The sequence below is a fragment of the Trifolium pratense genome, linkage group LG6 (assembly GCF_020283565.1).
Source record: "Trifolium pratense cultivar HEN17-A07 linkage group LG6, ARS_RC_1.1, whole genome shotgun sequence".
NCBI lineage: Eukaryota > Viridiplantae > Streptophyta > Magnoliopsida > Fabales > Fabaceae > Trifolium > Trifolium pratense.
In genome coordinates this window covers 14,588,429-14,732,607 of record NC_060064.1, presented here as the reverse complement: position 1 = coordinate 14,732,607, position 144,179 = coordinate 14,588,429, and the positions used below count along the sequence as shown (strand labels likewise).

The following is a 144,179-nucleotide window of genomic DNA, read 5'->3' as shown; positions in this document are numbered from 1 at the left end:
CAAACAAAAATCAAATAAACCCCACTTAAGCTAATTTAATTCCAACAACAACCCACTTAAAAGAGACAAAAAATAATCAATTAGGAACAAAAACAACTACGAAAAACATGTAAAAAACAAAACTTTTTTCACAATCAAACAGCTACCAAATCACTAACAACCAAAAAATTATAAAAAAAAGTCAAAAGGGGTTACATTAAAGAGTCTAAAAATGAAACCTTTTTGGTGAGCTACTCCATTAAGTTGATCATTTCCATAATCACCACCACCTCTAAAGACATGAATTCCACCTTCAGAAACAGGTGAAGCACTTGAACTCCAAACAAACATATGAAGATCTTTTCCATCACCACCACCATGACCCTTTTTCTTATTAGCCACAGGTGAAAAAATCCCAGCATTATGAGGTGTAGGGTACCCATTTCCACTATTTGCACCTCCATTAACTTTACCAACCCCACTTTCTTCATCAAAACCTAAACTTCCAAAATTAGATTGTCTTGGACTAACATTTCTTCCATTAACCATAGAGTAAAAATCTGAATGATTAAAACTAGACCCTCTTGGTGTAGGATTTCTTGAAGATTGAAGTGAATAAATCTCAGCATTTGTTAAATTTGAAGGTCTTGGTGTTAAAGAAACACCACCATGAGAAGGTCTAGAAAAAATCTCACTTCTTGAACTTGTTGATTTTCTAACTTTCACATGAAGTTTACCATCTTCACCAACTTCAGCTTCAGTTTGAAGAGGCTCTTTACCATCCAAAGAAAGAACATCAGAATCAACTTTGAAAGAGATTATAGAACCAGCAGTATCAGGAAACTGTTCACCTATCAGAATCCTTGCACCTCTATACTCAAACAAAAACAACATCAATGTATACCAAATGATACATTGAAGAACAACGATTTGAACCATAAGAGTACCAGAATCATCACCATACATTCCTTTTAACAAAGGTATACCCATAACAAGTGTGTTTGGAAGTGTTGAAAGTGAGAAAAGTGTTATAGACCATTCTAATGAACCTCTTGAGCTTGCTCTTGACCAAATGAAAAGGAGTATTAAGATGATTGATTTTTGAAGTGAATCAGCTGCTATGAATTTGTAGTTCATAGTGTATGGATTGTTGGTTGAAATGAAGTGAAATGAGAGAAGTGGAACTGCAAAAAGTGCTACAAAACGGTTTATACCAGAACATTGATCTGGTGTGAAGATTTTCCACCATTTTACTGAACCATAAGCAAGGATCATAGCTACATAGAGTGGTACTACTGCTGTAAGGACATGGTATAAGTCTAAAGCACTTATCATTTTGTTTGGTTTTTGAGTTAAAGGGGGGTGTAGTGAAATTTAAGGGGTGTGTTTGAAAAGTGAAGGGAAAAGTGAAAGGAAGAAACTTTCTATGAGTTGATAAGAGACATTGTTGTTGTTGTGTTAAGGAGGAAGTGAAGGGGTTTTGGCTTTGTGGGAGAAGAGAAGACAGGGAAATGAGAAAAAGCTGAGACTTTTTTATAACTCTTTTTTATGTTGTTGCAAAAAGACAGAAAGAACCTCTTACTTTTTTCAAGCTTTCTAGTATTTTTTTTATTCAGAAAATTAATTTAAAATTTCAAAGTACTACTGTAGTTACCAGTAGGAGTGTAGGACTAATAATATTTGAATTCCTGGTATGTATTAATTATTTTTGTTTAAAAAACACTTATTTTTAATAATAATAATGATATTTGATGCTAAGTATTTTCCTACCATATTATTTTATTTTTTTATAAATTAAGAGCATCCATATTATTTTATGGATTTGATGTAATTTTTAATTTTTTTCACATTTAGGCTTTGTTTGGCAACACCGTATTTTGAGCTTATGACTTATAACTTATAATTTATAGCTTATATGTTCATATGATAAAAAAAAAACTCAATTGATAAAAAAATTCATGTTATAACATTTTTTTTTCAAAAAAAAAAACATTTTTTTTTCTTTTAATTTTATCTCTGTCATCTTAATTGAAAAAATAAATATTATATAAGTATAACTCAAATAAAGACATTATTGTCATTCTTGTGAGTTGCGACAATAATAAATATCATATAAAAACAAGTTTATGCACACATTCTGTTAAAATATAATTAAATATAAAGTATAAACTAATTAAATATACGCATACAAATACTCCATCCGTCCTATTTTATAAGACCTCATTTGACTATATGCACTATTCACATGTCTTGTCTTGACCGTATTTTTCTAAAAATATATAAATGTAAATATTATCATATAAGATCTTGTTTGATTAGCTTCGACGAGAATTTTCAAAATATCAAATTTCTATAATTTTTACTAATACACAATTTAATAATATTCGTAATCAAAATTATGCATCGGTGTGCGTGCAGTGGTCAAATAGTCCGCAAAACAGTTGCTAATTGTGGGTGCTAGTTTTTAAAGGTTAAATATATTTAAATATATTCTAAGTTTAATGTTTATAATAGATTGATTTTAAGAGTGTAATGAAAATTTTTAAAAAATTTAAAATTCTAAGTAATTCAAATGATTATAATTGAATTACCACCATTTTTAAATATGTGTTTGGATAGACTAATTGAAAAACTTCATTGTATACAATTTGGCCCACTTTTATAAATTTGAAAATTTTTGGATCAAATTTAAAAATTGAAAAATTAGTATCAATTTGCAATTTTAAAGGACTAAATTTTAGCTAGGGTTAATTCTAAGGTTCCTTATTCATTCTGGTTGTCAAGTGAATTATGAATTCACATTGGACTTTACCTCACCCACGATTGACTTCCTCCACCATACCATTCAACTTCAACCCGCAACTTACACACTCGCACTTGCGGCCATTGTAAAGTGAGTCACGAGCATAAAAGTCAGTCACGCACAAGTCGTATCAACATGGAAGTATGTGTTTCAACATCCTTCAACAACTTGTTCAATTGTGTCTCGTGTCAAACATGTATTTGTGTTCGATACTAACACTGACTCCACACATATTAGTTTTAAAAATTATCATCTATATTAACGTGTCAATGTCGTAGTTGGTATCCAAGATTAATAGAGTGGGAATGACTAAGGCATTATTTACAAAAAAGGCGGAACCAATACTGAGACAGAAAGAACATGTTTTTCTTCCTCACACTTTCTATTCCCTTTCTATGGTTGGTTAATTATTTTATTTGTTTATTTTACTGGTGCGTGGGAGAGAGAGAGAGATGAAAAGAAATGTGAGTAGTGATTCTGATGAGAGGGAAAGGAGGAAAATGCAGATAAAGAAGATGAAAAAGTTTTAAAGATTCTTTTCACCTTTTTGCAGTTTTATATGCTGTCCTGTTTCTTGCACATGAGATGCAAAATCAAACACAGGTAGGATTTGATAAAGGGATACTCAAAAGGAAAATTTGTTAACTGCTTTTTCATTTCCTCTCATTTCATTTTTTTGTGTTTCATTTTTCTGTCGGGAGTAAACAACAAAATGAAAATGTTTCCCTAGGGAATGAGAATAAACCTTTTTTCTGCAAATTTACAAACATTTGGACCCAGTTATATGATAGGGGAAAACAATAAATGGTTGTTAAGTAAAAAAAATAAAAATGATATTTTTTTATTGTGTTTATTTTTAAGATTTTTTTAGGAATGGACCGATAATTTAGGATTTGATCTCAGAACCTTTCGAATAATTCGTTTTAGAATTTAAGGACCGTGTATTGTTAGTGAGAAAGAAAATCAGTTATAGTATTAATTTTTTTTTTAATATTATTAAAAATAAAAATTAACATTAGTGGTTTCAAAATATATAACTCACATAATATAGTATGTAAAAATATTTGATACCTTGAGGTGCATGTTCAAAACTCTAATTCTTTACTTTAGAGTACTTAGTATATATGGGTGAATTTTGTCACACAACTTTTTAGAAAAGAAAAAAAGGAGAGCAAGATATTGGTGGCATTTGTAGAAGATATTGGTGAAAATGGTGATGGTAATAGTGATTGTCTACACACTAATGCTAAGATAAAAAATAAAAATAAAAAAGAATTGAGATGCTCTACATTTTTTAAATAAATGAAATGTCAATTTATAAAAGTGATAGTCACAGGTGAGAATGTTAGTGAAATTTGATTATTAAAATGTTTTTCACTAATATTATGTTTGGATTTATCTCTCTTATATTTATATGAAAAATCGAGAGAACCTTAATCAATAATAAGGTGGATCCAATTCAAATGCAATGATATCGATTTTCTAAAATCGGACCTTCTAAGAATGGAGTCTCTAACTTCAAATTTGTGAGGTTTGACTCTTTTGTTGTGTCTTCAACAATTTTTTGCTTGACCGCAATTTCATTGAGGGTGATTAAATCTCATATTCTTTGAGAAGGTCGGACTCTTATATTTGGAGTTGCTCGCTCTCATATTTCAATTGAAAAAACGGCTCCACATCTATATGTAGGACAAAAATGAGTTTCTCACATGGTCGAATGAGGGTAGTTAAGTAAACCCATAATATAAAGGAAAGTTTTTCGGCTCAATTGCCCTTTTCTCATCAGGTCTTCTTCTCATTTCTTGGAGGACGACTCTATTGTTGACTTCAACTTGCCCATTTGCCTGGGGATACTCCATTGAGGTGAAGTATTATATCACTCACATGTTATATAGAAGTTTGTAAAACATAGGATAATATTATTTGCGGTAATTTTGGCCAATGCCTCAACTACAATCCATTTGGAGAAATAGTCCTCAGAAATGACTAAGTACTTCAACTACCAAGCACCATGGAAAAGGTCCAAGAACATCAATTCCCTACCGGGCTAATGGCCACGACAATGCCAATGAATTCAAATCAGATGACTGTCATATCTCTAACATTTGTCACAATATTTTTCTCATGTTTCTTGGCGTCTTCGTTCATTATGAGAATTTTCTTCCTTAATACTCCATCTAATCTCATATATAGGTAAAGATTCATTTTAAGGTTCATTAAATATGAATCAGATAGATCAATTATTCAATCGATCTGAAAAATGATTTTTTGATAAAATAGAGAGTACTACATTACATGAAAAAATTAAAAAAAGAAAAAAGTGGGGGAAGCAGAAATGGATGGTAGTAGTAATTAGAGATTTGTTGGTAAAATAGAGAGATTAACGTTGTACTATTTGGATATGATAGAGTTGATGAAGACTAGACAGAAACATAAAGAGGTCATTGTATATATATGTGATTGGACAGGGAGCGTTGCAATTTTGAATTTCGAAACAAAGAAAAGAAGAACAAGAGAGAGTGAGGATCTTGCTTTTACATTCGGCAATGGAAGTGGTCAGAAGCAAAGCAGTAGTGGATCAAGTCATCAGTACCACAATATCTGGCTTTTAATCTCATAAACCATAGTACTACTGCTATTGATTTAATCAATGCTTCTTCATTTCTTGCTTTCTTGCTTGCTTGCTTGTGACCATAACATTAATACGTCATATTCATATTTATATGCTAATCACATACATTCCCTCACTCACTCACATTCAATGCCATTGCCAACAAGCCTTTTTATTGTGTAGCTCCAATCAATATTTATATTTATTTCCATTTTGTCCGTAAATCATAGTTCAACCAATAAAAAATATCAAAATTATTAGGCCGAATGTTATTATCGAAGTTTGAACCCCGACTTCCTTACTTATATATGTGAGTTTATAATGGATTTGTCATTTCATCTATGTACCAAAAAAAAAAATATATTTATTTTCGTTTCATTAGAAAATTAGACATGGATCAGAAGTTGGAATCCTCTCAAAAAAAAAATTTATCATTAATCCTCCATTTTTATACTATAACAAATACAAAAGTGTGATATTAAATGAGACTAAATTTTAATTTGTTTTGGAATAAAAATATTTAGGGCTGTCAAAACGGGATACCCGACCTTAAACAGGCCAGCCCAAATGGGCTTTGAGTTTTATCGGGTTGGACCAAAAAGATCTATTAAAATATGGGCTCTAAAAATACTACGAGGGCCTGGTCCTAAACCATATGCATGCTTGATGGGCTAACATGTTAATTTTTTTTGGACATTTTTTTAAAAAAAACTGTAAAATGATTTACCAAAATAAGATTTAAAATTGGTTTACATGACTACGTAGGAAGAAACAACGTGAGGAATGGTGATTAAAAGAAATTATGAAAAATGTAAATGAATGATATCACGTGCAACTTTAGAAATCAATCCTGAATATTGGGGCAGATATTCATTGGCAACATCTTCTCATTGGGTACAATCTCAAACCTCAAAACCTGCAAATCTAAACATATCTAGAAACAGCCAAGGAATCAGAGATCGATAATGCCCGCCAAATCCACATAAGTATCTTCCAACACATGAGCGAACCAAGAGATTAGAGACATTAACTCCCTGTAAAACAACAAGCCACTGAAGCTTGGACCTCTCAAGACGGCGAATGAATCGACCACCAACATGGACTGATTCATGGACCCAAAAACCCTACGATGATTACATCAACACATAGGCTAAAGACTCTTTCGAGCCAACAACACGGTCAACAACTCATGGTGAATCCGAAGAAGCCCCGAATGAACCACCCATGCGGCAACACCAATCCAGCAAAAACGTGTAACAATACGAAAACCGACGACAACGATAAAGAAACCAACCCCAAAAGGGGTTTTCCACCAAAACCACCAATTCAAAAACGATTGTAGTTTAGAGACACTGTGGTACAGAGGGCGAACGCCACTCCTTGCACCACCGCGACCAAATCTACATCTTAACCGAGAGAGAAAAGGCAAAAACGGAGGAGAACGATGTTAGGCAACAACGAGTGAAGGAGGAGAATGATGGACTCAAGCAACATCTGTCAAAGAGTTAATAAAATCACAACAATGACCTTTTTATATACGATTTTACATCTCAAAATGGTCGAAGAATCACATCTTATATATTTTCAAGTAAAAAACAACTTTTTGATATATTGTCAAACTATTATTATGTATTAATGCATATTATATTAAATAAAATAAGTTTTATGTTTGACCTGAGACTAGGGGTGGCAAAACAGACTCGGCCCGCCGGGCCGATCTGTTTAACCCTTCATTTTTTGCTGGCTGGACTGAGGTTTTCAACTCGCCATCTTAAGTTGGTCCGCCCCGTCTAGTCCGCTTAAAAAATACGGCGGGGCCGGTTTGCCTGCGGGCTTTGTAATTTTTTATTATTTATAATGATAATTGAGCATGCATTGATTAAGTGTTTGACATGTGATTTATTTTGTCCTTTATTTGTTTTGTTAACCACTGATTACTACTCCAGTCTAAAATATAAACAAATTTTAATCAAACAAAATTGATATATTAGATTTAAATTTTATATCAAATATAAATTAACTTTATTTTAACCGATGTTTATGTATATTTAATGACCAACTTTTACTAACCAGCGCTTTAATATTTGATTGAGGATAAATAGGAAGGTCCAATCTTGGTGCAGTTAAAGTGTTTGATATTATTTAGTTTTTATATCGGAAAGTGCATGTTGTTACTACTTACTAGTATATTTGATGGAGCAATAATGCACATTGGAGTAGATTGCATGTCTGTTCAACGCGCCGTGCGTTCTCGTTAGGGTTGGGAACAGGCCAGGTCAGGCCTTGATAGGCCTGAACCTGACCTACGATTTTTCTTCAGGCCTGAGCCCGGCCTACGACCTATCAAATGTTATTTATTCTGGCCTGAGCCTTTTTAAAGTCTGGCCTGGCCTTGTAGCATATTTAAAAGCCTATGTTACATAAAAGTCCCTATATAGTCTTTTTAAATAGGCTAAACAGACCTTAAAAGCCTATTTCACATTTAAATTTTTATAATTTCTTCAACATTAAGAAAAAGCTAATAAAATGATTAGCACAATAATTAAAAGTTAATAAAATAATAAATATGATTAAATAATAATATATTTTTTCTTTGGCAAAAAATAAATAAATAATAATATTATATAACTAATAATAATTAAATATAAACAGAGCGGCCTATCAGGATTTGTAGGCTTTTTTAGAAGCACGAGTCTGACCTATTTATGTAAACAAGCTTTTTTAAAAGCCTAAGCCTGACATTTTTAATAAACAGGTCAGGCCAGACTTACACAGGCCAGGCCAAAGGCGTCTGTAGGCCGTCTGGCTTATTCCCAACCCTAGTTCTCGTGCGTGAAATGAGTAGTGGTATATAGCGTCACTCTTTAATTTAATATGTGTTTGTTTTTGGTATTGTTGAAGTTCTATTATGCACTCTTAACAAATATTTTTTGTTGGCCTATTTGATAATGATTAATAATTTTATAATTAATCCAGTATTCAAACTATTAAAAAAAGAAAAGAGGAAGACGAGCCGGCCCACCAACCCACCAATAAACGGGACGGGCTTGAGGTTTAAGCCTATACATCTAAAGTTAATCCGCCCCGCCTCGTTTTTGGATGGGCTTAAACGGGCCCCTACCTGAGACCCACAAAATATTAGGGACTAATACACTGCTTAACATATTGGATGAATATTACATGATGATCTTGAAATCTAACACATCACTTCTTTTTCTGGGAATGAAGCCTCAAGTGGAAAGACCAAACAAAAGAGATTATAAAGCGGCTACTTTATTTCGAGACAGAAGGAATAATTAATTTAATTAGTGCTACTATAAACATTTTCCTCTAAAAAATACATGGCTGTAATTTTTTATTTTATTTGTTCTTGTTGATTGACAAAATTAAACTCTACCAAAAAAATAAAGAAAAAAAAAATAAAAAGCAAAAGAGTGTGGCGTGGGAAAAGCAGAGTTGTGAAGAAACAATATGTCCATTGGACAGGAGACAGTGATAATGACAAGGGTGCAAATTGGGTGCTTAAAACAAATCAAAACGCTGTCGTTTTGTACAAGTACGACCACCCTTGTTAATGTTATTTTAATTATTAAACGCGACAAAATCTTAAAAGCTCCTTGGCCTCATCAACAGCGGCGCCGCCTATCATAACTATCGTCTCTGCTGCACTGCAATGCATGGAAACATAAAAGATGCATTAAGGTGACTAATATGTTTCGAGCCAATTCTAATATGAACAAGTCCTTCAAATTGTGCATGGTGCACAAGTAACGATTTGTATTATAATGAATATTAATTTTATAAAATCTATCGTTGAATTGATAATTTATATCATATGAATCATTTATAAAAATTTTGAAATTTTTTGAAAATCATTTGATATGTTATTGAGACTATCAAAATTAATGATATTCAATAAAAACCCATAAACCGTTAATTTTGACGAGTCTCAATAACATAGCAAATGATTTTCAAAAAATTTCAAATTTTTTATAGATGATTTATATGATATAAACTTTCAATCTAATGTTGGATTTTGTAAAATTCATATTTGTTATAATATAAATCTCTACTTGTGCACCATGCACAACTTGGAAGACTTGTTCATGTTAGACAAAACCATGTTATACTTTACATTAGTTCAGTAAAATATAGTTTAAATTTTTCTACACTAATTCAGTAAAATTCAACTATATTATACTTTATATTAGTTCTTTTTCACATGTTTAAAAAATTTAAAAAAAAATAATTTTTTTTCACTTGATAATATGTTAGAGTTTATATTTTTCAAAGTTAATTATACACTTTAAGAAGAGACAAAATTAACTGATGAAATTCTCTCTGGTTTTTCTCCTCCAAAGCCAACAACATTAGTTACCATGAAACAGGCTATATATAACTTCTACTTTTGGGGGAACTCAGAAAGCCCATTTTAAAGATAGTCACGTGATTGACCCACCACAAGTGTTTAGCTAGGACCACAAAAAATTGTGTCTCATGGGGGTGAAATCATGTAAAGCCCAAACTGAGATCCACCAAACGCGGAATCTGTAATTGAGGACAATTCCTCAAATGAGTTTATAACCATGCTAAGTTGTACTTTTGTGAAATTCCCTAATGCCACCTAACCTAAATTGTTGTGCTGGAATATGAAAGAGGTGTGGGAAAGACACTGTTAGTCGAATGCATTAGACTGACATTATAGATATGTTCATACGAGGTATTCTTTTATGGGCACAATCACAAATCAAATTTATTTAGGCACACACACATGAATTTAATAAATTAAAAGAAAAATATAATAGTCAAATCAATCAATATCAATTTAATTATTTCTCTTTAATTTTTTAATTTTTTATGTGAGTGTGTCTAACATTGAGGTGTTAGATTTGTGTCTAGATTAGACTTTCTCCATTCATAGAATGGTTTAGTATAATAAACTCAGTCGCATTCAGGATGATATGATAGTTGGAGATGATGTTTAAACCTCGATATGATAAGAAGATTATATATCTCAAGAATAATACACTCTTAAGAGTGTCGATGGTGAATGGTGAATGGTGATGCCATAGACATATGCAAATATTAGTTGAAATATATGATTAAGAAACTAATTATAGTTATTTATTTATGTCATCATTGCTTTTTGATATAGTTCCCCAATTCAAATTTTAGAATTCAGAAAAAGTAAAACACATTGCGGATTTTAGAATTCAAGCGCAATAGTAACGTTTGAAATTTGTTTCAAGAAATATTAATGTTGGGGGTGGGTGTTATGAACATGGGGTGGGGGGTATGAGTAAAATAGATGGAGGATGCTCACTTATTAGCTAAAGAGGCCCATTTAAAAAACAATAGGATATGGTTGAAAAAAGTTCCTACTATGGTATGAATTTTTCTCTCCCCATCCTGTGTTTCTTTTCTATATCCGGTTTTCTATTTTTGCCTTTGAATAAATATTTTGAAATGCAATTTTCGAATTTTTTTGCTTTGAAAAAAATTTCGGAAAATGTTTTCTGAATTTGAATTAGAAAAACTTCAGAAAATTTCGAAAAACGCGTTCCGAAATTTTATACAAGGATAAAAATAGAAAAACAGAGTTAAAAAAGAAACATGAGGAAGAGAAAAAAAATCATATGGTATGGCTCACTGTATGTGTTCATATATACAACGATAAAAATAGAAAAACAGAGTTAAAAAAGAAACATGAGGAAGAGAAAAAAAATCATATGGTATGGCTCACTGTATGTGTTTCTGTATGTGTTCATATAAACAAGGATAAAAATAGAAAAACAGAGTTAAAAATGAAACACGGGGAAGAGAAAAAAATCATATGGTATGGCTCACTATATGTGTTCATATTTCTCTACGTTAATATAAACCCCGTTCATTTCGTAATATTTTTTTTGTAAAGTAGCTTAATGGTTATTTTGTAGTTTTTTCTTGGTATAATTTTGTAATATTTTTTATTACACACAAATAATAATTTGGTAATATTTAATTACCTATATAAATTAGACCACCAACAATAGATTAATTTAAATGGTAAGCGACTTATTCTGTAAAAAAATGATAAGTGACTTGCATTTTAAACAAATGGTTGAAAATTGAGATATTGGATTGAGATTTCAAAAGACTATTTTGGCAAAAAAAAAATCTTGAAGATTTTAAAAGACTTTGTGAGATCATATTGATTTGGTGAGATTTTAAAAGACTTTTTACAATCATATTTGAAAGACTTTGTGAGATCGTATTGATTTGGTGAGATCATATTTGAAAGAATTTTAACAATCAAGATTTTAATACAAGAATTTGTGAGATTTTATAACATAGACTCGAGGGTTTGAGTGAGATTGTTGAAAAAGTCTTGTATGTGTATTTTTAACTCAAAAGTCTTGCAAAATCCATTCTAGGCAAGAATCCGTCAAAATCTGTATAATTTTGAATAGCGAGAGACATTTTATAAATGCTGAGAAATCTAGATTGAATACCAACAGATTTTATTTTCCCGAAAAAAAAATCTTGATTGTCTTAATTGAATACCACAAGATTTATCTAACTTTTGTAAAAGTCTTGATTGAATATCACAAGATTTTTTTATCATAAAAAAATCTTTTAAAAGTTATAGGCCTGAGCACCAGTCGAGTTCGGTTGGGTTTGGGCCGAAAATCATCAAACCGATAAAAATCACAATCATTTTATTTGGACCCAATTCTGACCGTCTACATTTTCGGTTTGTTTGGGTGTATGGTTGTTTGAGTGGCGGGTAGAACGAGTCGTTTATTACGAGTTCGATTGAAAATTTATTTACATCTAAAATTCCATTATCCAAAAATTCTTCCTTATCAAATAGTAGTTGAATATCTCGTACACAATGCAAGAAAGGATAAAAAAGCTAAATGAAAAAACAAAACAAGTAGGATGCATTAATTTTGTTTTGAATATGTAAATCTAAAGACAATAATAGATAAGCATAAGAGAAATCATTATAAATTAAAAGACATAAAATAATATCAGAATATTTTTCATACCTCCTTTATCAACATATTATAAATTTGTAAAATATAACATTCATCTCCTATATCAAATATGAATAAAAACAATAAAGCGAAAATTATATGAGATTGAAAGAGGGAGAAAAAGGTAAAAAATTAATTCACGTCTTAATGGTACATGCCAGTTTAAAGACCCGCACCCGCCCATATACAACTGAATATGAACGTTTTTTTGCAATCGTTGACCGAGACGGACGCACACCCGACCAACTGTTTTAATGTATTGTCGGTTATCGGTTTCGAGTCGGGTCGTGGGTAAATGCTCAGCCCTATCCAATTATTGTTAGAATGAGTTGTGGTCTCGTCAGTAATGAATGACTGTCCTTATCCAATCGTGAATTTGTGATGACATCGCCAACAAAACATTCAACTCATTTCTTCCTTCCCAAACATTCTTTGTCTCAGCTGTTTCTTCATTTTTTCTCTGTTATCAAAAGATATGCACAAAATTGTTCAAAGGGTGCGATTCTTCAATCGTTCATCACTTCTAACACACTCACACTTCGACCAATCTCAACTTGTTTCCGCCTTTTCAAACTCAGTTACAATGGATCAAACTCGCACTGTTCAATTTCTTCATTTTCGGTAATATTCACAGAACCCTTTTCCTTTTTTATGAATTGTTCTTTCATATGTTTAGGACCTATCTGAATAAACAACTTAATTAAGCGCTTATTGTATAAAAATAATTTTGAGCTGATTTCTTTTTTTTTTTTTGGTTTACATTGAGCTGGGAATCGAACTCATGACCTATAGCGTACTACCCAAACCCCTCCTCATCACTAGACCAAACCTAGTGGCTTGTTTTGAGCTGATTTCATGTAAGCTATAAGTTGTTTTTATAAGTTATTGCTGAGAACAGTTTATACTATTGACATGCCATAAGTTGTTTTCCTAACCTCTCCCAAAGAGTCTCACAAGTGCTTATGCCAATAGATAAGTTAATCCATGCTAGGTTCTATGTATCTAACTAACTTCATAACTAACTAGTCACTCTAAGATTTACTAGTCGTTAAACCAATTGAGTTGATTTATAATTGTTCTCTATTAATTGATTTCTTATTGCATTTGTACTTGAATTGAATTTGGGCCGAGCCTAACTAGTGGTGACCAAATACATGGTTCAGTCTAGAAGTTGAATGCTCAATGTGGCAGTCATTTTGAATTTGGTGTCACAGATAGTAAATTTTGGTTTAAATTAGTGTATAGTTATTAGTTCGCTATGCCGTAATTTGAAGATATTTTCTTGGTGGAAGAATTATAGATTGGCCCTCTGTCATTCATTGGTTAATTTTTTTATGTGTTTAAATGTAATTTTGTACTTCAGGTAGATCCATGTTACCATCTTTCTACTTGTGTTTTCTCATTCTTTTGACCCTAGGTAGGATCTCAGTTTTAACATTCTTGTTTATGATCACTGAGTAGCATACAAATTGAAATTGCCTATGGATAAATGGGACAAGATGGTTGGCTTTTTGTATCTTTATGCATGAATACTTTTTTGCTTGTTGCTGTTTGAACCTTTAGGGATGATAAAGATCTAATTTTTGTTAAAGATATATATCAGCAGTAGAAGGAATACATGCATATTGTTTGGTCGTACTCATTACTTTTTAAAAATGAGGTTGGTAATTTTTTTGAATGTAATATTGTCCTTGACCTTAAATCACACATTCTTTACTTTCCAAATCATGAATGCTCCAGGGAAATTACAAACACAAGAGAACTTAGGAATGCATTTGACAAATACGATAAAAACGTTTTGTCTCGATGCCTGAACTGGACTTCGAGGGAAAATGATAATCATCATGCTGCCAGCTATGTGGTAAACCATCATTTTACAGCTGATCACAATGATAGATGCAGAAAGGAGTTCTCAAGTAAGGTGCAATTGATCTAATGTAGACTCTCCTCCCCCCCCCCCCCCCCCCCCCCCCCCCCCCCCCCCCCCGCATTTTATTTTGAAATTTGTTGTTAATTGTTAAGCAAGGAAGAATGGAAGATGTACATGCTTAACCAGTTAAATATTGAATCTATAATTTGTGCATTTAATGGCAATGTGATATGTTTGGATAATTATTTCTAATTGAGCATTTCCTGCTTCATTAACATCTTTTATTGATCGATCTTTTGTTGGAGAATTTATGACTAATAATGCATACAATTTTTCAGCTTCTTAAAAATATTCCAGACTTTGTTAAGATAGTGGAGGTTGGTGCAAGGGATGGATTGCAAAATGAGAAGGTTATTGTTCCCACTGATGTGAAAACTAAATTGATAAAACTGCTAGTTTCTTCTGGGTTGTCCGTTGTTGAGGCGACGAGTTTTGTCTCACCAAAATGGGTGCCACAGGTAAGAATATGTTTATTTTTCCTAGAGACAATCAATAACTAGAGACAACTAAATACTCTTCTAATTTGCGTATTATTTTCTACCTTATTTTCTGTATAATCTTTCCATTAGGTCTTACACGTGCTTTTATTTGTCAATGCAATGTGTCCAGAGATTCTTATCTCGATTACTGTTCCTATATTTCTCTTGTAAAAATTCTACTTCCGTGCCTGTTATCAGGAATAATGATTGTGTCTTTTCTTGGCTCGTAACAAGACTTGGTCAGGTCTCGTGTGCGTTTGTTACTATCTATACCTCCTTTTTGTTGAAGTGTTAATCATGATTCCTGTTGTACTTTCGTAAGTGTTTTTCATCTATACACTGTTTAATGAATTGTGTGATCATCTGACCGACCGATTTCACATCTTAATAACTGATTTCAGTTGGCAGATGCAAAGGATGTATTGGCAGCAATCCGAGACGTTGAAGGTGCTAGCTTTCCTGTCTTAACTCCAAATCTCAAAGTAAGAATTATAGTTAATGGTAAATATATCACTATTTGATTTCGAATTTGTGGGTGGTTGTGATCATCTGACCCCCTTTCTTCCAGGGTTTTGAGGCAGCTGTTGCCGCTGGTGCTAAGGAAGTGGCTGTTTTTCCTGCTGCTTCTGAATCATTCTCTAAAGCCAATCTCAATTGTGGCATTGAGGATAACCTTGCTCGTTGCCGTGACATTGCTTCAGCTTCTAGAAGCCTCTCGATCCCAGTTCGTGGGTATGGGTTTGATTGATACATTTAAATGATGGATAAATTTCAGTATTTTCTGAAAACTTACGTGTTACTTCTAGTTAAAACAAAAGGGTTATTTATATGTATGGTCAATTATTTTATTGGACACATTGCTTTCAAGACACGGGAATTCATATTTTCATAATAATCTTGAAACATCACTTGTTGGTTATCAGATGTATTTGCACTTTGCCTTGGAGGTGATTTAGATCTGAGTGCTAGAATTATTCTTGAGCCGAAATACCTATTTCCATGTTGACATTTTCCTTTAGCTGTGACATGAATGAAGTCATATGAAATGTTTTGCTTTTTGTTTCATTTGTAGTTGGAACATCACTGATTTGTTTTGTCAATGACTATATTTGACAGTAATATTGTATATACTCATCATAGGGATTTGTTGACCAAGATCTTTCCATATTGGATTTACAAGTAGTTGAAAAGTGATTTAGTGTGTTTGAACTAGTATATTTTAAGGCAAATTTTTGTGTTTTAGCTTCCCAAGTTACTGCAACCAAAATTTTCTCACAAATTGAGCTAAAAATATGGTTTTACAGATAGTAGAATGTGTGTCAGACTCCCAATCGTCCTTACTCGAATCTATTTACTTTTTCAAATTATTTGAACAATCTTAAACAGTATTCTTTTACTTGCCACTTTCAAATTCATCAATGCAATTATATAGTCGATCCTGTTACTGATTTCAAACTACAGATACATATCATGTGTTGTGGGATGTCCTCTGGAAGGGAAAATTTCTCCAGCAAAAGTAGCATACGTTGCAAAATCACTTTATGAGATGGGGATCTCTGAGATTTCATTAGGGGATACAATTGGTGTTGGTACACCGGGTAATGTTTATTTTATTTGTTGTTACTTATATTCGTCATGCATTTCTGGTCTTGGTTGCTGTGCGGGTGTATCTGTCTAACATGTTAAAAGGCTATTGACCTTTATCTTGTTGATTTGACTCCTTTATTTAACTAAACCTGTTCTTGTCTTAGCTGTGTAAATGATTATTTATATTATATCTACTTCTGTAGAAGATCCTGTTTATTAAAAAAGTCTAATGTTTTCATGTCAAAGATCATTGTCTATGTTTTCACAAGTTGTTTCCCTTACTTAATCTGTCTTAAGAAGGAACTTGTTGATATGGTATTTTAATAGGAACAAAATGAAAAGTCTAAGGTGATTGGAATATGTGACTATTAAAATGAGAAAAAAAAAACTTTTTCCTCCGTGGAAAAGACCAAAATCTTTCTTAAATCTTATTACTTCACCGGAAGTTAATTGCATACCATTACCACCAATTTCTTATCAGTTTTTTTTATATCTATTAAGTTGTATTGATTGAGGTCTTTCATATTATTTAATCTACTAAGTTTTATGGTCCTGTCATGGTTCTTTTGCTTTATCAAATACTCTGAGTTGACTTGATATTTGTCATCTTCACAGGTACCGTCATTCCTATGCTTGAAGCTGTTCTTGATGTTGTTCCAGTTGACAAGCTTGCTGTCCACTTTCATGATACTTACGGTCAAGCACTTTCAAATATTCTAATTTCACTTCAGGTAAACACTTTTTATTCTTCAAATGCGGATATGTTATAGGAGAACCATTTTATATAGGATATTTTTTAAACTTTTTATGTCAGATGTAGCTCCTCCCCTTCAAATGTCAAAACTAATCAGTTGTGGAACATTTTAGATTGGCTGCTACAAAATGGATAACCTGGATTGTGTCGTTGTATTTCATTTTAAATCCGCATATATTGTTGGGATACTGATTGTTTATACTCTGTCAACACAGATAATATTGTCTTTGTAATCTAAAAGAACCGAAGTGAATGTATACTATCTTATTTTCTATAGCCTGACGGAAATAATGAAATTTCAAATCCTGTGCATGCCTTCATAGAAATAAGGGCTAAATATATTTTTGGTCTTTCATATAATTGACAAAATTTGACTTTATCCCTACAAAAAAAAGGCCAAAGACATCATGGAATCCTCTAAGTTATTTGTTTGTATCAAGTTAGCCCTTTAAGTTTTATGTTTTTTTGTAACAAGTTAATCCTTTTATTTTGCAAAAATGTACGCCATTAACCTTTTAAAGACATTCTGTTAGAAAAAATCTGATGTGTCTGGCCTTAATTTGTAACCAAGCTTTCAAAGGATTTGTGTCTTGATGGATATAGATAGAGGTCCAGGACATAGGGCTTCTTGGTTGTACACGTAGGATGGGCTAAACACACCTTTCCTACCACGTATAGTAAATAAAGAACACATCAGTTTTTTTGTAACGGAATGTGTTTAAAAGGCTAATGACGTAAACATTTACAGATAAAATGACCCTAGAATCTATTTAGCCACAAAAAAATTAGTCCTTTTTAGTTTATGAAAAATTATAAAATTTATGTGTTTTTAAAGAGACTGGTGAGGGATGGAAACACTATTTTTGTTGAATATAAACACTAAAACAATTTATTTATAGAGACAAAAATCAAAATTTTCCATTGGGATAAAAATATATTTAATCTTAAAAACAATTCCTATCTGATTGTTCTTGTTCATTTACTTTTATAGATGGGGATCAGCACAGTGGATTCATCAGTCTCTGGTCTTGGAGGTTGTCCATATGCAAAAGGTGCAACTGGGAATGTTGCCACTGAGGATGTTGTTTATATGCTGAATGGACTTGGAGTTAAAACTAATGTGGACCTTGGTAAACTTATGCTTGCTGGGGATTTCATCTGCAAGCATTTAGGACGTGCATCTGGTTCAAAAGCTGCAACTGCATTGAATAAAGTTACAAATAATGCTTCCAAACTGTGAGTTACTAAAGCTAAGATCATGTATCTGCATGAGAGGTAGATTGTTTACCCTCTGTTTTGTTACTTTTGTCCATAAAATTCTATGACCCCTTAGAGTATATGTATGTTAGTCTTTCCTCTCTGGTGGGTCACTGGGTCCTGCCTGTAGTGTAAACAACATACCTAGAAAGATAGAGCAAGAAAATCAACTGTAATGCTGTTCAGTTTTGCTTCTTTTATGAGTCTATTCTCTATTGAGTTGCTTTGGTTATATGTTGAACATTTAATCAAGTAATCATGAATAAAACAATGAAAATACATGGTATGTTCAAGTTCAACAGCATTATCATCTTTTAACACACATTTTTATAATGAAAGTAGTTCAAGGAGTTTCCATTCAAATTTCCTTTTCCTATATTAGAATTCGTATTTTAGCCTAACACAACCCTCAAGTTCATACTCAAGCTATTTTTTTGTAATCGACTATCAGAGTTTTGTTCTTTTAGAGGTTAGAGATTAGAGATTTTGTTTTTGGTATTAACTCTCTGGTTTTCAGGGGAAGGGGGCCCCGGTAAACCAGAGTTCGTTCGCGAGGTATGTAAAGCCTGACCAAGAGATTAGAGATTGAACCGAAGACAAATGCACATTTGAGTCAATAAAATTCATATTCACTTTAACTTAATCATCATTAACTTTCATATTGGATCCCATTCACTTCATTATACTACCTTGATGTCACAAATTAAGGACCTGTACATAATTTCTCCCACCACCTTTTCCCCCTATTTTATTAAAAAAAAAAAAACTAGTGTAATAAATAAGGAAAAATTTCTTCTCTATGTTATGTGTCCAAGTACTTTCCTGCTCACATCACAAATCCAGCAAGCAAATATTATAAGAAGAAATTAAAGATTTCTTTACTACAATTATGATATAGACATGGACCCCCCTTCTCCTTTTCCTCAGTCACTGCATTGGGTAAATTGGCTATTCTTTGTCAATTCTAGTCCTCTAGTATTTCAAATCTTTGCTCTACTTTGTCATTATTGTCATTGAAGCATGAATCCTTTTGCTCAACTACCCCTTCAGAAAATAATAGTGAAAATCAGTACTAGTTATAGATAAAATACAAATTATTGTCCTTTCTAAATGAGCTATTAATGCATGATGCTTCATTTCATTAAAGATACTCAAAGGAGTCTCTCTGAGTGAGGAACCTTGCTTTAAATGACAACTTTGTCGTGTACATTTATGCTTGCTGTGACATTCTGTTGCATAGAAAATGACTTGACAAGCTCGTGAAGTGATCCTATAATATTGTTGCCTTTGTTAGTGTTGCTCTCTTTACTCCAACTACTATACTTGATTGAAACAATTAACAAAACTATCAATTCCTTTGAACATAAACTTCTCAACTCTTGCTCTTGTCCCATCATCCATTTTAGGATCCCAGTTATATGGCAAATGTTATTTTATCCACTGTTGTAGTTTAGGATGTCTTGTAAGAATACAACCACACACTCATGAAATAAATACACTTGTTGTGACTAACACATTTTTTAAAAAGCCTATTTAGTTTAGTTACATTGAAAATTTGATCCCTTTTTGTTCCTTTGTTGTTGATATTTTAAGAAAAATAAACCAATCACAAATAGTGTGTTTAAGAAAGTTTTTTAAAATGTGCTGTTATTGACATTCTTCATTTGTATACATTTACATGTATTGAAAGAGAGAGAAGTTCTTATTGATAAATTGTCATGAACAAGATTTTAAATTGTGGCCGCATCTCAAGTTAATACTACAGAGAATTGCTGTCGAAAACACACCGCAGCTGGATCCTGTTTTCTTAAAACCTTGATTTTAGAAAGGTATTTGTGTTACATTTTTTCATGTGTAAGGAGAGCTTCATGAATTCAACTTGGAGTCCCATGTCATGAACCAACCTAATGTGAAAGCATATATAGAATTTTGGACAATCATCCCTTTTGGGACATGGTTTTGAACTGAAGTTAAGTTCAATTTGTATCAATTAGTATTAGAGCCCGGTTCGATCCTCGGGTACCAGGATTGAACAAGAAAAATGAACCTATGCCGGCTGTTCAGGGGGCGGATATGCTATCGTTTTTCATGTGCACGGAGGGCTTCATGAACCCAACTTAGAGTCTCACATTAGACGTCATGAACATGATGTGAGGGTTATATAGGATTGAACAATCCTCCTTTATCAGCCATAGTTTTGAAGTGGAGTTAGGTTCAATCCATGTCAATTTGAGATTCGAGAAGGACATGGAATCGCAGCGGTAAACCCACATACGCCAAGCCAGTTTAGAAGCTACATACATGTATGTTTGGATGGATTGTTGGTGAGTTTGACAAAGATTTTGTTGAAAGCTCCAATATAACTTTTGCCAAAATTGCGATTTCTTACCGTGATTCAACTAATCTTAGAAAAGTTATTGTTATCAATAATTTTTTGCTCGGAATTGACAGTGTATATATTATTCAGTGCATTAAATGTCAAATTTGGCTGTTTGTGGAGAGTTCTCCATAATTCTGATGCATTTGCAGCCAAATAGAAAATTATTCACACTGCACAAATTAAATGATGAAGGACGAAAATATCTGCTCTCCAAATAATTGTATATTCTGCACCCAAAATAATGGAAAATCCTTTAATAAAGAACCCTATTACTGTTACTTTTCCTTGTAAAAGGTAAAAAGTAAAAAAAAACAACCAAACACTACATTTTGCCACCACCCATTTGCAAAGTACCCCCCACCACACACACATTTTTTTTCCTACTAAATTCAAGCATATAAGATGGTATTTACATTTAATTAGGTTCAACATGATTAGCATGTGTATAATAATCAAAAGAATATATATATATATAAAAAAAAAAGAATAATCACATAAAAGTAGTGATTGAGTGATGCTTTGTACCTATGTACCACATTAAATATTCAAATATTTTTTTTGGTTAAATAGCTAGCTACACACGTTAATACGAAGTAGAGAATTTTAAATTCGAATCTAAATCTCTATAAATCAAAATCAATCTCAATAGTTACCAACTTAACTGCGCTTATAGTACAAATATTCAGGGACGGATCCAGAAAGTTATCGTACCGGGGGCCAAAATAGTAGTAATATATAATAAAATTAAGAGAAAATAGGATATGAATCGACATACAATAACAACCGTTTATTTTGCCAAATCACTCTACTACACCCCACTTTAAACAATTTTTTTTTTTATTTTCATTGGATGTTGGTGTAAATTTTTTTTTGTCAATCAAATACAAATAATCATATCCTTTTAGACAGTAGACAAAATAATAAACACTACCAAAATTCACACATAATCGTAAAATTTAGAGTTCAAACCAAAATAAAATTGTCTTTTACTTAATTAATGTATATAATCTATGCTAATATAGAGTTTCCATACATATATAATTGGAGTGGCGAAATGTATACATATAAATGATACGTGAGAGGGAGGGGGGGCCTTGGCCGCCTGCCCCCCTCTATATCCGTCCCTGCGAACTGCAAACATTATTCATTTTTACTCCCACTCTATAGTGGAAATGTGGTTGGCAATAAGCAGAATTTTTTTTAAAAAAATGAAATTAAAGTGGGGCCTAAATCATAATCACCAAAGAAAAATTAATTCGACTAGACTGCTAAGGACATTTGATTCTTAGCTTCATGATTAAAAGTATTGATGTAAGTTGAAAATTTTTATGCACATCCATGGCTCACCATTAATTCACTTCATTACAAGAATCACTTTATGCATATATAGGACACTTTTTTAAAAAAAAACATATCGATGATATTATATGCTGAAACAAATTATGGTCCCCCACCAAACATTTACGTATGCTGCCACAAACTTCAAGCACTTTATGCAGAGAGGTTTAATTTGAGATGCAGAAAAAAATTTAAATTTTCTACACTCATAGATGTGGTGCAGTGGTTTGAGAAGTGGTATGTAGAAACTAACAGTTCAACTAACATTCATATCATTATATACTTAAGAAGATAACAAGCACTATTAGAAAAATGTAAAAATTGCCTCTAATTCATTCATACTTAAGACAAAGTGGCAATTACCAAATAAACTCTCATACAACTGCGATGTGGCGGGTTTGAACCCGAGTAAAGACATCCAACCTAACAATATCGACATTTGCTAGTTGAATTAGCGGGTACTAATAATTTTTTGTAACTATTTTTTTAGTAGTGGAATTTGGGGATTCAAGTAGCAAAAGTTTTCTAAGTGAATATAAGAACTATGATCAATGTTTCTCTTAATTACACCATATAGATGATCATTATAGTAAAGGGAGAGAGTAAAATTAAAAGATAATGAACATAATAGTTCTTCTAATAAAGTACTCCAAGCATGCATTAATCCTCTTAACAGAAAAATCAAAGTAAAATCAAGAGAAACACAAATTAGCAAATAGTTTTAAATTACTAAAATAGGTTTGGTCTATTTTGGGAGGAAGAGAAAAGATATTTCCCAACAAAATTTAAAGAAACAATAGTTTCATAATGTAAAATGCATGAAGAATTATTCGATGCATTATTATTATTTTGATGATTTAATTTCCATATGGAGAAACAATGCACTGTTTCTTCTATATAATCCTATAAACCTTAGCTAGATATAGAAAACCTGGCTTTATCTATCAGAATCTTGGAAGACATTACCAAAAACCCCATTAAATGATCATTAGGACCATTCATCCATGTTCAAGATTTACACATACTTAAACAAACTCATTATATATAAGATTATATACTTAAACAAACTTTACTTATCTTGTGGCTGAACTCTTGGATTATCAGGACCCTGTTCGTCTCCGTGAACCAGATGCTTAATACCAAAAAAAAAAGATTTCAACAAAAATATAAATATATTTAGTTAAACTATACTATTATCTCATCATCAATATCAATATTATATATAATCTCAAGCCTAAACTCTCATATATACATCTATAAATAATGTACTTGCCAAAAAAAAGACTTATACAGCACAAAAAGTGCTTTTTCAAAATGTAATATAAAAAAAAAAGAGAAAAAAAAAAAAAAAAAAAAAGGAAAAATGAGAAATGAAGAGAACTAGGATGATTTAGGACAGAAAATGATGTGGATTTGTTGTTTCTTCATGTAATTAACTTATCTGTTGTGTAGAGGATTAGGACCAGTGTAAACTTTCCTCTTATCATCACCAAAAACTTCATCTCCATTTTTGTTTGCATTGTTTCCTTGAAAAGCACCATGGAATTTTTTTGATGATGTTTTGAATGAACCACTTCTGAATCTGTCAAATCTTGCTTTGTTACCAGTTAATGCACCTTCACATGAAGCAATATTGCTGCTTAAGAGTAAAAGCAGAATCAAAAGAATCATAAGAAGAAAAAACATACACATTTTTTGGTTTTTTCTCTTTACACTAATCATGGCATGGAAAAAAAAAGTAGTACTAAACAAATTGTATACTTTGTGGTTGAGAGTTGAGAGAAGAAGGAAATGAAACCTTTTGGTTTTGGTTATGAAAACAAGAAAAAGAAAGAGACTTTTGAGTTTCTTTTTGGTTTAAGAGAGCATAGGAATTTGTAAATGAAGAAAAGTCAATGAAAAGAGAGTGGCCAAAATGCATAGAACTTGGTGCTTAGTATATAGAAAATGTTTGTTTTGTATACAAATTTCAGAGCCAAGTTTTTTTTTTTGTTTGATGAGGAAAATAAAACTCTAGTCTTAAGGCAGAGATAAACACTTAGTAATAGTGAAAGAAAACAAAAACTACTTAGAGAAGGAGAGAGAGAGTTGGTTTGGTGTAGAGTGGAGTGAGTAAAATTATACTACTAAAGAGAAGGAAGACTTAAAAGAGAAGTGGTTTTTTGAGGTTTTTGGTTGTGTTTGGTTATATGGTAAGAAAAATTGTATTTTTCGAATTAATTGATTTTGTAAAATTGGTTTTAAAAAGTGATAACATAAAAGTGAATTAAGTAATAAATATGAGTGGAAAAATTATGCTAGAAATCAAAAGTTATAAATGTGTGCTTTAAATTTCTGCGTATGTTTAGAACCACAATAGATTTGTCAAAAATTGTAATGAGACACTCTGATGCAAAAACTATATATTCTAGATGTAGCTTCACAAATATCAAAGTAGCGGAATCAAATGATTGAATTCAAGTGATTAATGAGTTTTCTTAGGACAAGTTCAGGAGAATTCGAATTCGATTCGTGCGAGGACAATCCTTAGTCAAATATAAATCAAAGTAGCACCGCATTGGGATGTGAGAATTTCCATCCTACAACTTGGTTCTATATATACATATGTTGTTAAGTGTGAAATGCACATATGTTTGATATTACGATGCCTCAATGTTATTTTGAGAAATTTAGAGCGATACTAAACATATACTAAAATGATTCTATTAAACTTATTATTGTGAATTTAAACATGCACATAATTAATTTTAGAGGCTAAATCATTTTCAATCAACTTCACTCAAACATGTCTTTTGACTCTTAATTATGAAACCAAACACACTGCTAAATTGAAAGCTTTTGCAGCAAGGGACCTTAATTTGGTCTAGGGTCATTGAAATTAATCATTTTGTTAATTATTCACTTTTCTTTCTTTTTTTCTCATTCTATGCACTACTGTGGCATGAGAAACAGTGCATTCTCTATTGAGAATGTCTTTTAGTCACTATTCTTTAGTCTCTAGAACAAGATATGCCCAAAAAGGAAAAGATGATATGTGATCTTACTCAATAGCAGGAGAAATGGATTGTAAGGATTTGTCTAATATCTATAAGACTTTCCTATGTCTAAGTTTGTCTAAAAATCAATTTGTGCATAACAGATTTATCTCAGTACCATAAACTTAACCTGTAAATTGATGTTATCATGCACTATTTTCTATATATAAATTTAGTTTCAATTCCTATTAAAATGTGATTATTTTCTACTTTTTTTTTTAAACCAAAAGTATCATCCGCACGCAACTGTAGAGACTAATCCCTTCAACTTAGATCCATTTAAGAGGTCTCAGGACTAAATGGTTAAAAGATTCAAATATCTACCACTTGTGTCACACTATGTTTATCGATTATTTTCTACTTATTTGATGTATATGTATGCCATATATATATATATATATATATATATATATATATATATATATATATATATATATATATATATATATATATATATATATATATATATATAAATATAAAAGGACAATTGTAGTACATAATTGCAAATCTAATTCTTCTTATTTTTTTTATTTTTTTTTTGTAATAATTGAATCTAACTAGTCTAATACTATATAGCTGTCATTGATGATGGAAACATGGATACATATATTCAATGTTCAATTAGTTTCACCTAGATGCAGAAAATGATTATAGAAACATGCTGATTATTACAAACATTTAACTAATTGTATGATGTTAGCCCCCCCTGCAGTAACAATATTTTTTGGCATTAATTAGTTGCAGCTTGATGGGAATTAAGTCATTTGACTATTTGAGTCACTGTGCATAAGTGGACTATAGTATGTTTTGGTCAAAGATGTAGGAAGGGATTATAAAACAAAATAAAATGAATTTCTCCTATTAAAATTACTTTTTTTTTTGTTTTCTGAAACATCCTATTAAAATTACTTATGAAGTGATCAAAGTCTCAAAAATACACAAATTTCATATTATAAGAATAATGTAAAGTTTTAGTAGCTTATCCATATTTGAAAACTATCCCTTGTATTTTGTTAGCAGAGCACTAAGAACTAGAAATTATCGTTAGTTGATCCAGTGATAATTGACGCTAAACTTGGTAAAAAGGATTATGGTTCAATTACTCACAAAACTACGATCGAGTGAAGGTTGAAACCACTTAATGCCAGCATTGTCCCCCCCTCCCCCCAAACTAGATTAGACGGTCTAATGTACTAGTGATGAAAAAAAAACACTAAAAACTTTTTTTTTGGTGTAAATTATCCTGAGCCATTGAAGAAAACAAATACAAACCCACTACAAGAAAATATTAATGCCTCTTGTGACACACTTTTCCCCTTTCATTATGACTTTGTACAAGCTTCAATTAGAAGTTGATATGAAATCCCATCATGTTATTATGTGTGCGCACCTACTTTCATTTTTCTACATTTTTTAAAATTTTCTAAATAATTTTTTGACAAAATGGTGAAAATGTAGATAATTTTTTTGACTTTCTTTTCATAGTTAAGAATTTCAACTTTGAGTATTTATTAACGGCATGGAATGAACCAACTAAAATGTAAATTTTCCACTAAAATAAAATTTTCCTACCTTTCATAATCACAATTGTACAAGCTTCCAATATAAGTTGATATGAGATGATTAAATACCATCATGTTGTGCGTGTGTACTTACGTGGAAGGGATCATATATTAATTTAAGGGATACACAAAACAAAGGTAGAAAAAGTCAATAGAATGAGTACATAATAACTTTATGTGTGAAAATCAGAGGAGAAATATCATGACCTTTTTTTAGTGTGGAATCAAAATGCATAAAGAAAGAAAAATTGTGAAATTATGCATGCTACTTGTTTTTATTTGACAAAATCTAATCGTAATTATACTCATGGATTCTTTGCTTATTCTAATTTGCATGTTTTGTCGTTCTCTAAATTTATTCTTCAAAGCAAGCATTGGTATTTAGACCTTTAAAGCTAATCTCTTGTGTATGCATGGAAGGTTAAGATAAAGGTTAATTCATTGGTAAATATATCTTACTTGAATATATACATCAGTATAGTATGTTTGTTGAAGTTGATAATTTTGATATATTCATAAATAATATTTATTAATTTTTCTATAATAAATATCATTTGTGAATCTATCAAAATTATCCACCTCCACGGTATACCGATACATATCCAAATAAAAAATGTGTATTGGAGTGTTCATTTAAGATAAATTACAATAACCTTTTTCTTTTATACTAAAAAATTATGATCGGGGAGACACACCCCATACAGAGTTAGAGAGAATCACTATAATCATATGAAGGATTTATACTGAACTTACATATACATATTAAGTTGAGAATTCTAAATTTAAACCTAAACTACAACGGGCATGAGCGAAAGGTTCAACTATTTGTGTCAACTTCAGTTTATAATGAACAATCATATTTGTTCAAATTGAAGAAGGATTACATGATTAACTAGTACCATATAGTTTAATTTTTAGTGTCAATTAGTGTCATGATTAATGTTTAATTTTGAGTTAGAGTTGTTACCTAATTTTTTTTAACACTATATTGAGACACACCAACACCTTATTGTGGGTGCTAGCTAAGAGGGTTTGATGATGTGGATTTGGGAATGTCATTGAGTGGCATCAACTTTGGGTTGCAACAAAGATGAAAGGCAAAGATGGGGAATGTCGTTATGAGTACAAACGATATGATTAGAGAAAAGAATTCTTTGCTATGCAAGCAACAAAAATTTCTCACTTTTTTTGGTGCTACATTTTTACTTTTTGGCTCTATAACCTCTATTTGCACCTATAGCTATATTCGGTCAAAGTTTTTTGGCCCTCTCTTACCATCATTGGAACATAACTGCTCATTATGTGCTAAATAAATTGGGTAAGTTTTACGACATTAATTTGGCAATTCACTTTATGTGCTTTAAACATGGTTTAATTTTTTTGTTTGGTAAGCATTAGTACATGATTGAGTGAGTCACAATTGTTTTTTGTTGGCAAAAAGGGGACTAAGTCAACACAAACAAAAAGGACTAAAATTAATGGGAAAGACGATAACGTTCCTATTAGCCAACAAGACGAAGGAAGTAAAAATCGGAGATAATATTAAAAAAAAACTATTAAGACTAGTGACATATGCAAATTATGCTTGACAAAAATGTATCTTGTTGGATTAGCTTCACAAAAAATGTGATTGAAAGACTCAATTTCAATAGACTTGAATTGAATCTCCGCATAAAATCTACTTTTAAGCCCTTAAAATCTACTAGTTTTTTTAGTTTACAATGAATCTGTTGATCAAACTCAAAACCTATAACATTGGTCACCATAATTCTGCATGCATCCAAGACAACTAACAAACCTACAAAAGATCAAATTCCCATCAAGGGTTCATATCACCCTACAACAAGCATTTCAAATTTTCATCCCCCGAAGATTAGCACACACCAACCTCATTAATTTGTTCTTCACAAATAGGTGTCTCAAATTATAGGTTTGTTAGATATTTTTAAAATATTTTTTTTATAATGTTTAAGTATTAGTTAAGTGTAAAAAAATAATAGAATGTAGTTATAAGCCTAGTGTCATTTGTGTAAAGTCATATTTGTACTTGTGGGTTTGAGTCCCGTATACTGCATTTTTTTTTATCGTTTATTTATTAATAAAAACAGATAAAAGTTGTCCCGTAAACTTAATTTAGTTGGTAGAGACGTTGCATTATATATGTAGGGGGTCGAAGTGAAAGCATTAGAAGAACTCATGAAGAACACAAACTAGAGAAGTGGAAAATTGATTACTAATCTTGAAGATGGTTATTACAAGTATATGTATATTACAAGTTCTGTAACAAACATCTAGAAAACTTACTAACTGATACAAGATGAAAACTAACTCTAGTTAAGCTAACTCTAACACTAGTTAGTAGTTAAATCTAAGTTGTGACTATGGTTTAACACGAAGTTCGAACCCTGGTTATTTCACTTATCCACCTTAAGTGAAATTTTGAACTACTAGACTACTATACAAAAAAAAAGACAAAAGTTAAATCGTTATTTAAAAGAAAAAATATATACTGTATATTTCTTTTTATTATAAGCCCAATTTTTAATCTTGAAATTATTTGAACGGCCATACTAATATTATGTTTTATGAAAGTAATTATAAAAAGATATGAAACAATTATGATTGAGGCATAGGGTATATGATGAGAATCCTCAAAATATCAATACATTAATAAAACCTAGTTAGGTTTGAGGTGGTCAAAATAATTATGATTATAGCCAACCTGTCTGTGATTTATTTCACTTTTCTCTGGATTTCTTTTTAATCACTTGATTAAGCTTAGAATAATTAACGTAATCATTGTTAAGATATGTAAAACACTGTTTGGTCTTTATCAATAATAATAAGGTCGAAGTATTTTTTTTTTTTTTTTTTGACAAATAATAAGTTAAACATGCAGCAGAACCAAGCTTCTTTATCATGGTCACCCCCCTCTTAAGAGAAGTGCAGTGTAGATGCCTCTTTTTCAATTCAGCGCAACAAGGTTGGTATTGGAATGTGTATATAGTGATGATCAAGGTTGTTTCGTGCTTGCAAAGACCGAATGGATAGCTCCTTGCATTGATGTCGAATTGGGTGAAGCTTTGGGTCTACTTAGTGCTCTCCAATGGGTTAATGACTTGCATCTTGTTGGGAAAAACCAAACTAAATAGTCTCTCTAAAATGCGGAATTAACTCTCCCAACCACCTGTGCAATTAAATGGGCAACCAGAAAATTCCAATAGCGGAGCAAAATAATAACGACGGTAAAATAAATATCAGACACCAGAATTTTACGTGGAAAATCCTCTCAATGTGAGAGAATAAAAAACCACGGGCCTAGCCAGATAAATCTTCCACTATAAATCAATAATGGGTACACAAATAGTCTTCTAGTAAATACTAGGAACACCAATAATCATCACCTAAAGGTGGAATCAAACAACAACTCAATTTCCACACAAGTGGGTAAATTAACACAACCTAGAGAGAGATTTAAACAACTAGTAAAAACTAGCTAGATGATAGAAACCACTTACTAAAGTTGTAGCACAAACAAAGTAACTTTGCTACACACTCTTTATCACCTGGAACCAAGAAAATCTCTTCTCTGCTGCCAAAGCTTTCTCACGTTGCGGCTGCTGTTGTGTTGTTATATCACCCTCTCTCTCTCGCTACAGTGTTGTTGTGTATTTATATACCATACACATATATATGTGTTTCTTAACTTAGGGATTAAGAACCCTTATTTTTCTTCTCACGTAATGTCACATGGCACACCACCATGGGCCAAGCCCATTAACTTCTGACACCTCCCCTTTTATTCTTTCTTCTTTTTTTTTTTCTTTTTCTTATAATTGGCGTGGGCCCCACTTGGGGAGTGAACCCACCCAACAAATCTCCCCCTCACGACTCAAGTGGGGAGGGATCGTTCTACCATGCCTGCCTTCTTCCTACAGCAAATCATCTTCGTCACAGGCAACGTTTTTGTCATCATATCTGAACCATTCTCGTCAGTATGGATCTTCTCAAGTGAAAACGATTTCATCTCCAATGCTTCTCGTATCCAATGATACCGCACCTCAATATGCTTTGACCTGGAATGAAATGTCGGATTCTTTCCGAGATGAATAGCACTCTGACTGTCACAAAACAACATAAACTTCTCTTGCTCAATGCCTAACTCTTGTAGGAATTTCTTCATCCACAAAAGTTCTTTGGCCGCTTCAGTAGCTGCAATATACTCAGCTTCAGTAGTTGATAAAGCAACACACTTTTGTAACCTTGACTGCCAAGACACCGCTCCCCCTGCAAAAGTCATCATATAACCAGAAGTAGATTTTCTACAATCAAGATCACCTGCCATATCTGCATCTGTGTAGCCATCTAACACAGGATCACCACCTCCAAAGCATAAACATACTTTGGAAGTGCCTCTAAGGTATCTGAGAATCCACTTCACTGCTTGCCAATGGTCTTTACCAGGATTAGAGAGAAACCTGCTAACAACACCAACCGCATGAGCAATATCGGGCCTTGTGCATACCATAGCATACATCAAACTACCAACTGCGGATGCATAAGGAATCTTCTTCATATCTTCTTTGTCTTTCTCACTTGTAGGACATTGTTCTGAACTCAATTTGAGATGACCAGTAAGTGGAGTACTCACAGGTTTTGCCTTGCTCATGTTAAACCTCTCTAACACCTTCTCAATGTAATTGTGTTGAGACAACCATAACTTACCATTCTTCCTGTCACGAGAAATTCTCATGCCAAGGATTTGCTTTGCAGGACCCAAGTCTTTCATTGCAAAAGACATGCTTAACTCTTTCTTCAAACTTTGAATCTTCTTAGTGTCATGGCCAACAATCAACATGTCATCCACATATAGCAAAAGAATAATAAAGTCACCATCAGAGAATTTCTTGACAAACACACAATGGTCAGCTGTAGTTTTATCATATCCATGCTTCTCCATGAATGAATCAAATTTCTTGTACCATTGTCGTGGTGCTTGCTTAAGACCATATAAACTTTTCTTCAATCTACAAACAAGCTCTTCTTTTCCTTTGACTTCAAAGCCCTCGGGTTGCTCCATATAGAGCTCCTCCTCCAAATCACCATGAAGGAACGCCGTCTTTACATCAAGTTGTTCAACCTCTAGATTCAAACTTGCCGCTAAACCAAGCACAACTCGAATAGAAGTCATCTTCACCACAGGTGAGAAAATCTCTTCAAAGTCAATACCTTTTCTCTGATTAAATCCTTTCACAACCAATCTTGCTTTGTATCTCGGCTGAGATTGATCACTTTCAGACTTTATCTTGTATACCCATTTGTTCTTGAGTGCTCTCTTGCCCTTAGGCAACTTCACCAACTCGAATGTGTGATTCTCATGCAAGGAATTCATCTCTTCTTGCATGGCCTTCAACCATTTTTCTTTATCAACATTTACAATAGCCTCTTGGTAGTGCTCTGGCTCTCCATTATCAGTGACCGTCACATAGTCATGTGGAGGATATCTCTGAGAGACTTGACGCTCTCTACTTGACCTTCTCAACAGAGGTTCACCCGATGGCTCAGGAGGCTCCTCTTCAACTGGGTCATCATGATCATGTGTGTGATCATCAGTTACATTCTCATCATCTACCTGTACATCTCCCCCATCAACAAGTGTTCTACTAGGAGGTTTAGGCACAACATCAATGTAACTTCTAGCATCAGATTTCTGTTTCTCAGCTTTATCAAAATCTTCAATGGTCTGGTCTTCGAGGAATATCACATCTCGGCTTCTAATAATTTTCTTATCAACAGGGTCCCACAATTTGTAGCCAAACTGTTCATTACCATAACCCATGAACAAACACTGCTTCGATTTCTTGTCAAGCTTGGATCTCTCATCTCTTGGAATGTGGACAAAAGCTCTACAGCCAAACACTCTCAAATAACCATAAGAGACATCTTTCCCTGTCCATACTCTATTTGGAACATCACCATCAAGTGGAATAGAAGGAGAAAGGTTGATCAAATCCACTGCAGTCTTCATTGCTTCACCCCAAAAGGCCTTTGACAACTTTGCATGAGAGAGCATACACCTAACCCTTTCATTAATGGTACGATTCATTCTCTCTGCAACTCCGTTGTGTTGAGGAGTCTTTGGAACTGTCTTCTCAAGCTTGATACCATGCTCTTTGCAATACTCTTCAAATGGACCTCTGTATTCACCATCATTGTCTGCTCGAATACACTTCAGTTTCCTTCCCGTTTCTCTTTCAACACTTGCATGGAATTGCTTGAAAGCACCTAGTACCTGGTCTTTAGATTTCAAAACAAAAGCCCACACTTTTCTAGAGTGGTCGTCAATAAAAGTAACAAAATATAAAGCACCACCAAGAGATTTACTATCCATCATGCAAACATCAGTGTGAATTAAATCTAAAATATTCTGCCTCCTATGAGGACCAGAACTACGAAAGGAAACTCTATGTTGTTTACCAGAAAAACAATGAGTGCAAGTTTTTAAAGGTGTACCTTTTACCGGAAGAAAATTTTTCTTCACAAGAATGTTGAGTCCTTTCTGACTCAGATGACCAAGGCGTGTATGCCACAAATCAGTCAATACATCTTCAACTGCGTTCACCTCCTCCTTGCACAACTTTACAGGCATCCTGTAAAGACTCGTGGGACTTTGCTCATTTGCTACCACTAAAGAACCTTTGGTGATCTTACATATTCCACCACCACCAAAGTAAGTGTGATAGCCCTCAATATCTAAGGCTTTGACCGAAATCAAGTTGAGACGGATATCTGGAACATGTCTAACATTCTTCAACTGAAGCTTGCAACCAATACTAGTTTCAACCCAAACATCTCCCATACCAACAATTTTACAGACTCCCTCATTTCCCATTTTTACCATACCAAAGTCACCAATGGTATAAGATGAGAAGAAATCGCGCCTAGGAGTAACATGGTATGAGGCACCCGAATCAATAATCCAAGTTGAATCATGGCTGACAAGATTTATGGAATCATCATCATCACAAATAATGTAGACATCGGTAGTACTATCATGTGAAACTGCAGAAGTGTCTTTATCACTTTCATTCTCACTATCATCGTCTTTTTCCCTTAGTTGATCTCTCTTGAGCAATCTACAATATTTCTTTATATGTCCCTCCCTGTTACAATAAAAACAGGTAAATTCTTTTCTGGCTCTTGACTTGCTGCGACTCTCAGATTTATCACGCTTATAGAAATTTTTACTTTGGCTTCTCCCCCGTGACTCTGAAACAAGAGCTTCTGACTGAGTAGGAGAACCAATCAAACCACGCTCTTTTCTTCGAGCCTCTTCATTAAGCATGCTTTCTTTAACCGTTGACATTACCAGCTTCCCACTTGGAGCTGAGTTTGTCAGTGTCACAACAAGAACTTCCCAGTTGTCAGGCAAAGAACTGAGCAATAATAAAGCCTGCAACTCATCATCCAGCTTAATATCAGTAGCTGTCAACTGATTCACCGTGTTCTGAAACACACTCATATGCTCTGCCATTGACTCACCGTCTTTATACTTCATGTTAACCAGCTTTCGAATCAAACATGCTTTATTTTGCACATTTTTCCGTTCATACAATTCTTTCAATTTATTCCACATTGTATGAGCATTCGTTTCAGCTTCAACATGAGGATACACACTTAAATCAAGCCACTGTCTGATAATAGCAACTGCCTTTCTATTCATCTTCTTCCAGTCAGTATCTGAAGTATCCTTCGATCTAGCACTTTCACCCTCAATGGGATCATACAAATCTTTTGTATATAACCAATCTTCCATGAGAGTCTTCCAAAGTGTGTAATTGGAAGAGTTCAACTTAATCATATTCGGCTCTGAATTTTTCTCCATTTTAAAATTGCACAAAACAAATCAACCAAAGCTCTAGATACCACTTTGTTGGGAAAAACCAAACTAAATAGTCTCTCTAAAATGCGGAATTAACTCTCCCAACCACCTGTGCAATTAAATGGGCAACCAGAAAATTCCAATAGCGGAGCAAAATAATAACGACGGTAAAATAAATATCAGACACCAGAATTTTACGTGGAAAATCCTCTCAATGTGAGAGAATAAAAAACCACGGGCCTAGCCAGATAAATCTTCCACTATAAATCAATAATGGGTACACAAATAGTCTTCTAGTAAATACTAGGAACACCAATAATCATCACCTAAAGGTGGAATCAAACAACAACTCAATTTCCACACAAGTGGGTAAATTAACACAACCTAGAGAGAGATTTAAACAACTAGTAAAAACTAGCTAGATGATAGAAACCACTTACTAAAGTTGTAGCACAAACAAAGTAACTTTGCTACACACTCTTTATCACCTGGAACCAAGAAAATCTCTTCTCTGCTGCCAAAGCTTTCTCACGTTGCGGCTGCTGTTGTGTTGTTATATCACCCTCTCTCTCGCTACAGTGTTGTTGTGTATTTATATACCATACACATATATATGTGTTTCTTAACTTAGGGATTAAGAACCCTTATTTTTCTTCTCACGTAATGTCACATGGCACACCACCATGGGCCAAGCCCATTAACTTCTGACACCTCCCCTTTTATTCTTTCTTCTTTTTTTTTTTCTTTTTCTTATAATTGGCGTGGGCCCCACTTGGGGAGTGAACCCACCCAAAGATTGTTGTGGCAAGTGTGAGTGGTTAAGTCCCACATTGCTTAGAAAAGTGGAGGTTGAACACTTTATATATGAGATGACCCATAAACCTAACACCTTAAGGTTTTGGGTAAGAGTGTGGTGTTCAACTCACTTGTAGAGTTGTTCTTAAGCCTAATGTGGATGATCCCCGGCTGCCCCCTCGTGATGACCCAACAGTGGTATCAGAGCCGATGGTTCGACGAAGGGTTGAACTGGCTCCTTGTATCGAAAGTCTTCCTGACAAAGGTGGTCAGGCGGCGAGTCCCGTGGAGCAGTGTGACTTGTGGCTTACGGCGGTACAAGTGTAGGATGAAGAAAGCTTCCGCTTGAGAGGGAGCATATCCAAGAGTGGATGGACTCACACTTGAGGGGGAGATTGTTGTGGCAAGTGTGAGTGGTTAAGTCCCACATTGCTTAGAAAAGTGGAGGTTGAACACTTTATATATGAGATGACCCATAAACCTAACACCTTAAGGTTTTGGGTAAGAGTGTGGTGTTCAACTCACTTGTAGAGTTGTTCTTAAGCCTAATGTGGATGATCCCCGGCTGCCCCCTCGTGATGACCCAACACATCTTCATAATTGAAATGGATTCTAAAAGAGCGGTGGATTGTCTCTATAGCGGTATCGTGAACGTCTCTGAGTTAAGTGCTATAATTAATGATTGTAGACGTATTTTAGCTACCGATCTTGCGAACTCTCATATTAGATTCATTAGGAGATAACAAATAAAGTTGCTCATTTTCTTGCTAGAGTGGCCCCATTGTTGGCTAGCTTCCATATTTTTATCGATATTCCAACATGTATCCAAACTATTATTATTAATGAAATGCATTAAGTTTTTTACCGTAAAAAAAAAAAGAAGTTAAACATGGTTTAGACTGAAGTTTTAGATCAATATTATGTTTATGAAAATTCTGTATTTCTTTTGTCAAGCAGCAAAGTGAGATTCTTTTGTCAAGTAGCAAAGTGGGATGGTTTAATCCTTGGTCTTTGTATTTCATTAAGTCAAAATAAAAATATAGTAGAAATTATTTTTTTTGTACTCGATTAAATAAAAATGACATTCACTATTTTTGTATGGAAGTACATAAGTTTGTGTACATGATTTTTCTTCCACCCCTTCTTCAACTAAAAATGGAATTATATTCTTCGTCCTACTTATTCCTATCCAACCTAATTCAAAACTTAATCAATAGACAGACACAACAATAGTTGTGGAGTGAAAAGATTAACTAGCATTTTATGATTGATCTATTATTTTTACCACTCTAATAAATTTTTCATTGAATTTGAGACAAAAGATAGCATTTTGGATAAGAAACCTCTTGATGCTTAGAATTTTGATTCAAACAGATCTCAAGAAACCTTTCCCTAAACTTTCTTCTACCGAAAAAAAATACTTTTTTTTGTATCAACAAAGTAAAATACACATTTAAGTATCCAATGTATAAAATGTGAAATTGAGAAAAAATAAATTATCCGCTACTTATCAGATGGTGTAACTAATATAGTGACACAAGTGGTAGATATTTTAACCCCTTAATCATTTGGTTTTGGGTTCGGTCCTTGACCGGTGTGTATGGAGAAACATTTGTTGGGAGATGTCAACCCATTGCTTCGAGGAAATTAGTCTTTACAGTTGCGCGCAGAGAATACCTTTGATTTAAAACAAAAAATGGGATGATATAGTGCAAAAAGAAATTTTCTCCTTAGATACATGATACATACAAAACCGCAATGTGACAATATTTGTGAAAAAGTGTTCACAGCCAACAAATATGAGACTTACTTTTGCCATCTTACTGATTTTGTGACGCGCCCTACAGATTTATTAATATACTCTTGTCTGCTACTTAAGTAGCGGATTCTACACAGGAGGGTGTTTTTTCCTCAAAAATCTCATTTTTATAACGTCCGCTACTTAAGTAACTGACGTTATAAAAATCTCGGCAGTTGTTTTTCGTCAAAATTATTCATCTTTATAACGTCCGTTATTTAAGTGATGAAAGAGTAAAATGGGAAACGCGTAGGGCGCGCGAGTAATCGATAGGGTGACAAAAGTAATTCTCAACAAATATGTGCCTTTAGTAAAATAATAATATGGGCTTGTCACTAGAGTCACCTGTACCTAAATGAATAACTAGTAAGTAAATTTATATTTACACCTCTAATTTATTTTACTTATATATCCTTTCCCTATTAAAGATTTTATCTACATAAAAATTAAATAAAATACTACCTCCGTCTCTAATTATAAGATTCTGTTTGACAAAAATATACTATTCATTTACCTTGTTTTGATCGTAATTTTTTAATAATATATAAATGTAAATATTAGTATATAAGATTTTGTTCAATTTATTTTGATGAATATTTTTAAAATATTAAAATTTTATAATTTTACTAATAAACAATTAAAGATATTAATAATAAAAATTGTGCATTGGTGTACATCCAGTGATCAAACAATGTCTTATAATTAGGGACGAATGTAGTATCTTATAAGGGATGTAAGATATGTTAAAAGTCTCACATTAAATGAGGGATGATTTGAAAATACATTCATAAGTGACAAACGGTCATTACCTTATAAACCGATTTTATATAGTCGAATTAGTGTTCAACCCAAATTTTAATATGTACCAAAGCATCTTCCAGGATTTGTTGGCTCTTTGTGAATAGATTTTCGCTATTATCCACTATTTATATTCTCACACCAAACTCAATAGTCACATGAGATTTTTACTTTATTTCTTTTATAGATAGTTATAAGACAAGTCTTAAAACCAAATGTTGTAAGTTTCAGCCTTGCTAATCCCCTTAGGGTCACCATGTATGGATTTAGATTTTTTACATTCAATTTGATTTTCACATTCACCATCAACCACTTCGAGAGCAGTCAAATAGATATTTAATATTCCTTTTGATATATTTTTTCCAACTCTCACCCTATATTATACGTTATATTATTGTTTATGATACCCTCGCCCTAAATTTTTACTAGGAGAAAAAAAATTATATTACAACAAACTAAGATATCAAACTCAAATGATCAATAAGCTCCTAAAATAAATTATTCAAGATAATTCGAGTTCAACTTCTGATGAAAACAAGTTTTTATCAAACTTTATTTACCTTGCGGCCAATCTAGATTATCGGGGCCACAAAAACCAGAGGATTAATAAAAAAAATCTGCTTAATTGCACATTTAATCCTTAATATTTATTTTATGTTTTAATATGGTTTGTTACGTTTAAAAAGTTTCAAGTTGGTACCTTATATTATTGATTTCAACATAAGTTCGTCCTTTTCGTTAAATTTTAAGTTAATTTCTTTCGACTTTTTGTTAAATTTTGATGTAATTTTTTTTCAAAACTTTTACATAGTACCCTCTTAAGTTGTCCGCGTACGCAAATCTATTAGCCACGTAGACAATTTTAACAAAATTTTGACTAAAATGACCAACTTGAGATTTTTTAAACATAAGAAATCAAATTAAAATATAAAATAAATACAAGAGACCAAATATATAATTAAGCTTAAAATAAATAGAAAAAATTGAGTGAGAATATTCTAGAATAGATATCACATAAGTCTAAATAAATCAATAAATAAAATAATAAAAATGAAAAACAAAATTTAATAGACAACATAAAGTCATAAACCCTAAACCCTAACAAGTGACCTCAAATTTCAACATTTCGTATTCTTCGTTCTCTCATCTCATCCTTGTGTAAGTGTTGCGTCGTTTTCTCGAATCGAAATGTCGAAGCGATTGATTCCACTATTCAATCGTGTTTTGGTTCAGAAAATCGTTGCTCCATCAAAAACCACCGCTGGCATCTTGTTACCGGAGAAATCCTCCAAGGTTTTTTTCATTCTCTTTCTCTTATTCCAATTCATTCGTACCCATTTAATTTCCACTTTCTGGGTCTTCGTTCTTCATCTCAAAATTTAATCTTGCATATGTTCTCTTTATGCCACAAATCTAGAGAGACATATTGAATATGAAAAATAGTTTAATGTTTATGTTCGTAATTCTCATCACATGTTTAGGTTTCATGAATTATATGTGTTATAGTTTAGTTTAATGATTCATCTATTATAGCTTTGTTTGGCAATGCCATATTTTGATCTTGTAATTGATAATCTCATATGACAAAAAAGACTGTTTGGTAACATTTTTTCTCATGAGTTTATAGCTTATAATTTTTCTTTCAATTTTACTCCAATCATCTTACTCGAAAAAAATTAAATATTAATTAAACATAATTTTTTTATGTCATTTGTATTTATAATTTAGTTCAACCACTAATTTTAACAAACACTACAAATTCAATAAGTTAGCTTATTAGCTATAAGATATATAAGCTAGTTTATAAGTTATTCGCTATAAATAAGTTAGTTTATCCTATTTGCTTTGCCAAACAGAGTCTATGCCTTGTTTGTGATGAAATGTAGCTACCTTACAAATGCTTGTTTTTTTTTAATACTGTCTATAATCCGGTTCTTGTAGATTAATTGTCATAGTGAATTTCCAGTAGCTATTAATGGTCTGTTTGGATTTGGCTTATTTTTTACCTTATGAAAATAGCTTATACAAATAAATAAACTTTTATGTTAATTCATTAATTTTCACCGAGAAAAATTGAATCTTTATAAATTGTTTTCTCATAAACTATCTTAAAAAGCTTATAATAATACATAAAAACTTATTTATTTGCATAAGTTGTTTCACATAAGCTCAAAAATAAGCTAATCCAAACGGACCCTAAATGTGTTTGTGTGTGTGTGTTATCCTACTCTAATATAATAGCCAAATGAAAAAACGAGATGCGAGTTTGCAACTGCATTTCACAATGCGAGGTAGAACAAATTAAGAAGGGTGGGCTTTTTTGGTAAATTTTCCCAGCTAAATTGATTATCTATCTTAATTCTTAGTAAACATTTTCTCGAGCTTTTATCTTCTAGGGTTTCAAAAATAGGAGTTTGAACTTTGAGTTATGTTTGTTTTTCTACTTGTTTTAGTTTTTAGCTCCAAAATGTTTAAGATTTGAATTGAATTTGATTGTTCAGAGTATTTTTCAAGTTTATGGTTCATTATCATTAGACTCATTGGAGTTAGTTTATTATTGTAACCTTGTATTTTTATGTTGCATCCGTGCTTTGTTGAAGTACATCGATGAACTAGTAATTAATTACTCTCATGTTGCTTTAGCTGAATTCTGGAAAAGTTGTTGCTGTTGGCCCTGGCCTTCATGGTAAGGATGGGAAACTCCTTCCTGTGGCCGTAAAGGAAGGTGACACTGTTCTCTTACCTGAATATGGAGGAACTGAAGTGAAGCTTGATAACAAAGAGTATGTATATATTTACTTTTTTAATTTCTCGCAATCCTCAAACTTAACCATTCTTAATATCTTCTCACCATGATTGATCTGTTGGACCCTTTCTCTTTGTTTTAACTTATTTGCACTCTAATTTGTAATCGTCTTGAAGCTGATTATGGAAATTCAATTTGACTAGTCAATTGAGGAACTATAATTCGCCATGAAAGTGCTTCTGTCGATGACATAAATGTAACTTTGATAGTTTTACCCACATGATGCCTAGAGTATTTATTTTCTTGCTACCTAGTTTAACCCTTCATGTTTAGGTTGCTGATGAATGCTGACTTCTTTCTGAGCCATTAAAACAAAGCTAGACCTTATTTATAGAGGAAATGGAATGCCTGATATTGCAAGTCATTGTTTGGAATTTGCTCTCTGTTGTTTCTTATGTATGTTGTACACCACTGTAGCACGAAGATGTGTCCTGATGTCTGACATGTCAGTGTCCGACACCGACACACAAGTGATTACATTGAACTAAGTCATTTTCTGAAAATTTTATCAGTGTCAACATGTTAGTATCCGTGTTGAGGTCTGTGCCTCATATCTGTACACAGAGCTTCAAGTATGAAGCTGAGTGCAAAACTCTATCTTTATTCAGTTTATTTTAGTAGTTTTGTACTAAAGAGGAAAATCATTTGCATCAAAGTTTATAAATTAATCATTTCATTCAATAAAGTTGGACCTTCTTACTTATATACTTGTTGAGCTATTAGATTAATTTTAAGTGCTCTGCATGTGCTGATAAGCAATGTAAAATGTAGGAAAAAACAATGTCATGTATATGAGGCAGTTATTTGTTTAGGGAACACAAAAATGTAGAATGCAGTAATTTACTATTTATGCATGTTACAACCAAAAGTCGAATTTAGTCTCTCAGAAATGCATAATGGTGTTTTTGGATGAGGAATTTTAATGAGTTTATGTAATTTAGAGGGTAATTCAAAATTTTCAATGTAAATTACTTTGTTTGGAAAATGGATGTGGAGGTTTTCATAATGAAATGATTTTGAGGTATGTTATTAAAAGTAAATTAAGGAAATCAGCAATACCACCTCAAAATTAAGAATTTGAAATTCCTTTCAATCCCTATAAAATGTAAAATTGCAAAATTGTTTCTTCTATATTTTGAACTTTTGAATATTTTCATAGTTTGGGAACTTGGTAAATTTGGAAATGTATCAGACATTGAATTGAACTGCATGATGCATCCTCTCTCGGCCACCAAATAAATTCCATGTTTTACTTGTGCGATCCTTCTTTTTGACAAAGTTTATAATCATAATGCTATACAGTTCGCTATGTGAATAAACTAAATGTGATGATTAAGTAGTCGGCTATTCATCTTGATTCTCGATTGCAATGAGTGGTTTTTTCTATTCTTCTGAATTCTGGCCTAATTTGATCATATTGCTTTTTGTGTAGGTACTTTTTGTATAGAGATGATGATATATTGGGGACACTGCATGATTGATGTTGAAGTCATCGGCGGATCTGAGCCTTGCTGTATCAATTTATATGCTAGGTGTTTTGCTACATTTGAGCAGTTTCTTTCTGCTGTATCAATCTACATTTTGTTATGATGCAAAACATATCTTTTAAATTTAGTTAAACAATCAAGAATGATATTTTTATGCAACTACCGGGAAAAACTGTTTTGAAGGTTGCAAATTACCTTTGTTACATTTTATGGCCTTGTTCAGTGGCTTATTTAAAAGCATTCTGTTGGCTTAATTGTTTTGGATTTAAATATTCTAAAGTTAAGTTTGGTTTTATTGAATAAAAATGATATATCATGCACTTTCAAATATACCATATAGCTGCAACTATTCCTCTTGTGCTTATCTTTTAAAATATGTAGTTGTCATTGGGTTTAGGGGTTTTTGAAATTATCAAATTGGTGCGTAATAAAACGACTTTCTGTAAGTATTTTGAATAACTTATGGAAATTTATAAAGCACAAACACGGAAACACGGACACTGTAATGACACTAATAACAATTTGAGAAAATTGAATAATTAAAAGTCTACTTCCGGCTTTTCAATGACCCAAACCTGGGTTTGCTCAAAGTATCTCCCTAAAGAATTGACTGCAAAAACAATATCGGGATGAGTGCAAACTTGAGCATACATTAAACTACCAACAGCGGAAGCATACGAGATATTTTCCATTTCGGCCGATATGTAGACGCTGCCGGGTCCCTCCTGGACCATGATCCATCAATTATAGACCAAGAAATTCCTTATCACAATTCACATTTTTTCTAACATCAATATTCAACCTTGACAAAAATAGTATCAAAACAAAATCATCATAAACATTAAAAATAAAATGACACATCACTCCTAAACATCTTCAAGTTACATCATAGAGAATAGTCTCGTGTCCTCGATATAGCAAAGAAGGTTGAAAGTGAAAGGTCCTCGGCAAATTCATGACCATCAAGATATAGCAAAGAAGGCTGAAAGATCCTCAACACATTTATGACCATCAATATTTAATGGAGCTACAAAAGAGAAACATAGTACAAACTCAATATTGTTATAGCAAAATTAATCATTAAACCAATTTTGTTAAAACCGCACCGGACTGCCCGGTCGGACGGTGAACCGGATCCGGTCCGGTCAAGCATGAAACACGAACCGGCAAAAAAATCGGATGGACCTGCATCGAACCGGAAAAAACCGGTGAACCGGCCGGGTCGGACGGTCGAACAAGGTCTTAGATTTGATTCCTCATAGTGTAAATAAAAGCAATTAAACTCATATTTTTAAAATTCTTTTGCATTTTAATTTCAATCAAACTTAAGTTTGTAAAAGTAAATATTATTTCAATTTTCAAGTTTATATTTGCAGCGACTGTCACTTTACTCACTTGTATAAGAAGCAACAAGTAGTAGTAGTGGCACTGAATCTTTCTCGCCGTAAAAAGCAAAAGCTGCTCGGAAAACGCCGCCGGACTTAATCGCCGGCACCACAAACTGTAAGAGAGTCCGTCAACCGTCCACGTTTTCCTTTCTTCTTTATCTGTTTTTCTTTTTATGGATTCGATTCCAGCTCGATTTGCGGCCTCTGCAAAAAGCAACGCACCAGTGATTGAATTGCGTCGTAGCAGATTAGAGCTCCATTACGAATCGCGATTCTGAAAATTGGAAATTGTGATGTAATGTAACATACTGTGGTTTTGCATTTGCAGGTTTTGGTGCAGTTCATTCTGATTCAATATGGCCAATGGTCCAGCACCGTTTTCCGAGATTGGCAAAAGAGCAAGAGGTAATCCTCCATTAAAAGAATTCACAAGTATTTATTTTTCTGTTATATACAAACCTTAGGGTTCAAACTTCAAATAGGTTTCCCTAGTTAGGATATGGAATAAATAACTTAGTAGTATGATTTATGTATTAGTACAATCAGCCATGGTGGATTGCCGTTGCTTATTGTTTATAACAGCCGTGGCTTAAATTGGTGGATTTTTGGTTTTTTGGGATGGTTCACTGGCGGTATTTGATACACCGATTGCAATTCATCATTACCTATTCATCCATCACTTCACTTACATATAGACCTGGATTTGCTGCCGTAGAGATACACACTGTAATCAATCACGGCCATTAATTTCAGATCAGACAGTTCATATTACACATCAATTGTAACGTAGTTAAACGATTCCAGCTGTTGATCTGAATTGGACGGTTGAGCAAGCAGTTACTGCACCAAATCCAATTTCGATACATATACACTGTATCTTTGAAGCACTGGCACAAACACTAGATATGACATTGACACGGACATGTTAACACTGGTAAAAATTGTAAAAATGAATTAATTGAACGTAATCACATGTGTAGTGTTGGAACACCAAACACTCCTTCCATCGGAAGTGTTGATGCTACAGAGCGCAGTATATGTAAGACATGCCACTTGACCCAAATATTTCAAACAAGTTCGATATAATTTGTCAACCTAAAAGATTGCATACCTTCTCAATGCATCGCCCTACCTGTGTGTTAATTACACCAAGCCTCTGAGCGTATGGTGAACTGTGTGAATCTGAAAACTATGATAACGTTTTCCTCCTTTTGAAACCCCTTTTTGATCATTAGATTTAGATGTTACCTATGGTCAACATCTAGATTTTTGGGTGTCGGCTTCTTTATATTTCTTCTCAAATCGCGTAAATTTTCTTAAATATACTGATGATATTAAGTTGTCAATTTTCTGATTCTTATGCAGACCTGTTGTACAAGGATTATAACTTCGACCACAAGTTTATCTTTTCAGTGCCAAATTCCACTGGATTGGTAATACTATCACAGTTTTTAATTAGTATAATTACTTATGATTTTTTGTTTCTTATCATTAGAGTGTTCAATTTCTCATTGTAGTTGATGCTTAGTAATATGAAATCCTTTTTCCTTGAATATGCCACAGTTCTAATCGTGCACACAATCACACATATATTGAGCTTATAATTAAAATGGTATTAAAGACAGTGATTCTCTGTGTGTGTCAATTTTAATTATATCCATTTGTCTATTTTTCTTTTTAGACTATCAAGTGGAAAAAAAGAGAGATGGAGAATGAATATATTATAAAACTTGTATTAATGTTATACTTTATCAAATGTATTGTAAAACAGAGAGAAACTTTTAGTCCATCCTTCCAACTGATTGAGTAATGTGCCTGATTTCAAATTCAATTTTCCATTTGGCAGGGCCTTACAGCTACAGGGTTGAAGAAGGATCAATTTTTTGTTGGTGACATAAGTGGGCTTTACAAGAGTGGAAACGTTGTAGTGGATGTCAAAGTTGATACACACAATAATGTAAGAAGTAGAGATATATTATTTTTCCATAAAATATTTTTCCTTTTATATATGATAATATAGGTACTACTATACTACTACTATTAATCTTTTGATTTGTGATTTTAGCAAAAGTTCAAAGTTATAAAAATTAAAACCTGTTCAGTTATGTATGGTGATTTGTATTTTGAACTGAAACCAGTAGTTAGTAACTTAGTAAGATGCTTCATTTCAGTTTTTTACTTTTTACCATCTCTTAATCATAATGATGTTTATGTGATTTACCTCATCAGGTATCTACAAAAGTGACTTTGAACGATGTTTTCCACAGTAAAAAAGTAGCTTTGAGCTTCAATATACCTGACCACAAGTCAGGAAAGGTGAGTAAAATCTAGCTTTCCCAATGTGTGATAATATTAGTGCTTGTTTCATAAGCTGAGTTTAAGGATGCAGTGTTTGTATTTGTTCCGGAAAACAAAAAAATACTTTAAATGTTACCTTTAAGTCTTTATCTTTGTGGATTTCATAAATGTCATGAGTCATGTCTCTCGTGGAATCTAATCCATACTAGCAGCAATGATGTAAAGTTTTTCAATTAAGGTCTTTAGTCGTCAATAAAAGCAACTGCATTCCTTAAGTTATTCTGAAAATTGTTGTTGGCATAATCTTGGTGATAGTTGATTCACTTGACTGCGATAGATTACTAGCATATAATTAGAAATTGCAAGTTGATAAGCTAATAATATACCAAATTATTAAGTTAAACTTAAAAGATAAGAATTTGGCGTGTGAGCGAGGAGATGTGATAGAGAGATTGTCTTTTTTGTGGTTAACGTTACCAGTAATAATTAATAACAGTAACAATGAGAAAATTATTTTACTTGAACAGTAGCTTAGTGAAACAGCCATTCCACTCATGGAGTGTGGCTGTCTAGATTTGACAATTTTCTACCCTTTCAAAGCCATAATATTGGTGAGGTTCAGCTTCCTGCCGAAGAATCCTTTTCATGTGGTTAACTAGATGTATGCAAGGTATTTACTTTGGCATTCTTTCGACGCATCTGACTGTGGAATTATTACATCAGTTGGATGTGCAGTATCTTCATCCTCATGCAGCTATTGATTCCAGTATTGGCTTGAACCCGGCCCCTCGATTGGAGCTTTCAGCTGCAATTGGAAGCAAAGATATATCTATGGGTGCTGAAGTTGGATTCAATACAACTTCTGCTTCATTCACGAAATATAATGCCGGAATTGCCTTCAATAAACCAGATTTCTCTGCAACACTTATGCTGTAAGTGTTGTTAGTATCATATTATAATATCTTCTTATTTTTCAACTTTAAATGTTTTATGTTTCAACTTTTGATAAGGTAATAATCTTTCATATAACAATACCATCAACTCACTGTTTATGCAGGGCTGATAAAGGAGAGGCCCTGAAGGCATCATACATTCATTATGTGAACCGCCCAGATGGATTAACAGTTGCTGCTGAACTTGCTCACAAACTGTCCTCCTCCGAGAATAGATTCACCATTGGAACCTCACAGTTAATAGATCCAAAAACAGTTTTGAAGACTCGATTCAGTGATGATGGTAAAGCTGCCTTCCAATGCCAACGAGCGTGGAGGCCAAATTCACTCATAACCCTGTCTGCTGAGTACGACTCCACAAAGATCTTTGGCTCACCCGCCAAATTTGGTCTTGCTCTTTCTCTCAAGCCTTAAACTGGTTTGCCAATTAAACCCTATTTAATAACTTTTAAACTTTAGCATTCTATCATTTTATACTGTTGCCATTACCCCTGGAGGGATGTTTCAAGCCCTATCATATCATAAGGTAAACCAAAGGAATCAGTATCATTTGTGAATTCTTCTAAAGCAGCATGGGAAAGAGACCCAGTTTTGAAAACTTATGACATTTTTGTAGCCAATTTATAGTCCTGCCATTCAATATCTGGCATATGATTTTGGGGCCGGACAAATTTTATTTATTTCAAAATGATTCATAGTGACGTGGATAATTGGTGCCTGAGGTCTAATTTCATTATTTTAGTAACATCTCATATAACCCAACTGTAGTTTTATCATTCTATTCCTCTGAGCAGTTGAATGGTTACAAAGGGGATGTTTTGTACTAAGGATATAGTATGAATAGGAGTAATAAGGTGCTGGAGATGAATACATTGGTTTGTGTGAATAAATTCAATGGTATGTATTATCTTTTTTGAGATGATTACATTTTGGATACTGATATTTAGTAAGGCACGTTTGATTAAGATTAGTCTAATAGTTAAAACTTGTATCATATTCGTTGCAATTCCACCTGTGTTCATAAAAGTCACTGTTTGGTAGAAAGATTGGTGAAGGACTACTAATTTTTTTACTAAATGAGCTAAAAACTTGAACTTGTTTTGCATTGCTTTCAACAAAAAAATTGGTTGCACTTAGGTAGACCTCACTATTGCGCTCACAAAGTCAGGTGTGAATATAATTAGGTCATTTTGGTGCGGTGCAGAGACGGTATTTGCGTTGAATGTTGGGTCTTCTGAAAAAAAAAAAAAAAAAAAGGGTTTTGTTATGCTAAATTGAAGGGGACAGTGTTGGTTTTGTCTTACATGTATGCGTTAATTTGTCTGTATCACTTTGAAAATAGAAAGCATCCCTCTCCCAGAAAGCATTGATTCTATACAAGAATTGAGTGAGAGAACACATGTTAATTTATAGGCTTAAATATGCAAAAGGTCCCTGCATTTTAAAAAACTTTCATTTTGCCAATGCATTTTCATTTTTTTTTAAAAAATAGTACCTGAGTTGACTTTTACGATGATGTGTCATAAATTTTGACATATGGCACTGATGAATAGTGTACTTTTGTGGAAATGATATTTTGAAGTAAACGCACCGGAGAGATTAATAGTTGAGTGTGGACCATAGGATTTGGGTGATATACCGATATTTGTTTGATTTAGCTTATTTTGTAGTGTATGTGACGGGTTTCAAATTGGGAACTAAAGGAGTATTAGTGTTTATCTTCATGTGTCTAGAGTGTCATATTACATGTATCTAGAGTGTCATATTTTGAGTTGATGGATTGTGAGGTTATATATGTTGCAAGTTAAATATAAGACATGAAAATCTGATTTTATAGTTGGTTCTTTGGTAGGAGTCTATGTTGGTACAAACTATTATGGAAAGAAAGAATGTTTTGTTTGATATATAGCTGAGATGTTGATCATTAGCTTAGAAAGTCACCGGAAAAAAAAGAGGAGAAATTTATTTATTTTGATTCTAACGTTGTTGATGATTGGTAGAGATTGATATTGCTATTTTGTGGTCTTGAAGATAGAATAATGATTAAGTATTTCATTGATTATGAAGTTGAATCTTGTAAGAACTAAGAATTGTTTGGAGTATATTTTTATTTTTATTTTCTTCCATCTATTATATCAACGAAGAGGTAGTACACAAGTAGGTTAGATTTATCGAGCTGGATTATGATCTTTGACACGAGGTTCTATTTGGTGCCATTTGTAATATGGTGGTTGAAAACTTTTTGCCAAGTTTTAGGGAATGATTGCAATTCATGATCTTTGAGTTACCATCAATGGGATGTATTACTTGTCTTTGGTTGGGGAGTGTTTTTAGTTATGTGGCAGCACAAATGTAGAAGGTTAATTAGGAACATGAGGATAAGAGGAAAATAGATTCCATTATAACTTCTTTCCCACTTAATTAGAGAATGCCAAAGCTTCATTATTCCTCAAACCAGTACAGCGTGTCAGTGTCACAAAGTCATAAAACCTCCATTGTTAAATGTCTCTCCAAAACGTGACTCAACCTCACCTTTCTCATTCATAACCTCCATTGTTAAATGGTACTTGAGTGATATTTTGTTTACGACCCACCTAATTCCTATGGTGCTCATGTTAGGTTCTGATTGAAATGTGTATGTGCATGTGATTTGGTTCTCTGTGCGTTGTGAAATGGTGTCCTTGGGTCTGAGTCACTTTGCCATGGAGTGAGGCGAAGAAGTGCTTAGGGGATGCTATATGTTTCTTGACATCATTAAGTTTAAGTTACCAAGCCGAAGAGTGAGGTGAAAATGGTACTTGGGTGATGTTATAGCTAGCCTAGTATTATTGAGTCTGAGTCACCTGGCCATGTAGTGAAGAGGGAATGGTACTTAGCTGATACTATAGTTGTGTTGGAGTCATTGAGTCTGAGTCACCTAGTATGCGAGAGATGAGAATGGTACTCGGGTGATAAGACTTATAAATCAATGTTGTGCGATGTTATGTTTGTCGTGTGTGTTTTCTATTCACTTATGTTGTTATACCAATTAACATGATTTGAAACATATCTCACCCTCTTCTTTTGACCCTCTTCTTTTATGTTGTATTTTTGACTGATAATTATTAGCGCCAGTTCACAAAGTGATGTTAATTTTCTTGCAAGAGGACGAAATTGAGGCCTACTCTTTGGCCTTTTATTTATGCCTTTGCTAGACTAATCGATTGACTTGTTTATACTTTGGGCGTGAGATATTAGCTCTATATAGTGACACTGAGGTTATGATATTTACCATATTACTTTTCACGACTTTCTTTTCAAAGATTTGACTTCATGTAATAATATTTTAAAGAAATATTTATAGTCATTTGATAATCTATTTCATTTTGTTTTATAAGACTTATAAATCTAGCTTCAACATTGACATAATTTGTAATCACAATATAATTTGGTGACTCAAATTTAGATAAGATAATTTGGTTCACCGGTAATTCATTCGAACAAGAACCTTTTTTTTTTTTTTTTTTTTTAATTCTCAGTTTTGCGATTTTTTTCCCAAAATATACCCCTCTCCCTCTCTTATTTCCCGTAATACCCCCCTCTCAATTTTTTTTCCCGTAATACACCTCTGACAGAAGACAAACTTGGTAGCACCATTTGAAATGGCTACATGGCCATGTGATAGCGCCATTTAGAATGGCTACATTGACTGAAATCTGCTTTTTTCTGTCTCCTCTGCACCTGCTGTCTCCTTGACTGCTTTTCTGACATGTAGCCATTTGAAATGGCGCCATTGACCAAGCATAGCACCATTCCAAATGACGCCATCTCCCTTGTTGTTTTTTCCTGTCTGCTGCGCGTGGCTTGCTGCATGGGAGGAGGAATTTGAAATTTTTTGTGGCACCGGAGGTCATCGTAGACATCGTAGACATTAGGAATTTTAGTGTTTTGTTTGTAATTAATTATTTATTTATATAATCGTCTTGTAATAAATTTTTTTCCATCAAATAAAAAAAAACAATTTCTTTATTCATCGAATATTTGTTCATCAAATAAATAAAATCATTGCAAAAAAATTCCTAATCTCCTCCTCCCATGCATTATTCTATTTGCTACCCGTAATGATATAATAATAAATCTAAATGTATATTTAAATTTCAACTAATTTAAGAGATTAAGAACTGATGGTACAGAGGTATTTCAACTAATTTATTATCATAATCATAATCATATTACTGCTAATTCAACTAAAGTTTGCAGTAATTTTATGGGAGGTCATCCCTTAGCAGTAATCATGTTGGAATGGAAAATATCATTTAATGTTTCCTAATCTCTTAAAAAAATTTCATGCATTAAAAAATTTTCAAATCTCATGCATTCAAAAAATTTCAAATTCCTCCTCCCATGCAGCAAGCCACGCGCAGCAGATAGGAAAAAACAACAAGGGAGATGGCGCCATTTGGAATGGTGCTATGCTTGGTCAATGGCGCCATTTCAAATGGCTACATGTCAGAAAAGCAGTCAAGGAGACAGCAGGTGCAGAGGAGACAGAAAAAAGCAGATTTCAGTCAATGTAGCCATTCTAAATGGCGCTATCACATGGCCATGTAGCCATTTCAAATGGTGCTACCAAGTTTATCTTCTGTCAGAGGTGTATTACGGGAAAAAAAATTAAGAGAGGGGTATTACGGGAAATAAGAGAGGGAGAGGGGTATATTTTGGGAAAAAAATCCAGTTTTGCTTCCATTAGTGATTCATATTTTTAGACATTAAAAAATTGTTGTGAGAGCTTATGAAAACTTCTTATGACATGTCCATAAGCTAGCTGTTTTCATTTTATTTTCATAAGCTTTTTAGGATAGTTTATGAAAACAACTTATAGCTTATAAGAAAATAGTTTGACTGCTATTTTATATTTTGTTATAGAAATAATTTATTCATAAGCACTTATATGATAAACGCTTGTGCTATATAGACTCAACTAAGTTGATTATCCTAACAAGGTCTTAACATATCAGAAAAACTAAGTTGATGCGTTGTTTATGGCATAATTAGTAGGAGTGAGTTTCCATCAATTTGTTTAGTTCTTTTCTTTCATTTATGATTAGGGTATAGATTCATTAGAATTAATTGATTGATGGAGGAACTAATTTGACTAATGTTCGTCAATGTATAGATAATAGATTCGCAAAACTGTGTCAGGTTCTTTGTTAGAGTGTAACTTACACCTTCAGGTCATTACTATGGAACTATCGGATGAACCAGTTCTTTGTGTCAATAAAACCGCATAGTGTAACCCATTTATTAAATTTACAAGTTCTTAAAGTCCTAAAGTCATTATAGTTATTAAATTTTGAATCGCAGAGTATAAGTAAAATTTTCAAAGTCATCAGTAGTTAGAAATTAACAACCATATGTGTGTCTGTGTGAGTTTTGAATCTTAACCAACAGATATGCAAAGTTGTACTCAAATACCAACAATATATGATTACAATACAATCAAATTTTCACTACTGACTTTCTGAATTTGTCTCTTGCAAATTGCTAGAAGACACATGTGAAGTTTGTAATGGTGGCATTTCAGGAGAATATAAGAAAGGCTTTGGAGGATATGACATTGACAGAAGTGGTCCTTGCAGCATTTCTATCACTCTACTCATTGATGGTCTATCTGATGGATTTGTTTGAATGCACCATAGACTCACCATAGTTATCTTTCTAACCATATCATTTTCTTCCTCAGAATTTGCCAAACCACTCTCAAGGTTGTTACCTTGTTCAAGATCCTTATAAATCCAATCTGGAAAGTACATTTCAGATGTACATGAACCTCCAGTGTCATAATTCTTTCTTCCTCCAATCATTTCTAGAATTAACATACCATAACTATATACATCAGACTTGTGAGAAACTCCACCAAACATTCGGTTAAATACTTCTGGTGCTATATATCCTACGGTTCCTCTTGTGCCAAGCATCGAAACAATACTATTATTCCTTTCGCATATTTTAGCTAGTCCAAAATCAGAGATTTTTGGACAAAAATCTTCATCCAAAAGAATGTTTTGGGGTTTGATATCAAGATGCAAAATCCTTGAAATACATCCTTGATGCAAGTATTCTAGTCCCCGAGCAATGCCAATTGCAATTTTGTACATCGTGTTCCAATCCAAACTACAAATAGCATAAGGAAATCCACCTTTAAGGATAAACTTATCCAATGATCCCTTTGACATGTATTCATATATTAATGCTCTTTTGTTCTCATAACAAAAACCCAAAAGTGAAACGATGTTCACATGTGACGTTCTACTAATGCTATCTACTTCATTTATGAATTCTTCTCCATTTCCCTTTGACTCGTTTATCACTTTCACCGCCACTTGACGTCCATCAAGTAAACTTGCTTTGTAAACAACACCGTATCCTCCTTGACCTAATTTGTCTCGGAATGAGTTTGTCATTCTTTTCACTTCTGAATATCTATACTGCTTAATTGGCACTGACAAGTTATAACTTTTTATGAAATCCTCCACATTGTTGTCAATAGATTTTATTGTTTTCTTGACGACCCACCTTTTTACTAAAATATGATACCTCTTACGTTTACAAATAATCAACACAATAAGTACGACAAATCCAACTCCAAACGCCCCTGTATGTTTGCACATGAGAATCATAAACAAAAGTAAATGGAGTAATAGTCAAGATTAAATAAGTTAAATCGTAATCAATTGTTAGTTAGTCCAGTGGTGATTGACGCTGGACTTGATAGGGAGGACCGCAAGTTGATCCCCCACAACTACGATTGAGTTTTTGTCCAAGACCCCCAATTTGTTTAGTCTCAGCAGATGTTTGTTTTACAATCAAACATATTATAAATAAAGTTGTCCTGTCAAGTCCATTATTTTTTTTAGATGAAACACACTCTAAGAATAATATAATCAAAACACAATTGAATTAATTAAATTTACTTAAATTTTAAATTACAAAATATAACTTTTTATTGTTTATAATTGAGTTGACAAGGAATAGATAGCAAGGCTTGCACATGGCCAAAGATAACAAAACAATTTGAAATATATAATGAATATAAAAGCATACCTGCAATCCAAAAAGGTCTAAGGTTTGCTGCTTTAGATGAACCTCCGGTTTGATCATTACCTGGAGTAGTTGCATTTTCACCTCCACCTTGTCTAGACATATTTTGCCTTAGCAAATTATTGCCTGTGATATTTAACTTAATCTCATATGGAAATTTGGGAATTGTTCCTGATAGATTATTATCGGAAACATCAAGAAGCTGAAGATGATGCAAAGTTGTAAGACTGTGTGGTATTGGACCGGTCAAATTATTTCCAACAAGAGTCAAGTTCACTAAACTTGTTAAATTGGAAAATTTAGGAGAGATGGTTCCACTTCCACTATCATGTATACCATTAACATAGCAGATCTTAAAACTAACAATTTTCCCTCTTTCACACTTAATCTGTACTCGATCGGGCATTAACTTGATCCATGTACCTCCGGTACAAGCATTATTTCCTTGAGTTGCCAAAAATACAGGAGACCCAAGAGCATCGATAATATCATATAAAATCATAATCTGGGAATCACAAGGTCCAACATCGCTTCGACAAAAGTTATTGTGTTCAAAAGTTGCGTTAACACCCTTGCGAAACTCAGGTAATGGTCCTTGAAGCCTATTTTCTTCCAAAGAGATGATGTTCAAGCTAGTAAGAGAAAACAATGAAGGTGGAACCAAACCATCTAAGCTATTTGACTGAAGCTGCAAATCAAACAAATTAATACAATTGGACATGTTAGGAATATGACCCTTGAAGTTGTTATGGTGAAGCCATGCTTGAGACAAATTTCTCATTTTTGATATAATGTCAATTGTGCCCGAAAACGCGTGACCTCTCTGATTGTTAAGTCGTAAATTCCTTATTGCAGATTTCCCGAGAGACGGGGGTAGAAATCCTTCCATTTTGTTGTGAGAAATAATAAAAGTATGCAAATTTGGAAACGAATCAAATATATCAGGATCTGAAAATGAGCCTATCATATTCGTAGCTTCGAAATCGATGGAGTACAAAGGGGAGGAGTAATCGAAATAATTCATAGGAAATCCCCATTGGGAGAGGTTCAAGTTATTGCTAAGGTTGAGAGTTCTTAGTTCAGTGAAGTATCGTAAGTTATCTTCTGGGAGAGAGGTGAAGTTATTGTGACCAAGGGAAATAGTTTGGAGCAAGGCAAGGTTAGTAAAATCGGGTAAAGGACCATTGAGTGAGTTGTTGTGAAGATCGATGTGAGTGAGATTAGTTAGAGTCTCGATATTCGAAGGGAGTGTGCCGGTGAGTGAATTTGATGGGAGGATGATGGAGGTAACAGCTTGAGTAGTTGAGTTGCAAGTTATGCCTTTCCATTTGCAGTGGTGAATTTTGTTAGACCAGCTAGAGGGAGTATGGGATAGTGATTGTAATAAATCGGACATGTAATTTGCTTCATCGTATTCTGCATTAATATTATTGGTAGATGTTGAAATTATTAGTAAGAGTACGATGAAGAACATCTTCAAGAAAGGAAGAAGAGATACAGTGTGATAGTACATGATAATGGATCCTCTCATCTCATCATATGATAATGCAGCATGAGGTCCCTACCCTAGGAAGAAATAATAATGCCTTGCCAAAGTTTAATTCAATTCAATGATAGTAAAGTAATGCTAACTATTTAAGGAAACAAACAAAAAATTGAATTAAAAATAATAGTACTTTTTATATTTTGAAAATGTAGATTACTCAAATTTCAAGATTATTTTACTCTTTATCTAGTGTTTCAAACAAAGATGCAAAAAATTAACATTTTTTGAACGGAAACCGATAAATAGTACTATAAGAGCATCCACAATGGAGAAATCCAATTTTGGGTACTTAAGTGGGTCCCGCATGTACACATCACTCATTTATAATTATTGAAACTGATGTTTTTGTAATTTTTTGTTTGCTAGATTTTTCTATTGATAGATATTACCTCAACTGAACCTAGAACTCATGTGAACGCCGCCGCCACTGCAACACAGGAAACCATCTCACCTCTTGCCTCTACAAATCAATTCAATTGGTCTTGGTGAAAACGTGTGGAACCTCTGAAAACGCCGCCGTCTAACCGAACCCATGGCCGGATCCACGCCGCCGCCGTCGATCTGCCCGTGGCGGTTCCTTGAGACCATCGATTCTCCTCCAAAATCCGTACCTGAATCTCCATCTCAACCTTCTTATCAGAAGAAGTCGTTTGCTCAAGCCCTCTCAAATTCTGTTGTTGTTCCAGAAAACCCGTTTCCTAAAACCTCCATTAAAGGGGATGCTGTTTCAATTAAGATTACTGAGAAAGAGTATCAGCTTGGAATTGATGAATTCAAGAATAACCTTCATGGTAGGTTGATACTTCCTAAAGGTTCCAAACCATGTTCGACTGAAGCCTTGAGAACAACGTTGGCCAAACTCTGGAAACCCTTAGGTGCTTGGAATTTAACACCACTGGGCAGAGGATACTTCAATCTAAGCTTTGCTTCCCAAGATGATTTGCGCAGTGTATGGACTGTAGGTACGTGGAACCTTAATCCTGGTGTTTTTAGACTTTCTAAATGGGTTAAAGATTTTAATCCTAATCTTCAAAATCAAACTCATACTCAAACGTGGATTCGTATCTATGATCTTCCTTTAGAATATTGGCGCCCTCGAATCTTATTTGAAATTGCCTCTGCTGTTGGTACACCTATCTCTCTTGATCAAAACACCAAATTGAAAACATATGGTCATTATGCAAGAGTCCTTGTCGATGTTGATTTGGCAGGGAATTTTTTGAATACCTTAATGGTGGAGAGGGAAGGATTTGCTTTTTATGTTGGAATTGATTATGAGGCACTCCCGGCATTCTGCACTTGCTGTAAAACTATTGGTCACCTTCACAATCAGTGTAAAAGTAAAAAACAAGATGAACAACATTCGACACTGAAACACACTAATCAACATAAGCCAACCAAAGATGTTTCCAGGTCTTCTAAAGACAAAGGGAATGAAGGGTTGGTATATGTTGAACCTGTTACTAATCATCAAGCTGAGCCAAGTGGTTGCAAGAAGGATGATGTTGTTGAACACCATTCAAGGGTGCCTGATTCGGACCCAAAAGAACATGAACATGAAATCTCTTATGAGCAGGATTTCTCTAAAAGCATTATAGAGGTAGACGAAGGAGAAGGCAAAAACTCTGAGGATACTCTTGTTGATGACATACAACAACATTTGTCTCCTAATCGTGGTGTTCTTAACACCTTGAAGGATACTCCTAATGTCATTATTATACCAACTAAGGCTAGTGCAGATTTAAGTGAGAATGTTCAACAAGATATTAACATAGTTAAACAACTCTGGGGGGATGAAAAAGAAGATGGCATTGAAGACAATGAAAGAGGTTACACTCTTGTGACTCATAGAAAAGGTAGAAAACCCAAGCTTCAAGTAGCCAAGCCAGTTGATCATAACACTCATGATAAGGGTGTCCATAAATCTAATTCTCAATGAAGTTTTTCTATTGGAATATTAGAGGTCTTGGCAATGTTGATACAAGACTTTACCTTAAAAAGTTGTGTGTTTCACATAAACCAGATTTTGTGTTCATTGCTGAGCCTAAGATTCAGTTTGAGAAGATTCATCCTTCTTTTTGGAATAACTTAAATTTAAAATCTATCGGTTTTAATGTCAGTAATAAGCCTTCCCTCTGGTGCCTTTGTTCCAACAATTGCTCTCCGACTTTGGTTGCTTCAACATCTCAATTCTGTGCTTTTCAAGTTCACATTGGTTCCAACGTTGTCTACATTGCAGCGGTCTATGCCTCCACCTCCTATATTATTAGGAGGAATATGTGGAAGGATCTTAATAATTTGTTGCTTTCTAATCCTGGTGCTTGGGTTATCTTAGGTGATTTTAATGCTATTTTAGGATCCCATGAAAAAAGAGGTGGGAGCGCTCCTTGTCGCATCTCTTGTGAAGATTTCTCTGCTTGGACTGACTCTAGTTCTTTATCTCACATCCCCACCAGGGGTGTTGCCTACACTTGGACCAATGGCAGACTTGGCTCGGCTCATACCGAGGAAAGGCTTGATAGGGCCTTAGCTAATGCTGACACTTTTCTTAATTGGAGCTCAATTGCATGTTGCACTCTCCCTAGAGATCATTCAGATCACTACCCTCTATTATTGGTCTTACAAAACCGAAACAGAAATTTTCCGTCCTCTTTTAAATATTTCACAATGTGGGCTGATCATCCTGACTGCTCTAGACTAGTTAATGAAGTTTGGTCTAATCCGGTCAATGGTTGTCCTATGTATATTCTTGCCCAGAAGCTTAAATCTCTTAAAGCTGCTTTCAAGTCTTGGAATATTCACACTTTTGGTAATGTCAAAGCTAGAGTGGATTCTTGTATGAAGGAAGTTGAGGCTATCCAACAACAAATCTCCTTGGAAGGCTACTCTGATGATTTGCATAATATCGAAATTGGGGCTCAATCTAATTTGCAACAGGCCTTACAATTTGAGGAATCTTTTTGGAAGCAAAAGTCCTCTATTAATTGGTTTACTTATGGTGATAGAAACACTGCTTTTTTCCATAGGATGGCTAAGATTAAGTATGCTTCAAAGCAAATGTCTATTCTGAGATCAGGTGATATGGTGATCGATGATCCGTTGGAAATTGAAAATCATGTTATTAATTATTATACTAACTTGTATGCTGTTTCTAACAACTGTGTGGATAATGGTTTGATTGCTAAAGTTATTCCCAAAATTGTCACTGATGAGGATAATATGATGCTTACAAAAATTCCCACTATGGAGGAGGTCAAAACAGCTGTGTTTTCGATGAATGGTTCTGGAGCTCCAGGTCCTGATGGATTTGGTGGATCTTTTTATCAATCATTTTGGAACATTATTGCTACAGATGTATATAATTCAGTTGTACAATTCTTTCATTCCAATTGGATTATGCCTGGGCTTAACTCCAATTTAGTTTGTCTTGTTCCAAAGTTTAAAGAGGCAGACAAGATTGAAGACTACAGGCCTATAGCTCTTGCCAATTTTCAATTTAAAATTATCACCAAGGTGTTATCTGATAGATTATCAAGAATTGCTCCTAAAATAATTTCTCCACAACAAAGAGGCTTTATTCAAGGCAGGCACATTACTGATTGCATCTTTTCTGCTTCAGAAGCAATTAATTTGTTGGGGAAGAAAACTTATGGTGGTAATATGGCTCTTAAATTTGATATAAAAAAGGCATTTGATACCTTAGATTGGACTTTCTTGACTAATTGTTTATCTGCATTTGGTTTTAGTTCAACTTTCGGTGCTTGGGTGAACACTATTCTTAAATCTGCTAATCTTTCCTTTTTGGTTAATGGCAAATCAGTTGGTTATTTCAAATGCAAGAGAGGGGTTCGTCAAGGAGACCCTCTCTCCCCTATTCTTTTTTGCTTAGCTGAAGATGTGCTGAGCAGGTCCATCTCTTCTTTAGTCGACGCTGGTAGAATTACTCCTATGGCAGGTCCTAGAGGTTGCATTCCACCTACTCATACCTTGTATGCAGATGATATAATGGTGTTTTGTAAAGGCAACAAGAGCTCCCTTCAAACTCTTATGTTGTTGTTCCATTGTTATGGTGAGGCTTCGGGTCAACAATTGAGTATATCCAAATGCAAATTTTTCGCAGGATCAATTCATAGTAGCAGAGTCGCCGCCATCTCTAATATCCTCGGTTTTAGTCCGGGCCAAATTCCTTTCACTTATTTGGGTGTTCCTTTATTTCAAGGTAAGCCTAAGGTGCATCATTTACAACCCATTGCTGACAGAATTAAGTCTAAGCTCTCTAGTTGGAAAGGTTCTCTTTTATCCATCATGGGGAGAGTGCAACTTGTGAAATCTATTATAAATAGCATGCTCCTTTATAGCTTTCAAGTTTATCCTTGGCCAATTTCCTTATTAAAGCAGCTTGATATTTGGATAAAGAATTTTGTGTGGTCTGGTGATATTAACAATAGAAAAATGGTTACTGTTGCTTGGAAAACTATATGTACTCCTTTTGATGAAGGAGGATTAGGTCTGAGACCTTTGAAGCTTATTAACAAAGCTGCAATGTTAAGATTATGCTGGAATTGTGTTTCTTCTGATGCTGATTGGGCTCAACTTGTGAGAGCTAGATGTATTCGTAATGGTCATCCTATTCGTTATCATATATCTTCCTCTATTTGGAGTGGTGTGAAGAATCACATTACATCTGTTAAGGAGCATAGCTTCTGGCTTCTTGGAGATGGCTCTCGGATAAACTTTTGGACTGACAAATGGCTTCAAGACTCGTCCATAGCCGATATTATTCAGATTCCTCCCAATGTCAGCCATTTACTTTCATCTAAAGTAAGTGAATACTTGCATGAGCTTAACTGGTCTATTCCACAATTCATTTCTCTTATTCATCCTAATCTGATTGAGGATATCAAAAAGTTGGTGTTACCTATTATTCCCTTCCCTGACAAACTCATTTGGTCTGGAACAAGTGATGGTGAACTAACCTTCAAAGATGCTTTTGCCTATTTCACTGATACCACTCATTCAGTTTCTTGGGGAAAACTAATTTGGAAATCTTTCATTCCTCCTTCCAAGTCTTTCTTGTTTTGGAGACTGCTCCATAATAAGCTTCCAACAGATGAAAACTTACAAAAGAGAGGTTGCTTTATGGTTTCTAAATGTAGTTTATGTGGTCTGGCAGTCGAAACTTCGCCTCATTTGTTTCTTCATTGTTCTTTTGCTGCTAGACTTTGGTCCTGGATGTCCTCTAAGCTTCATAGACATATCAATCTGACCTCTTTTATTGGCCTACTTCAAATTGTTCATTCTTCTTCCAGTACTCAAATTAGAGACATTGCTTTAGCCTCCATTATTTTCTCTCTAAATGCTATATGGTTTGCTCGCAATCAGGTCCGTTTTCATAACGTAATTGTTCCCTTCCATCAATCTTGCTCTTCTATTTCTGCTTCAGTTCAAATGGCCGGAAACATGTCTAAGGGTATTATGTCCAACTGTATTACTGACTTTCAAGCTTTAAAAGAGTTTAATATTGTGAGTCATGCTGGTCCCGCTCCGAAGATACAAGAGGTTATTTGGTCTTTTCCTCCGACTGGTTGGATAAAGGCAAACACTGATGGTGCAGCGAGAGGTTCTCCGGGGTATGCCTCAGCTGGTGGTATTTTTCGTGACTCAAGTGGAGGAATCAAAGGTTGCTTTAGCTTGTATCTGGGTATTCAATCTTCTCTCTTTGCTGAAGCAATTGCAGCTATGCATGCTATTGAAATTGCTCATCAAAATCATTGGCATAATTTTTGGCTGGAATGCGACTCTAAACTAGTAGTGGATGCCTTCAATAATCATCATATAATTCCTTGGAAGCTTAGAAATCGTTGGTATAATTGTATCTATTTCTGCTCCCTTATGAACTTTAGAATTTCTCATATTTTTAGGGAAGGAAATTGTTGTGCTGATAAGCTTGCAAATTTTAGTTTAACGTCTCGGGAAGATCACTGGTGGGATAATGTTCCTAGTTTTATTGGTGATGACTTTTTTCGCAATAGGACAGCTTTGCCTTCTTAAAAAAAAAAAAAAAAAAAGTACTCAATCTCTCCAACCCAGCACCTCTTAAAAAATTCTAAACCGGTCCCACAAATAACTACACATTTCATCAATAACTCTACATATTTATAAATGGGTCCCACAAATTCTATTAAGTACTATGAGAGAGGGTGCTTATTTGAGAAGTGGTACCTATTTGGTACTAAAATGTGTTGTGCTCCAATGGTAGTACCTAATAAGTACCATGAGTACCTAATAGGTACTACACCATTGGAGATGGTCTAAGGTATTTGTGAAACACGTTCGACAATATACTATAGGGACTTGGACAAGACCCGTCAGTGTCACCATTATTATTTTTTTCATTCTAATTATTACTCTATCCCTCCCAATTTGAGTGACACAGTTGACTGTTTTATGCATGTCGATGCATAACTTTGACGATTAATATTTTTAATTATATAATAGTAAAAATTCTAAAAATGTGATATTTTGGAAATACTTATCGAGACGAATCAAACAACATCTTATATGCTAATATTTATTTTTGTTTATTAGTAGAAAAATAAGGTCAAAACAACATGTGTGAATAGTGCACAACAATCAACTGTGTCAATCAAATTGGGACGGAGAGAGTAGTAGAATTTGGATTCTCTTATGCCATTTTAGTTCGGCTCTCTCTCCTTTTCTTCATCCAAAGGTGATTAATTTACGAAGAAAAAAAACAGAGTTTTGAAGAGAGAGAAGAAAATGAATGAATAGTTGAGATTAATGTTGAATGGACAACATGAGAGGATTCAAATCATAATTAATGAAATAGAAATGAAAACAAAAGTGATTAAAAAAATCATATCGTATTAAATCAAGACTTTTATTAAATCTAAATAAATCTTGTGGTATTCAATTAAGACATTCAAGATTTTTTTTCAAGACAACCAAATCCATTGATATTCAATTGAAATTTTAATGGACTAATAAAATGTCTCTTGGTATTCAAAAATCCATGGATTTCAACGGATTCTTTCATGGAAATGATTTTGTAAAACTTTTTAGTTCAAAATACAGAGAAAATCTTCATTCAACAATCTCACCAAAATTCATGAGATTTCATGGGACTTTTTTGTTTTCTTTCAAAACACACACTGATTGCACGCGTCAATATCTTTTTTTTTTCTTTCTCAACAACATCGTTATAATCCATGGCTTCTTTCACTATTATATATATTTTTGATAGTCTGTATGCACAATTTTTGTATTTCAATATTGTTGAGGTTTTTATGTTGGCTACATTTTGCAAAAACAAGTTATAGCCAGATGCTGGACAGAGATGCTGTAGCATCATCGTACAGCATCTGATGCTCTGTTTTCGTGCAGAATTTTTATTTCAAATTTCAGTCAAGATTTGCTTCAATTATATATGCAAGCACGTGCGCCTGGGCAAAACGAGTCTTGCTCAACAAGTTTTCATGAAGTCGGTTGAAGGAATATTATTTAAAACAAAAATATAATTATATTATATTTTTGCGTGTTTTTTTTGTTTGGTCACACATGAAACAAAACAAATGAGTTGAGTATTGTACTTGGAGGAAGCTTGTAAGCAACTCCAAAATTGTGAACTTAGTCAAGTATTGGCTAGGTATTAGTTTCTTAGGAGGGTGTCTCCATCTTTGATCGTTATAAAGTTGACAGCAACATGGTATGTGTTGTTAGAGGGAATTTGGGACGGGGTCTCATTATCTAAGAGGTTCTTAGATAGGATTGCACGGGTAGTGTCTAGGCGAGAAGTCAAGTACCGGGTGTTGGTCGAGGGCTTTGAACTAGAGCTATTATAGTGAATTCATTCCTGGATTGGTAATTCTCCAGATTAGGTGACGTTGCACCGAACTGGGTTAACAAACTATCTGTCTTATTTATCTTCCTGCACTTAATTTATTTTTAACTTGTCTATTGTGTTCTGTACTGGTACGAGATGCTGTAGCATCTTTCGCAGCATCTTTCCACCAATCTGCCAGAATTTCAAATATGTATGCACGGGTCCGGTTACTGTGCATAAGCCATCCTTATGCACGGTGCATAAGTCTGCTTCGTACACCCCCTCCTTTGTCATACACCCCCCATTCTAAAACCCATCTCCAAAACAGCCCAACTTCAAGTTACATTAATTGCAGACCGTTAAACCATTTTCATCATCATCAACATCACTTCGCCATCATCATCACCGTATAACTGTCATCACCATCGCCATCATCATCACCCTCGCCGTTAACGCCGTCATCACCAAACATCACTTCATCCGTCGCCGTCGCCATTAACGAAATTGAAAGATTTAGTAGGAGAAGAAGAAGACAACACTGATTATGTTCCTAAAGGTACAAACCCTAAACCCAAAATTGGAATTGAAGGATTTTCTTTGTTTTGATTTCGTTCCTTCCGTGTGGTTTAGATCTGAGACAACAATAATGAGCTTAACGTGTTTGTGTTTATGTGCGGGAAAGAGATTGACAGAGAGGATAGCAGGGAGTTGTTTGTGTTGAGTAAGGTTAGAAATTAATTATGATTAAATAAGTGATGAAATGATCATTGATGGTGAGTGAGATAGGACTAGGAGTATTATTTTATTGAGTATCTAAGTGGATGTCACATGAGTTTGGATTTTTTCCATGTTGCTTTTTATTTGTTTTTCATTTAAAAGAGATAAACATAAATATGGTGCTTGAGCAAACAAGTCTCTGAGAGTGTGTGTCTGCAAGTTCCTCCAAGATGGGTATTTCTAGGGATTCTATGCACAAGAGGCGTGAAACTGGTGGAAAGAAGAAATCATGGAGGAAGAAGCGAAAGTATGAGCTCGGTCGCCAGCCAGCTAACACCAAGCTATCAAGCAACAAAACTGTGAGGAGCGTGTTAGAGGAGGAAATGTGAAGTGGAGAGCCTTGAGATTGGACACTGGAAACTTTTCTTGGGGAAGTGAAGCTGTCACCCGCAAAACCCGTTTGCTTGATGTTGTGTACAATGCTTCCAACAATGAGCTTGTCCGTACTCAGACCCTTGTGAAGAGTGCTATTGTTCAGGTTGATGCTGCTCCTTTCAAGCAGTGGTACCTTCAACATTATGGTGTTGAAATTGGAAGGAAGAAGAAAAATGCTGGCAAGAAAGAGTCAGAGGAGGCTGAAGTTGTTGCAGAAGAAGTCCACAAGAGTGCTCATGTTCAGAGAAAATTAGAGCAACGCCAGAAAGATCGCCAGCTTGATCCACACATTGAAGAGCAGTTTGGTGGTGGAAGATTGCTTGCTTGCATTTCTTCTCGACTTGGTCAATGCGGCAGGGCTGATGGCTACATTCTGAAAGGTAAGGAGCTTGAGTTCTACATGAAGAAACTCCAGAAGAAGAAGGGCAAGGGTGCAGCTTAATTGTACCGTTTCTAAATTTTTATTTTGCATTAGTTCTTTTAAATGAGACTAGTACCCAACAAAAAGATGTTTTGTGCTTCGGTTTATGCTGTTGGTTATACATTTTAACATCTTTTATTGTTTTGACATTAAAAAAAAAAGATAAACATAAATAAAAATAAAAGAGGTTCGAGATATTTTCTTCCTCTAATTTCTTCTGTATTCAAGTAATTGCAGTGTGTTTTGATTTTGGGTGATTTTGGGAATTAGGTTTGGAAAAGGATTTTGCTGTTGTTGTTGTTCTTGAGGCTTTGGTTTTTGAAAATGATACTTGAAACCATTTCACTAGACTAATGGTTTCAGTGTAAAACATATTGAAACCATTGGTCTAGGTAAATGGTTTTAATTTGTAGTGATGTATTTATATCATATGGTGCTAGTGTTTCTTTTGGGCCTGATATATATAAGTGAAGCATATATAATAATTGAGATCCATGTTATAGGCTAGATGTTTGAAAATGTTTATAGATAGTAGTAGTAATTAATGGCATGAAAAAAGTTTTCTATTAGTAGTAATAATATAATCTACAAAAAAAGTGTGCTAGTTAACAAACCTGGATGTGACAATGCATCAGTTGGAGGAAATGACATTGTAGCTATAGAGACATAAATCAGTAACCGCAGAACTAGCAAGACAAATCAGTAACTGCAGAACTGGCCACGAGATCACACATTCATGCAGTTAGTTAGTTAATTTGCACCATCAGATTAGTCCTTGACTTGCATCTACTTTCTCTTGAAACAAAAGATTTGTGTGAAATTCAATGGTGTAAGTTCACATACTGCATGAATGCGCGATAACTTGGCAGCATAGAAATTGATTTTCTTTGCCAATATCATGTTTTAATATTTTTTAAAACATCTGCTTAACTTTCAGGGCATGAAGCGTCCATTCAAGCCGATGAAAGACCTCAACATGGACAAGGTCATCTCTAATATCATTACCGATTTATCAAATTCTAGCTGATTCTGGTTGTTTTACAACTCCGCTCTTGGCTTGACTTGTGTAGTTGAGTTAGATAAATTGATTTAATGGTAAAAATTCTTGCATAGATATATGAAATGATGTATTAGATGTTGCCTTTGTGTTTGTTATTTTGAGGTTAGGCAACTTATGAACTTAGATAGTTATTTTGGATATTTTAACGGTTTCAGCTGAGTATCGTTGATTTTGGTTTTAGGGAAACCATATTCAGGTTTCATATGCATATTCAGATCAAATTCCAAGATACATTTTTTGGTCCATTCCTATTGTTTATATATCATTAAATGTATGTTTCTTCTATGAATTTTCTGTTGCTTAAATGATCCATTTTTGAGTTGGACCTTAACAAATCTCACCTTTAGAAAGGCACATGATCCATTTTCTGTTTCTAATCACTGTGTATGTTAGGCTTTTTTTTATTGAGGTGTTTAAAATTGATTTTAGAATGGTTTCAGAGAGTTGTACTCTAAAACCATTTAGCTGGTAGAATGGTTTCAGAGAGTTGTACTCTGAAACCATTTTGCTGGTAGAATGGTTTCAGGTAGTTGGTGTTTAATTGTTGCTTCCTAAACCATTTTGCTGGTAGAATGGTTTCAAATGATTATGTACCAGTTACATCCTTAGTTTATGCCATTTGGAGGAACTACAAAATTAACATCAGTTCATTTATCTTATCAATCAATTATGATTATCTTTTTTTGTAAAACTTATAGATTGTTGGAGATAATATGCAAGGTGCTAGATTGCCTCTTGAAACCTACAAACATCAAAGAGAAAATATCAAGTATGTTAACTTCATTTTGTCATGGACAATGCTTCTTAATAATGCACTTCTTCTTAAAGTATGATTTATTTTTGACAATTTTGCGCAAATGGATTGATATAGGTTGTTTTTACTTGTAGGCTTGATGCTACTTGCATCTCTTGGAAGCGAATGCGAGGAAACTATGTTAAAACAATTGATGTTGTTGGAGTTTGGCAAGAGAACAATGTTGTTGAAACTGAAAAGACCATTGAAGCTCTTAAAAGAGTTGCATAGTAAATTTAGAAAAGTTCTCAGAATTGATGTTATTCTTATTGTATAAATTGTTGTAGACCTTTGGATGTATTTATATATTTTAAGTTATTTTATGTGTCATCTTGGGTAGAAATTGTAATATCACCACATACATATTGTAAAGAATTTAGACCTATATTTGTGTACTATCGATTAATGCAATTAGATTTCTAATGATTTTGCAATATCATTTTTCTGATTTCAATATCCTTCCCATAGTTTCTACTAGTTATGCAATTCTTCTGGTCCATTATTATGATTATATTTAGCCATTTGTTACTTTCCTCTTGCACTTTTAACAAGACTGATGGAAGACTAATGAAAGTTTCAACTAATGGAAGTTCTTAAATCTTTTATCAAAAGTGTATATGTAACTGAAACCATTTAACATGACTAATGGTTTCAGTGTATAACGTACTGAAACCATTTATCAAGCATAATGGTTTCAGTGTAAAACTTACTGAAACCATTTAACAAGAGTAATGGTTTCAGTGTACAAATCCATCATGGGTTAATAATATTCAAAATCAAGGTTATAATATTGAAAATCATAAATATGAAAACCAAAATCAAGAGTTTTTTCAAAATTGAGATAATTTTCAAATGGGTCTGCTTAATAGTTAATGTCGTTCAAATGCATTTATAATTAAGTTGAGAAAGATTAAAATGTACTGGATTCGAAGAGAGGAGAATTGTATTCGAATCAACCCATGAACCTAAACCTCGGAAGAGAGGTGATGTGTTGGATTCAAATGCACGTCCTTCAAACCTGAACCTTTTATCAAAAGTGTATATGTAACTGAAACTATTTATCAAGCATAATGGTTTCAGTGTATAACTTATTGAAACCATTTATCAAGCATAATGGTTTCAGTGTATAACTTACTGAAACCATTTAACAAGAGTAATTGTTTCAGTGTACAAATCCATTATGGGTTAATAATATTCAAAATCAAGGTTATAATATTGAAAATCATAAGTATGAAAACCAAAATCAAGAGTTATTTCCTTTCACCAAGAGTGGCTAGAGGCACACAAAAGAAAAATTAAATTTCGAAAGTGGCGAGAGGTTTTTTCAAAATTGAGATAATTTTCAAATGGGTCTGCTTAATAGTTAATGTCGTTCAAATACATTTATAATTAAGTTGAGAAATATTAAAATGTAACTGAAACCATTTATCAAGAGTAATGGTTTCAGTGTATAACTTACTGAAACCATTAGTCTCACAGATTCTTGTGTTAAGAATCTTGATTATAAAAAGTTTTTCAAAAAAGTTTTTCAAAATCTCACAAAATCAATATGATCTCACAGAGTCTTTCAAAATCTTCAAGATTTTTTCTCCAAAATAGTCTTTTGAAATCTCAATCCAATATGATTTAGTAGAAAAAATTATTTTTTACAATTACAATATATTAAATGCACTACTTTCAAGATTATATTATCATTTTTGTTTTCTTAACCATTCTCTTCAACACTTTTTTTTTGTCAAATAACTAGTAACTAGAAATTTTACTTAGAGGTGAATAAATAGAATGTTTTAGATTCAAATCTCGGCTCTGCATATATAATACAATAATATGGTGTCTCTATCAACTAAGTTTAAGTTTACGAGAACAATCCAGCACCAATATTCCCTTCAATTTAATATATTGATTAAATATATTACTTTTTTAATAAATCTAAATAGTCAAATTTTATTTACTAATTGTCTTCAATTATTTGTGAAAAAGGTTACAAAATTACAAAATTTAAAACAAGGAAGTACCTAGAAGTGGACAAGACTTGTCGGCGTCACCAGTCGGCGTCACCAGTCGGGGAAGTACCTCACCCGCGTGATTTTGTTTAGTCAATTATTTGCAAAGAGAATAGAAATCTACTCCATCCGATCACCTATTATAATAATATTAAAATAAACAATTTTTATTTGTTTTGAATTTATTAGAGCAAAATAATTAATACCCAAATTATTTGGGAAGGTCATTGGGACCTAGTATTTGTGAAACGCATTAGACAATAGGGACTTGGACAAAATCTGTCACCATTATTTATTTTTGATGTTTTCTCTCCCCACCCCGTGATTCTTTTATATCCCCAATATTTTAATTTTGTCCTTGCAGAAAAATTCGGTTCGCAGAAATCGAATTTTTTCTAGTGCAAATTCAGCTTAAATTTCAGTTTTTAGAAACCAAAATTTGTTTTCAAGGCAAAAAAAAAACTTCGGTTTCTACAAACCGAAGCTTTTTCAAGAACAAAATTGAAAATTCAGGAGGTATAAAAGAAACACGGGGGTCGGGAGAGAAACATCTTTATTTTTGTCATTCTAAACAGTGTTTTGGAGTAATGATTAATGAGATTTGGATCATTTTATGTCATTTTGGTCCAGCTATATGCTTTCTCTCATTTTTCTTATCCAATGGTGATTAATTTATGAGGAAGAAAAAAAATGAGTTTTGAAGAGAGAGAGAGAGAGAGAAAAAAATGAATGAATGGTTGAGATTAGTGCTGAATGGACAACATGAGAGAAATAACATGAAAGGATCCAAATCTTGATTAATGAAATAGAAATGAAAACAAAAGTAAATGATTTAGAGCATCCACAATGGAGCACTACATTTTTTAGTACTTAAATGGTCCCACATGAACACATCATCAATTTATTATTTTTTTAATAATAGTACCTAATAGGTACTCAACCCCTCCAATGGAGCATTTCTTAAAAAGTTTTAAAATAGGTCCCATCAATAACTTCACATCATTACAATATATTTAATTATCTATTTTATAATATAAATTGATTGAATTAATGATAATATTACAAAATTAGTATGGTCTATTTTTTTTATAATTAGAAAAAATAATTAAAATTCGAAATTTAATTTAAAATAATATTGCCAAATTTTAAGAATTACATAATTAAAAAATAATTTAAAATAATTAATAAAATGGTAATTTTGAGAGGAGTAGAATCCTTCAATTTGGTTTTGATTTATATGATAGGAGTATTTTTTTTTTCCAACGGTAAAAAGAACAAACAATGACCTACAACGTCTATATATGGTTGACATTAAATTTTTATGCCAATTTAAAAGTTGTGACTTTTTTAATTTTTGAATATATTAAATAAAGTGGGTCCCATAAAAAGAAGAGAGAGAGTTCTTATATTAGAATTGGTACCTATTAAGTACTAAGATGTGTTGTGCTCCAATAGTAGTACCTAATAAGTACCATGAGTACCTAATAGGTACTACACCATTGAAGATGGTCTTAGTAGAAAAGATCATTTTTTACGATTTCAAATTTTCAATATATTAAATGTACTGTTTTTAAGATTATATTATTATTTTTGTTTTCTTAACCATTATCTTTAGCACTTTCCGCTCCATTTAATCTCAATTAACATTTGCACTAATTTGAATTCGACTTGATATAAACTCACGAATAACATAGTCCGACGTTAGCTCCAATAAGTGAAACAAAAAAGACAAAAAAAGACTACTTGTGCTTCTTCAATTTAAAAAAGAAGAAACACAACGAGTAACAAGTTGCGTCGCCAATATTTTTTGGATGATAAAATCAATTTTATTCAAAAATGATCAATAATCTAGCACTAATTTGTTTATATTATGTCTACTAATTATTCTACTAAATATATATATATATATATATATATATATATATATACTTCAAAATATAAAAATTGGTAGACATAATAAAGAAAAATGAATTTAATTTATATACATTGTGAGTATAAAATTATTTTATACATACATCCAATAATATACCAACACATCATGTATTGTTTTTAAAAAGATATAAGCAGACAGACTAAAAGAATGTTACGCAAACAACCAATAATGTTTTATCTTTCTGGCACATCACTACACTCATGTATGATTATTTTGAAACTACTGGTTTCTCATTGGATGTTTGTGTAAACTTTCATTACACCGACCGCTTATCATCTTTAAACTTATTTAAAAACATATAATGTGTCACATTCATTAAATGATATGATAACACATCATTAAATGCCCGTGTAAAATATATTTACGGTGATGGTGTACGACAGTTATTAAATTAAAAAAAATTATCATTTGATTGATCAATTTTATTCATCTTGTTTTTATCATTTTCGTTGGCTGGTGTCTTCAACTCTGGAGCGGTGGTCGGAGAAGCGGCGAAAGACGGAGGCGAATATCAGGTCGGCGGTGGTCGGAGAGCAATGAAATTGAATTACTGAATTTCTTCAATGGTGGAGAGAAGAAGAAAACCTCTGGTTCTGTGTTCAACGAAAAATATCATCAATTCGGTATTGAAGAAATCTTCAACTAATGAATTCCCTAACTTGCATTTACCGGTTGGAATTCTCCGATTTTCCAACAATTTGCCTTCTTCTTTTCACGACGACGACTCTGCACTCATTGCTCTCTCCACTTCTCTTCTCAAAACACTTTCCATCACTTCTGGTTCTCCGGTAATTCATTCATTCATTCCTATAACACTCTCTTTTCTAAATTCTCATTTTTAGTCATTCAAATTGTACTGATTGATTGGATAATTTGCTCACAAAAGTAATAGAAATGGAAAATTAGTTTCTACTTTCTAATATTAAAGTCCGTTTAGATTGAATTATTTGAGCTTATCTATTAGCGTAAGTATTTGTAAGATTGTTGTGAGAGCTTATGAAAATAACTTATTTGAGCTTATCTATTAGCGTAAGTATTCACCAGAATTAATTGATTTTATGTTAAAATGTATTATTGATTTTGAGTTTTCTCAGGTTATGGTCAAGAATGCTGAAATGAACACACAAAGAATTGCAGTGGCTATTGCTCTAGACCCTCCTGGCAGTGACACCCCTACCCTTGATATAGATCACTCACCATCCTCTTCTTCTAGAATAATGCTTGTGTTTCCTTCCTGTGATTTCCCTTTAAGCTGCCCCTTGTTAAATGCTGAAATTGCGTATTTGTCTCCTCTTTTGGCCTTTAATCTTAACTTGCACATTTCATGTTTGAAATCTATTATTCGCAATGGTCAAGATGCTTTGTCGTCTTATTTCAAACCTCAATGCCAAGTGGGTGATGAAGATGCAGCTAAAAGCATTGAAGATTCTGTCATTAATATCGAGTTGGAGCCTCTGGCTGAACCTCCCAGATTTGCCTCCCTTCTGAGGGTTGCTTTTGTCAAGATACCAGAATGTGGCGTCCTTGATTCCATTAAACCAACTTCAGATGTTGAATCCAAAGAACGTCAAGAGATGATTGACTTGGCTTTGCAGAAGTACTTTGAAGTCGATAGATATTTGTCAAGTAGAGATATTTTCAGAATTAACATTAGTTGGAATTGTAATTCCACTATTTGCATTCCTTGTAACCACAAAATACAAAACAAAAGTGACAACTTTATCTGTTTTAAGGTATGTTTACCTCTTCCCTCTTATATTTTTAAGTTTTGTGAAACTGTGTCAGGTTCTTTGTTAGGCAGTAACTTATACCTTCAGGTCATTGCTATGGAACCATCAGATGAACCAGTTCTTCGTGTCAATAAAACCTTAACTGCTTTGGTGTTAGTAGGGAGTTCCCCATCTGCCCTTCCTCCGGATTTGCTAATTGCTGGACCAGAAGGGACTGTGCCTTTGCAAAGGGACACAGTGAAGACCTTGGCTTCAATACTAGCACCAACATTATGTCCAACTGCACTTTCTTCCAAGTTTAGAGTTTCAGTGTTATTGTATGGCTTGGCAGGTGCTTCTATATTTTTAGGCCTTGTTTCCGTTTCCAATAGGAATCAGTATTTTTTCCTATTCCTCATAATGTATCACCACTTTATATCCTCAGCTGTTGTTGCTGTTTATTTAAAATATTTGTATGTGGATTGAAATTAACAAATTAATGGTGTGTTTGGATTGCATTGATTGTGCAGGTTGTGGGAAAAGGACTGTTGTTAGATATGTTGCTCGACGACTAGGCTTGCATGTGGTGGAATATAACTGTCATGATCTAATGGGCTCCGAGAGAACATCTGTTGCTCTCGCTCAAGTTTTCAAGACTGCTCAAAGGTTGAATTTAGAATATTAGGAATGATAAGAACAAACATTTTTCCGAGAATTTTGTTCTTGCACAAATTTTATTTTGTGATGTATTAGTACTAGTAGCGTACATACTTAGCTATCAGGACAACATATAATTTCTTTCATTTATCCACCTTCCTTTTCCTCCTCAGTAGTGTTTTTTGCATATGTTTTTCTGTCCAAACATCTAGTAGGCTCTTATTGGAAAATATTGTTACAGATACTCGCCAACAATACTTCTTCTTCGTCATTTTGAGGTTTTCCAAGATTCACAATCACCCGAGGTTTCACAAAATGATCAAAGAGGCAATACATCTGAAGTTGCATCAGTCATTAGGAAATTCACTGAGCCAGTTGGCGAACATGGTGATAGTAACTCCTTGGTGAAATCAAACGGAGAATTTGTAAGATCCAACTTAGTTGAATATTGCTACTGCTATCACTATAACATTCTTCATTACTCTTTTTTCTGTAATCACAAATGTTATATCTTGCTGTATTGTAAATCAAATAAAGTAAAAATGTGAACATCAAAAGAAGTGAACAGGTAAGATAATATTAAGCAATAATAGCAATTTCTGTAATAGTTTCCAGAAAAGGTGATAAAAATGAATTAGCTATTGGGAACTCTAATAAGTTGTGGAAATCTCTCTGCTGGAGATGCAAGCATCAACAGTTGACTATTTCTTTCAGGGATAAAGTATTATCTATCAAGTGACATGCAATATACTTTAATTGCAGAAACAAAGTGGCCTTAAACATGACCCCTTAAGATTATGTTCTTCTATGAGTGTTAATGTATATCTACAAAATACAAATTCACACACATATATATATATATATATATATATATATATATATATATATATATATATATATATATATATATATATATATATATATATATATATAGAGGATGTATACTATGAGAATGGTAAAAATATATGAGAACATGAGAATGAATATCAACCATTAGATTAAAAATAAATGGTTGAGATTAAAACATTACTATATGCCTTTGTGATATGTGATTCTCATTTCCATTCTCTCTCTCTCCAACCTCACACATACGCATCTCATATATATATATATGTCAATATAAAAAACGAGATGGAAAACACTCAGCACATACATTTTCTTTTGTTTTTAACTAGAATTGCAAAGATATTTACTATTACAGCATGCTGGTGTAGGTGGAGAAAACTTCTGAAAAGACAAGTGGGCACCAGGTCCTGTTGATTGCGGCTGCTGACAGTTTAGAGGGTCTACCTTCAACTATCAGACGCTGCTTTAGCCATGAAATAAGCATGGGGCCTTTAACAGAAGAGCAAAGGGCTGAAATGCTATTGCATTCACTTCAAAATGTTTATGGACTCCACTCTAATGTGAGTGTGGAATGGAACCTCCTCTTGTATTGTGTCTATACCTTCTTTTCTTGCTTTTTTTATTTTGTTTAATAAATGGAGTAGCAGCAATAGTACACATCATAACAATATCAAATGTAGGAGTGTCCTGTGTGTATAGATCTTACATGATATATCTCTGAAGATATTGTGATAGGCACTTGACTACAGTTTATGCTCCTGAATCCCTGATCATCACTAACAAGTGTTGACTTTAAACCATTGCATTGCTGCTTCTTGCAGACTGATTTAGAGGGTTTTGTAAAAGAAATAGTTGGACAGACATCTGGTTTCATGCCCAGGGATATGTGTGCTTTAATTGCGGATGCTGGTGCCAGCTTATTTCCCAGGAGCAATGCCGAAGTAGACAAAGATGAACCTGAAGATACAGATAGTTCTCTTAGTTCCAAGGTGACGGAGGACAACAACCAGTCAAAAGTTTCAGCTCTGAAACCTGGGAAAGAAGACTTGGTGAATGCTTTGGAACGATCCAAGAAAAGAAATGCATCAGCATTGGGTACGCCAAAGGTAAATTAAGCTGTCAGGATTTTGTGATGATTTTCTCGTTTGTATTCAGTAGTGTTTAAAATTAAGAATAATATACCATTGTTTTATTGTGGAAAAGTGTGCACTTAGCATGTAACATGTCTTCCGGATGAAAAAGTTCTTCAATGCATGAATTTTTTAAGTATGGTTTATGCAGGTTCCAAATGTAAAATGGGAAGATGTTGGTGGGCTTGAAGATGTCAAAAAATCAATCCTGGATACTGTTCAGGTGGGCTTCTTCTTATATGGCATGAGTTTATCGGTTGTCACTTTCCCCCCGATTTGGAAGTGCAAAAGTTCACACTTTTATTTTAAATTCTTCTTACTAAAGAAGAAAACAGTGCCTCCCACATCAACTTGGAAATATATTTGATGTAAAAAGGAACTTGTGGTTATGTTTACATGGTCAACATTTATAAGATATATCAGACTGTCACATTTCATAAGCTGACCGAGTTAAATTACATTTTAGTGTATACTCCTATCAGATAGAAGAATGCAAATAAAATAAGAAAGAATGTGCTTTTGGAGAGTTAAAATTGAAATTTGAATGTACTTGACTCCTAAAGTTTAACATGGAAGCTGTCACGACTCACGACTAAAGTCTGCTAAAAAGAGATTGAATGGGCTGTTTTTTTGCTATGTTATCAAGACTAAATCATGGATTATTCTACTTTAGTATACCAGTTTTTCTTTTATCAGAAAAATTCTCCAGTCTCATTTTTTCTATATTTCAATATTTATCTTACTGAATCATATGCTAGCCTGAAGATACTATCTATTTTCTGTAATTTTTGAATAACTGATTTGCTCTGTATTTCGTATTTTAGTTGCCTCTCTTGCATAAAGATCTATTTGCATCCGGATTACGGAAGCGGTCTGGTGTTCTTTTGTATGGCCCCCCTGGAACTGGCAAAGTAAGTTGTTAAGTACCTTAATTTTTTTTAATCAACTGTTAAGTACCTCTAAATAGAAATCTCTCACCTCAGATTTTTTGTCTCGTGTCATTTTATTTTTATTTATTTATTGTCAGACTTTATTAGCAAAAGCTGTTGCTACAGAATGCTCCTTAAATTTTCTTAGTGTGAAAGGTCCTGAACTGATCAACATGTACATAGGAGAGTCTGAGAAGAATGTTCGAGACATTTTTCAGAAGGTATAATAATATTTTTGTTATTTTGATCTACACATTTTCTTAAGTTTAATCGAATATTTTTGCCCGTGTATCTATTTTCTGTGAACTAGAAACTTTAAGGAACAGATTTTGATAGTGTGATTTTCAATATAATTCACAGGCCAGATCAGCACGTCCATGTGTCATATTCTTTGATGAGCTTGATTCTCTTGCACCAGCTCGGGGAGCTTCCGGAGATTCTGGAGGTGTTATGGACAGAGTTGTTTCACAGGTGATTTCCTTTTCCTTTTGAGTATGACCATGATGTTATAAACCTTTTCTTTGGAGTTTCTAATGTAAAATATATTTTTCCCTTATTAGATGCTTGCAGAAATTGATGGCTTAAGTGATTCAACACAGGTTTTTTTTTTTTTTTTTTTTATCTCCAATTTTTATTTATTTAACTAAAGATATATTATCCTATTTTGCTTCTAACAAGTTTTTCTTTGTTGATGGCTTAATAGGATCTATTTATTATAGGTGCAAGTAATAGACCGGATTTGATAGATCCGGCACTTCTTCGCCCTGGTCGTTTTGATAAATTGTTATATGTTGGAGTTAACTCTGATGCATCATACAGAGAGAGGTAAGCTGTCTGCTTTTCCAGCTCCCTTTGTCCACTCAAGATGTATCTATTGTTGATAGCATGGTGCTGTTCACATCTCTCTCAGGGTACTGAAAGCTCTAACGCGAAAGTTCAAATTGCATGAAGATGTTTCACTTTACGACATTGCAAAAAAGTGTCCACCAAACTTCACCGGCGCAGACATGTATGCCTTGTGTGCAGATGCTTGGTTCCTCGCGGCAAAGCGCAAGGTATGTCCAGCCAGGATCACTGGTTCCCGTGATTACTTTCTGTCCGTTTTGTTTGATACTAGGCTCGTTCTTGCATTTGAGATGATAGTGGTCTATCACCTTATGGAGGGAAATAGCAGCCAGCTTGTATCTATGCATATGTCAATTTTGTGAATTAGAGAGATGGTACTTAACCTCGTTGTTTTGTTCTAGGTTTTGAATGCAGATCCAGAGTCCTCCAACCCAGATAATGAAGCAGATTCTATTGTTGTTGAATACGACGATTTTTTCCAGGTAACTTACAAATTGTAATTTTTATTGATAATTTTGGTTACTTGCTGAGCAAACTCAACCACTAGAGCAACTTCTCCATCCCAAGAGTTTTCTATTTTCTAGTATGCAATTGTCATTCGCATTTCCTGTAATTTTCAGGTCTTAGAAGAGCTTCAGCCTTCCCTCTCCACGGCTGAGCTTAAGAAGTATGAGCTTCTTAGAGATCAATTTGAAGGAACCTCTAAATGAATTTTGGACTGAAAAACAAACAATCAATCATCAACCATTAATTTTGCTGGTATACTAGGGCGCCAAAGTTCTTGCAGTTATACTACGTACGTACGCATTGGCTCACAAGAATGAAATCCTAGCCATTAGATTGAGATTGGACAGCTTACATTTCAACTTCACCAAATCTGAATACAAGTTGTGCAATCAATGAGATGAGATCGGATAATCGAGATCTATAAATGTGTGACTGCATGGAATCTGTTTTCAAACTTTTGAATTTGTATATAATAAGTTTCCAACGATGTAATAGAGCACAGCCAAAATAAGCTTCCAACCATGTAATAGAGCACAACCAAAATAGATGTATGAATAGATTTCCATAACCTAATTATCATTATTATTATTTTTCGGAAAATAAATTATGATACATCATATTTATTTCAATTCCACAATATGAACATAAAATTGAGTATTTTGTTTGAAAAATAGACAAAATATTTGTCTTGGATATTTTTTTTTATTATTATAAAAAATAAATAGATATTAACCAAAAAAAAAAGAAAGATAAATTGAAAGAATTGGTATTAGGTCTCCATGGTTTTAGGTTTTTGCTGTTGTGCATGAAGGTCACACTGAAAACATCTTGTGTGAATATTTTAAGGTGGATTTGTACACAAATTCCTCACACCGTTAAAAAGAAATTAGATTTCCATTCTTCTAGGTCTAGTTGACCCCTGAAGGTCATTATCATTAGTTCTTGTCCAAATTGTCTCATTTTCTTGATCTTCTTTTCATTTTTACTAGTATAATACCCGTGCACGGATCTCGGCATTGTCCCATTTGGGTTCTTTAAACGACTCCCATTTATCTCACATTTATAATATCCATATAACTTATCAAAAACTCTAAAATGAGTCACACCGGACCCACAATATATCTCACATTTATAATAAAAAGAAACATTTTTTTATTACAAGGAGGGCATAAGCCCAAAAAAGAAAGACAACTAACAAGAAATCAAGCGGAGAGAGGAGTCTCCTAACGCATCAGAAATCACTAGTTGTACTAGTTGGTTCGGACAAACTTCAAAGAAAACAATATTTCCTTCCAATGCGTATCTCATACTAGCCAACACATCTGCACACCGATTAACTTCTCTATAAGAATGAGAGATCTTAACCTCCCACTCAAAGCAAACAAGACGATGTATCTCCTTGTTGGAGTAACCCATATTACTAGCAGTCCCTCCTTCCTTAATAACTTTAACAACCGCGACAGAGTCGACACTGAGCTCCACTTTACGAAATCCCAACCTCCAAGTGTATCTCAATCCTTCTAACACACCCCACAACTCAGCCACATATGCACTAGAAGTGCCTAAAAATTTGGAAAAACCTCCTCTCACTCTCCGTGCCTAAAAATATGAAATGCAGTACTTGTAGGGAGCATGAAATGATTATTGTGGTTCTCCATATTTCTCCAATACCATAAGCAATGGCATGTTGTAGCCCACACATCTCTCCAAAGCAAGTGTCCCTCTATTTATGAGTCAGCTATGATATTAACTTGAAACCAAGAATCTAAATTTCCTTCAAAGAAACTGTCATAGCCAACCAAACCCCCCATGGCTAGTCCACAATCTCTCAACACATGCAGGCTTGTTTCTTCCTCACCACAAAAATCACAACCTATTATGTTTCACAAGCCACATAAAATACTTATTTCTTTCAGTTACCTTTAGTTTCCAAATATCAAGCCAAACTTGCTCATCATCAAGCTTATTGAATTCACATAAAATTTCATACATGGAGGCAATTGAAAACTTGTTATATGTACCTGTTCCAAGCTGAGAGTCACTTCCTTTATCTTCATGAAGAGTCAATATAGCATTAATCCTCTTTAAAATATTATCAGGCAACCATCCATTAAGCAAGTCCCAATTTGACATTCCATCATTATCAACTAAATCTCTAATTCTAGCATGTAACAAGTCTCAGCTCTAAACTTGTTATATGTACCTGTTCCAAGTTGAGAGTCACTTCCTTTATCTTCATGAAGAGTCTCAGCTCTAAAATCCTACTAATCATGAAAGGCTCCAACTGCATTGCCTCTCAGTCAGTCATGGTTGCAGGAATTACAACTCAATATTCAAGCTAAAAAGTTGTTTAATAAAATACATCACATTCTGACTTGTGTATTCTTGACTCTAAGGAGAACAATTGTTCCTTAATTTACATCAGAAGAACCCAGAACAGAAACAAAGTTTTAGTCCCACATCGCTAAGACTCAACCCAAATCAAGTGTTTATATAACTAGCATGAAGAGCAATAGACACGACCTTACTTGAACAGGATCTGTTCTATAGGATCGTACTACTGTGTCCTTGATTTCTAAGGAGACAGGAACAAAAATCTGGATGATGAACTACGACCGTGTGATCAGAGCGTGATTAACGGCTAGGATGATTCTCTAGTTGAGACATCATCTCTGTGCTGTAGAGGATCGTTCTGGGTCAGTTATATCTGACCTGGATGGTCTAATGGTGTTCTTACAGATTCAAACCCCTCTTTTTTGTTCTCTTACATACAACAACTTAAAATTTTGAAGTTGGGAGTAAGATGTGTTAGTACATTACCTTGTCGACCTGCTATGATCAACAACAATTTTGATCCGAGATGCTTAGGCTTTGGGCTCCAAAGGAGAAGACTAGGTGATCACATGCATTTATTTATCTATAAACAAATGCCTCCTTTGAAGATTGTAGGAAGCACTGATCCTCTAAAATGGCTTCCGTATTATATCGGAGCCATGTTCTCTTTTACTAGCTCTATTTTTCAGTTTTGCTGTCTAAAAGTATTAACTACTATCTTAATATTTCTAAGTATCTTAATATTTCTAAGTATTCCTCCTAACTTATGAGCCAATTACAAGAAAACATGTTACTGCTTTTGTTTCTTGTTTGCTGGACGGCCTGGAAGAAGTCGCCAGTTTTTACAACTAAGCACCATCTAGCCAACCAAAGCCCTTGCTCAACTATGTCTCCTCCTTGATCGTAAAAAGTCTTTTGAAAAAAATCTCTCAAAATCTATTCAAATCATGTATTAAAAATCTTGATTGTAAAAAAGTCTTGTAAAAAAGTCTTTAAAATCTCACAAAATCAATATAGTACAACAAAATCTCATAAAATCATCAAGATTTTTTTTACCAAAATTGTCTCATAAAATCTCAATCCAATACACCCCCTAAAACTGACAATTTTAAAATAGGGGAACTAAATCTGTAAAATGATAAAAATAAGAAGACGAAAACTACAATTAAGCCTTTATAAAAACACAGTCCAATTAATTATGCCATAAACACCGCATCAATTTAGTTTTCTGACATGTTAAGGACTTGTTTGGATAATCAACTTAGTTGAGCTCTTATAGCATAAGCAATTATCAAAGTGCTTATCTATAAGTTACTTCTATAACAAAATATAGAAGCTTGATATGGCGGTAAAAGCGGGCCACCCACTAACTCCTTAAAAATTGACTCATACGCACTTTTAACGGAGAAGCCCCCATTGGAGTCAAAAGTACACCGCCACCTATCCTCAACATGAGAGAGGCGAACACTATCGAGTGAGGCCACTAGTTGCATAAGGGATTCCTCCTCCCATTGGAAAAGTCTTCTTCTCCAAATCAAATTCCATGACAACAACTCATCATTTCTAACCACCACTTCGCTAACACAATCATCTTTTTGGAAGGAGAGGGAGAACAAGCGAGGGAACTTCGCACATAAAGTTGAATCCCCAATCCACACATCATTCCAAAATCGAGTAAGCATACCGTTACCAAGGGAACAAGTAACCGCTTCCGTCACCCAAATTTTAGAAGCCACACAAGTTTCTAAATCACGAATATCTTTCCACCAAGGGGAAGCAAAATATGGATTGGAGACATTTAGCCAAGACACATTATAAGTTGTTTTTATAAACTATAGAGATGTCATAACTTCATAAGTGATAGATAATACGACATTAACTATCCGGCTTTATATATTAGAAGTTTAGTTCATTAGATATTATTATATGGACAAAACTTACATGCATTTCCATACATGCATTTCTTACTTTTCCTCTCACAAAGAGGTAATTTTTTTTATTAAAAATAATTTTCTTTTATTTTTTCAAAATGAAAAAACACAAATAACCACCTCTTTGTGAGTGGAAAAGTAAGAAATGCATGTATGGAAATGCATGTAAGTTTTGTCCTTATTATATATTCTCTAGGTAAAAACGTTATTTTCTTAAGTAATGTGTTGTTTTTTTATTGAAACCTATATCCTCTATCCTTTCTCCTATTTTATTTATTGTAATAAAAATATATACAAACGTGGTTTGAAAAATATATATACAAATCAGAGATCTAACATCACCATTTTTTATTTACTAACTTAATCAATATTATATATAACCTCAGATCCAAAGGTCGTCGTAACAACTAAGCAAACTGACCTTAGATCAAATTTCTAGATTCGTAAACAAACAGATTGAATTTTAAAATCATGCACAAGGTCCATGAATGAAAACTTAAACAAACCAAAGCAAAAGCATTACCTAATTTCAAAATCATACCAAAAGTGAACGTGAAACTGTAATTGCTTATCCCAAGTGGCAAATTAATTTAGAGATATATACATTCCAGTAATTGTTGTACTTTTCTGGTAGTCTAGAAGTTGAAAAGTTTCTTTTTAAAAATGAGATTAAAAATATACATTTATTAAGTGATGTCTGTTTTGTTATTTTCATTGATGTTCGTTTATATATGACAACTTTGTTTTGTAGCTCTTCTTGTACCGAACCCTATATTGTTTTTTTAAGCAAACAAAGTCATGTGGGAGTGGTACCTCATTGACTGGCGTGGGTTTTTGTCCACCTCTGGGTCCCTATTGTCTGCCCCTATCTCATGCCAGCCTCATGATGATGAGAGGATCATTTCCACACTACTGTATCTCTTCTCTACAAACAACTCTTCTTCCTTTCTTCTTCTTTAGATAATCTTACTCTGTTAGTAATACCAAAATCACAACAATCATGAACATATTTACCCTCTTACTAATAGTAGTAATTTCCACAGCTACTATTATTAATGCACAAGAATACAATGAAAAAAATTACATGTCCGATTTATTACAATCACTAACTCATACTCCCTCTACCTGGTCTAACAAAATTCACCACTGCAAATGGAAAGGCATAACTTGCAACTCAACTACTCAAGCTGTTATCTCCATCATCCTCTCATCAAATTCACTCACCGGCACACTCCCTTCGAATATCGACACTCTAACTAATCTCACTCACATCGATCTCCACAACAACTCACTCAATGGTCCTTTACCCGATTTTAGTAACCTTGCCTTGCTCCAAACTATTTCCCTTGGTCACAATAACTTCACGTCCATCCCCGACGATACATTTCGATACTTATCTGATCTCAGAGCTCTTAACCTTAGTAATAACATGAATCTCTCCCACTGGGAATTTCCTACCAATTATTTACCTTACTCCGGTTCTTTGCATACTCTTGATTTCGAAGCTACGAATATGATAGGCTCATTTTCTGATCCTAATATATTCAATTCGTATCAAAATTTGCAAACTTTGATTCTTTCTAACAACCAAATAAAAGGAGTTCTACCCGCGTCTCTCGGGAAATCTGGAGTAAGATATTTACGGCTTGATAATAATGAGTTTGTGGGCAAAATTGACATTCTATCAACAATGACCAATTTGTCTCAAGCATGGCTTCACGATAACAGTTTCAGCGGTCAAATTCCAAACATGTCCAAATGTACTAATTTGTCTGATTTGCAGCTTCAGTCGAATACTTTAACTGGTTTGGTTCCACCTTCATTACTTTCTCTTCCTAGCTTGAAAATTATCAATTTGAAACAAAATGGGCTACAAGGACCGTTACCTGAGTTTCGCAAGGGTGTTAACGCAACTTTGGAAACAAATAACTTTTGTCGAAGCGATTTTGGACCTTGTGATTCTCAGGTTACGCTTTTATATGAAATTTTTGAAGATCTTGGGTCTCCTCAATATTTGGCAACTCAAGGGAACAATGTTTGTACCGGAGGGCAGTGGCTCCAGATGATGCCCAATCAAGTACAGATTAAGTGTGAAAGAGGGAAAATTGTTAGTTTTATGATCTCCTATGTTAATACTTTACTTGATGGTAGAAGTGGAACCATCTCTCCCAAATTTTCCAATTTAACAAGTTTGGTGAACTTGACTCTTGTTGGAAATAATTTGACAGGTCCAATACCACAAAGTCTTACAACTTTGCCTCAACTTCAACTTCTTGATGTTTCTAATAATAATCTTTCAGGATTTATTCCAAAATTTTCATCCAAGGTTAAGTTAAATATCACGAGCAATAATTTGCTAGGGAAAAATATGTCTAGACAAGGTGGAGGTGAAAACGCAACCACTGCAGGTGATGCTCAAACTGGAAGTTCATCTAAAGCAGCAAACCTTAAACCTTTTTGGATTGCAGGTATGTTTCTACTACTCCATCCTTAATTATAAGCAAAACTTTACTTTTAAGTTCATTCAATAATTGATGTATCTAGATCATATTATATAGATCACATAAGTTGATTTTTGCTTATTGTTGATTAAAGTGTTAATTTCATGTTAGTGAAATATAATATAGGTAGTGGAAACTATCTAGTATAAGTGAAGAGTTAGATGAGTAAATTGTCATTGTTGTTAGTGGAAGCACTTAATGCTTAGCGAAGTTTTTAATTATGAAATAGATAAACAGTATTGTATTTAGACTTGACGATTTAACTTGTTTAATCTTCACTAATTATTCCATTTACTTCTCTCATGTGCAAACATGCAGGGGCCTTGATGTTTGGTGTTGCATTTGTCATACTTATTGTGTTGGTTTGTAAACGCAAGAGGTATCATATTTTAGTAAAAAGGTGGCTCTTCAAGAAAACAAAATCTATTGACTACAATGTGGAAGATTTCATGCAAAGTTATAATTTGTCAGTGCCAATTAAGCAATATAGATATTCAGAAGTGAAAAGAATGACAAACTCATTCCGGGACAAATTAGGTCAAGGAGGATATGGTGTTGTTTACAAAGCAAGTTTACCTGATGGACGTCAAGTGGCGGTGAAAGTGATAAACGAGTCGAAGGGAAATGGAGAAGAATTCATAAATGAAGTAGCTAGCATTAGTAGAACTTCACATGTGAACATTGTTTCACTTTTGGGTTTTTCCTATGAGAACAAAAGAGCATTAATATATGAATTCATGTCCAAAGGATCATTGGATAATTTTATCCTTAAAAGTGGATTTTCTGATGCTATTTGTAGTTTGGATTGGAACACAATGTACAAAATTGCAATTGGCATTGCTCGGGGACTAGAATACTTGCATGAAGGATGTATTTCAAGGATTTTGCATCTTGATATCAAACCCCAAAACATTCTTTTGGATGAAGATTTTTGTCCAAAAATCTCTGATTTTGGACTAGCTAAAATATGCCAAAGGAATAATAGTATTGTGTCTATGCTAGGCACAAGAGGAACCATAGGATACATAGCACCAGAAGTATTTAGCCGAACGTTTGGTCAAGTTTCTCACAAGTCTGATGTATACAGTTATGGTATGTTAATTCTAGAAATGATTGGAGGAAGAAAGAATTATGACACTGGAAGTTCATGTACGTCTGAAATGTACTTTCCAGACTGGATTTATAAGGATCTCGAACAAGGTAACATCCTTGAGGGTTGTTTGTCAAATTCCGAGGAAGAAAATGATATGGTGAAAAAGATTACCATGGTAAGTCTATGGTGCATTCAAACAAATCCATCAGATAGGCCATCAATGAGTAGAGTAATAGAAATGTTGCAAGGACCACTTCAGTCAATATCATGTCCTCCAAAGCCTTTCTTATATTCTCCTGAAATGTCATCATTACAAACTTCATATGTGTCTTCCAACAATTTGCTAGAGACAAATTCAGAAAGACATAGTGAAAATGTGACTGTAATGTAATCATATATTGATGGTAATCATGGTATTTGAGTACAACTTAGCATATCCGCTGGTTAAGCTTCAAAACATGTTCATAATTCATATATATAGTTGTTAATTTCTAACTACTAATGACTTTGAAGATCTTATATTCTGCAATTCAAAATTTAATAACTATCATGACTTTACGACTTTAACTTTGAAGTTTCAGTGTAGCAATTCATTATGAGCTTCGATGTTTCAAAATTACAATCAGTGTAGCAATTACTAACCCAATGTGTGTCTGATAACAAAGAAATTGCTTTTGCTCTGATTCTAGATGCAAATATTTCTGGTAGAGAAATGCTAGGAACAAGACCAACACGAAGAGAGAAGGATATAACAATTGTTTGAATTTTATATGCCACCAAAGTCAAATGTGAAAGGAAAATAAAAAATGGTATCAATTTTACTGACCAGAATTAATTAAATGACTTACAGGACAGTCCCAAGAACCGCAAGGGTGCCTGCCTGAGTATGGATATGACTGATCAACATATCATATTCACACCTCATCATCAAAGATACAACCATATACGCTAACTTAAGAAAAGAACCGGCAAGAAGATGATTTAGAGGAGAGGAGGTGAGTGATACAAAAAATGAAGGACAATATTTATAGACAAGAGCAATACGACTGATTTGTCGGATAAGAGATAATGCCTAAATCTTACTTCTAACATCAAAATTTTATCGGAGATTTTTAGACAAAATCCAATTCATAATCATAAATCATAACCGTGATAAGTATGAAAGAATGTCTTACAGCATTTAGTTGTTCACTGACGTATGTATGTCATGGATCTCAGTATAGCCTCTCAAGTGTATGTATCCCTTGTAAGCTGAAACTTAACCTCTGTTTCGCCTAATGGAGACTTGCTCTAATCGTGCAACTATAAAAGAAAACAGATATTACAAGGGTATCTTTTCATACTATAACGACATTACAATTATATACAGTAGCACCACCAATAACATTATTTCAACATTACCTTAACGCTTATTATAGGCACTCTCTCCAAGGGATGAGCCACGATTCGCTAAGACTCCAAGTCATTGATTTGAGGTAAGCAAGGTTTTCTGAGATATGCCGAACACACATGCTATTTGACATTGAGGAAGAAGGTGCGGAGGAAAAAGATGGAGGGGCATTTGTTGTGACCTGATAGGAAACACTTGTCCTTCACAACAAATTATGAACACATAAAAACAAGAGATAAGATAACTCTAACTTGTCCATAAATACTTATAGAAAAAGAAATACTAAACGAACCTTGCTATAGTTATGATTTTTTTCAACAATAGTTTCTCATATATAGGCTTATTATTACCCTAAACTTGGATGATGCTATGTTTGTCAATGGTTCTAACCTGCATGTATCCTCATCTAACCAAAGGACTAGCTGCCCTAGTAAACTAGTTTTCTATCTTATCAGCTTCTCAATGGTTCTAACCCCTACAAGTGTTTTTGCAACAACATCGATTATTGCACATATGTTAATAAACTGTCAACAAGATCTTACCATCCTGTTACTTTGATAAGAGGTTGTGTGACTGAGGTTAGCACTCAGAAACGAATATTCAGAAAACTAGTATTAACATCAAAATAGTCCCACATCGGTTGTTTTAGTAGTTTATAAACTGTCAACAAGATCTTACGGATTCTAAACCCTTTTTTTGTTCTTCTTTCTTTTTTATTTCATCATCATTGATTTAATTTCACCATTTCGAGATTGGTTTATTATCCTCGGCTCCCAATACATTTCCAGCATGCAATGGAACAACCTCTTGAAAATTGTTAATAGAAAGACATAAGAATGAAATAACACTTCATATTAAGACTTAAATAAAAAATTGAACTTGAATTGTAGGGCTTTACCCCAAAGGGAGCCCTTCCAGAAATTCTCGAAGGCTAGGGATAAACCCAAGCCTAAGAGGGGGTTTGGAAATAGTTTTCAACCAGCAATAGACGCGCCTCGGTTAGAACCTCATTAGCTGCGTCATTGCCCCAAGCGCAAAGATGCTTATGAATGTATTAAGCTCAGCTATATATAATAACTTGAAACACATGTTGTTTATGACCTTGGCGATGTGGGACATCTTTGCAGTGAAAAAATTGTATTGACTTACTATTATTACTAGTTAGATTTAGTAAAAAAAAAAAACACTAGCTTAGTTAGATTAGAGATAGCCTTGTATATAAACTACTCCCCTGTATAGTTTACAAGAGTTTTTGCATTTTATCAAATTGATCAATGAATTCAATTTCTTCTTTTAGTTCTTCTCTGCATACCAAGAACTATTACTATAAAACGCAAGCAATTAAGACGTCATAGTGAAAGAAACAACTAACCCAATAATGATCTGATGGTTCTTGGATACAAAGCCAACCCTCAATTTCAAGATCATTACATGGAACTATTCCAGCAACATTCCAAGTGCCAATTGTTACCCTGAAAATTAACCATTTAATTTCATTAGTTAATATCTTTAAAGTTAATGACATGTCACATATAATATTAACATCAGACCTCAGTTCCTCCGTATTTATGTATTGAGCACACAAAGTTTCTGATTTTCCTCTTCTGTGTCGTCTCATCTTATAGTCCTTACAAGAGGTTCCATATTTTGACATCAAATGCAGACCTATCCACACTGGCATTGTACATAAAAGCTAGCGAGCAAATACTTACCTGCTATCAGGTAAAGAGCGATGTTCTCAAGCTGAAAGTGTCGGAAAGAAAACCAACTTGATTAAAACGTCCACAACATCATTGAAACAAAGCACAGATAAGAAATTGTACCTTAGAAAGGACTCTTTCCAACACAAAAAATGTTGCATCTTAGGACAAAAAAGTTAACAAAATATGAGTACTCAAATGAGGGAACTGAGGAGAAGGGAAGTTGTGATTCAGATGATAGAAACAAGACTTATCATTGAAACATTTTATAAGTTCCTTGGCTAATTTGTTTACTAAAGACTGTGACCCTATCAATGGAATGACTGAATCTTGATCTACACTGCATATAGAAGCGCATCTCTAAAATGATTTTCGACTGCCACAAGTCCTGAATTCTAGATAAGGTGCCTTGCCTTGCCCCTCAGTTATTACTATTCAATACTAAAACAATTTAAACATGGTTCTAACTTACTTGAACAGAAGCATAGTTCTAACTTACTTGAACAAAGTTTTAGTCCCACATTGCTAAGACTCGACCAAAATCAAGTGTTTATATAACTAGCACGAAGAGCAATAGACACGACCTTACTTGAACAGGATCTGTTCTATAGGATCGTATTACTGTGTCCTTGATTTCTAAGGAGACAGGAACAAAAATCTGGATGATGAACTATGACCGTGTGATCAGAGCGTGATTAACGGCTAGGATGGTTCTCTAGTTGAGACATCATCTCTGTGCTGTAGAGGATTGTTCCGGGTCAGTTATATCTGACCTGGATGGTCTCACGGTGTTCTTACAGATTCAAACCCCTCTTTTTTGTTCTCTTACATACAACAACTTAAAATTTTGAAGATTTTTTTTTTCTTTTTCAAGTAACTAAAATAAAAGCAAAGTGTAGTAAAATTTTGAAGTTGGGAGTAAGATGTGTTAGTACATTACCTTGTCGACCTGCTATGTTCAACAACAACAATTTTGATCCGAGATGCTTAGGCTTTGGGCTCCAAAGGAGAAGACTAGGTGATCACATGCATTTATTTATCTATAAAAAAATGCCTCCTTTGAAGATTGTAGGAAGCACTGATACTCTAAAATGGCTTCCGTTATATCGGAGCCATGTTCTCTTTTACTAGCTCTATTTGTCAGTTTTGCTGTCTAAAAGTATTAACTACTATCTTAATATTTCTAAGTATCTTAATATTTCTAAGTATTCCTCCTAACTTATGAGCCTATTACAAGAAAACATGTTACTGCTTTTGTTTCTTGTTTGCTGGACGGCCTGGAAGAAGTCGCCAGTTTTTACAACTAAGCACCATCTAGCCAACCAAAGCCCATGCTCAACTATGTCTCCCCTTTCATGGTTCCTTATTAATTATAGGATATCTTAACTGAGTTCTTTTTTCCAATTCCCTTTCATTTATCTTCCACACACGCACACACTGTTACATTGGAAGCATGCAGGCAGCCCCAACACATTAACATCAGCAACAAGTGGTTGTGAGAATCGCCTTCTTGACATGAACACAGTGATGTTGACATTGAGGAAGAAGGTGCAGAGGAAAAAGAGGGAGTGACATTTGTTGTGACCTGATAGGAAACTGAGGTGAAGAGAAGTTGTGACTTGTTATTCAGATGATGGAAAGAAGAATTATCATTTATCAAGATGCTCTTGACACATTTTATAAGACTGAATCATTCTTCATGAACTGTATGAGTGGATGGGATGATCAACAGGTACAACTCTAACCATCTGGAAGTTTCTCAGGCAATCAACAAACAAGCTGGTAATTTCATGATTGATCGCTTTTGGCCTACTGTGAAGGCAATGATATGCAAAACACAAGTGGTCTCTCTGGCTGAGAAAAGGGAGATCATACATGAGATGCTCCTCTCCTCTCACAAGATAAGATATCGGGCTTGATTTGTGTCCATTCTGCTACCAGAAATATACCAATCAAAGGGATGCATTATGACATTTCATATTCAAGATCAGTTTTGTTTCAAGTATTAACCCGTCTTTCGTCAAACCATGTTCTATAAAAGCAATAGTATTATTCAATCCAAGTTCCTTGGCTAATCTTGATCTACACTGCATATAGAGGCGCATCTCTAAAATCTTACCAATCATGAAAAGGTTTCAACTGAATTCTAAATATTAAAGAGGTTATAACATAATCCAAATTAGATTGAAAGAGCTTATCCGTGTATTCGTGCGCGCTTTGCTAGCTTGAAATGGCTGAGAATCCACCTCAAGTGTAATTTTATGTTTCTGTGTTAATGGACTACAGCATAATATATTAAGGACTTTTCAAAGTGTTTACTTTATCCATTTTCTCGTCTTTGAGCAAGGAAATCAATGTATCTAATGAGAATCAAAGGATTTTGTGTTAAGTCATACCAAATTTGTTATAAAGCTGGAATGAATTTGAGAGTTAGAAGTGTTTTTTATAAATAAATTCAAAAGAGAGTTTCACATCAATTACAACAGAAGCATGGTTCTAACTTTTAGTCCCACATTGCTAAGACTAAACTAAAATCAAGCGTTTATATAACTGACGCGGAGAGCAATAGACACGACCTTACTTGAACAGGATCTGTTCTATAGGATCGTACTATTGTGTCCTTGATTTCTAAGGAGACAGGAACAAAAATCTGGATGATGAACTACGACCGTGTGATCAGAGCGTGATTAATGGCTTGGATGATTCTCAATTTGAGATATCACTCAGTGCTGTAGATGATCGTTATGGATCAGTAATATCTGATCTGGGTGGTCACATGGTGTTCTTACAGATTCAAAACCCTCCCCTTTTTTATTTTATCTTACATACAACAAACTTAAAAATTTTCTACAAAAATTAATGACTCAACAAGAACTTTTTTTTACAGAAGAATGGTTTTGCTTCAAGAGATGAAAACAAAGGATAAATTTTAAGTAATTTTTTTCTACCTTTTTTCAGTAACTAAGGAAAAGTAAAAGCAAAGTGTAGTAAAATTTTGAAGTTAGGAGTAAGATGTGTTGTACATTACCTGCTATGATGAACAACAATTTTGATCCGAGATGCTTAGGCTTTGGGCTCCACAGGTGACCACTCTATGATTAGATGCCTCTTTATTGAAGATTGTTTGTGTTCTCTAACCTTCCTCAACTATAACTCTAGTCTCTAATTACATGATCAATGCATACATAATACCCATTTCCAACAAAGTTGTGTGGTTAGTGGTTACTAAAGAAAATAAAAATTGTATGGAGTTGTTTTGTAAAACTTGTGACTGTGGTAGAGATACTGCCACGTTGAAATGGTTAATTTTTATTATATCAAATAATTTGATCAATAAGTATAATCTCTAATTTTTTTCTCTTGTTTTTGAGGGATATTTAAACATTCATTTTCAAAATTTCAATGGAAAGAAAAATAGTTCATTCTATTCAATATCTTTATGGGGCAAAGAAGAAAAAAAAAATTAAAAAAGAAAATCCATTTATTAGCTTTATTAACGATGAATAATAATGAAAGGACTTCTTTTTTTCGGAAGAGAACACATTCACATCGAATTAATCAAAATGGCAAAAGCATAAGACGTCTTTTTCTTGATAGTACCCATTGGTCATGTTATAGTTTACCAACCTTTGGATTAACAATAGAAGATAAAATATGAGAATTTTTTTTGGAAATGATCTAAATCCCTACTAATAAAATGGCTCTCATATTGTTTAATTTTTAGTATAAGAATTAAAATTTCAAAATTTTCTCCTCTTTAATAATTCTTCTTTCATTTAATTATTTTTTCTCTCTTTTAATTTTTTGTGATGCATTTTGGCAATTTCATTGTTATCTTTTTAACAAAATGTTGCTTATAACATTTCATTCATAATTAAATATTGAATGCATGTCGGTACATCAATAAATACATTAGAGTTAGCTAAAGATATGAGGTTACCCTTACTGAAGCACAAGCTATCGCATTTGTTTGTCTCATATTAGATGAGAGTTTTCAAAATATAAATTCAACCTACTACAACATTCCTTCAAAATATCTCCAAATTCTGTCATATCATTGCCCCTTTTTTAAAGTGATCAACCACAGTTTTCGAATCAATGGCAAAATTCACCCTCTCTAGTTGGAGCTTAGAATACCCACCCATATGATAGCATGAAAAAGACCAAGAGCCTCTCCTAGATAGACATTGCACAAGGGTGATATTCACATAGTCTTTGCAAGCACAAACCGACCTTCATCCTCTCTTATACATATGCCAAGGCCTACACGATTTCGTTGAGTCGAGAACGACGCGTCGATATTGCACTTATATCTTCCTCTTCCCGGCTTCTCCCACTTGATTTCTGGCGGGACAGATGTGCTTCTCCTTCCTCTCCACCTGCTGTCATATGGGCTTGATTTTGCTGCCTTTGGTCTGAATGTCTGATTATATCTGCCAAGCAGCTGCAGCGCTTGGTCTAGGATTTGTGCACACGTTTCTGTTTTGTTTTGCCACAATTTGAGGTTTCTGTGCTTCCATAAACTCCATATCACACCAATCATCCTTGCATTTTCCCGTGCATTCAGTTTTTTCCAATAACAAGAACAAAGTTTCTGTAACATTACTTGAGTTGTTCACAGCTCCCTCGATACTATTCCACAACCCAATTGCACGCTATACTTGCGTTAACAGAGGACAAGTAAAAAGGATATGAGCTGTGTCTTCATAATTATCGTCACACACAACACAATTTGGTGGACATAGGACTCCTTTGTCGCACAGGCGAGCTCAATTTGGAAAGCATCCTCGACATATTCTCTACACTGGATTTTTTACCTTTGGAGGGACATTCAGCCGCCATATGCCGAACCAGTAACTGAGGCACTTGAGATGAGAGGTATCGATGAGTTCGTCAACACATAAATGATACGCACTCGTCTTAACTGAATAATTTCCATTTTTCTCAGCTTGCCACACCAATCTGTCCGTAGGTACTTGTTGAATTACTGTCGTTTTCAAAATACTCTGCTATATTTTGATCAAATAAAGTATGGATGATGATGTCCCGATTCCATTCCTTTTGTTGAGTGATCAATGAGATGTTATTATATAGTAAAAGTAGTAAAATAAAATTGTATAGTAACATTATATATATATATATATATATATATATATATATATATATATATATATATATATATATATATATATATATATATCACAAAATAGTCAATAAAAAAATTATGGATCGTTCACAAATCTTAACCCAACCGATAGAAATATCAAAATTGTTAGGTTAGACGCTATGACTAGAGTTGAACTCCAATTTTCAATGGTTTACCATTTCATCTATCTATCCATAAAAAATTCACTGGTAACCATAATACAAAATTATTATTTAAAATCAAGGTTAACATTAAAAGGTTCAACATTCACCATCATCATATAATCATAAAAAAGTATGTATACAAGTATATAAAAATAGGAAATTATCAACTATGCCAAAAAATATATATGTTAAAAAACAAGCAAACATATGTTTTAAAACATCTAAATAATAATGAAATCACGTAAAATAAAGTCAGATTACTGGTACCAATACTTTCACTGATTAAACTTTCATTTACACCATAAAATTAGTCATACATTCAAGAACCAATATCACCTTTCTTGTTATCATATCCATTCCTTCTTCTTTTTGACCTTTGAATAGAAGAACTTGATATGTCTACACCGAATTCAGATCCTCTCATATTGATCCTCTCCTGCTGTCTCGTTATGCATTAATTGCAGCCATTAGATCTCTCATGTTGTTTCTTTCTTCTGACTAGTTTTTTTTCTTTACAATCTCAGGCGTTGAATTAAAAACACGAAAGATAGGAGAACACACTGGCGTAGCAGATGATCCAACTCGGTCTATACCTTGCCCAGCTAACTCCTCAACATCACACCAATCATGGTCTTCATTAGTTGCTTTAGTTTCTTTTTATGGGTCTCCAGATGGTCCATTTACCATGACCAGAGGCTATAGTATTCTTAAAAAGATCTCCAATTCAAGTAAATTTCTAATACATTGTCTTTGAACTTTGCAACTTCAGGGATATTCCTGAAATAAAATCTATTTGATTTACTAAATATTTTAACCATCAAACTGAAAAATAAATGAAAATATAATTTTACCCTCATTATCGTTGGAAGCCATCTCAAGGGCTATTATAGCACACTACAAAAAAAAAAAAAAAAGTTTCTCACACAAACAAGAATCATAATTTTTTTTGTGCGCAACTGTAGAGACCAATCCCTCAAGCCTTTGTGGAACTCAAATGAGCGGCAAACTCTCCCTAAGTGTTTTAACGTTGCTGCATGCCCAAACTAGAGACAAGAATCATAAATTTTAAAACATATCACATGAAAATAAAGTGAATTCTTATTTGTACTAACAACTCTTTTGGTCTAACTTGAACCAATTGTGGCTTTGATATAATATATAAATAAATGGTTAGAATTTATTATAGCCAATTTTTTGTACTTTTTACTATAGACAAGTTCATGCCCACACATAATCACAATTTTGGTATTTTTTTTGTCCGTTTTTGTAAAAAAAAAAAAACGGTTGGGTACATATTTGATTAAGCTGGGCCGGGTTGAAAAATATGTTTCAACTGGGTCGGATATCAATTAATGGTTTTTTTTTTGTTCCGTTTTCGGGTTTGGGCTCTGGTCAGGTCAGCAACACAACGCAACAACGCTTTCAATAGAGTAACCAATTTTCAACAATGTAATTGGCATTGCTCTAGATTTTTCACAGTTATGGAAATCAAACTAGCATACGCAAGCCTATTCAAATAAGCATACAAATCATCAACAGATTAACCAATTTTCAACAATGCAATTGCCCTCAATTTTTTCACAAAATTAGGGACATCTTAGATATCATGAACAAGCATATCACATTACCAAGAAAAGTTTATGAGAAGAATATCTTCAACATAGTAACCAATTTTCCCTTACCATTCCACCAAGGCTAGCTATGTATGTCAAGTTTGTGGACTTTTTAAGATGAGAATAGAGTTCAGTTTCAGGTTAATGCATATTTTCTAGTTCATGTTTAAGGAAAGGAGCAATAGCTAAAAAAATTGTAAATAATCAAAAGACCATATAATAACTTCATCTTAATTACTCGGTAGAACTATATAATAGCTTCTTAATTTGCTAGTTGTTACTACTAATCGAACACAGGCAACGTGAACAAGCAAAAATCACAACAAGCAACATGAACAAACAGAACTTACAACACGTGAATGCAAATCGAACATTGGCGAAGATCAGCCAGCAAAAATAATGAACACAAAATCAAACACAGGGAGAAGATCAGCCAGCAAATCGAAAATACGAGCAACAAGAAAAAAAAACAACAAATACAGTAAGAAAATTGATCTAAAATACCTGAGTTGAAGAGTGGAAAGGGTGAAGAAAATGAAGAACGGCGCTGGGAGAGAGCAAGTCGCGGTGTTTCGTGATTCTAGAGTGGCAGAAGAGAACGCGAGTCGCAAGAGTTTCTCGGGCCAGGTTCGTGAAGCTCCATGTTTCAATTTGCAAAAGCTGTGTTTCAATTCATAAGCCCAAATTCATAAGCTTGTTAGAGAAGCTTATGAAAAATAGTTTATGAGAGCTCATAAGATCTTACGATGTTTTCTCCCAACCTGTTCTATAAGCACTTCTGTCAATAGATAAGCTCAAATAAGTTCTATATATGTCAATCCAAACAGGCCCAAAGTGTTTGAGAATACCTCAGAGTCTTTTGATCGATGCATATCTGTTGTACTGAGGCAAAATCTTATCAAATTCCCATAATTTAGTGACTATTACCAATAATCACCACATGAGCAAATCCCATCTTTAAAATGATGGAAACGGTTCGAGTCCCTCACAACTATTTCCCTCTCAGTAATTTTAGATATGTACTTGGTTGCATTATGACAATCGCCACAAACACGCAAGTTCTTAAATATCCTAATGGAACTTCTTGGTGGGGTGCTGATAATTCCAAATGCAATGGCCAATCTCTCACTGTGACTATTCAAAATCTGCTCTTTTTCATCCTCCTCAACATCTTGCAAGACAAAACTATAGTCCGGAACATAGCCAAGGCTCTTCATTTTGGCACTCAAAACCTTTAATTCCTTATATATATCTGTATATTTTGGATGAGTTTGGTTCCCAGTATAAAAGACTTCAGCTTTACTGCCAACTACAACAGAGCTCCACCCGGGTGTTTTCCTCAATCCTCGATCTCTGGCCAACGATCTTACTTTAACTACTCCTTCCCATTTCCCGGTATTTGCGTAGATATTAGACAACAAAACATAATAGCCAACATTCTTCGAATCAACTTCCAATAAGCGATCTAAAGCTAATGTGGCCAATTCTGAATTTCCATGTATTCTACAAGCAGAGAGAAGAGCACCCCAGATGGATGCATCTGGCTGCATAGGCATATTGCTCACTAATTTATAAGCCTTTTCCAAAAACCCAGCTCTGCCAAGTAGATCCACCATGCAGCCATAATGTTTCAAACTAGGCTTGATTCCATACTCTTTCTGCATTATATCAAAGCACTTTTGGCCCTCGTCAATTAAACCTGAATGACTACACGCCGATAACAAAGATACAAAGGTAATGTGATCTGCCTTAACCCTTTCGGCTAGCATATCTTTGAAAAGTTGCAGAGCTTTTTCTCCGTGCCCGTGAATCCCAAGAGAAGATATTATGGCATTCCAAGTAACCGAAGTTTCCTGTGGAATTTCGTAAAATAAGGACAATGCATCCTCTAACCTCCCACATTTTCCATACATGTCAATTAGGCAGGTAGCTACAAAGACATCCAAGTAGAGACAGTTTTTTATTAGTCTCCCATGAATTTTCATCCCTTGTTGCAGAGCTCCAACATGGGAATATGCTGGGATAATGCTCACCCAAGTCCCTTGGTTTGGGATTATATTTATACACTCTTCCATCATGTTGTAAGCATCAATTGCCTCACTTGCAAGACCATTTTGAGCATAACCTGTGATCAATGTGTTCCATGAAATTGTATCTTTTCTTGGAAGCTGGTCAAAAACTGTATGTGCACAATTCATATCTCCCAATTTTGCGTACATATTCACAAGTGCATTGCCGATCACAACATCCTTCTCAAGCCATTCACGCCGTATAACAAATCCATGAATAGATCTGCTAATCCTTTGATCACTTAACTGACCGAAAATTGACGTCAAACTCACAACCGTCAACAAATCAGGCCGTATTCCAACAAGTTGCATCCCTTTAAAGAACCTAAGTGCAGTATTTGGATCATTATTCTGCTCATATGCAGCAATTATAGAATTCCATGATACCAAATCCCTCACTTCCATGTCATCAAAAACCCTTTGTGCATCCTGCAACCTACCAAACTTTGAATACATATTAATCAAAGCATTGGAAACAAAAACATCAGCATCCAACCCATGCTTCAACACATGCAAATGAATCAACACCCCATTAACAATATCATCCGACTGTGCACAAACAGGAAGTATACTCGACACAGTAACCGTATCCATCTTCACCCCCTCAACTTTCATACTATTCAAAACACCTAACGCCCCTGCCGCATTCCCATTCTGACAAAACCCCGAAATCATGGCATTCCAAGAACCCACATCTTTCACCGGCATATCAACAAACACCTTATGTGCAACATTTAAAACACCAAACCTCGAATACAAATGAATCAACGAAGCAGCAACAAATACATCATTCTCAAAACCCATCTTAAAAACACAACAATGTACTTTCTTCCCATCAACAAGATGCACACAAGCTTTCAATATAGGAGGAAAAGTATAAAAATCGGGTCGTAAATTACCACTACACATAGAAAACAATTCATTAACACAATTCATAGCTTCATTGTATTTCCCAAATCGAACATAAGCAGCAATAATTGAATTCCATGAAAATATATTCTTTTTATGAATGTGATTAAAAGTAGAACGAGATAATGAAATATCTCCAAGAGTAACATACAAATTAATAAGCTTTGTAGATAGAACAACGTTTTGTGATTTTCCAAACACGATTAGAAGAGCGTGAAGCTTCTTTGTAGCGTTAATGTTTACGCATGAGTTGAATAAAGAAGTGAAATCTGCGTCTTTTTGTAGGGAAGTTGTAGCTGATGAAAAACAATGGTGGAGACATCGATGCAATGAGGAAAGCTTAGAAACTGATTTGAGTATAGGAAGCATAGAATTTGTTGTGGCGTTGGTGGCCGGAAATCGGAGAAAAGGCGGCGGAATAGACCTATCGCGGCAGCTAGGTTTGGAGAGAACAGTGATTTAGGGAGACTTTCCGGCGATGTTTTCCGGGAAGTACGATAAGCAGAGAAGAAAGGAAAAGAAAAGAAAACGGCTACTTACACCCTCATCATTCTAGTTACACCTACACCCCCTTAACACCGTTTAATTTGTAAAAAGCCCAAAGTAATAATGTTCATATTTTGAGCCTCTTCTTTTTTTTTTTCTAGGTATTTTGAGCTTCTTTCTTTTTCTTTTTTTAAATTTTTTGTCAAGTAGTCTAGTGATTAGAAATTGCACCTTAAAGTGGATAAGTGGCATGATCGGAGTTCGAATTCCGACCCCCTACATATATAATGCAATATTCCTTCTCTGCCAACTGAGTTAGGCTCATGGGATGAGCCTATTCTACGGCGAAGAAAAATTAAATTGAACATAAAGAGAAAATTATAAGAAACTAAAGTAAATCTTTATTTTTTTTATTCAACTTAATAATGTAGGGATTGGGATTGGGATTTGCATTATTAAAGATAAAAATGGAAAAAAAGTTCTTGCCAAAATATAATGACTTTGCATTATGTTGAATTGAACATGGGGAGGTTAGTTGGCTAATACAATATCAGCCATATAAGTACAAATAAATAAACACATTGATAAAAATCTAGGTAAAAATCAAAACCTGCAATGTACCAAAAAACCTGCAAAAAGAAAATGCAGGTTTTGAACATATTCTGGTTTGTAATGTAGAATTCAAACTGATTTTGAATTTACTTTTCAAACTGTAGCAGTATATAATACGAAATCCAAAACTACAAATTGACTTAGTTTGAAATGTGGAATATGAATTGTATCAAAGAGGGAAAAAAAATTGGGGACTGGGATTAATACGTGGAGCCTAAAAAGTAAAATTCATTTAAATTGAGTATACTGATTTTGAATAGGACTCCAAATATGTAATTTATAATTTGATAGTCAAATGGAGGATATATTTTTGAACTATGTGCTATTCTTTTTTTTAATTTCCTTTTATTTTCAAATCTATCATATACGAATTGCCTTGGTTTGGAACATGAAATCCAAATTGTATTAAAGGGGCAAAAAAAAAAAAAAAATTTGGAGGAAACTGGGAGCAATATGTGGTGCCTACAAAGTATAATTCCTTTAAATTGAGTATTTGTTGATTTTGAATTGGACTCAAAATGTGTGATTGATAAATTTCATTGTAAAAAAAGGGTATATTTGAGCTGGGTGCTATTCTTTCTTATATTATACAAAACTATATTTCTTTAATTTTCAAATCTATTACGTTGAGTTTGGTATGAGACAAACCAATAAAACAACTCATTTTAATACAAAAAGGCCACATTTTTTTTGTTCATATACATATTTTTCGTTGATATTTTAACTTCTATGCATGACATTATTTTATTTATTTTCGAAGCAAAGTCAAAAAAAAAAAAAAAAAGAAAGAAAAACGAAAGAAAAAATTCTAAGAATTAGAAACTCATCACTAGAAGTAACACCTAATTTAGCCAAAAAATCAACACAATTGTTGCCTTCCCGAAAAATATGAGAAAGATGGAACAATCAATCTTGGTGGATTAAATTCTTTATATGTCTTGAATCAAAGTTGCATACTTGTAGAACTTAGGAATTGGTTGATAGCCTCGCAAATGCACGAGATTACTGTCATAATAAGAAGAGTATCAATCCACGCTGACTAAAAACAAACAAAGTAAAAATCTAAAATATAAAAGATTAGAAATAAAAGTAATAAAATATAAGAGAATATATGATGAAGAGTTTTTTAGATATTTGAAAGCAAGTTAACACAAGATATATATATTTCTAATTAAAATCACAGTAGGATTATAGTTTTCATCACAAACACTAAATCCTAACCCAATTTAATGTACTATTGTCGTGAAAAACTAATTTATAAACAAGTTAAAGATAACGGGATAGTAACATTGCAAATGTCTCCTCTCAGAACAATTAATATTAACGAAGCCCTTCACATAAACATGATGGAATTCTTTGCATAACTTGAAACATACGGTAAATACATTATGCTCGACCATAGCCTATAGAGATAAAGCATGGATATATAACAATACAACTACGATAAAATTTGTTAGTAATCTCATCAATCAACAAAAGCATAAGAGAAAAAATCAAGAGAGCGTGCTATGGACTACTCTCCATTCACACCTAGCTATGAGCAACTGCAAACTAAAAAATAATAGAAAACAAAGTAAAAGCACAAGAAATAAACTAAAAACTTTTTATTGATAACTTGGAATTTGTTTACAAGAGTGTAGTTTGGCTTTTACAAAGAAAATAGGTCTTATTTAGAGTCTAAACCTCTTATTTTCGTAGCTATCATCATTCATTGGAGTTTTGTTACAAATAATGGACATTAAAAAGAGAAATGAAAAGATAAAAACTACCAAATGTCTCTCTGTTAGGTCTGCCATGGCCGTGTCTGAGCTCACACAGGTCGTGACAGAGCTTGATCAAGAATTCTTCACTCTCTGACTTGCTTGGCATGACCTAGGTGAGATTCCACACGATTGTGGCAGGCTCAGCTAATGGCAAAGCTTGACTTTTCACTTTATTCAACATTTAGTGACAGTGTTCTTTGACTTTTAGCTACGAACAACACTTGATGACACTAAAAAATCTATTTTCCCTTCATTAAGGAATGACTTCCACAATCATAATTAGACTGATCACCAAGACATTTGTCCCTAAATGTAAAACTCTCTAAAAAAAAGTTGTCCTTTTTTATAAGATCCTATTTCAATTTTCAACCATATTTATTTTCTTTACCTACATACCCTTAATTATTTTACTTTTTTTTTACACCTTATAATAAATATTATGATGAAACAAATAAATTCTCTCTTTTAAAAGATAAACTTATAAAAACTACACCCACAATCAATAAATTTATTACTACGTTCTATCAACTTTCTTAATTCTCGCAATTTAGTTAACGTATTTAGGAATGAAATTAGTATTATTGACTCTTAATGTTTTTTTAAAATCCTTTAAAATCTTATAAACCTATAAAGTCATTTTAAAGCATATAAATTATTATTTTATAAGTATGCTAAAATTCAATTAAAAGTCGATCTAGAGAAACTCAATTACAAAATATTGATCATTAAAGTCTTGTATTATTTTCATATAAATTATTATATTCTTTCAAATTTTAATATCTACAAAACTTTTTTAAATCAAAAGTCTTAAAATTCTAATCCACTACACCCCTAAAGACATTTGGGGACCTATTGAAGGAATTATCCAATGATGGAAGATTCCATATATTATGTACCAAAAGATAGAAAGGGTGATAAGGATTCTATGCATATTAGGTGATGAGGCATTTCTTCAACCATCTCTTTTTCTCAATGGATTCTTTGAAGTTTGAATTGAATAATTTTAAACCAATAATCACAACGGCCATTGAAATATATTGTGGCTCGGATCAGATAGTGACCATATGATTAATACAACTTGATAGTGAGACTTAATTGTTTCACCAATTTAGTTTTATAAAATTTGCTAAAATTGGCTAATAAAATTGCTAGAATTGACTTGATTCACCAATACTAACATGAGTTCATGAGAAAGTATATACAAACATTTAACTAAAATTAATTATTGTATACTCTTAGGAAGTGAGACATGTTAATTTACATATAGTTATATGAAATGTCAAAGAATTTTCCAAAAATTGCATCTTGTCCTTTTCAACGCATAACAATCCTTATTCCTTATCATTAAGCATCTTATATATAAAGATCTATCTCTAAAGAAGTATGAACTATAAATAAACATGTGTACACATTTCCTACATTAATCATATAGCAGCCAATTCAATAATATTGAACATTATTTGTGTTGGCTAAGAATATACTCTACACTGCCTAAGGCTACTTGCAAGAATTGGAAGGGAAAAAATTCCATAGGAAGGGGCAATCTAAACCAAGTTGATATAGCTATAGACCTATAGTCATGGTATCATTACACCGACCTCTCAAACATGAGATCCTCTTCTAAGAAGCCATGGACGGATAAGCTAGTTAGGATTTTGTCAATGTTGAGATATATCAGGTGTGAGTTGAGTTTCACATTGATTGAAAAAATTTGATCATGTACATGAAGGGATTCACACTTGAGGGGCGGTATTGAAATATATCAAGTGTGAGTTAAGTATCACATTGATTGAAATACTTGAGGTTGAACACTTTATAAGTGAGAGGAACTATAAACCTAATGCCTTGTTTTCGGTGAAAGTGTGATGTTATTTGGTGAAAGTGTGATGTTAGAGTCACTTGTATGGTTGTTCAATGCTCAATGTGTCGATCCAACCTAATAAGGCTCCTCCCACATATTGAACAACATTTTATATGTTAATATTTATTTTGGTTGTTTAATGCTCAATGTGAAGCTTAACAAAATCCGACCGCTAAAGATAGTTATCCCTTATACCATAACTAGTCATTAATGATACTCCATTTGTTCCTTTTTAAGTGTCGTTTGAGAAGCGTACGCACTATTCATATAATCTACTTTGATCGTAATTTTTTAATATATAAAAATAAATATTACCATATAAGATGTTGTTCAATTTGTCTCGACGAGTATTTTCAAAATATAAAATTTTCATAATTTTTTATAAAAGATAATTAAATATATTAGTGATCAAAGTTGTGCATTAACATATGTGCAGAAATCTAGAACGACACTTAAAAAGTAACGGAGGAGGAAGTAAGTGGTATGCCTGAATTTCAATCCTCTTAATTGTAAAAAACACATGAGAAAATAATGTGAAACCTAGGTCATTGAAATTATAAAGATGATAGCATTGGAATTTGAAAAATAAGATAGAGAAGTTGGTCAAGTGTTAAAATGTAAAAATTGAAAGAAAACGAATGAGAGAAAAAAGATGGAGAGAATCCATTTTCGTATATGCCTATAGACTACTCCCTCTGTGACGCTTTATAGGTTCATTGTAGATTTAATATATCTGACTCATAATATAAACTAAATATACATTAAATATACAAGAAACTTAAAAAAATGTATTTTTGCTTATAAAGTTTTATGGAGAGAGTAGAGTTTTGATTCTTTGCATTTATGGCAATGCCATGAGTTGGTTTGGGTTTGACGATAAAGTAAAATATTACCATCAATTATTCCCTTATCAATTAGGTCCTTTTTTTTTCTCTTCGGGGTACTTGTTTAATTATACTAAAAAATAAATAAAAGACAAAATTAATATTGGTAAGATAATTTTTTATATTTTTAAAATAATAAATAAGTTCTATGATAAAATCTTTTTATTAATATATTTAACCAGTATCATATTGTTTATCTAGCATCATTTTATTTCAGCCAAGTAAATCCAGAAGGCCCCAGCCCCCAGCAGTTAAAATGAAGTAGTCAGTCGAGTGATGACTTATTTAACCTTGGATAAGAAAAAACAAAACAACAATAATTGTACTAGCACAACTAGCCAACAATTTTGAAATTAATGTTGTTCAGTACATAGTACAGATATAAGATCACGAAGCTATGATGAAAACAAAAAGCCTTTTATATGCAATCCAATCTTGTTGTACAACATATATTGTGCTTCTTTGTGCAAATGGATTGAGTGCAGTTGCTCTTAATAATGGAGTGAAAGTACAGTCAGATTTTAATTTGATTTTAATTTTTAAATTTTGACCTTCAAATTCAAATTGTCCGATTTTTGGATGACCCTAATCTCATTAACAGTATATAATCATGTGTTTTGAGTGCAAACAATCTGATATAAGTCCAAATCTAGTACTCTCATTTAACTTATCCACCTATTGGGATTCGGATTTCCTACTGTTGAATTTTAACGCAGTTTTACGCAGTAACAGATCGCAGTCATCCATTACAGATCAGATGGTTATGATTTAACACACATTTTTATATATTAAAACAATATCAACCACATGTTTTAGATCAGACGGTTCTAATCTAAAACTGTGTGAAAACTGCACCTTTTTGTACAGCATTAAATCCTGTTCCCACCTATTGTCCACTCTTATTTTGTAATTGTTATGTTCTTCTTCTAGGTTAATTAGTTGATTAGAATATGATTTTTTTTTATATTAATTATATTATAAGGATTTTTTTTTAATATTTTTTAATATTTATTTTTTATTAGATGTCTATTTTAAATATTTGAGTAGGATATTTTTTTTGGAAGGAATATCTAAATAATGAAGGTTAACCATGGTTTTTTTATTTTATTTTTTACAATGAGTGGGAATCAAACTCATGACCTATAACATACTAGTCAAACCCCTCACCACTAGACCAAACCTAGTGGCTTAGGTTGACCATGGTTTTGTTGCATGAAGTTTTCGTTTATATCTGATATAATAAAATAAGACAAATGCTAACGAGTGTTCCCAAGATCGGGACACTTTTTAAGATCTTAAATAGTACTAAATTTTTATAGAATTTTTATGAAAATTTATAAAATATTTCCTTAAATAAAAAGTATTTAATTTTTTGAATAAAAAATTTCCTTAAATATAATGCTTAAAGAGTATCCGGAATAGTAGTTAGCAAGACCCGTAAAATAATATACGCACAAACTTGCACTTACATAATCTCACAATTTAACATGTAAGCCCTTGGATGACACTTGCTTCACTTTAACAATTTTTAAAGGTCAAAATTAATGCACATAACTATATAGCATATAGTTTGTATTGTATCTCCAATTGTTGTTGCTATGCTATGCTATGTACATTGATACCGTAGGATTCAGCATGGACCCACTGAATACCCTGCAAATAAGAGAATAAAATAATGATAGAGATTTGCTGACCTACTAGATAGGATATTCTGCATGACCTCTTGTTGTGATCTCAACCACAATTCATCAAATTTACTGTATGTAATAAAGTGGTTCATTGCGTCCATTTGCTAAATTACTTGTTTTAGCATATCTTTGGTTCTGAGGTAGGAGTTTCACATTTGGAAAGAAATACGACATACTGTAGAGTTTATGATAAAACCACATATACTAATTTCTCAAAATCATGACAAAAAGACTTATAAATATGTGTGGTAATGGCAGTAAAATGCAAAATCAAACATTCTTGAACTTATCTAATCAAAGTCGACCTTTATCCAGTGATGCTTCCATTTAGCTCTGATGAATGGAAGGAAGTTTTGTACCTGTAGACATTCGATGCTCAAGTCAATAAGAGGTGAAGCTGAGATTTTAAGAGTAAAATAGAATATGCATGACTACTCTGCATGAGAGGAGTATATAACCCTCAACAGCACTATGCCAAAACCACCGATGAGCATAATAATGTCATCAATGACTATCGACAAACAATTGAGGAGTGATGATTGACAGTAAATATTAATCATTCTGATGTCGACTGTTACAATATGACTAAATATTGTAACCGTTGGACGGAAATGCATGTTCATGGGCTTGATATGGTTGAGTCTTGCTCGATAGTTGATGAGGAGAATCTCTTGGACTGAATGCCCAATCCAGAACCATCTTATTAGTATATGCAAATATATTACTCTATTCAAAGAGTTTATCAATAAGTAATGAATTTTCATTAAGTGTCTTAAATCCATAAGCTTGAAACATTTTAAATTGAGTTAATAAGAAAACATATGTCCTCAAAATTATAATCATAGATCAATATAGTCTCTTTTTTTGTAAATTAGCATAATTGTAAAATATGAACTTCTATTCTTATCTAGACATGTTATAATACATATTAATCCCACATCAATGTTAATTCATTATGGAATAATTTGTCTATGAAATTTAGGTAGGGATGACAATGAGTAGGGTATGGGTAGGGTACTATAGTACCCATTCCCATATTCGCGGATTGAAAAAATACTCGTACTCATCCACATACCCACGTGGGTAACAATTTTTGCCCCCGTTCCCATACCATATGGGTACTTAGGTACCCATACCCGTACCCGTTACCCGCATTTTTACTAAAAATAAATTGATCAGTTATAAAATATCATATAATTTTAATAGAATTAAAAAAATTTCAAAGATTTTAATATTGGCTAATGAAAATTATAAACAAAATTATTACTAACCTAATGTTAAAGTTCATATTTATGTTAAATATTCACATTATTTTTATATTATGTTATAAATAAACATTTTTATTAAAAATATGTAATAGTTTAGTAGAGTTGTATTGTTTTAAATTGATTTACATATATTATAATATAATAATATAAATAAAATAAATAAATATATATTATGCGGGTATGAGGCGGGGTGGGTACTAAGGTACCCGTAGCCGAACTCATACCCGTTCATTTTTACAGGTAATTACCCATACCCGTGCCCGTACCCAAAATGCGGGTTTTTACCCTACCCGTTGTGGGTAATTTTTGCGGGTACCCTCTGAGTATGGGTCAAATTGCCATCCCTAAATTTAGGTCAATTTAAGGATAAAGTTGTGTATGGAGTGATTACCAACAATTTAGTCTATTAGAAACGTAATTTTTCAGCATGGATCCTCTCCGATGCACTTTATGTACAGTGAAATCTGAGTCATTGATTTTTATTACAATTTTAATTTTTCTTAAAAGAAATGGACTGCTGTGGTATACACTGGACCACCTCCTATGATAAATTCAGGGAGGCTATAATTTCTCATGTCTTTTATTGTCAAATTAGTCCTAAGGTGTGATTGCATTGATGTGAGATCAATGCGGAGGGTCCGTATATTCAGTTAATTATCATGTTATAGTCTCTAACGGAAGTTAAGTTAATAGAGTGACCAATTTAACTAAAATTTTACAATTTTAGAGATGTATTTATCAATTCGCAAAATTTAAGAATCATTTACTAATACTACCCTATTTGCCTATTTGCTGGTTTAATATTCCTATCTACCGATGGACTTCTTTTTTACTGTGTCTGTCATGAAGATACTTATTCTCCCATATTGCTGCTGCTGAATTTCTTGGGCCAACTTTTTCCTTGTGGTTCCTAAAGAGACAAATCGATCATAATAATTTTACTTCTTCATTTTAGCTCAAGATTTTCATGCCAACTGGCACTACCCCATCTCATATAACTTCCCCTTCTGCTTATAAAAGGACCAAACATTGTTGCCACTCTCAACATATAATCTCATACATACCACACTCTCTATAAGTGATTATCAAACCTAAACTAGCTTATTGAGAAATGGCATCTAGCTCAATGTCAGCATCTGGCTCATGGAGTGTTAAGGAAAATAAAGCCTTTGAAAGAGCTCTAGCTGTTTATGACAAAGATACTCCTGATCGTTGGTACAATGTAGCTCATGCTGTTGGTGGCAAAACTCCTGAGGAAGTTAAGAAACACTATGAACTTCTTGTTGAGGATATTAAACATATTGAGTCAGGGAAAGTTCCATTCCCAAATTACAAGAAAATTTCAGCTTCTCATGAAGAGAAAAGGTATCATAATCTAATAATACCCTTATAAGTTTCAATCTAGCTCTAAATTGATACTTATATAGTACACCCTTCGATCACTAATATAAGTCAAGAAATCACTTTTTGGTTCGATGTATCTGATCTATAGTATAAATAAAATATATCAGTCACTCAATAAACTTAATAAGTGATTTTTTACTTATAATTGTGACCAGAGACGTACCGTGTATATATGCATGCTCACACAGCAGAAGTTTATGAAGCAATAGTTAAATATAACTACTATAACTGCAATAAACTTTTTTTTTAAGCTGATTTTCTTAAATCTACTGTTTGATTAATTAATACTCTTTAATTACTTTCTTTTGTAGGATGAGGAACATGAACCTTCATTAACCAACAACTGTGATCAACAACAAAACAGATTTTCTTTTTCTTTTTTCTTTTTGGTTTTTTCACCAACCAACAACTTTTCATGTATCCTAAGGGGTGTTGGTGTAATAGCATTAGAGTATTAGTACTTTAGTAGTACTCATAAGAATCATATTTTACTATGATTCCATCCTTAATTTACTTTCTTGTTGTTGAAGCAGTCTGAGAAGAATCAACAACTGTTTCAGCTCCTCGTTATTAATAAAGTTGTAATTTTGCTTGTTTAATTATCAATAACATATATTATTTACTATTTAAAGAAAATAGTAGTAGTAGTGTATATTTGGTATAATTGTGGATATTCTAGAATCACGATGACCCAAAGTGTGATTTCTGCAAAATCACGGGGTCACTGTGATTCTGGATCAACCATGATCCCAAACATAGGCATAATACATTTAGTTTAATATTTTTTCCATTCATTGAGATTTAAACTTCAATCTTTTTACTACTTCAATTCTATTAACTGAAATCAGTTAAACTACTTGACTACTCGTTGATCATTTACTTGAAGATTAACATATAGAAGTTATCATATATAACTTATAAGGGACTTTCTTTAACTAGTCATGAAGAAACAATTGCAGCTGGTAAATCATGAATCTTTAATACTAAATATGGAATTAGCGGTTAATTAAGACAGTAATCAAGACAAGGCACAATTATAAAGTTTGTTCCTCTTGTAGATGAAATTGTGCTTGATGGAGCTTACTTTACCTCTGGCTTTTACTTTTTCATTGAACATATATAACGATTTGGTATCATGTTACCTTTGTCTTTTTAAAAGTAAGAACTTGTTTTTTATTTGCCAAAATATTAATAAACAAATTAAAAATATGTTTAATCTGATTATAATTTGAAAAATCCCAAGGTATATACCATATAATGGGTAATGTTACGGTGAATCAATGCTTAAAATTATTAGAAATCTAACGACTGTCGATAATAATTTTTAAAGTAAAAATTATGACTCTTCTTGTTTTTAGGACTAAAAAAGTGATATTATTAACACCAATTTAGTACGAGTTAAATTTTTATTATATATTATTTTAATAAACCGGTGTCAATTAAATCATTATTTCAATTATAAAAATAAAAATTAATTAAATATACTTTCAAACATTGGAAACATGTAGTCTTTCATCACACTATTTAGCATGTGTCATGCTAAATTATCACATTTGAATGGAAACGCTTTTTTCTTAACTGTAAATAGAAATTTTAGCGGCTAACTCAACTCAAGTCAATGGTAAGAAAGGGAAACAAATTTCCTGCTCTTACAGCAGGACGCTGTAACAGCCAAGGACCGTTCGATCTGAATCAGTGGCTCAGATTGAATAGAGATAGATTGATCACAACCGTCCGATCAGAAATCAATGGTTGTAATTTGAAACAACGGGAAACTATGTTAATATCTACAGCAGCAAATCTGGATCCGTAAGAAAGCTCCATTTGCGTATTAAAAAAAAGCTCTCACATAAATTTTATATGAACTGACAAAAATATAAAAATTGTTAGGTCAGATGTTATGATTGTAGTTCGAAACTCAGTCCTTCACTTTGTGTGTATTGTATTTTCAACGGCTTGTCATTTTGTCTCTCTATCAAAAAAATAAGGGTCATTGATGACATGACATGTTAGTCATTGTCCAAATGTACGTTAGCTTGATCAAAATTGGTGGAGGAACAACCTTGTCATGAAACATAGGATTACAGTGTCATGGATCATACACATAGGATAGAAAGAGAGCATAGTCATGCTCATGAGATAAAAGTTCGTAGATCATATTTGATTGATAAAAGATGGATGAAAATAGTACAATAGTGACGCTTATAGAGCAATTTTGGGTATTAACCAACTAATAACCAACTCTAACAAACCAATGAAAATTCTAACTAACTAATGAAAGCTCTAACTAACTATCTACTCCCTCCGGATACAATTATAAGAAAAAAAACACTTTTTAGATTCATTGAAAAAATAATGTATCCAGTCTATATTATTGACCAGATACATTACCTTTTCAATGAACCTAAAAACTGGCTTTTGCTTATAATTGTGTCCGGAGGGTAACTAACCTTTTCCAAAATGTGTTAAAGTGAGAGGTTCAAAAGTGTTATTATGAAAGTTAGGGGCCAATATCACAAATTTGTGAAAATTACATGGCTAAAGGTGCAATTTAGCCTAAATATATCTAGAATAAACCAAGAAGACAACAAAAATAAAAATTTAATAAATTTATCGATCCAAAAAATATGTTTTTTTTTATAAGCAATGTTAGTTGTTAATATTACAAATGAAGTAATTAAATTGAAAGACGTTTTTAATCACTTATTTAAATGGACTGAAATGATGCCATTGAACCAATTTATTGTTGGTATAACGACTTTAACTCTATTATTGAATAAGAATGAATAGGATTTTTTTTTTGTCAAATAGTCTAATGACTAAAAATTCCACTTTAAAAGTAAATAAGTGGAGTGTCTGGAGTTCGAACCCCGACTTCTACTTATATAATATGATGTTTCTACCAACTAAGTTAAACTTACGAGTACAATATGAGAATTAATTTACAAATATGTAATGTAAAAAAAAGTTAAAATATATTTTTCGTCTCTATAAAATTAGCGAATTTTTGTTTTTACCACTATAAAAAATTTACATATTTTCATCCTCCAAAAATTTTCTATTTTGTTTCATAATGATCAATTTATGTTATTCTAATCTCAAAGTTAATGACCTTGTTTATATTCATGTCAAAATCTTGTTAAATCTATATGAGTTCATGTTATGTTTAAAATCATGTCAAATTTTTATTTTTTTTTAAAACCAAAATCATGTCAAAATTTTGTTTATTTAAGACTAAAAACAATAAAAATTTTTAAGGAGGAAAACTCACCATAATATAAGATATTTTTATTTTTGGACATAAGTTAGACACAGGTAGGCACGGAACGCGCTTGCCTGCCCCGCTAGTAAGATATAAAATCTATAAATAATTCTTCAGCCAATTTTCTCTTTGTATATTTTTATTGATTTATTATTATTATTATTATTTTGACAAATATTTAATGATTTATTATTAAAAAAATTAAAATTCAAATACTACCATTTTTAGCCAATCATAATAAATATCCGTTAATTCAGTCAAAAAAATATAAATAAATATCGGTTAAAATTCCCCAAAATTACAAACCCGCCTAAATAATCATCACCACCGATTCAAAATTTCTCAGACACAAAAAACACCGCCCTTTTTAGGTTTCCACCGCCACCACCACCACCACCATGGACGACGACGACGATTCACAACAACCATTCTCTCAATCCCAAACCGAAATCTACTTAGCAGGTTTCATAATGGCCAACATCGTCGGCCTAAGATACTACAACGGCACAATCAACGGTCGTGAAATCCTCGGCCTAGTTCGCGACCCACTCAACCAATACGACACAAACGCCATCAAAGTTCTCAACACTCAATCTCTCCAAGTCGGTTTTATCGAACGCTCCGTCGCCGCGGTTCTCTCGCCGCTAATGGATGCTCATATCATTCAGATTGAAGGCATTGTTGGCACAAACAATCGCTCTAAGTTCCGTATCCCTTGTCAGATTCATATTTTCTCTCACTTATCTTCTTTTGATGTTGTTCATGATGCTTTTATTGGTTCCACTGTTCATTTCATTTCGCATTCTGATCCTTCTTTTACTCTTTCTCATTCTGTTGCTGTTCAAGAAACTCGAGCTGATTTAGCCGCCGGAACAAGCGCCGCTGCCGGTAACAATAAAACTAAAATCAAAACCCTAGATCAAATATTCAAACTCGTTCGCGAAAATCTAGCTGCTAAAAACAACATTTCTGAACCGTTAATTCCTCCTTCTAAGTTAATTAAATCAGAATTGCTTCAGCATCAGAAGGAAGCATTAGGATGGCTTGTTCATCGTGAAAATTCCGATGATTTACCGCCGTTTTGGGAAGAGAAAGAGGGGGGTTTTGTTAATGTGTTAACTAATTATCAAACTAGTACACGACCGGAGTCTCTTCGCGGAGGGATATTCGCGGATGGGATGGGATTAGGGAAGACTTTGACAATGCTTTCGTTGATTGCTTTTGATAAAATGAAATGTGGGAAGAAGAGAAGTAGGAGTAGGGTGGAGATGAATAGTACATTGATTGTGTGTCCTCCTTCTGTGATTTCGACGTGGATAACTCAATTGGAAGAGCATACTAATGGTGGTGCATTGAAGACTTATTTGTATTATGGTGATAGAAGGACTCAAGATGCTGAGGAATTGAGGAAATATGATATTGTGTTGACTACTTATGCTACTTTGGGAGCTGAATTGCGGTGTCCGGATGCTGCGGTGAAGAAGTTGGGGTGGAGGAGGATTGTTTTGGATGAAGCGCATACGATTAAGAATGTTAATGCTGGACAGAGTCAGGCTGTTATTGGTTTGAATGGTAAGAGGAGATGGGCTGTTACTGGTACACCTATTCAGAATGGTTCTTATGATTTGTTTTCTCTTATGGCTTTTTTGCATTTTGAGCCTTTTTCTATAAAGAGTTATTGGCAAAACTTGGTTCAACGCCCGCTTACTCAAGGCAAACAGACAGGGCTTAGTCGATTGCAGGTACGGTTTATTAACAATGTATCGATTATAAGGTCATTCTTTGCTTGCATTTGTAGGGGATTGCATACATGGTACAGCAACTATTAGTTTCCTTTTGCTCAGTGAAATGAATTTCAATTTCAGTGTCATTAACTTATTATTGATTATTCTTGTCTGTATTGGTTTGGTATGTTCTTTTTGTGTAAGCTTGTTTGTTTATATGGTTTTATTTACCTTTTTGGTAGGTTTTGATGGCAGCAATATCATTACGAAGAACAAAAGACACTGCGTTGGTGGGGCTTCCACCGAAGATCGTTGAGACTTGTTATGTTGAACTTTCATGTGAAGAGCGTAAACTGTATGACGATGTTAAAGAGGAAATAAAGTCGCTTATGATGCATTATAACAGCAATGACAGACTAGTGTATAGTTACTCCACTATACTAAGTATGATTCTAAGACTTCGTCAGATCTGTACTCATTTGTCGATGTGCCCTTTGGATTTCAAGGCGTGTCTATTTTCTTCAACTGATATTGAAGGTATATTTCCCCCTTTTCCATACAACGATTACACAGAAATTTATTTGTTAGCTTATTTTTCATTTCCCTAATTTCCGGAGGCTGAATTTTGTTTTCAAATTTTAGTTGTAACCATTTTATGATTGGTCATCAGAATCTTTGAATCTTTGAAATTTATTTGATATCAAATTTTTCATTTGTACTGTACTTACTTGCAGCCAACACCTCATATTGTATATGCTTCTTAGCAGAGTTAGAATGTTGTGTCAACTAACACTTTGTTGCTTTCAATTGTTGGGGCATGATTGGTTTTATCATGGAAGCTAATATTGGCACCATTTTATGATTGGTCATCAGAATCTTTGATATCATTAGTGCCTAATAATATCAACACACTATTTCACAACTAAAAAACATAATTTTATCGGTTAAGGATAATGTTTCAAAACCTTGCCAAATTTCATTTCTGCGAAATTGATATGCAGCATTGCCAATTTGTTACTGGTTTCTGGTGACCGTCACCTTTGGTTGTTAAATAGACTTGTAATTTTTAATGTGTTCAAATATCATTTGAGATTTTCCAAAACACTCATTAGTATTACTGCATTGGATCTTCAAATTGGCACTCACATGTACATGTGCATCACAAATCACAATTCTTAAGAGGTTGGATCGCTACTTTTCTTTTGTCAAATTATAAAAGGTACAAAAGAGGGGCGAGGAGGATAGCATCTGTACTCTGCTGCAGACTGTAGAAACTTTTGTCTCTGAATTATTCTGAAAAGCCAGTTTGTGGCTTGCCTAGGCACTATGGCTGTTTTTTCGATTTGTTAATAAACTCTTAACTCTTCCTTTCAATGTTGAGCCTGTGCCTATCCTGCGCCTTAACACTGCAACAATGCTGCACGCCTATACTGCGCCTATGCACCAGCACACACACACACACACACTTTGAAAGGTAGAAGAAGGAACAATGAAAAACAAGAGAGAAACTTGAGAGGAAAATGGTGTTTTTATTGATTAGAGATTGAGATACATCTTTACATCACAATTTACACTATATATAACAATCTCTCAAAAACTAGACTAGTTACCTTGTGTAACAAGTAATTTTCCTACAAGTTAGTTATTCTAACCAACTGCTCTAACTAACTTCAATTACAATAAGGATTGAATTACAAATCAACATCCAAAACTATGGTTTTTTCTTTCTTTGAGAGATTCATCTTAACATGGAACATTTCAACTTTCGGTAGTTGTGAAGCATGGCAAGCATGCCATTAATATTATATGACGCGAGCTTAGATAAAAATAAGGGAAAATATGTTATGGCACTAAAAGTTCCAAAAATCTGTATTCTAGAAGAAACTTAGTTGGTAGTGTTACTTTACTAGTTTGCAGTGAGTCCTGGGAATCCCAGCCCATTCGATACATTTAGAAGTTGTTCTGTCTACATTACAACAGTCCCAATATTAAGCTAACCTAAAGAAATGTAGTTTTGGGAAGAAAAAGATTGAATATCTTGGTCAAACTATATAATCAGAGGATGTTTCAATGCATCCATAGAAAATTGGGTGCATTTTGAAATGACCAATTCCAAAGACTATTAAAGCAATGCGTGGATTTTTTGGATTCCATGGTTGAAGAGGCATTCAGAGAACTACAGAGGACAATAACAACAACCCTGGTGCTGGCTTTGCCAAATTTTGACTTCCTTTCTAGTACTCCCTCTAGTCCTTATTATAAGAGAAGTTTGACTTTTTAGATTCATTGTAAAACTAATGTATCTAGACTATAATATTGTCCAGATACATTAGTTTTACAATGAATCTAAAAAGAAAAACTTCTCTTATAATAAGGACCGGAGGGAGTAATTACTTAGGTAGGAGATAGGCTGCCTGGAGAGGGTTTTGACCTTCAACTTTATCATTTACATTCAAGTATTTGAGACTTGCACTAGTTCCATTTGAGCTACAAGCTGGTGGTAGAATATTTTAATTTAGGAAATCTGGTCAAGGCTACTTGTTGTGAGAAATGAAAGATTTTCTTTATCTTGACATTGAGATTTTAGCAAAGTATTTTGTGATCAAATCTCCATTCCAAGTGCGTGTATAAAACTGTTAGAGGACTCCTCTTATGCATTGATCAACCAGAAATTGATTAGCAATCGTGGCTTTTGATTTTAATGTTTTTTTGGATGTGCTTATCTATAACTAACATATTGTCTTGTGATATTTGATGATTTGATATGAATTCTTATGTCTAGTCAAATTGCTTTGACCCCTTGTAATAAGTTAGGTCAATGCTAACAAGGCCTTTATGCAGCAAACAGATATAATATGGTGTGTTCTACCATACATTGAAACCTACATTTTCTTTAACATCAAGGAGAGTTTTGAAGAATGTATAGTATTAAATATAAGTATTATTTTATTGCACTGACCATGCATATTTTTTACTAAGCAGATGTTTCCAAGAACCCTGAATTGCTGCAAACATTAGTTAGGATGCTACAAGATGGTGAAGATTTTGATTGTCCAATTTGTTTATCTCCTCCAACGGATATTGTAATTACATGCTGTGCTCATATTTTCTGCCGAGAATGTATTCTGAAAACTCTACAGCGCAGTAATTCCAGTTGTCCACTTTGTCGGCGCTCCCTCTCAGAATCCGACTTATTCTCAGCCCCCCCTGAATCTTTCAAGACCGATACTACTGAACTGTGCACACCAGAAGTAGGGTCATCGACCAAAGTCTCTACTTTGATAAAGCTTCTTACAGAATCAAGGGATCAAAATCCAGCTACCAAATCAGTTGTATTTTCACAATTCCGTAAAATGCTGCTGCTGTTAGAAGAACCTTTAAAAGCAGCTGGCTTTAAAACATTGCGTCTTGATGGGACACAGAATGCAAGACAAAGAGCTCAAGTTATTGACCAATTTCAACTCTCAAAAGTTGATGAGCCAATGATTCTGCTTGCAAGTCTCAAGTCTTCAAGTACAGGTATAAATCTTACGTCCGCCTCTAGAGTGTACTTAATGGAGCCATGGTGGAATCCAGCAGTTGAAGAACAAGCAATGGATCGTGTTCACCGCATTGGACAGAAAGAAGAAGTGAAGATTGTTAAACTGATAGCTAAAAATAGCATTGAAGAGAAAATATTACAGTTGCAAGAGATGAAGAAAGATATAACAAGCCGAGGATCTGGGAAGAGATCAAATGATATTGCTGGTATGGGCATAAATGATCTCCGTTTTGTTTTAGGAGAGTAGACATGGTTACACATTTGCTAATTGAAAGTATCTCACTAATCATTATTGTAAGTTACAGTAATTATTAGTGGGATAGTTTCAATTAGCAAATGTAATACAGTAATGATTAGTTGGATAGTTTCAATTAGCATATGTTTAATCATTATCTGTTTGAGTCTCTCAAACGTTTTTGCTTTAGTACTACAGTTCTGAAAAAATATACTTCTAGTCCTTAATATAAAAAACATATTACTTTTTAGGATCATTGGAAAACTAATATATCTAGTTTATATTATAGGCCGAATACATTAGTTTTTCAATGAACCTAAAAAATAATTTCTTTTTTATATTAAGGACCATAGGGAGTATTAGTTGATCTACCTTTTTTATGACCAAAGTATAGTCATTGGATTTCCCAATGTATAATTACTATTTTAAGCATTTTTAACATGTGTCCTATATATTAAGGGCACATATATTAGCATATGATCCGTTCATAGTAGTTTTCATTTGTTATGCAGTTTCCTTTTTAACTCACAAAGCACACGCTCGTGAGATTTCACGAAAATAGAATTTGCTGCATATAGCACCACTGATCTATAATATTATATCGTAGTTAACATGATTTTTTTTTTTATTTCCCTCTTTTTTTTTACAGAAGAAACTTGTAGCATTTAATTAATGATGAAATTATAGATAATGGATGCATGTAACTTGTCTCTTAATAAATTTAACATGTTACTATGAAAATTAAGTCCACATTATTGACCTGCAAATCTCGAACCCACTTCAAAGCAAGAAGTCTTAAGGCCTCTCCAATGTCCAACTCAAGAACGAGAGCGATCTACTCATTTTTGCAAGCACAAATTGACTTTGATCATCTCCAATACATAAACAAATTCCCACTTAATTACGCGCTCTTGAAAATGAGACGTCAACATTGCACTTGTATCGCCCTATAGGAGGCTTAGTCCATATTGCATTATGTTTCTTCTATATTGGTTGTTGTTGCTGCTGCTGCTGCGCACAGCTTGTTCATGTCTTCAACCTGTTAATACAGCTAGTCCACAATCACACATCACAGTCCTTGGATCTGCTTCATTTCTCCCAATTTTATTGTTCCTTTGTTTCCATATAGACCATATAGTGTAAGCAAATACTTAATTCTTTTTGGTATACACAAACTTTGCATTACAGAGAATTATTAAAATTAACACCTGATGCATGATATTCCACAAACCAAGCCTTTGCCAACATTGCATACTATCATTAAGAAAACAAATATGCATGCTATCTTCAACAACCACGTCACAATGCACACAATTATTCAGACGAGGAGTGCTAGCAACACACTCTTTAACAAACACACTCTAACACACTCTCTTCTATTGGTTAAAATTTATATGGGTCCCATAAAAGTTATATGGGTCCACATTTTTTTATGGGACCCATGTGAATTTCAACCAATAAAAGAGAGTGTATTGGAATGTGTTTATTAAAGAGTGTGTTATTAGCATTATTCTTATTCAGACAAGTAATTAGTTTTAAAAAGTCGCACTAATACTTGACTCAAGAAAGTCGCACTAATACTTGACTCAAGAAAGTCGCACTTACTTGACTCAAGAAAGTCGCAAAAGTCCTTCAATATGCTTTAGAAATTAGGGGGGTTTGAAGAGCAATTTTCACACGAGAATTAAAAAATATTTTAGTTGGTTCAAGGTTCAAATCTCACAAGGTCTATAACACATTCACACGAGAATTTCTTTTGTCATCCTAGCCATTTTCTCCCACATCCTACGAATAAGTAGCGGATACCCCTAAAGACACCCTACCAATTTTTTCTATAACGTACGTTATTTAAGTAGTGGACGGCATATTTCAAAATTTCTCAAAAAAATTTCATTTTTATAACATTCGCTGTTTTTCAAAGGTCTACTTGTTGCTAAGTCCACCAAGGAACTAGAGATTTGCCTTCTTTTTCTTTTGAAAGCTACTTCACCACACTAATACCTTCATTAGTCAAAGCTCCATCTCCTTAAATATTTCTTTAATTAAAAATATAGCATATAATAGAATATTACATATTTCAACACATTCTTCTTAATTTTTGCTAAAACTATAAAATTTGGTGTTTGTTAAAGATATAGTTAGTTAGTAATTAGGATGATTAGTTAGTAGTTTCTTGATGCCTATATATAGGCTTTGATGTAATCTTTTACACCGACTTTTCTCATTTTGTAATATTTTTCCTTCATCAATATTATACACTTTTGAGCTATTTTCTCTCTTCTCCCATGAATGTCATGTTTCTTAACGGTGTCGACAAAACAAAATTGAAATATTGAGAGTTTTGTAGGTAATAATAACACAATTTGATCGCATACAAAGAAAGTCACAATTGAATATCAATCTAAATAATAAAAGATGCATAACAAGTTTTATTATTTTAGGATATGTGTGCGTCTACATATAAAAGTGGGTGAAGAGTGTGGTGAATATTAAAGTACTCGAATATTTTAACCCACATCCGATAATTTTGTAAATAATTTCTCGTACTCACGCTTATTTATATTGCAAATTTTTATCCTATCGATTATAAGTATTTTTTTATGGATATCCAACATGTATAGGTCCAAATGACATCCTACCTATTGAGTTAATGCATCTTTAACATAACTCAACTACTTAAATAATTGAAGAATCAATGTTTGACTATAAATTAATAATGAAAAATCTCTCCATTCCATCCTTTAGGCTTATCTGTAGCAATTTAATTCTTCTATTAAGGAAGAAATATTTTTAAAAGATTTGAATTTTAGTTGGAGTTTGGATCCTCTCATTTTGACATATTTGAGTCTATTTGAATCACTAATCTTCTATGAAAATATAGAGAGTTTACACCAAAGTAAAAGGAGAAAAAAAATAAAAAGAGAATTAAGGTTGAGATTGATAAACATTAGAGCATAAGACAAAAAACGATAAAAGAGGGAATCTTCTCCAATCCCTCAGTTGTCAATGTTACCCTTTGTAGAACCACTAGCCAAAGATTAGAGATGTCCCTTATCCCTATCCATTGTGTATAGTGCCTTTCCCTTCCCCATCATAACTTCAAGAAGAATCCACATTAATATTAATATATAGAGTAGTATTTTGGTGCTCAAAATTGTTATAGGACATTTTAATCTCTAAAATTTGTAAGATGGTAAGTTACGAAGTTTTCAACACAATTCAAATCTTTTTTTCTATTTTGTTAATTATTTATAAATTTCAAGAGTATATATCGATCCTCTACAATTTCAAAAAGGTATTTATAAAAAAAAATTATTAAAAAGGTGATTTACACAATTAAATATTTATATTTAGGGTCAAATAATAGTATTCCTTTCTTTTTCTTACTATCTTCTTTTCTTCTTTTTTTTTGAAACTTTTCTTACTATCTTCTTGAATTTTGCAGTTTATTACAATTTATTTGGTTGTTTCTCTTCTACTATATTGAACGAAATGCAATAATAAGTTATGCTTAAAAATAATAGATGAGCATATGTAGGGGTTTTTATAGTTAAATATTAACATGTGCACCAATGACACATGTTAAAGAAGCAAAAGTAGAAATAATATATTGAAATTAATTTATTCATTTAACTTCTTAAACATTAAATATATTTTCTAACATTAAATATAATTTTCTATATTTAGGAGCACATGTTAACATCATCCTTTTAGATTTTTTAAGAGAAGTTTTCGACCCTTTCACCACACCACCCATAACTATCCGATCATGCTTCATTAATTAGACATAATTATGTAATCATAGACATATAAAAACGCAGACTTCAATAGAATTGCATTTTAAATCTTGTACTACTAGTACTACTTTCTTTAATATTAATTAATACTCCTACTTTGTTTAATTTAACAACAAATCTCAGTACTACTAGTACCACTAATTACCCTAAACAAATTAGTATAATTAGGCGTCTGAGTAATTATCCATTATTGAATTGAATTTTTTTACTACGTTTTTATTTTTTTGGTCAAGACCTAGACCGTTTTGTCCCACACGACAATTATAATACTACACGGCTGCATGGTATACACGTGCATAAATCCCCCTATCAACTAAAATTGATAATGTTAAAAAAAATGAAAACAACTAAAATTAATAAGGATTTAATTGATATGCACTGACGGTGTAAAATAATTTTACACTGTCAATTAATACCAACCATGTTTTCCGCCACATCACCCTACTTCACCCCATTTTCTTGACATGACATGGCAAAATGATGGTTATTTATTGAACGATGCTGTAAAACTATTTTACACCGTCAGTGCATATCAATTAAACTCAATTAATAATGTCAAACAACTACCTTGTTGTAGACATGCACGTCTCAAAGGTCCATTGCTAACATGGTCCAATCCATCAAAGACCATTCTTATTTCTTAACACCTCTCAATGTCTATCGACATAGACGGGTGGCATTCGCAAATCGCAACGCCCCTACATTACTCTCCAACCGCGTGTCTCTAAGCCGGATCTGGATGCCTTGCAGTCAGGGAAATCATGCAGTCATCCCACTTTAATTGTCCAGATTCAAAACTCATCAAATAAATAAAAGACATAAATAAAATCAGTAGTTGAGATTTACCTGCAGTCACTATTTGACTACGGGGAATCCAAATCCCTCTAAGCCCCATACATGTGCCCCTTTTGATAACTAACAAATATACACTTTTTTCCACCTAAAATAATTCTCTCAGTCTTTGTTACTCCTAACATTTATCTTAAAAAAACGTTGCTCAACTTCGGCCAACCATTTCAATTGTTTAGATCATGCTTTTATTTCTTCATGGATTCGGTCATTCAGATTCACTGCAATCTTTGACTTCTAAATTCGCACAATTAAGTAACTTTGGACTATTAGAAAAAACAAATGATTCACTATTAATATATATCAAATCTAGACTTTCAATTTTTTCAAGAATCGAAATTACTTTTGATATGCATTTAATCTGCTAAAAAAATAAACATAATAATGTCAACTGTACTGTGTTTGATTTTAAAACTATCTCTTAGACTGAATAAACTGGAAGACATGGGACTAGACAAAATATTCTCTACCCAAGTTATCTAAAATACTAAAATAACTTATAGTGACTTCTAACTATAGAGAGATCATCATAACCATTTTTTGTACGGTAAAGGTGTAATCTATACTAAAAATATAAGAAACATATATGTAGGCTTGATGTTTACTATAATACTATATTTTAAATAATTCCAAATAATATACTAGTAGGAAATTACTATATATTGAGAGTGAGACAAAGTACATGTGAATTATAAAAATAAAAATGAAGTAACGCGTAGCTACCTTCTGTGGTTCATTACATTTTCACGATTCACCCTTGACTTTGCTGATAGAAAGAAGAGTAGAGTGAGTCAATCTCATACCCACGTGTTTTTCTTGTTCGTCAAACACGACCATTGACTAAGGTCCCATGTTCAATCTTCGCCGTCGGATTTTCGCACTTTGACATTTTTTTACTGTCAAATCATTCATTCAGTCACAAGAGAAAATAAAAACACCGCGTTGGTCCAGTTTTTGACATCATGCAGTTGCACCTTAAAAACGCCGTATGTTATAATGGTCCCCTCCTATTCTCATTTTCATTGTGATTCACGTTTCTGACGCACATTTTTTAAAATATACCAATCTTAAAATTTATTTAGTGCTCGTTTGGTTATCCGTCAAACGGCTTTAAACGCGAGTCTGCACATCTTAAACGCGATTTTATCATAAAATAGGTGTTTGGCTCTTTGACTTTTCAAATCAATTCTACCCCTCAAACGCAATTTTGATCGAAGCTGGTAATCGTAGCTTTCACGTCAGGGAAAATTGATTCAGACTCAAATTTGTTATTTATTATTTGTTGTCGCTATTTTACCCTTTCAAAATTACTGGTTAGATTGTTCCCGTTCTTGTTTCCTTCCCTGGTTATTTTCTCCAATTTTTCCAACATAACTGATTGCGACAGTGACTCAGTGAGTTTTCCAAGTTTTTTTTTTACAATGACTCGGTGAATATAATATGTGACTCAGTGTTTTTCTAATAATTGACTCGCGAGAAAATTTCAACTATTAATACAAATATCTTAATTAAAAAAAGGCATATATATTTTTCATAAGACGTCTGCATATTTATATTTCACTTAAAAAAGAGAAAAGAGAAGTGTCTATATTTTTTTTAATGACAAAGAGAAGTGTCTTATATTAAAAACCCATTTTGGTAATTAACTACCCCAAAAGCAATTTTGATATAAACTATCCAAACAATATAAATTGGTGAAAATCACTTTTACTAAATGTATCCAAATATAAATCAATTATGTTCAACTCACTTTTAACCAAAATCAATTCTCTTAAACTCAATTCTATCAAACTCGATTATCTTCACCTTCAAACCAAACACACACATAGTCTATGTTTGGTTACGCGGTTAGAACAGTCCAACGCGCTTCTACCTCTTTAAAACGTGATTTTGACATGTTTGGTTCTCCATCCACATGCTGCCGCGGTCGTACGTTTTATGTTCAAAATTGATTTTGAGTGAAGCTGCTTTTTCTAGCTTCTAAAAATCGAGTCTCCCTGCCGCAGAAATAAATAACATGATTTGTCTCTTTTACCCTCTTTGGATTGAACTGCATCAATAATTCTAATCACTTCTTTTAACATACTCCCTCCGTCCCGATTTATAAGAGAAAAAAAAAAACACTTATTAAGAAATGCATTTAATATTCTAAAATCTATCAAAAACATAATTTTGTTTCCAAAAGTACCCCTATTAACTTATTCCATAAAAAAACAAAATCATTTAATATCCTACTCCTAATTTCTAAGTACCCCTAATAATTAATTGTTTTGGAAAATATAACAAGGGGTATTTTTGGAACTATAAAATTAAATTGGTCAAATTTGAGTATTTTCCCTTATAATTTGGGACAAAAAAAATGGTCTTTTTTCCCTTATAAATCGGGACGGAGGGAGTACCTTTTTATTTTTGACAATTTCTTTCACTTACCTGAGCAATTTCTTTGAGAACTCCATTGCTCCATTTATTCTAATCACTGTTTATTGTTATCTGCGTCATTTTTGTTTTGCTGTGAAGATATTTTGGGTGTGTTGAGAACAGGTTGAAACTTGAAGATGACACTTTTTTCTTTTTTTTTAGAAGAAACGGTGCTTTTTGTTTTCTAGGCCCATTTACAAAGCCTGTCCTACAATTGATACAATATTTTAATTTTTTTTTTAGCAATTGATACAATATTAAATAAAGTTTTAACTAGTTACCAATTGTTCTTTTAACTAGTTACCAATTGATACAATATTTTAAAAAACATTTAGAAATTTTGAATTTTCCACTATTTTATATATAGAATAATAACATATTTCTATACAATATTTTAAAAATTGATACAATCTTTTACCCCCTTATAAAATATTATATATTTTTTTGACTAGTATTTCCATTTATTAATTTGAAAAATTACATAAATATTATTTAAAAAATTATACAGCATAAATTTAAATAATTATTTTATGTTAAATTTTAAAAAATTATTTAAAATTGAATAAAAAATTGATCTATCCACACATATGTTAATACCCATTTTGGTCATTTACATATTCAAAAGCAATTTTGACACAAAATATCCAAACACATCTTTATACAAAATCACTTCTGTTGGGAAGGTATCCAAACATAAATCACTTTACATTAAACTCACTTTTACTCAAAATCAATTATACAAAAATCAATTCAATCAAAATCAATTCTGGCCACCGCTAAACCAAACATACAATTAGTCTCTTAAAATTCACGTTTCTGACGCACATTTTTTAACCTCAATAATATATATTTGGTCTCTTGATTTATTTATGATTTTATTTTAGTTATATAATTATTTTTTATTTCATTTTGATTCTGTAATTCTATTTACTTCTGTTAATCAAATTGATCTTTTTTATTAATTTTTATTAGTTCTATTAGTTAATTTTATTTTTTTTGAACAGCAGTTCTATTAGTTAATACCTAAACAACATTGTGGAGCGGCCGAGTCTATTCATCACTTTCATCTCCTACAGTACTTTTGATTTCCTTTGGGCATTTTGGTTCGTTTGTGGATTGACATCTCATCGGTGGATTCCACTTTTTTTTTTTTGAAAACTTGGTATTCGACTCTAGGATCGACTAATCCAAGGTGACCAATCCTACCACCCACTTGCGGGGGCCATTTAAAGCCAGAGTTTTTTTGTTCTGTATGGACTTAGCCCACTGAAATTGGCACCAGGGGGAATCGAACCTGAAACCTTGAGAGGAGCATAAGGACCCAAACCAAGACCACTAGACCAACCCCAAGTGGATTCCACTTCTTTACGTGATCACTTTGTTCAGTTTACTTATTCAGCAGGTGGATCTCGAGCATGTCGCTCCTTTTTGCAACTCATTTGGCTTGCTTGCGTTTGAGTTGTGTGCACGGAAAGAATCATAGATTATTCATAGGCTCAACAATCGCTTCTCATCAATTTTTGGACAAAATCAAGCTTTTCTCATTTAGGTGATTGAAAACGATGAGTGTTACTTTAACTTCAAACTATATATCATAGTTGGTGGTCTAGTCCTTTGTTTTGTTTGAGCTTTGTATAATTTGTTTATGGTTCTCTTTAATTATGTGACTCTTTGTAAACCTATATAGTCTACCTTAGTACATTTTTTGTTGAGGAGACTGTTTTTATTAATTAATATATCTCATTTTCATGTCAACTTTTAACAAATTGTTCTCCATTTAAATAAGATGTAAATGTGTCAAATTTTAAGTGAAGAACAAATTGTTTACGTAAGGAGCATGGAGGTTTGGGGGTCAGGCAGTTGAGGGAGTTTAACTTGGCACTATTAGGTAAATGGTGTTGGAGGATGTTAGTGGATCGAGAGGGGTTGTGGTTTCGGGTGTTGGCAGCTAGGTATGGGGTGGAGGGAGGGAGACTGCGAGATGGAGGGCGGCGAGGGTCTTCGTGGTGGCGAGAGATTGCGAGGATTAGGGAGGGTGTTGGTGAGCCAGGGGGCAGGTGGTTTGGGGAGCATGTGGTTAGGAGGGTCGAGGACGGCTCTGATACTCTTTTTTGGACAGATCCTTGGTTGGATGAGACTCCGTTGTGTGAGCGATTTGGTCGTCTGTATGTCTTATCAGAGACTAAGTCGTTTACGGTGGCCGAGATGTTCACGTTAGGGTGGGGGTTAGATGGGGCAGCGTGGGTGTGGCGGAGGCAGTTGAGGGTGTGGGAGGAGGAGATGTTGGGGGAGTGTCAGACTTTACTTTCTAACATTTCACTGCAGGCACAAATTACAGATAGATGGCAGTGGCAGCCAGATCCTGATTCAGGTTACACTGTTCGGGGAGCTTATGAGCTTTTAACTACTTTTGATTCAGTTACTGTGGATGACGCGGAGAACCTCATTTGGCATTCTCAGGTCCCATTAAAGGTCTCCATATTTGCGTGGCGTTTATTGCGGGACAGGTTGCCCACTAAGTCAAACCTGGTCTCTCGAGGCATTTTATCTTCTGCAGCACATTTATGTATTTCTGGATGTGGGGAGGCAGAGTCAGCACATCACCTATTCATTTCGTGTAGCTGTTTTGGTTCTCTTTGGGCTTTAGTTTGCTCTTGGATTGGCGTTCCACTGATGAGTTCTACTACTATTCGGGATCACTTCGTTCAGTTCACTTATTTAGCTGGAGGATCTCGAGCACGTCGATCTTTTTTGCAGCTTATTTGGCTCGCTAGCGTGTGGGTTATATGGACGGAAAGAAATCACAGATTGTTTACAGGCTCAACCAGTACTATCTCTCAGTTGTTGGACAAGATCAAGCTGTTTTCCTATCGGTGGTTGAAGACGACGAGTGTTACTCTAGTTTCAAACTACCATAGTTGGTGGTCTAGTCCCTTGTTATGTTTGAGTCTTGTATGATTTGACTGTTGTATTTCTTTCATGGACTAATTGTAAACTTTGGTAGTCTATCTTGGCATACCTTGTGCTGAGGAGGCTGTGTTAATATATATCTCATTTTAGTTTTTTCAAAAAAAAAAAAGTAATTGACTTCAATTTTCTCCTAAAAAAAATAGTGTTGCATGTTATCCAAAAGAGTCCTTAAGAATTTGAACATTTCAACATCAGTATACAAAATAAAATACATAACAAATATTTTATAACCGGTTGCCTAGGTCCATCAAAATAAAATATTCAACAAATATTTGTCACTAACTAATATAAAAAAAAAAGACAAATATTATTTTTTTGAAGCAAAATAAGACAAATATTTGTCACAGGTAAACAAAAAAAATACCTGACAAATATTTATTATTTTTTACAATATAATAGTTTTTTCTTTCACATTAATTAGTGACAATTACTATTTTTTTAATCTTTTTTAATAATAATTTCCTTGTGGTACTTATCACTTTAATTAATATATATAGTCAGGATCCGTTGACACCGACTATAAATTTTATAAAATCCACAGTTAGATTGAAATTTTATATCATATAGATCATTTATGTAAAACTTCAGACAAATCCAAAATCATTTGATATGTTATTGAGATACATCAAAATTAACAGTTTGTGTCTTTTTTATATGTCGTTAATCTTTATGTGTCGCAATAGCATATCAAATGATTTTGGATTTGTCTGAAATTTTTACACAAAATGATCTATATGATATAAACTTTCAATCCAACGGTGAATTTTATAAAATTTATATCAGTTAAAACGTTATTGAATATGTACAAAAAAAAACGTTATTGAGAGGTGTAACATTTAGTATCAAACTAGTTGATCCTGACCATATATATATATATATATATATATATATATATATATATATATATATATATATATATTCATCATCATGTAAAAATTAAATGTAAATTACTCAATAACTTTAAGCCGATTTAAAACAAATCTAGATTCTTTTTGCCCACCATTTTTTTACACTAGATAATAATTTTGACAAAGTCCTAACTAGGTAATTAAGTAAAAATGCCGAAGGAATAAAATAGATTTAATAGGCTTCAAAAGATTAAAGTTTTGGAAAAATATAAAAATATAAATAAATTAATAAGATGCCCTTCATTCAAAAAATAGATAATACAACACGACAACAATTCCTAATACATAAAAAGACAACAAAATATCAATAATACTAAGACTCAAGCTTAATCAAATCACATACATGAATCTAGGTAAACATTTGTGCTTGAATTGAAATTAATTAAGAACAACATGAAAATATGAATATAAATTAATAGCCAAGGGCATCTAAGGTGGATCTAGGCCTTAAAAAATCATAAGAATCAGAAGGTTCCATGTCCTCGTCCTCCCATATTGTTGTATCAAACAAATAAGGTTGCAACATAGGATCCTGAAAAGGTTGTGCCGCAAACACTTGACCTTGATGATTTGGTTGATGATGGACATGCATGTTTGAAGATGAACCATTTTCGAAGGGTCGATATCCTCCTCCTCCCATATTGTTGCAATCAAACAAATAAGGTTGCGATATAGAGTCCTGAAAATGTTGTGCCGGAAAGATTGGACCTTGTTGATGATTTGATTGATGATTGACATGCATGTTAGAGGATGAACCAGTTTCGAAGGGTCCATATCCTCCTCCTTCCATATTGTTGTAATCAAACAAATAAGGTTGCAACATATGGTCTTGAAAAGGTTGTGTGGGAAACCTTTGACCTTGTTGATGATTTGGTTGATGATGGACATCCATGTTAGAGGATAAACCATCTCCAACAAAAAATGGCACGGTTTGGGTAGGAGCACCCTGAATTACAAGCCTCGCAGGATGTTCATCAATATGTTTCTTTAGATTCTCTAATGCATTTTTCAATGATTCAAGTTGATCAAAATTCATCCCATCAACAGGACGATCCAGCCAACACTGAGTTTCATTCATATTGTGCATATGACTTAACTCAACACTACGCCTTCTCTCAATGTCCAACGCATTGTTGAACCGACTCAGCTGAGAATTTAGCTCACGCACATCAGCCTCAATGAACCGCATGTCGCCATTGTTTTGAGATGGGACTAATGAGAGATAACGATCTATGACCGTATCAACATTTGGGTGACCAAAGGAAAATGCTTTTCCACTAGGTGAGAATATAATTAGAGCAACATTTGCCCCACAAAGAGTGCTAAGCTCACTAGCTTTCTTGAAGAGCCCAGTACGACGCTTCGAGAAAGTCACTAGCATACTGCTCTCATTGGTTATCTTTTTCATCTCAATCTTTTGGCGACCTCGGCTTTTTCTTCCGCTCGACATGGTTGAATTTAAAAAAGAGAGAATGGAGAACTAAAGGGTGGATGTGTTTGTGATTCTAGAATAAATGACATATTGAAATGAGGTGTGAAGGAGTAATTTATAGCCAAACTTTTAGTACATTCTCACTCATATTGTAATGTGGCTAAGAACACAATTCTCTTATTTGATACATTGAATCATTTTATTACATTAAATTATTTTCTTGATCAAGAGATATTCATCAAATCTGATTTTTCATGGTTTATATGGTAGGTAATTTAATGTAAAAAATGGTTCTCTTTACTTGTCATAAAACCAATATGAAATATAAAAAGTTATATAATAAATATTAATTATCAACCTTTATAATTTGAAATAAATTAATTTGTTAAAGTAACAATTATCTTTAACTTATTATTTTTGGTCAAATTTATATTTAATTTATTTTATTCTAATAAAAAATCATTTTTAATTTATTACATTGCATTTATGGAAATTGTTTTTTTAAAAAAAGAATTTTTAATTTATTACATTACATGTATGAAAATTAGTTTTTTTTTAAGTGTTTTGCAAATAATTAAATACACCCTATTATTGTTTATGTATTATTTAATGCCAAATGCTATCCAACTATCCTCAAGGCCTTTTTATTAAGATTCATGTATATTATTCCCAAACAATTTTTTATAATATATTATTTCCAAAAAAAAAATTATAATATATTATTCCAAACAATTTTTTTATATAAATAATTATGCTTTATTAATTTGTTGTTCAATAGCTAGCCAATCCGTTTGCCAAAAAAAATGGTTTTGTTCAAATTTAAAAGATGCACTAATTTTGTTTAAAAAAAAAAATGCACTAATTTACCATGTACTAGTAAAAAATGGGAAACTATATATTTTGCTGAAATTTTTTAAAAATTAAAATCTCAATTCCACAATTTTGTTAAGGTGTATGTTTGTGAGGGTGTATGTATGTGTTTGTGAGGGTGCCATCGCCTAAGGTCTTTAATTGGAGGGATTTGAAATTTTTTTTATACCTATCTAATATTATAAAAAATTATGATTAAATATATTTTTGCCTCCTAAAAATCACGTCATTTTAAATTTAGTTCCTAATAAGTTTTAATAGTAATTTTAATCCTCCCTATCATTGCAGTTTACAATTAGTCCATATTTTGATTTTTTATATATATAGAAAAGTGGGTACTTATAATATCTCAAAATAGTCAGTTTAAAATGCAAATAGAAAGTCATTACTCATTACGTTTGGTCTAATGGTGATAAGTTTGAGCGGTGTACTAGAGATCCTGGATTTGATCCTCAGCTCCATTGTAAATATATAAAAAAAAGGCAAATAGGGTCTAAAAGTGAACAAATATTTTTGAAGGAGTAAACTTAAAAGCTCGTGATTTTATAGGGACTAAAAACATATTTAACAAAAAAAAACAATAATATGTTAGGATTTTTGGGTCACAATAGTAATATTACATGTGTTAGGGCCATTATGTAATTAGCCAAAGCATCAGTGGTCTAATTAATAATATATAAGTCTATGGCTAAAAGCATAAATATCATGAAAGACAATTTATTGTGTAGATACCATAAGTCAATATCTAATTTGATGAGGGGCCAAATTAGAAAATTGAAAAATAGGAAATAACCCTAAGGTTATTTATAGGGGTTATGGTCCCCAATTGCAGAATAACGTGAAAACGGCGCTCAGTCAAAAAGTTCTCTCTTCATCCCCATCAGAAGAGGTTTTAGGAGCCAATAAGGAATTCTGCGGTTGGATGATCACACATACCCGTGACCTTTGATCTTAACATATGGCGAACTCAAACTCAGGTACGCTTCCGCTTATGGCTAAAGTATTTTCTTGATGATTAACATGATCGACTCTAGGGTTTATGAATCAATTGAATTCTAACAAGTGGTATCAGAGCCTATCATGTTTGATCATTTAGAAAACAAGATTTTATACCAATTTAATTTTATTGGTCTCTATTTGGTTTTCGGCAATTTCCGTTCAGTGTGTTTATTTGCTTTTCGTTTCATGATTATGAGTAATATGCACTGGTGACTGGTATACTATGTTTCGGCTGATTGCTTTTGCAACACAGTTTTATCTTTCGGCTTATGTGATTTAATTATAATCACTTTGATTTTTATCATCATTATTTTATTTAAATTTTGTGCTGTGGTTTGAACTCTTGCAATAAAGTCATATGAATTCAGCCATGATTTTGTGATGCACCGTCGATATTCTCGATATGGTCTTCAATTAATTTATTTTTGTTCATAGTAAAATAATGATGATTTGGTTTTATTCATGATGAGGATTCAAATCTATTTGGGGCTGCCGTTTTGGTTTCAAGCATGAGAAAACTTAAGTTTTTGCTTAATTTAATTTCATGAGAATTTTAATTTATAATGATACGGCAGTGCCAGTCTATTGATATATATGGTATGCACTTATCGTTTTTTCTAGTTTTGCAGAATGAAACAAAGAGTTTAAGTTAAGGTATTTTTTTGTTTTGTTTCATATGTGCTGCAATTTTCTTTGCTTCAAGTTGATCTCATATATTATGTCATTTGGTTTCAATTCAATACCAATGGATTTTGGTTTTTCTATAATTTTTATGGGATTCAATTATTCTTTTGCATTATGAACTCAGTGAGGAAAACTTGTTCCATTTAACAAATCAGATTCATGTTATTATGATTTTAAGTTTCAGATTGAATGGAACAAGATTAAGTACTTGACTTTTGAATCATGAATTGAGTGTAAGCAAGCACTCTTTTGGAAAATTGCAAGTCATACTTGCAAACTTGGTTATCACTTTGGTTAAGTAATTTTATTTTTTTTAAATTCAAATATTTGACAGTTTAAGTATATATTTTGAAATAAGTTGATTGAAACATAACGTTGCCAAAGTAACCTCTTTTGTGGAGATTAACTTATTTTGAAATATAAAAGGTTGTGTGCTTGTAACTTATGTAAATATTTAACCGGCCCAAAGGAAGGTAACTATTTTACAGAATTATAAGTACACCTGTGGTGATAAACGTGTGATAATTATTCGGTTTTACGTGTGAATAATAAATTGGCCCAAAGGAAAATTTGTTATTTGACATGTTCTTATTATCAGTGTTTGATTACTGCGCCAAGGTATCACTGAAAAGTTAATATTTTGTCCAAAGATAGAATGTTAATGGATTCCCGATATCTTGTAATGGGGTTTACTTTTATTTGAATTTAAAGTTACTTTTATTTTGAGGTTTACTTGAGCATGTTTTGCTTGATTTTTGTTCCCTCTTCGGTTATGAATGACATGTTGAAGTTACTTCCAACGTTAATTTAGTTAAATGGCTCAAACTTCAAGTTCTAGAAAGTAAATCTTTTGATAGTTCTTGAAGTATGGATCTCAGCGTTGCATTAAGGATTGATTTTCCCACACCTCGTACGGTGAGAGTACCTCTAAACAAAAGAGGGAAATTGTAAGGTGGGAGAGGTTAAATTGCATATGTTCGATGATCATAAGAAAGGCCACTATGGGAGCATTCTAGGGCAGACTATCTTAAGGAAATTTGAAAAGAGGTTTCTCAAGAACGAAAAGTCTGAAATACTATGCTTTTGGGAAACCTTAATTCAATAAAGTATAAGGATAAGCTGCAGATACAATGCCTCAAAAGGAACAACAACATAAATAATTTAAATCAGGTAACAATAGTTGTTTTCAGGTTGATTTAACTTTGGTATGTAGACACACATATGTTGGATAGATTCCGGTGCCACAACTAACAACAGTGTGTTTATGTAATGTTTTATGAATTGTCGGCAACTAAGTGATGGTGAAAAATACATCTATATGTGGTTGACGACAAAACAATTCAAGTTAACGCAACTAAAAAAAAAAAAATGGATTATTGATAAAGACTAAATTTGGTCATTGAGAATTATTATTATTATTATTATTATTATTATTATTATTATTATTATTTTGTTTTTTTGCCGTAATTTATGTTTTCGGCATGAATTTGTTTTCCAGCGAATTGCTCAAGTGTTCGGTTACAGCTATTAGTTATACATCCTATAATGGATTTTGGTTTGTGAAATTCGACGCTGTCAGAGAATAAGGATTTACTTATATTATTTAAGTTCATTGATAAAAATTATGGTAATCCCTTCCTTGAAATCAAGTGTTTTAGAGAATTGGATTTTGACTTTATTCGGTTTCAATGTTGTTGGAATTGCCATGTTCGGTGTATCCTATGCTAATAGTGTTTTGGTTTATGCATCAGTGCTTAATAAATTTGATTTTCAGCTATTATGTTCTTATTCAAATTGAACTCAGTTTTATTAAACTAATTAAATTAAATAAATAAAGATATACACTGTTTGGTGTTGATTGAGTTTAAAAGAATGCAGCTTTAATTCATTTATTTTCTTGTGTTGTTTGGATTCAGTTTGGTATTGTGCATCCATGCTTTCAGTTTAAAATTATTATAGAATTTTTGGTTTGCCTGTTTCATTCCAAAGTTTGGTCTATGGCCAATTTCAGTTTGGTCTCAAATTTAAGATGAGATAATTTAGATTTTGTTAAACCGATTTGGTTCAATAACTTTATAGTTTCAGTTAAATAGTTTTTAAAGTTAAGGCTTGCGGTTTCAGTTATTTCGGTGTGATAATAATTTATTTGGAATTTTGATCATTGACAAGGATTATTCACTATTTATTTTCATTTGCTCATGTCTTCAGTTTCATCCTGTTTTTGGGTAATGGTTACTCTTGGCTAATGTCAAATTGAATTTCGGTTTTGTATAATTTACAAGTTTGGGGTTGTTCAGTTAAAGCGGAGTCTTATAAACCAAATGAAAAGAAACTGGACTTGAGGCATAAGTTGGATACTCTAAAAGGATCTAGGGGTACATGTTTTATGATCCCACAATTAAGTTTGGTATTTGAATGAGGAAATGCTGGTTCTTTGAGGATGTTGAGTTTGCAGGGGGAGATATGGTTAGAGACTTTGATATTCCCACAATTGTCTAACTCCCCATACAAGAAATTGTTTCAGATGAACAAACTCTTACACCTCAAGAACATATATGTCATTCAGGAGACCCACGAGAGAAAATAGAAATACAATATCAGATGATTTTATTGTATTTATCCAGGGACATAAGGTTAACATTGGAATGATGGATGATGATCTAATCAGATTTCATCAAGCAATGGAAAGTTCTAACTCTCAAAGGTGGATCGATGCCCTAAATAAAGTGATAAATTCCATAAATGACAATGACATTTGGGATTTTCTCATTGCCATAAGGTGTGAAACTCATTGGTCTTAAATAAAAATTTAAGACCAAGAGGGATTCGATAGGCGATGTGGAGAGGTAAAAAGTTCGTCTTGTCACAAAAGGATTTACACATAAAGAAGACATTGATTATAAAAAGTCTTTCTTTTTGGTTTTTTCGAAAGACTCTTTTAGGACCATAATGACATTGGTGACACATTTAGAACTTGAGTTACATCTGGTGGATATAAAGACAACGTTTCTAAATGGTAACATTAATGAAACAATGTATATGGTGCAGCCGGAAAATTTTGTTTCAAAAGATTCAAAATATATGGTTTGCAAATTTAAGAAATCCATATATGAACTCAAGCAAGCATCTCAATTATGGTATTTCAAAATTCATCAAGTAATCATCTCATTCGGTTTTGAGGTGAATTTGGTTGATGATTGTATATATCATGAGTTGTGTGGGAGCAAATATATTTTCTTGGTTTTGTTTGTCGATGACAAGATGGTAAACCATGTGGCTAAGGGAGACAAGTTTAGTCTCAAACAGTGCCCTATGAATAACTTTAAAGAAAAGTAAATGCAGAAAATTCCTTATGATAAGTAGTAGGGAGTCTAATGTATATTCAGTTTTGTATGCGTTCAGGTATTGCGTACAATTTTTGGGATGTTGGGCAGATATTTATGAAATTTAAGATTAGACCATTTGAAGCAGCCAAATGGGTCATACAGTATTTAAAGAGAACAAAAGACTGCATGCTCATGTATTGGAGGTCAGATCTTTTTTTGAGATCATTTGGTGTACTGACTCCGATTTTGTTGGATGCAAAGATAACATATCATGAGGCATCTGATTATAGAACTTTGTCACGGGGCTGCACATAGTGGATAAGGAATTGAAACACCACTAAAGTTATTTGTGACAATAAATTATTAGTTCTATTTTCAATAACAAGGAACTCGACAAATTCAAGAATATAGAGATCAAGTTCTTGTTATTAAAGATTAAGTTCAGAGTGAACGGTTGTCTATAAAGCATATCGGTACAAACTCCATATTTGCGGATCCGCTTACTAAAGTTTTTCACCCCAAAGGCTCCATGAGCATATTGCTCGTATGGGTGTCAAGTCATTAAGTGATATTAAGTTTTAGTGGGAGTTTGTTATTTTTAATGCTTTTATAATATAGACACACTTCAGTTCAAATAAGGCTTAAGAATATTTTCTGCAGAAATAAAGTTTTGGTATTTTTACACTCTGACTTTGGTTAAGGTTTGATCTCACTAAGGATTAAAGAGGACCAGTTGAAAATCGACATATACAGACCAATTTCATGTGATTTTCATGCTACACATTTCATGATGGATCTATGTCATTTAGTTGTGTCACTATTGGTGATCATTGATGGGTTTAGTTATGATTAATGTAACGAAAATCACCTTGGTTCTATATATTGGCATGACTAATGGACGAGATAATTTGGATATGCTTAAGGAATATAATGGCAAATTTTGAGCTCATAAAGTCTAACACATGTGTATAATTACATATGTGACCAGTGGGAGATTGTTAGGATTTTTGGGTCACAATAGTAATATTACATGTGTTAGGGCCATTATGTAATTAGCCAAAGCATCAGTGGTCTAATTAATAATATATAAGTCTATGGCTAAAAGCATAAATATCATGAAAGACAATTTATTGTGTAGATACCATAAGTCAATATCTAATTTGATGAGGGGCCAAATTAGAAAATTGAAAAATAGGAAATAACCCTAAGGTTATTTATAGGGGTTATGGTCCCCAATTGCAGAATAACGTGAAAACGGCGCTCAGTCAAAAAGTTCTCTCTTCATCCCCATCAGAAGAGGTTTTAGGAGCCAATAAGGAATTCTGCGGTTGGATGATCACACATACCCGTGACCTTTGATCTTAACATATGGCGAACTCAAACTCAGGTACGCTTCCGCTTATGGCTAAAGTATTTTCTTGATGATTAACATGATCGACTCTAGGGTTTATGAATCAATTGAATTCTAACATAATATGCATAAAACATGAAAACTGAATAATGCGATCCGTAGAAGTTTTTCAATAAAAAATAATATGCATCAAAACCTACTTGAGATATCATTTTGATCATTAATATCACAAGAGAGATTGAGCGATATGACAATTTTATCAATTAAGAATGATATGTTGAAAAACATTGATGTTCATGTGATTATAAATGACTTTGCATCTCAAAATGCATGAAGAAAACACTTTTTTTTTTGTTTGTGAATTTTCGATTAAAAAGAAGTTTTTTGATGCGTTGTAAAATTATCAGTATAATGTATTTTGTTTCGTATGAAATGATTATAATATATTAATGCTATTATGTTAGATGAAATAATTTTGTTTTAACATTTAGCCTAGGACCCCTATAAAATGTCTGGAATGAGATTATATATATATATATTGTTATTTTTTATTTTTTTTGAAAACTTGGTATCCGGCCCTAGGATCGACTAATCCAAGGGAACCAATCCCACCGTCCACTTGTGGGGCTCCATTTAAATCCAGATTTTTTTTTGTTCTGTATGGACATAGCCCACCGAAATTGGCACAAATGGTAATCAAACCCGAGACCTTAAGAGAAACATACTACAAGGACCCAAGTCAACACCTATACCTATATATATATATATATATATATATATATATATATATATATATATATATATATATATATATATATATATATATATATTATATAGGGTTGCTAATTTACAATCAACTAAAAACATTAAGGTGTAAATTAACAATGCACACCTTTTCTAATAGGACAAAAAAAACCTTGATATTTACTTATTTAACACTAGGAAATTTGGGGTTAGTATAAAATTTATTAAATGATGTGCACCCATTTGCTAATTTACACCCAAACAATTATAAATATATACAACCATAATAAACACAAGACAACCTATGAAATAAAAAAAAAACAACTTGAGAAAATATATACAATCCAATTTTATTTTATTTTAACAAAAAAACTATTTTCTAATTTTATGTAAGCTTTGCTTGCATAAAAAAATAATTATATATGTAAGCCTATGCTATTTGGATTCACGTGAACTACACTTTATTTTATTTTTCATGCTCCAAATTATTTTTTTTATACATGCTTCTTGCCTCTACTCACCTTACAATCAAAAGCGATGAATTTTCATGCTCCAGTTTATTTTTAAAAAAAAACGATGAAACAAGTTTCTTGAAAGAAAAACTATGCAAATTGGAAAAAACTATTTAAATAGGTTGTTTATTTTGGTTGTACATATTTATAATTATGTGGGTGTAAATTAGCAAATGAGTGTACAACATTTAATAAAAGTTACCTAACTAACCCTCAATTTTTTAGTGTAAAATAACTAAATGTCAAGGGTTTTTTGTCCAAAGTGAAAATGTGAGCATTGCTAATTTACACCTTACTATTTTTAGTTGGCTGTAAATTAGCAACCCCCTATATATATATATATATATATATATATATATATTTGATAAGTTAAGAGAATAGCAGATATTGAAGAAACGTTAGGAATATCAATTAAGGCAGACCCAATGATCCTCATTGTCTGCCATAGTCTCATAATAATATATAATAAAAAGAAAGAAAAAGTACAAGAGAAATAATACTGGGGGGACATAAAACCTGATCCGGTAAAGTGCAGGTCAACCCAAACGAGTGATACAAATATATAAATCAGCACAAATGGAATCAACTTAATCGAGCATAAGTATGCAAGCACCGATAAAGATATGAAATTGACGAATGAACCGACCGCCAACACGCACCGATTCACGTCATAACAACCCCTTGCGATAAATCACAATAAGCATTCCAGACTTTTTTGATTCAAACAGTCTCGTGTCAACCCACCAAGAGTGTGACAAGGATATAGTAGAGACAATATGAGATCTCTATATCAACCTCTGACGAATCTGGAAATCCAATGCAACCCAGAACCAATCGAAAACCAGATCGAGGGATGATCAACTAATTGAACTGAGCACCACGAGCACAAAATTACAAAAAGCAACCAGCAAGCCCATTAGCATGACGAACAACTGTTACCATCAATAGGGAGTATCTACACACCTAGTTCTTTCGAACATTATCAGGCTGCTAAAACATGTATTTGATGGAGTCGAGTCATGAGAAGCAATGAAAAGAACAAATCAGCGTACAAAGATTGGATTTAAAGGCACATATTTCCCTCGGTCCAATGAATGCAAATACCAAAAATATTGAAATTGTCGTTCTCGACACTTGGTCATTACGATCACCCTATTCGAACAACAATGTTAAACAGAATCATAACGAGCCATCTGAAGGCTTACCACTGACTTGGCTTCTTACTAAAATGGACTGTGATGGAGAGAGACACCGCAACAAAGCCAAATTCGAAAAAAATATCAAATCTTAACAAATGAACGAAGCAGAGATCCACTCCATTGCAAACCATCCACCACTGCAAAACTAGAGGTGATTCTTAGCAACAACGATGCTCTGTTTATCCGTTTCTGGAAACCAAAACCCCAAACGTGAACAAGGCGGCGGTGGAGCTTTTGTCACCAAAACTAAAGGGGAGGTGATGCACAACCACCTTGTTTACAACCCAGAAGGGGTCGGGTGAGGTGATGTCGCGACAACCGGCGGTCGATCGCACCACCAGCCCTTGGTGTTATATATTGCCGATTTGGAAGAGGGGGAGGAGAAAGACGGCGAAACAATGTGCATTTACAACCACCAAAAAGCATTAAGGTATAAATTAACAATGCACATCTTATTTAATTGGACATAAATATCATTTTTTCTATTGTAAATAAAGATAAACGATAGTTTTGTAATTTAATTTTAAAATAAAAAACATTTGCTAACTATTTCCTCAATTGACCTCAAATATTAACCTAGTACTAATATAATTGCCCCAAAATATTAACCTAGTACTTTTCTCCATTTTTTGTTTCCGATAATCATGCGTTTGAAGTTTCAAATTGGGAATTGCAAACACCAGCACCGTTGGCAACTGCCATGGTGAAAATCCGTCTCTATAATATACATTACGAGATTTTCAAAGAGCTCTCCTATTGATTTCAAAAGAAAAATCCTATGTGTCAATATTATAGAGCACATACTTATGCGGAGCTTTTATCTTAATTAAGGTCTGTTGTTCGAATCTCACTCACAATAATAATCCAAATTTTATACTAATATTTTATGAAAAGCTACATTTTTTTTTTGGCATAGAAAATTATCTTATAATTACTGATAACAAAGGTATGTTGTTCCAATCCCATTGGCAACAATTAATAATCTAATTTTTATATATTTTATCTTAAAGAAAGCTATATCTTTTTTTTTAGAGAAAACTATTTTTTTTTTAAACACTACTAACATTTGGATCACTTTTTAATTCACAACCAAAACTTATATTAAAAAAAAACCCAAAAATTTATATTTTTAACAACCAAAAGAGTTATATTATTGTTAACGTACATTTTTTTATTTTGAAGAAAAAACTATATTGTTGATCATATCAATATTACGTTCATCTATATCTATATATAAAGATGATACAAAAAAATTTGGTGTGGACTTTTCATAATACCAACAAGACCCTTGACTTTTTTTTGAGCAGCAAAAATCTTTTATTAACAAACTCATCATAACATAAGACATTTTTTTTTAAACAACAAAAAATCTTTTATTAACAAACTCACCATAACATAAGACATGTTTTTTTTTTTTACATAAGTTTGCAAATAGAAAATATGGATCACACTAGTTAGAGATAAAAAAACAAAATAGAAGATTTTGAGAGGACGAAAACATCTTATTTTCACTTTAAGGGAATAAATTTAAAATTCCCAATATTTTTAATGAAGACAAACTTCAGTTAAAATTTGTATGGACATTTATCCATTATCCAATCATTCAATTACATGTCATATTTCTATGTTAATTTGTTTTAAAATAAATTCAAATCATATTAAAAAATTTATTTCATCATGGGGATCATTTATTCAAAATTTCATCTAGCACGATGAAAAGTGATCCCCATAATGAAAAGTGTACGTAGATGGGATTTGGATCATCTTCAATTTTCCTCATGTTTTCTCTCTTTTTTCTTAATCTAAGGGTTGATTTTCTCACATTTTTATTCTTTGTAATTTTTTTTTTTTTTTTTTTTTGGTCAGGTAGCCTAGTGGCTTGAAATTCCACCTTTAAAGATGGATAAGTGGAGTGTCCAGGGTTCGAACCCTGGCTCCTGCATATAAAATGCTGATGTCCCAACCAATTGAGCTAAGCTCATGGGGACCATTTCTTTGTAATTTATCAACCCTTAGATTAAGAAAAAGGAGATAAAACATGAGGGAATATTAAAGAGGATCCAAATCCTGATGATAGTGAGAACTGAGCACGAGTAGTTTAGTGTAAATTAATGAAGAAAAATTAAAATCATATTTGATATCTTTATATAAGTAGATCGCACACACATGCGCGGGTTAATGTCCTATTAAGATCCTCTCCAATTTTTCCTCTCATGTTGGTCATGTGGTGGTAATCTTAACCCTCCATTCAACAGTCTCAACTTTATTCTCCCACACAACTGCATATTCTGCTTCATCCGCAAACTCAAAGTTGTCATTGCAAAGAAAACCAATTGAGCCTCATTAAAAATATATAGCATGCTAGTAAAAACAACTCTCAAAACTTCTACTTGATAAAAATGGAAACTAAAAAATTGGTATAAATTAATAAAAATACATTAATAATATTATATTATATAATTTATAAGTTGTAGGTAACAAGACAAAAGATAAAATCATAAAAAAAAAATGCTTAAAAAAAGTGAAAAGAAAAACAAATAATTATTATTAATAAAAAAAATTGGCTATTAATATATTTTGCGATAATTTTTATGATTTATCTTCTCTGCATAGTCAACAACATGAGTTAAAATAAAACTTGTCAAAAAAAAAAAAAGTTAAACAAATAGAATCTTAGAAAAAAAATGCGAAAATAAATAACCATTTGTACCGTCATAAAAATATCCACCTCACTTAAAAGAAATCTAGACCCAATAACCGAGCTAGAAAGTCCGAAAAGTGGACTAATCCAACCAATCTTACTTGCACAATGGAAAGAGCCACCGGTTTATCTCTCCATCAAATCAAGTTCACTTCTAAAATTTTATTCAATATTTTTTTTTTTATTTCAGCCATATAAGTATAACTATCTAATTAATTTAGTTCTTCGATCCGAATTGTGAAAAACAGAATAAAGATTATGACGATAGGATCAAAACTATATGTGGATTTACTTAAACATCACTTTGCATCCAAGGCATGCATGATCTCAAAAACACTCCCCACTACCACCATTCTAATAACGTCTCATCTAACCTCTATAAATAAGGGTGTGGACTGTGGAGGACCATTTAAAAGAAGAAGACAACATTATTATTCTATGGTCGCGGCTCTGATCATTCCTCGCTTATAACGTACCTCCTTATAGGAATATCAACACCAATGTGTCAATTGTAGCAAGGTTGTCAGAACCGGACCGGTCATCGAACCGGCAAGCTCACCGGTTCAAGGTTCAATTGGTCGGACCGGGTTCAACCGGGGTCGAACCGTTTTTAATTAAATATATATTTTAATTAATATATAAATAAAAAATATGAATAATTGTTCAATATTTCATAATTTCACACATTAAAAAGATAAAATATCAAATGTCAAAATAAAATAAAATTTATAATTCAAACCAAATTAGAAATTATATAATAAACTAAGTTCAATAACACAAAATAGCACCATAACATCAATTGACAACATACTGCTTTCAAAAAAAATCAATTGACAACATACTACCAAAACCAAGTGCCAAGTGAAAAAGCAAAAACTAAATGTTCATCAAGTTCATAAAGACTAGTGTCCAAATGCATAGCTAAATGCAACGTAATAATCATTATAATGTTCATCTAGACATAAAAAGTTAAAAACTAATAATCATTATAGTCTTCAAGGTAATAGTAGTACCGCCGGCGCCGGAGCAAGAGGAGGAAGGGGAAGGGTTTGTGGCAAGGTTGAAGAGGGTGGAGGAGAGAAGAGAAAAAAAATTAAGCGTTTTTACGTGATGACTAATGAGAGAAGAGAAAAAAGATGAAAAACAACTTTTCCTATTCCTACGTTGTTTCAGATTTTTTTTTTTTTTTTAAAAAAAAAAAAGATTTTGCCTTGTTTTTAAAAAAAAAAAAAAAAAAAATTGCAAAACCGTTTGGACCGGCCGGCCGGTTCGCCGGTTCAACCCGGTTCAACCCGGTTCGCCACGGTTTTTTCCCGGTTGGTTTCCTGTCCGGTTTTCGATCATAACCGAGCCGGTTTCATGGCCGGTTCACGGTCCGACCGGTCCGACCGGCCGGTCCGGTCCGGTTCTGACAACCTTGAATTGTAGTGTTATGAACTCTTCAAAAAAAAAATTGTAGTGTTATGAATCTAAGCCATGCTTTAAAAATTTGAATGAATAATGTTAATATATTATGTGAAATTACTAAATATGATAATATTTATGCCAAATTATTCATGAACTACATGTATTATTGGCTTACATGATTTGTTACAATGTATTTACGATATCTAGCTTTGATTTATTAACGGTCGATATTATTCACCGTGCACTTTAAAATAAATCACTCACTTTAGAGGAGATGGACCCACTCTTTGGGAGTCTAACATATTGACCTAATTTAAGAGTAAGTACTATTTTTTAATAAATATTTGTAATAAAAAATTATTAAAAATGATAAGAGTCCATTTTTTAGCAGTTTTGAAAAACCTATATTAGACACATCCATGTACTCTTAATGACTGGATTAGAATTCTCTAAAAGTGAAAAAAAATTAATGGTTGTGATTATAACAACTGAATGGTTTGTTTAGTGCGGTAATTGTATGGGGTACATCTTTGTACCTTTTATTTTGTGTTTGTTTTTTCCGTTTCGAAATAATTTATTTGTTGACAATAAAATTATGACATGTTATTTCTATGAGCTTAGTTTCTTCGGCAAAAGGACATCACATATTTTATGCAGGAGTCGGAGTTCAAATTTTGAACACTTCATTTATCCACTTTAAATATAGAATTTTTAGCCACTAGATTAGCCGGAAAAAAATTATGACATGTTAAAACTTAAAAATAATAGTCCCACCCACCTTTTTTTATTATAGGCATATAACTGTCCACGTCAATGGATATTAAAATTTGCTAGATTCTTGCAAATCGTGGATTCGGTATCGAATTGTAGCCAATCTTAAAACAAATTTTGCGTGACATGCAAATTAATGATGTTTAGTTTTATTGCAGATATATTATTCGGATGTCTAAATCTCCGCTGTGAGTGGATGTAGATTGGGATGCAAGTAATATTCCTCCAATTAAAACGTTCTTGCAAGTAATATTTTATAATCAATCGTT

The 144,179-nt window shown here is 33.1% G+C and overlaps 11 protein-coding genes, 1 long non-coding RNA gene, 4 other non-coding genes and 1 pseudogene across 33 annotated transcripts in view; 11 read left to right on the top strand and 6 right to left on the bottom strand.

The window, feature by feature from the left end:
• The window catches only part of LOC123891548 (probable auxin efflux carrier component 1b), a 2,954-nt gene extending 1,456 nt beyond the window's left edge, over positions 1 to 1,498 (bottom strand). Inside the window, exon 1 of the mRNA XM_045941428.1 lies at positions 219 to 1,498. Within this exon, the coding sequence (XP_045797384.1) occupies positions 219 to 1,314 (1,096 nt within the window). The 5' untranslated portion in view covers positions 1,315 to 1,498. The remainder of the gene's footprint in view (positions 1 to 218) is intronic.
• Positions 1,499 to 12,733: 11,235 nt separating this feature from the next.
• Positions 12,734 to 18,718, top strand: LOC123889992 (hydroxymethylglutaryl-CoA lyase, mitochondrial-like). 3 transcript variants are annotated; one of them, XM_045939529.1, is made up of 8 exons: positions 12,734 to 13,033; positions 14,153 to 14,333; positions 14,621 to 14,800; positions 15,223 to 15,303; positions 15,390 to 15,553; positions 16,283 to 16,419; positions 17,024 to 17,139; positions 18,154 to 18,718. In XM_045939529.1, exons 1-8 carry the CDS (start codon positions 12,888 to 12,890, stop codon positions 18,400 to 18,402), a joined length of 1,254 nt encoding a protein of 417 aa, XP_045795485.1. In that variant the 5' UTR covers positions 12,734 to 12,887; the 3' UTR covers positions 18,403 to 18,718. The 3 variants fall into 3 exon arrangements, with proteins under 3 accessions (XP_045795485.1, XP_045795487.1, XP_045795486.1); XM_045939531.1 differs by having other exon boundaries at positions 12,734 to 13,269; XM_045939530.1 differs by lacking the exon at positions 12,734 to 13,033 and adding an exon at positions 13,976 to 14,072.
• A 20,377-nt stretch (positions 18,719 to 39,095) lies between these two features.
• Positions 39,096 to 42,554, top strand: LOC123890667 (10 kDa chaperonin, mitochondrial-like). Its single transcript, XM_045940322.1, has 3 exons — positions 39,096 to 39,300; positions 40,651 to 40,790; positions 42,246 to 42,554. Exons 1-3 carry the CDS (start codon positions 39,196 to 39,198, stop codon positions 42,292 to 42,294), a joined length of 294 nt encoding a protein of 97 aa, XP_045796278.1. The 5' UTR covers positions 39,096 to 39,195; the 3' UTR covers positions 42,295 to 42,554.
• Positions 42,555 to 43,643: 1,089 nt separating this feature from the next.
• On the top strand, positions 43,644 to 47,866 carry LOC123890666 (mitochondrial outer membrane protein porin 6-like). Its single transcript, XM_045940321.1, has 7 exons — positions 43,644 to 43,803; positions 44,017 to 44,093; positions 45,054 to 45,121; positions 45,535 to 45,645; positions 45,918 to 46,004; positions 46,710 to 46,918; positions 47,044 to 47,866. Exons 2-7 carry the CDS (start codon positions 44,045 to 44,047, stop codon positions 47,351 to 47,353), a joined length of 834 nt encoding a protein of 277 aa, XP_045796277.1. The 5' UTR covers positions 43,644 to 43,803; positions 44,017 to 44,044; the 3' UTR covers positions 47,354 to 47,866.
• Positions 47,867 to 52,264: 4,398 nt separating this feature from the next.
• On the bottom strand, positions 52,265 to 55,623 carry LOC123892684 (LEAF RUST 10 DISEASE-RESISTANCE LOCUS RECEPTOR-LIKE PROTEIN KINASE-like 2.3). The gene is made up of 2 exons (XM_045942533.1): positions 54,023 to 55,623; positions 52,265 to 53,573 (listed from the first exon to the last, which is right to left on the bottom strand). Exons 1-2 carry the CDS (start codon positions 55,548 to 55,550, stop codon positions 52,429 to 52,431), a joined length of 2,673 nt encoding a protein of 890 aa, XP_045798489.1. The 5' UTR covers positions 55,551 to 55,623; the 3' UTR covers positions 52,265 to 52,428.
• An 8,675-nt stretch (positions 55,624 to 64,298) lies between these two features.
• LOC123889851 lies at positions 64,299 to 65,128 on the top strand (annotated as a pseudogene).
• A 6,032-nt stretch (positions 65,129 to 71,160) lies between these two features.
• On the top strand, positions 71,161 to 77,994 carry LOC123888638 (peroxisome biogenesis protein 6). Of its 2 annotated transcripts, XM_045937742.1 has the most exons (16): positions 71,161 to 71,558; positions 71,865 to 72,503; positions 72,588 to 72,831; positions 73,010 to 73,145; positions 73,378 to 73,561; positions 74,351 to 74,542; positions 74,804 to 75,088; positions 75,264 to 75,335; positions 75,937 to 76,023; positions 76,140 to 76,262; positions 76,402 to 76,512; positions 76,602 to 76,640; positions 76,745 to 76,866; positions 76,952 to 77,096; positions 77,289 to 77,369; positions 77,508 to 77,994. In XM_045937742.1, exons 1-16 carry the CDS (start codon positions 71,334 to 71,336, stop codon positions 77,595 to 77,597), a joined length of 2,775 nt encoding a protein of 924 aa, XP_045793698.1. In that variant the 5' UTR covers positions 71,161 to 71,333; the 3' UTR covers positions 77,598 to 77,994. The 2 variants fall into 2 exon arrangements, with proteins under 2 accessions (XP_045793698.1, XP_045793696.1); XM_045937740.1 differs by having other exon boundaries at positions 71,178 to 71,558; positions 71,865 to 72,831.
• A 1,918-nt stretch (positions 77,995 to 79,912) lies between these two features.
• On the top strand, positions 79,913 to 80,136 carry LOC123893375. The gene has a single exon (XR_006803476.1). It is a non-coding gene; the product is annotated as a small nucleolar RNA U3 (small nucleolar RNA).
• Positions 80,137 to 82,623: 2,487 nt separating this feature from the next.
• Positions 82,624 to 85,689, top strand: LOC123889441 (receptor-like kinase TMK4). The gene is made up of 2 exons (XM_045938780.1): positions 82,624 to 84,127; positions 84,479 to 85,689. The coding sequence occupies exons 1-2, from the start codon at positions 82,660 to 82,662 to the stop codon at positions 85,642 to 85,644; spliced, it is 2,634 nt and encodes an 877-aa protein (XP_045794736.1). The 5' UTR covers positions 82,624 to 82,659; the 3' UTR covers positions 85,645 to 85,689.
• Positions 85,419 to 91,547, bottom strand: LOC123889443. 3 transcript variants are annotated; one of them, XR_006802557.1, is made up of 6 exons: positions 91,372 to 91,547; positions 88,194 to 90,274; positions 88,016 to 88,115; positions 86,655 to 86,843; positions 86,429 to 86,555; positions 85,419 to 85,549 (listed from the first exon to the last, which is right to left on the bottom strand). It is a non-coding gene; the product is annotated as an uncharacterized LOC123889443 (long non-coding RNA). The 3 variants fall into 3 exon arrangements; XR_006802559.1 differs by having other exon boundaries at positions 86,655 to 86,824; XR_006802558.1 differs by lacking the exon at positions 91,372 to 91,547 and having other exon boundaries at positions 88,194 to 88,270; positions 88,356 to 89,074.
• LOC123893404 lies at positions 87,534 to 87,684 on the bottom strand. Its single transcript, XR_006803500.1, has one exon. It is a non-coding gene; the product is annotated as a U4 spliceosomal RNA (small nuclear RNA).
• On the top strand, positions 88,923 to 89,146 carry LOC123893373. Its single transcript, XR_006803474.1, has one exon. It is a non-coding gene; the product is annotated as a small nucleolar RNA U3 (small nucleolar RNA).
• Positions 90,915 to 91,137, top strand: LOC123893376. The gene has a single exon (XR_006803477.1). It is a non-coding gene; the product is annotated as a small nucleolar RNA U3 (small nucleolar RNA).
• Positions 91,548 to 94,376: 2,829 nt separating the features above from the next.
• On the bottom strand, positions 94,377 to 98,818 carry LOC123890659 (pentatricopeptide repeat-containing protein At4g33990). 13 transcript variants are annotated; one of them, XM_045940312.1, is made up of 4 exons: positions 96,115 to 98,810; positions 95,771 to 96,044; positions 94,505 to 94,696; positions 94,377 to 94,430 (listed from the first exon to the last, which is right to left on the bottom strand). In XM_045940312.1, exon 1 carries the CDS (start codon positions 98,611 to 98,613, stop codon positions 96,190 to 96,192), a length of 2,424 nt encoding a protein of 807 aa, XP_045796268.1. In that variant the 5' UTR covers positions 98,614 to 98,810; the 3' UTR covers positions 94,377 to 94,430; positions 94,505 to 94,696; positions 95,771 to 96,044; positions 96,115 to 96,189. The 13 variants fall into 13 exon arrangements, with proteins under 13 accessions (XP_045796268.1, XP_045796265.1, XP_045796259.1 ...); XM_045940309.1 differs by having other exon boundaries at positions 94,377 to 94,696; positions 95,771 to 96,027; positions 96,115 to 98,818; XM_045940303.1 differs by having other exon boundaries at positions 95,771 to 98,810.
• Positions 98,819 to 107,818: 9,000 nt separating this feature from the next.
• LOC123890584 (protein RADIALIS-like 3) lies at positions 107,819 to 108,841 on the top strand. Its single transcript, XM_045940224.1, has 2 exons — positions 107,819 to 108,171; positions 108,522 to 108,841. The coding sequence occupies exons 1-2, from the start codon at positions 107,918 to 107,920 to the stop codon at positions 108,544 to 108,546; spliced, it is 279 nt and encodes a 92-aa protein (XP_045796180.1). The 5' UTR covers positions 107,819 to 107,917; the 3' UTR covers positions 108,547 to 108,841.
• Positions 108,842 to 111,771: 2,930 nt separating this feature from the next.
• Positions 111,772 to 117,465, top strand: LOC123889949 (putative SWI/SNF-related matrix-associated actin-dependent regulator of chromatin subfamily A member 3-like 1). The gene is made up of 3 exons (XM_045939474.1): positions 111,772 to 113,214; positions 113,439 to 113,733; positions 116,179 to 117,465. The coding sequence occupies exons 1-3, from the start codon at positions 111,871 to 111,873 to the stop codon at positions 116,982 to 116,984; spliced, it is 2,445 nt and encodes an 814-aa protein (XP_045795430.1). The 5' UTR covers positions 111,772 to 111,870; the 3' UTR covers positions 116,985 to 117,465.
• A 10,861-nt stretch (positions 117,466 to 128,326) lies between these two features.
• Positions 128,327 to 129,364, bottom strand: LOC123891791 (agamous-like MADS-box protein AGL23). The gene has a single exon (XM_045941680.1). It carries the CDS (start codon positions 129,362 to 129,364, stop codon positions 128,327 to 128,329), a length of 1,038 nt encoding a protein of 345 aa, XP_045797636.1.
• Positions 129,365 to 144,179: the final 14,815 nt, after the last annotated feature.

Bases quoted from the DNA above. Each gene is read 5' to 3' on its own strand.
- LOC123888638 (XM_045937740.1), top strand. From the start codon at position 71,334: ATGGTGGAGAGAAGAAGAAAACCTCTGGTTCTGTGTTCAACGAAAAAT. The intron at 72,832-73,009 runs GTGCTTCTATAT...TTGATTGTGCAG, and splicing joins GTTATTGTATGGCTTGGCAG to GTTGTGGGAAAAGGACTGTT. The intron at 76,867-76,951 runs GTAAGCTGTCTG...CATCTCTCTCAG, and splicing joins GATGCATCATACAGAGAGAG to GGTACTGAAAGCTCTAACGC.
- LOC123890666 (XM_045940321.1), top strand. From the start codon at position 44,045: ATGGCCAATGGTCCAGCACCGTTTTCCGAGATTGGCAAAAGAGCAAGA. The intron at 44,094-45,053 runs GTAATCCTCCAT...ATTCTTATGCAG, and splicing joins GATTGGCAAAAGAGCAAGAG to ACCTGTTGTACAAGGATTAT. The intron at 46,919-47,043 runs GTAAGTGTTGTT...CTGTTTATGCAG, and splicing joins TTCTCTGCAACACTTATGCT to GGCTGATAAAGGAGAGGCCC.
- LOC123889992 (XM_045939529.1), top strand. From the start codon at position 12,888: ATGCACAAAATTGTTCAAAGGGTGCGATTCTTCAATCGTTCATCACTT. The intron at 13,034-14,152 runs GTAATATTCACA...TGAATGCTCCAG, and splicing joins GTTCAATTTCTTCATTTTCG to GGAAATTACAAACACAAGAG. The intron at 15,554-16,282 runs GTATGGGTTTGA...TTCAAACTACAG, and splicing joins CTCTCGATCCCAGTTCGTGG to ATACATATCATGTGTTGTGG.
- LOC123890584 (XM_045940224.1), top strand. From the start codon at position 107,918: ATGGCATCTAGCTCAATGTCAGCATCTGGCTCATGGAGTGTTAAGGAA. The intron at 108,172-108,521 runs GTATCATAATCT...TTTCTTTTGTAG, and splicing joins GCTTCTCATGAAGAGAAAAG to GATGAGGAACATGAACCTTC.
- LOC123891791 (XM_045941680.1), bottom strand. From the start codon at position 129,364: ATGTCGAGCGGAAGAAAAAGCCGAGGTCGCCAAAAGATTGAGATGAAA.
- LOC123889441 (XM_045938780.1), top strand. From the start codon at position 82,660: ATGAACATATTTACCCTCTTACTAATAGTAGTAATTTCCACAGCTACT. The intron at 84,128-84,478 runs GTATGTTTCTAC...GCAAACATGCAG, and splicing joins TAAACCTTTTTGGATTGCAG to GGGCCTTGATGTTTGGTGTT.
- LOC123889949 (XM_045939474.1), top strand. From the start codon at position 111,871: ATGGACGACGACGACGATTCACAACAACCATTCTCTCAATCCCAAACC. The intron at 113,215-113,438 runs GTACGGTTTATT...CCTTTTTGGTAG, and splicing joins CAGGGCTTAGTCGATTGCAG to GTTTTGATGGCAGCAATATC. The intron at 113,734-116,178 runs GTATATTTCCCC...TTTACTAAGCAG, and splicing joins TTCTTCAACTGATATTGAAG to ATGTTTCCAAGAACCCTGAA.
- LOC123890659 (XM_045940309.1), bottom strand. From the start codon at position 98,613: ATGCTTCCTATACTCAAATCAGTTTCTAAGCTTTCCTCATTGCATCGA.
- LOC123890667 (XM_045940322.1), top strand. From the start codon at position 39,196: ATGTCGAAGCGATTGATTCCACTATTCAATCGTGTTTTGGTTCAGAAA. The intron at 39,301-40,650 runs GTTTTTTTCATT...ATGTTGCTTTAG, and splicing joins TACCGGAGAAATCCTCCAAG to CTGAATTCTGGAAAAGTTGT. The intron at 40,791-42,245 runs GTATGTATATAT...CTTTTTGTGTAG, and splicing joins GTGAAGCTTGATAACAAAGA to GTACTTTTTGTATAGAGATG.
- LOC123892684 (XM_045942533.1), bottom strand. From the start codon at position 55,550: ATGAGAGGATCCATTATCATGTACTATCACACTGTATCTCTTCTTCCT. The intron at 53,574-54,022 runs GTATGCTTTTAT...GCAAACATACAG, and splicing joins TAGACCTTTTTGGATTGCAG to GGGCGTTTGGAGTTGGATTT.